The 121,896-nt window shown below is 48.6% G+C and overlaps 1 protein-coding gene across 1 annotated transcript; it reads right to left on the reverse strand.

Moving 5' to 3' along the window:
* Nucleotides 1-49,896: 49,896 nt before the first annotated feature.
* LOC142566689 (uncharacterized) lies at nucleotides 49,897-121,205 on the reverse strand. The gene is made up of 6 exons (XM_075677514.1): nucleotides 121,051-121,205; nucleotides 110,757-110,843; nucleotides 110,387-110,473; nucleotides 69,266-69,352; nucleotides 54,690-54,776; nucleotides 49,897-50,158 (listed from the first exon to the last, which is right to left on the reverse strand). The coding sequence occupies exons 1-6, from the start codon at nucleotides 121,103-121,105 to the stop codon at nucleotides 50,139-50,141; spliced, it is 423 nt and encodes a 140-aa protein (XP_075533629.1). The 5' UTR covers nucleotides 121,106-121,205; the 3' UTR covers nucleotides 49,897-50,138.
* Between the last annotated feature and the right edge of the window lie 691 nt (nucleotides 121,206-121,896).

A 121,896-nucleotide genomic window follows, 5' to 3' on the forward strand; every position in this document is an offset into this window, starting at 1 on the left:
CTTTGGCTTCTCTTGACCTATTATATGCACCAGCTTCTTCTCCCCCAATGAAGTTGGGGCCAGTGAGCTATGCATAATCCAAAACAACACAGCCAAGGAAACACAGCCAAGGAAAACACTTGCTACCCTGATGATAAGCACCCATGTAGAAATGTTGACAACAGCAACATCCCTTTTTCCACTAACGTTGGACTACTTATATGTTTTTCTAATACAGAAATTACTGCTTTGTTGCGTTCTGTGATTATACTTTTTTGCCGCTTTCTTTAGGATGGGTATTCACGAATACTATTTGTTTCTCCTAACAGCAGCAAGTTAATCCTTGCAAGCGTTTGGGGTCAAGAACAACTTTCACCAGGAAAAAGTTCAATACGAGTGATTGAAGAAAATAAAGTTGCTCCTGTCATCTAAGAACTTGAGGACTGAAATGTTGCACCTTTTTGTATATATGCTATGCAATGCATTCATATCACAAAGTGCAAAGTGTCTTATCTCTGCAGCCATGTCAGTGTGTTGGGAAGACCATTTTCTCAATGGTGACCTGCTGCTTCGGCTATGAGCTGCCTTCATGACATTTGCATTAAAGGAGATGTACTTCGTGGACAAAAGTACCCTGGAAGTGCGAGCATCGACCAAGTTGCATTTCTGTTCAAGACCGCTGAAAACAGTGGGTCACGTATGCACATTCCGAACGCAGATGTTAGCACGGCTCATCCCAGCAAATAGTGCACCAATAAAATTTGGTCGACTCTCGCACGTCCTGGGCAATTTTGTCCCCGATGGCACATTCTCCGAACAGTGGATATGCTCTGCAAGAGGAAATACGGGAAGCACCTGTACTTTAACGGATATAGTACAGATTCAGCATACGGAGTCTTTCGTTTTCTGAATACGGCAAGCACCTGTATTTTAACGGTTATAGTACAGATTCAGCATACAGTGCCTTCCGTTTTCTGAATACGAGAAGCACCGCACTTTAACGGTTACAGTACAGATTCAGAATACAGAGTCTTCCGTTTTCTAGATAGAGAAGCGCTCGTATCTTGTATTAAGGTCTCTCTTTTACAGTTGTCCGTTTTACGGAAATGACCGTTCTTAATTTACGGAAAAGTGTTCGGTCTGAAATTAACAGCATATTTTCTGTAAAGTAAGGCAAATTTTTTTACAGTGTAGCAAGTCGCGATTACGCTGTTTGATGCGTGTCGTTTATTGGTGCGTGCTTCTAAATGTTGACATCCTAGTTTTTGTTTTGGGTCGCCCGGTTATGCATATATATCATGCGCGTGCGAAAATACAAAAATCACAGTGCCCCTTCACTCTGTGAAGAAGGATGACAGCGAAGCTGTGTATGCGGGCCCCTTAATGGCGAACTGCACCTCTGTCGCGGGTCGTCCTGGCATTGCACAATCTTCGGGATCCGCCCACGTATGGGCAGTGCTTCAGACCTGCTGCACCTCCGCCACTGGTCTGTCCGACATTGCACTATCTCCGGGATCGGCCCACGTATGGGGAGTTTTTTTTTTTTTGCTTACCACAACGACACGCAAATTTCCTTGGATGGTAGTGCTATACAGCGTCTACAATTTTATAGCTAGAAAATTTATATTTGAAAGCTAGCACTATGTGTGTGCCAAATTCTTCTGCCTTCAGCCAATCACGCTGCACTGCGTTATCATAAATACCAACCAACGAGCCCATCCATATGCTTTAGCCAATGCAAAGGAGGCATGCGAAATAATTAAAAAAAAATGCGTGATTTGACTACTCGTACGGCTTTTTCAGTCGTCTCGTCTTCAAATTTCCCTGAAATATGCAGTGTTCCACGGGCTTGTTTCCGTGTTTCGTGTTTTCGAGCTGCTGTGGCACGGAACGACACGAAAATACTGTCTACCTAGCTTGAGGAATGACGACGCGTTTGGCATCGTGGAAACGTAACCACCAATAGCAGGCGCTCGAACGCAAAGAGGCACGCGGTCGCTTCGACGAGACAGTAGGCGACCCATGATGTTTGAACCTTCCATTAGGGAAGCGATCGGCGCTAGTGTCAGGAACGTAAACTTGAGGCTGCATTGTCAAAACTGTGTGTCGCTACACTGGTTCACCTTAACGTCAAAAGTAATACTGATACGGTTTCTGCCATTTTTTCTTTCTACATAGCCATTTTAAAATTTAGACTAACGAAACGGTACGTGTACGACGATTACCTTCAATTTTCCGATGTGGCAGAAATGGACGTTGACCAGAAGAGAGCTCTCGTTTAACGAGGTGAGCAGCCAGTCGCGCTTGTTCTCGATCTGTATGTGCGGTCAATAGTGATCAACTATCTTGTATGATGGCACACGGCGTCATTTTATATCTTAATAAGGCACGACACGCTGCCTACATATTGCCCTAAAACATATGTGCCATGCCGTTCATTGCCCAAGTCTGTGCTACAGGCATTCTTCAAGTTTATTTTATACATTACATAATTAGAAGTGGTGCGGAAAGTTCAGGACGTAGCGTGACCCTCCGTTCCCGTGTGTGGTCTTGTGTGGTACCTACGGCGATATATTATTTGATATGTCTGTTTGCGGAGACACGCGTTCTGAATTTCGCATTCATTGGCTCTCGGAATAAAAGAAATAGAACGTTGCCATTCTGCTCAAATATGCAACATTTCTGCTTTCAACCGAGATATAACGGCGTTTCTACGTTTAAATAACGATCTACAAATCCCGACCAGTGTGCTATTTTGGTCACAGGCTCCGTCTTTACGCTATTTCGACGCTTGCCCTTTCGTCGCATATCTGTCGTGTCAGGAGTGATCTGGCCGGAACAAAGGAAGACGCAAAGCCAAGCGGATTTCCTGGACGACGCGTCGCCGTCCTGTTAATTGGCCCCAGTCCCAGTAGCTTGCGCAGACGGGCCCAGAATAAACTGGACACTCGTTTTACTGCCGGTCTGCAGGTTCAGACGGTCCTGCCTTAGACAATAGAGCTCCAGTGTTGACGAGCCGTGGGGCGCAACCTCTCGTCCTTGCCGCTTTCCTCTCGCCTCCGGCAATTCCCTCCGCGAAGATTGCCTTTACATCAGACAGGTCGTCTTTATTACTACGTGCAACCATTTTAGGCATGAAATATGCTTTTAGCTCCCGTTGTCGGCGACCTTAAAGTGACCTCGAGGCAAAAGGCTGAGCCGTTATCTGGGCGTTGTTGCGAGAACAAAACGAGATCCATCGGGCAACCAGTCAAGACGTAACCCAATGTTGCTTCTCGCCCTTGACTCTTTGTACAGGACCGCGTTACATGCGCTAGTTACTGCCCAAACAAGTTACAAAAAATATTGCTTCCGAGTTCTTCGTAACGTTTGTTCACAACACCACTAAAGCTGTAATTTCTATTAGGTTGAAGTTTCATTTATCATTTTCAACACCGGAGTTCAGGAGGCAGGCACAGGACTACACAAACTTCGTTGCGACCTTTTGGCGCTGAGACAGGGTAACCCATGCTCTTTTGAACGCCCGTCGTCTGTGAGTTCCGCGGCGTCAGTTTTGCTCCGCGTCGACAGATGGCACCACGCTGCGTGACCAGGCCTTTTTTGTGGCGAATGGACGTGCGTTTTAAGGTCTCCGTGGCGGTGACGAAATCATAAGTTTTTGTGCCTGCTTTGAGCGTGCTTCTATTTTTGATTTGCTGATTTTTTAGCCTTTAAATAATAATTGGGTAGTTTTTTTTCTTATGTCTCTTTTTTTCATGTGCGTGGGTGTGTTTCGTGTACACTTGGTTTTGCAGGATAGTCAGAGCGTCATTTCGCGCCACGTGCTTGAACACGTGCAACCGGGTGGGACGTTAAGTCTTTATAGCCTTTAAATAGTAGCTTGGAAGTCGCAAGACTACAGCTATTAGTGGTTTTACTGTGTGTGTTTTGGTAGGAAATTTAGAGCGTGGCCGCGTGGTTGAACACGTGCAAAAACGCGTCGTATCCTAAGTCCCTGAGGCATTGATTGCTTTTAAAGGTTCGTGAGAATTACTTCGCAGCATTTTAAGGATTTAGATCCTGTGCAAATCGGGTTTTGCCAGAACGCACGTGCTCTGCGTTATTATAGTATTATAGTATTTGCGTTAGAAAAAGCCGTGCAATACATAGCAAGAAAGCCGGGAAAGAGGACAGTGTGCGGGGGGTCCCTCAAGGCAGATGAGGAGACGGATGAGAATGGAGAAGGAATCTAGTCAATCGGCACAAACCGTGATGTGGATGCTAGGCTGAAGAAAATGAAGGCTTTCCAGGAAGAGCTTGTCAAACAGGTTGAAGAGCTCAAAAGTGAGCTAAGTAGGGAGAGTGATGCACGGAAGGTAGTGGAACAACGACGAAGCAGCCGAGGAAAAGCTGAACAGGGCCGCCATTGTGAATGAGAATGGGCGTGACAATGGAACGCAGTCCCCCGACGTGACACGAGAGGGAGTGCCGGCAAAGTACGTGGAATGCGTGCAACGTGGTGAGGGGTTATCTAGAAAGAGCGGCACCTACCTTGAGGCCACTACGCTAAAAAGCAGGAGCGCAGGAGTCAATTATGTTTGGGAAGGGTGCAACAGAACTAAGTCGGAAAGAAAGGGAGGGGAAGTCGGAATGCTCATCCATCAGGGAGCCAAATAGAAAAGAGTAAATTCAAAACGTCAAGTGCATCGTTCGTTATGCGGTACAGTGAGTGGGGAAAAATTTGGCTGGGCGTCACGTATTTGTGGACCGGAATAATTGCACAGGGAAAAATAAAGAGTTAGTTCAGTGCATAAGTACTCATATTAAGGGTTTTGGGAATTATACTGAAGTTATCCTATTGGATGACATAAGTGCCCACATATAGGATTTAGATGGCTATACCGACAACAACGGGAAGTCAGTGGTAGACCTTTGTGAGCAACATAACCTCGTTATGTTGAATACAGGGCCTAAGTGTGAAGGGCCGATCACGTGCGCTGTGGGAAACCGGCAATCGACCATTGATTACTCTCTGTTCACAGAAGGAATTCGTGATAAGTTGAGAGAAATGGTCATTGATGAGGAAGGTTATAGCAGCATAGGGAGTGACCATAAACGCATCATTTTTAAATTGAGATATGTGGTTGGGAAAGAGAGAAATGAGTGCAAAATGACCAATCCAGATTCGAACGCTGAACAAATAACAAATGTAGTCCCTAGGGTCTAGGGAGAACTTGGCGAATGGCCAAGTAAAGAGTGGGGATATGGTGAGCTTCGAAGTATAATCGCGACAGAAGTACGGAAAGAGAAACAACATGTTCGTTCGAAAGGAAAAAAGAAACCGAAAAGCTGATGGAACAGGGAGATACAAGAAGCGATCGCCGAAGGACAGATAGCTTCTAGAGAGCACAGGCCGGCAAACAAGGCAAAGTTGCTGCAGGATGAAGTAGCCAGATAATGGGAAATATACCAGGAGGAAAGCCTATCGTTCAAATACTGGTGCAAGCGAAGATAAAAGGTGACAGTGAACGTTGGTTGTCAAGAATGCGTGAGAAAAAGAAGGCCGCACCCGGAATATTTTGGAACCACATGAAAATATTAGGCAGGAAGTCAACAACAATACAGCAACATATCTTAGACGAAGATGGAAACAAACTGGAAGGGGAAGCCGCAATAAATTACATCCGAAAAATAACAGCCGAATCTTTCCAAGGCAATGACGAGGTTGTATTTGAAGAAAAAAAGAGCATGACAGAGAACCAGATGGAAAGGAGCTGTGCCGATAAATTTCAACTGGAAGAACGCCGAAGAGAAAATTCTTAGGCGCACAGCCACAGGGCTGGACGAGGTTCCCGTTAGGCTGATTAATGAACTAGGACCAGAAAGTGAAGAAGCTGTGGTGAAACCAGTGGGAAAAAATGTAAAAGATAGAAAAAGTAGAATGAATTTAATTATAAAGGTAAGAAGGAGAAAGATAGAATTCACTCGTACAGACCGTTGACAACTACTTCGGTAATATACGGGCTAGCAATGCAGGCAATCAAATGAAAGCTGCAAGCATAGGCAGAGAATAATGACATTTTGGGAGAAGATCAGAATGGCTTCAGAATAGGTAGGCGTTTGGATGAAAACTTATTTGTTCTTACTCGGTGTATTGAAATATCAAGAGCAGAAAGCAGAGAGTGATATGTGGCCTTTTTAGACATTACAGGAGCCTATGACAACGCAGACCGCAACATTTTCTGGGATATTCTGGAAGGGTAATGCTTAGGTGACGATTGTATACAGCTTTTGAGATAGATTTACCTACAAAATACCGCTTGCGTTGAATGAAAAGGGATGAGGAGCGAGGAGAAAGTTGATATCAACAAGGGGCTGAGGCAGGGGTGCCCTTTATACCCCCTGCTGTTTATGATGTACATGCTGAGGATGGAAAGAGCGCTAGATGGAAGTAATATCGGGTTTAATCTCTCATAAGGACAGAGGGGTACAGTAGTAGAGCAGCAGCTTCCAGGTTTATTTTATGCGGACAACATTGTGTTGCTAGCTAACGAACAAAGTGATTGGACACGTCTGGCTAATATTTTTGGACAGGAAGGCGAGAACTTAGTTTTGAAATTTAGCGTCAGAAAATCAGGTGCTACGGTATTCAATGAAAACAGTGCGCTAGTCTCTTGCGCTAGTCACTTCTGCATGGAATACCAACTAGCGCGGTCTCACACCCGGCTCCAAAAAAGCCCACGATATATTTAAAAAATACCACGTGACGAGGCGATTGCGCACTGTTATTGTGATGCTCTCAAGCGTGCGATGGATGAACAACGTCGGCTGCAGTGGGACTCGCCCGCGTCAGGGCGTTATGTCTGGTGCAGGTATCTAGGCATGCGGCTTTTATCGCATGACGGCGCAAATGCATGCTGCTGGCCAAGCGGTGCCGAAGCGATAAAGTGTCTAAGGAGGCGAAAGAGAGCAAGAACATAGCTTTATTTTTGGATGCTTGAAATGGACAAGAGCTGACAGCCTGCCGACGGCGTGTAATAGGGTTGGGTATTCAGGCGGCATTAGGGGACGGAATAATTTTCCAGTGACCTTCAATCCAAAAAGCGCCCTTTGATTATAATGCGTGTTCCAAGAGGTCACTATCTACTGCAATGCACATTTCGCATCTCATAGGCACATTTTCCGAGGCGTTATTGATTATGTTATTTGGGATGGAGTTGCAGACTTTTCCTATTTTTTCTTTGAGGTTATCTGATGTTGGTCGTTCGTGGCCGGTATACTTGATCCTTGACGTAGCCCCAGAGAACGAAATCCAAGAGAGTTAAATCTGTTGACCGTGCCGGCCAAGCAATGGGCCCATGCCGTCCAATCCACTGCATAGGGAATACTTCATGCAGCCATCTTCAAGCTTTGCTGCTGCCGTGCGCGGGAGCACCATCATGCTGATACCGAAATATCCTTGATCCCAGCCAATGAAACTCCGCATGGAAAATCCTCAAGCGCCCCATCAAGGATGTCGTTAACGTATGTTTCGCCTTTAAGTGTTACAAAAAAAAAAAACACGAGACCAATGATAGTGCCACCGTAAATTTCACACCCCACATTATTCGACCACTGATATTAGAGATGTGTATTCAAAACCCAGTGGGGATTGTCGTCACTCCAATAGTGAGCGTTGTGGATGTTCACTTGGACATTACGTGAGAAGATAGCTTCATTGGTCCACAGTATTTTGTTTACAACGCCTGGGTCCTCTTTCGTCTTGATTATATTCCAGTTTGCAAAGTCCTTTCGATTTCGGAAATCGCGGGGCTTAAACATCTGCTGCAGCTCCACGTGGTACGGATCAAGTTGCCTCTACTTAAGTACTCTCCCCACTGAAGACTTTGATAGTCCAGCTTCAGCACCCACACTATGGCACTTGCATGTGGGTCTGAAGAAAACTTTGACAGAATATCTGTCTCGCCGTCCTCGCCTAGAATTGAAGATTTATGTCGTTTCTTCGTAAAAGTCCCAGTCTGTGTCAGCGTTTCTTATACACGCGCAATCGGCGCTGAGCTCTGACGCGTATCTAGATGCCAGCGTTCAAATAGCTCAACTGCGCACCTTCTATGTCCACTTCACGCACCTAGAGCCAAACCATATCCGCTCTTTCCTCATTGGAGTAAGCCACATCTACTGCTCAACGTCGGTCACAGCCAAATATCGTTGCTGTGGAGAACACCCATGGATACGGGCGCCTGAGGAGCACTGGATATGTTGCAGTTCGCTGGGATTGGTTCAAACGAAGTACATAAGGTATGATCTATATCCGGTAAACTGGATCAGCCTGCGGGCGCACTCTCTCAGGGACAGACGCACCGGTCACGATGCACAAGTTTGAAGCCAGACGCGGCCACCCGATACTGCGACCACGAAGCGATGCGCACGTGAAGGGTGCGAGATCAAAAAAGAACGTCTGGTGAGACAGTTAGTGTTAGAAGGAGAGCAGATGGGGCCAGTGAGAAAAGAGTAATCGTCTGAAGAAGACATGCGTAATCTTCCTTTAATATAGCCAAGGTTTTTTTACGATTACTTAATTTTGTCCTCGTGCGGTTTATCCGCTGTTATTGGAGGCCTAAGATGTAAAGTTGTAGCATAATCGTTCAATTGGAAAACTACTACAAGGTCATCTGCGTCGAAAGGCGAAATTGTAGCGGCCGTCATCGCCTTCCATCGTTCCCACGCGCTTCGCCCTTTCCTTCTTTCAAGCAGAATAAAAATGCTGCGTTCGTCTTTTCTTTTTCATGGCCTTAGACTCTTTATCGCTTCGGCAACGCTTGGCCAGTAGCATACATTTGCACCGTCATGCGATAAGAGCCGCATGCCCAGATACCTACACCAGGCATAACGCCCTGTCCCGGGCAAGTCTCGCAGCAGCCGACCTTGCTCATCCATCACACGCTTATGAGCAGCTCAATAACAGTGGTCAATTGTCCCGTCCCGTGGTATTTTTTTATTTCATGGGCTTTGTTTGGAACGGGGAAAAGAGTACCACATGAGACACATTGTGTTGGAAACAATTTACTGAGAGGTTTCTCAAGGTGCTCTACAACTTTGCGTATCACACTTGGGGTATGCAGCAAATACTTAAAAAGTTGATTAATTAAACTGATCTAATCAGCATGTCAAGGGGAAAATAAAAAATAGCATGAGTAACTCTAGGTCAGTGCCAACATTTTGCATTCGGTTCAGCTCGCATCCGGGGTGCCTTCAATTTTTAAAATTTTGGCTCAGTTTATGTGGGACACTCTGTGCAAGACCTCATAGTAGTAGTGCAAGACCTCATAGTTCAATTTCATAGCCTGAGTCCTCTCGCATCACCAAGAATGTGTCATCTTCCTTCGTGAAATTGTTTTATACTTCGGTATCCCTAATACTGCGTCGCCTTTCCGGAGAAACTGCAGCATCTCTCTCCTCTTATTTTTATTTTTCTGTCAGTCCGAGTATAAGCGCTGATGCGCATGACTGCTGTTGATTCTGATTTTGAGTGAATCCGCCTTGGCCTCACTTCGGATACTGAGTGAATTATACAGGGTGTCGCAACTATCATGCACCAATACTTAAAAAAAAGCAATTGTGTTACTCGAACAAAACCTTCTGCATACTGTTTCCAGTACAGGCTGCCAGTAATTCTTTGGTTATTGAGCTTTAATTAGGTAATTATGATTATCTAACACAAGAAGTACTGTCCTAATTATCCAAGTGTCAATGAGGCATTTGTAGGCACACCAAAATGACATCGTACTATGGTGTTTTCAGCGACGTACTGATTGCGGACAATTTCTCCCTACTGGTAAAGTACCCTCACGAAAAATAACAAATACCACGTGACTGCGCTCCCACCCGCATTATAAAGCGACGCCCTCAAATAAGCTGATTGAAAGCAACTACTTTTCCTGTCTCAAACTCGATGACACAACGCATCACCTTGATAATGGCACGGAAGGAGGACCAACAGAAGTTTTTGCGGCTTCGCATCTGTTCCTTCCTCTCATTTCCACGTCACACTTATTATCCATCTCTCAAGGCCACGCTGGTAATACTGGTAACACCCCACTGGTAACAAAAGCCCATAGACAATGCGGCCGAGGCGCCACTATAACCAGGCACGAAACGCGAAGAGCAATGTAATAGGCATAGAATGTTTCAAAATCCCGGCTCTGCTAACAGCGCAGCGAAAGAGTGCACGCGCTGCTATATTTCGCGCCACAAGCTTGCTTCGGACCAAGGCCAAATTAAGGGGACGGATTTATTTTTTATGAGAATGTATGCGCGCTGCAAGAACAGGTTCGTGGCACAAAATAAACGCGAAATAAACGCACCGGGAAACGACTCACGGGTTGAGAATAGGCGAAACTGATTCGTTACACACAGTAAATCTGCCATTCTTAAATAAGCCGAATTCGCAAAACTGTCTGCGCAAAAAAAAAAAAATATGCACGCAGAATCTTCTCTTGGATTTATCTGAATGATGCGTAAGCATTTCGTAGTACTGGCATCGTGTTTCGTGGTGGTATGCTGGTGCGTTTCGTATAATTGCGAGAAGGACCGCGGTAGAACCGCGAAACGAAGAAGTGCGGTTGCAACACCGAACTGTTAAGTGAGACCTGCACGAGACGACGTAGAAGAAGCGAGTAGAAGCAACGTTCAATAGTGGTATAGGTAGCCCGTAGTGGATGTTCGACTTCGGATGAAATGACCAGGGAGATGTAGCATCTCAAGGAAATATCTGCAACATTTATTAGGTGCACTGAACCATTACGAACCGTAATCAACCGTGCTCCGGCGGTGGCTACATCTGTCGCGGCGCGCGGCCCGTATCTTAAAGGCGATCTCCAGAAGCGGCAGACTGCGGCACGTGCTGAGAGCTGCGCGAGCACTGTACTCTCGCCAATTTCGTTGGCGTTGAAGCGAGAAGCAGCACGCAGGTGAATTCGCTCGCTGCTGCGGGCGCTAAGTTGAAAATGATCGTCGTACGGGACGGACGGAGGGACGGAGTTCAGTTTGTGATTGAAGAAGATGGGACCGATAATAGCAACGGCGTAAATTCCGAACCACACAGTGAACGACCATTGGTACTGGTGCCGAGTGCGCTTTACCCAGTGTGGATTGGAGTCAATCCAATAGTGTGCATTATGCAAATTGACCTGGCCGTTTCTGGAAAAATTGGCTGCATATGTCCATACGATGTTGCTCAAAAAGTCCGGTGACTCATCTGCTTTTGTGATGACCCAATCCAAGAAAGCTGGACCATTCTGCAGGTCCATATCGTCCAAGCATTGGTGCAGGTTAGGGCGGTACGGGTGAAAGGCTGCGTCATTTGGAAGGATCCAAACTGATTACTGGGAAACTGGTACTTGGGCGGCCACGTCCCGCATGCTAGCATGAAGGTTTGAGGCCATAAATGCTAGAACATCCATGCTTGGGATAGGACTCAAAGATGGAGTCCTTCGGTGCTGTTTCTTGAAGCTGCCGGTTCGTCTTGTGGTTTCATAATTGCTGTGATAGTCGATGCGTTTAATCTACCAGCGCCTTCCTTCCTTTTGTTGCCATTTGGAGCCCCTGGGACAAGGATAATTTTTTTTGTTTATAGATACTGCAATCACCAATGGCGATTTTAGCTGGGTGATAGAATACAATCATACATCAATGGCAAGCATGCTGAAAAAAGGGCTCATATGCTAACAGCAAGAAACTCACAATGGTTACATACCACGCTGCAACATTGTGGTACACACACGCTCAGCAAATTGTTCACACCACCGGGAGAGAAAAGGAACACACATTAATCACAGTAAGCAATATGGTAATAAAATCATATAGCTGCATAGCTATAGTATACGATAACTACAGTATACGCTACAGTCATTCAAGATTGAAGAATGAGTAACTCCTTGCAGAAAAACTAAACATACAATGACGGAATATGCAGTTTACAAACTGAGAACTTTAATACACACAAGTTGAAAGTACAAATATTCATAAGAAGGCAGTTTATTAAGAAAAATTTAACTACAGGATTCTAGATAGGATGAAAAAGCCAGGAATGACCGTGCTGTCCCTGCATTATTTCTAAGCTTATTCCACTCTGCTATTATACGTGGAAAAAAAATAGTACTTGAATGTATTGTTGCGTGTGTGAAATTAAGTGATCTTTAAGTTATGCCTCTGTCTCGTGGCATATCCTGTAGTAAATGAAAATATATTAAGCACATTCACCTTAAAATGTCCATTGATCAAATGAAATAAAAATTCAGTCTGTAACAGCGATTTTGTTGATCTAAAAGAAGAAGATTGGCTTTGTTAACAGACCCGTCACTGATGCCCTAGAAAAATTATTAAAGATAAAGCGCGTAGCTCTTCTCTATACTTTTTCTAGCTCAATAATTTTACTTTTGGTGAAATGGTCTCAAATTATTACGGCCCAGTCGAAAATTGGCTTACAACAGGTTTGTAAGGCAAAAGTCGGACAGAAGGAACCGATAACTTTAGAGCTCGCCTCAGAAAAAAAAATCTTGCGGTTTGCGTTTGCGAAAACGTAATCCTTATTGCAGCTAAGACCGCTTGAAATATCGAGACTGAAGTATTTAAAATCAGTTACTTCAGATAGTATAAAGGTCACTCCACTCCAACTGACCTAGACTCTGCGCTCGAACATCTTCGTTTTCTTTAAAGAAGAAATCACGGCTTATTGCGTTACTGTTACAAAAATTGACCCAGCTTGGCTTCGCTAAAAAAAAAATCGCGCTATGGCTGCCATCTTAAGTTTGCAAGCGGTCGCAAAACCTAGTCTAACAGAAAAAAATTCCACAAAATAAAACTTTTTACGAATGACTATGATACCTTTTTCATACATATAAATGAGACTGTTTTATATATATATATATATATATATATATATGAACTTGAATTTCTGTCAACCAAGGGAACAGGCTGGCTTCAGGAAGGGATACTGTACAATGGATCACATCCATGCAATCAATCAGGTGATCGAGAAACTGCGGAGTACAATCAACTTCTCTACATGATTTTCATAGATTACGAAAAGGCATTTGATTCAGTAGAGATACCAGCAGTCATAGAGGCGCTAAGTAATGAAGAAGTAGAGGAGGCTTACGTAAATATTTTGGAATATACCTACAAAAATTCCACAGCTACCCTAATTCTCCACAAGACAAGTAGGAAGATGCCTATAAATAAAGGGGTCAGACAAGGAAGCACAGTCTCTCCAATGTTATTCACTGCGTGCTTGGAAGAATTATTCAAGGTATTAAATTGGAATGGCTTAAGGGTGAATATCAACGATGAATGTCTGAACAACCTTCGGTTTGCAGATGATATTGTCCTATTCAGCAACACTGGGGACGAGTTACAAGAAATGATTGAGAACTTTAATAGAAAGAGTGCAAAAAGTGCGGTTGAAGATTAATATGCAGAAAATAAAGATAATGATCAATAGCCTGGCAAGGGAACAATAGTTGAGGATCGCCGGTCAGCCTCTAGAGTCTGTGAAAGAGTACGTTTACCTAGTGCAAGTACTCACAGAGGACCCTGATCATGAGAAGGAAATTTACAGTTTAAAATTGGGTTGGAGCGCATACGGCAGACATACTCAGATACTTACCAGAAGCTTACCATTATCAGTAAAAAGAAAGGTGTACAGTCAATGCATTTTACCAGTACTACCATATGGGGCACAAACTTGGGGACTGACAAAGAAGCTCGAAAAAAACTTAAGAATCGTACAGAAAGCGATGAAATGAAGAACGATAGGTGTAACGTTAAGAGACAGGAATAAAGTGGTGTGGGTAAGAGAGCAAACGGGCATAGCCGATTTTCTAATTGACATTAAGAGAAAGAAATGAAACTGGGTAGGTCATCTAATGCGTAGGTTAGATAACCGGTTGACCGTTATCGCTACAGAATGTGCGCCACGAGAAGAGAAACGCAGTCGAGGACAGCAAAAGACTAAGCAGGGTGATGAAATTAAGAAATTGGCAGGCGCAAGTTGGAATCGGTTGGCCCACCACAGGGGTAATTCGAGATCGGAGGGAGAGGCCTTCGTCCTGCAGTGGACTTAAAATAGGTTGATGATGATGATTATGATCAACATGAAGTGAATTTTTTTTTACTTTTGTTTGAATATAAAACAAGGAATAAGGTACAAAAAGGTGGAAATTAGAATTTTTAATGAAATTTTATGTTCTAACAGTAGTCATTCCAACTATTTCCCTAACTTGTCCAGAAGGCGATGAAGCCGAGAAAAATTTTTCAGAGATCAAAAAACATAACGCTTGCGAGCGAAAAAATTCCATACTTGAAAAAATTTGCTTTTTAAGGCATTGATTCAGCCGTCACTTGTATAGAGAGGTATAGTAAGTTGCACAGTGCCATTCAATGCCATTTATTTGTGAAAGCTTAATCGGAACAATTTTTTGTTTTAATCGAGAAAAATTATTGAAGTTGAGGTCCTTGCGTTCAACCCCACCGTTGCTCCATGCATGCTCTTCACTACAATGCATGCTACAGCCGACGTCAAGAAGACACGTAAGAAAGGCTGCACCATGCTTCAAGTGGAAGCCATATATTTAGTTTTTTGAAAACTTCGCTGGCGTGTTCCTTCACATTTTGTCGCGTTAAACTCTTGGGCCTGAGTATGACGTAAGTCCCGCATGCATTGTTGAGAGGGATAAAAAAATAGAGGGGACATCGTGCATTAGAGACATATAATCGCTTTGATGAACTCATCTATTGCCGCAGCTGCAGATGTAGATGGCTGGTCGAGGCCAAGATATGAATATACTCTTTTTTCTATGCTTTTCTGTAGTTTGCTGGCTTTCTTCGCCTACGACTCCCGAGCCTTCTGTCCTCGTTTTCTCTTCAGGGGGCTCTCTCTCATAACCGTAAGCGCCTCACTGATGTCGACCCATATAACTTCCGGTTCACTGCACTGGTCAGATTGGCCATCACGCTCTTGCACTGTCGATTGAGAAGTTCCAATTTCCTGCTTGCTATAGCACCGCCGGCTGCAATTTTGGTAGAGTCGCTCTCCCGGAATGGGTCCCAAGGAAGGTAGGCGGTCGGCCATAGCCATTGTAATCACCCCGTTACCCTGGAATTTCATATGTTTGGAGAAGGTATTGCAGCAAAATTTCGAATCCATTAATGGGGTGTACTTCTTAACGTACACATGATAGTGATGAGCACACACCGTTGTGATATCAAGAGTCTGCTTATGCCGCAGGATCAAGACGCGCCGATCCGTTTCAGAGAGTGTTTCCACATGTATGGTTTTCCGCCTCTTTGTCTGTGTTGTTTTGTGGCAGTCTTTTGGCCCAAGTGAGCAAGGAGGAAGTTCACGATCTACAAAAAATTATTGAAAATAAAATACAGTTTGAAACAACACCCCAATGCCTCAAAGTAACACTCACTGATTGACAAATATGGCAGCGCGTATAGCATCCGTGAGACGCAAGCAATATACTCTCGCCGTTTGTATTTCTTTCTAGGTCTGCGAAATAGAGCAGCAAGACGCGAAATCTGAAGTAAAGGTGCTAAAACGACGGTGGACGAAAAAGGAACACACAAACAGGGCGCCACTTCCAACAATGTTTAATCAGGAAAGAACGCCACTGATTTATACTAGGAGCGCAATCACAATTTCTCAGTGCGCCTTCGCGTTCAGGTAAAGCACTTCTTTGCGTGATAGTGATATGGATGCAACACTTAAGCTACATACCCTACATACACCGCATGTCACATAATTTGAAAGATATTGCAAAGCGAGCTAACGTAAATGTCGGGTTTTCTGCCCCGTGCAAGCTCTCTAAGCTCTGTAGAATGGCCAACCCTATTTCCCGCAAGGCACGGACCTGTGTCACAAAACACGATAACAAACACGTAGATTGTCAGGCAGGAGTCGTTTTTGAGATTCCATTATATTGCGGTAGAAAGTACGTGGGCCAAGCAGAGCAGTGCCTGAATGAGAGGCGGAGGCAACGCAATAACAAAGTCAACAATGGCAGGGAGGGCCACCTATCAATTCATTGTAGAAATTGCAAATGTAAGCCAGACTCCCACGCCTGCGCTGTGGTTGCCAGAAGCCATGACAAATGGGTTCTATTAATAATTGAGGCCAAAAGGATCATTTAAGCAGGTGATAACTGCGTAAGTGTTGTATCCATATCACTATCACGCAAAGAACTGCATTACCTGAACGCGAATGCGCACTGAGAAACTGTGATTGCGCTCTTAGTCTAAATCAGTGGCGTTTTTTCCTCATTAAAGACTGCTGGAAGTGGCTCCCTGTGTGTGTGTGTTCCTTCTTCGTCCACCGTCGTTTTAGCGCCTTCACTTCAGGTCAGGCTTAACCAACACGCCCAACTGTCCATCCTAACGCAGTGTTTTGGCACGAAAGTCAAAGCATGCGAAAGAATCTTGTACTTTATCAGCACAGAAGTTGTAAAAGGGCAACAAAGAAACATGGAGGCAAACTAAAAAGCGCAATCCATGGAAAATCTTGGTACTGACCTTCTTCTCTAGGAGACGTAGAAGGGCGAGCTCTTTTGCCTTGGCTTGTTTCTGAATTTCATGGGCACTGCCATAGCGGAAACTAACTCCGTTTCGCTGAGACGCAACACGGCACGTTTTTTCGGAGCGGTTTTCACTCTGACTGCTCAGACAGCAAAGTGCGAATCCCGGCCGAAGGGCAGCTTTGTGCTGTTGAGGAGCACTAGCCACTCAGCTCGAGCTCGGATCGAAAGCGGCGCCGGCATTTGATGGCGCTTCTCGCAGCTGCGGGATGAGGAGCGTGGCTGCAGCAGTCTTGGTCCGCATCTCTTGCAATTGCTAAGCGGTCAGGGGCATATCCAGGAGGGTGGGCTTATGGGGCTTAAGCCCTCCCCGAAATTTTTTCATCCTGTCATGCACCGCCGACAAAAACAACTCCCGGCGCCAGAAATCATTCTGGATTTTGTCTAGAATGTAATTTCTCCGTCGAAATGATATTTCAGCGCGAGCATTGCAAACTCGGACCGGATTTCGCGGCAACGCCCATGCACCGGGAGTCACATGACGCAACGAGTCCCATCCGAGAACAAAGTTTCAAAGGTGTTTTGATGGCGAGCGGGCTCGTCGCGGCATCTCGCGGAGGCCGTGGAATCTACGGAGCGCATGGATTTCAATTCGGACACTTTATGGGTATAAAGTTCTCATAAATTTTTTATGTGAAAGGTGCACTGACACTTCCAAAGTTGTGCTTTAGATTTTCAATTCGGGATCTTTGTGGGTTTAATGTTCTTATAAACATTTGACGCCAAAGGTGCATTGACTTTTCTAAAGTCGTACATCCGACCATACAACAAGACAAGCCAAATCAACACGTTATCACGTAACAAGGCACGCAACAAGGTCCGATGAGACGAAGCGTTGTTGTGGTTCATTTGTGCCGTCATGCCACAGAAAAGAACTTCAACATTTATTTAACCTGCGCCAAATCATCCATGTCTAGGCATTAAAGCCAGCAAAAATAACTACGTTCTTATTTATTTTTCTACTTTGACTTTTATTCGCGAAGACCACATTGAGCCGCTTCAATTTTCTTGTTCTTGCTACCCGCGGGCTGCCAGAGTCAGCCAAAGCGCATGCATTTTTCTCGGGTCACCCCGACCACCACGCGGCGCACTTCGGTGCGCATTCGTTTTTCTCTGGCCGAGTGGATTTTTGCCTGGCAGAGTTTTGGACGCTTTCTGGCTAGCGGACGAGAAAAAGAAACAATGGTCGCTGACCGGCATTGCTGTGGGGTCTCCACAGATTGCAACGCGTTCGCTTGAGCACAATCTCTCCGGAAAGTCTTGTCTCGCCGGTGTAGGATACCGAACAGTATGCGTATGCTTCTCTGTGGATCAAGCGTCGCACGTTTTTTTTTTCGATATTCCTTCGGTAGCCAAATTAGGTGCCTGAAGTAGGCGTTCGATTGTGGCCAACATGCTTTCCCTTGCGTTTCTTTTTTTAAATTTCGGTGCCCGCACTCCATCAATGAAATAGAGACAATGTTGCGGCGCAGCGAATTGTAGCATGGTGAAAGTTCGATTTTGTTACTTCTTTTGCGGAAAGTAATGGGCCACGGGACTCTTCAGTTGCCCGACACTCTTATATTATTGCGATAGCAATTATACTGACACTCCAGGAATGCTCCTGCTGTCGCCGTCGCCCTCATGTTCCGTATGAAGTCCTATGCGATAACATCGTGACCACACGTCGCATGCTGTGCGTGCGAGTGAAGACGTAGGAGGGTGGTGGTGGCATGGGTGAGCCGAAGATGGTGGCTCAGTCTTGTGTTCGCTTGGGAGAAAATCGGGGAGGAAGCGCGCCACCTTCAGTCGCGCTCGATACATGAGGGGGAGTGGAAGGAGGGAGCGCGGGCCTTAGGATTCGGTGATCTGTGAATTTGTCATTGCGCAACATGTTTATTTGCCTTGTTTGAGGCATTATATATAGTGACTTATTTGAATGCGAGGGTAAATGCCTCATGGCATACAGGGGTATGGAATAAGGGTGAATAAGGATGATTAAATGAATGAACAAAGATTTCCGGATATTATGAAGTCCAAAAGAGATCGATAATGTCGTCCGAGTCCACGCAGTGTAATCGCTCGGATTATGCGGTGAAAGTCCCACTGCTGCAAGGTGCCGGAGCCTCGTCGATTTCAATGCAGGGCAAACCCAAAACAGGTGGTGGATGTCGGCTTCAACAATTCGCGACTTGCAGACTGGACACCCAGGGCGAGGATATAACTGGCAAAAGTGTGGCCACTTGCGAATCACGGCAGGAGTGAGGGAAGCCCCTTTTTCTTAGATAGGCAGCTTTATTGGATACTTAGAGGTATATTTAACTATCTTGTTGCAAGGTTTTGTGCATACGTGCAGTGACCCTTGTTTCTAGTCACACTTTTTTGTCCTTTATCACGCTGTATCTTCGCATTTGTATATTCCATTGTATCCTCGCATTTATAATGCATGAGGGCGAGTCAAGGGAAAATGAGCCAACCCGCCCCGCAGAATGATGGTTCGGTTCATTATCTGCAAGGCATGCACGTAGCACACAAGCATCTCTCACTTACAAAAGTGACACGAAGGTGTGAGGATAAATTTTCTTTAATGCACTGGGTTCAACATGGTGTCGTGACATAATGGACGCTCCATGAGTTGAACAGCGTGGTGTCATGAGGTTTTCGACAGCTGAACATCTTTCCCAAAAAAGAAATTAGTCGCCGTATGGCTGCCGTGTACGTTAAACATTGCATTTCATTGGCCTTGGTGAAGCGTTGGAGCAAACTTTGGAGCAAAGTTGCAAAGACGATCCAAGACCGGGCCAAAGCCGCCATGCAATCACCCCCATCACAATGGCAAAGGTTGATGAGCTGATTAGACAAGAACGGAGGTAAGCATCGATGAACTTGCAGAGCATGTGAACATCAGTCATGGTTCGGCTCACACCATAATTCATGAACATATCGGTTATCGCCTCTCGTGTGCACAATGGATGCCCAATATTTTTAACCGCCACCAGAAGATGGAGAGGTTCGGCGCTGCCTTGACTCACCTGATCCGGTATCAGAATGAGGGTGACGACTTCTTGTCTACAGTTGTGACCGGGGACTAACCATGGTACCACTACTACGAGTCTGAAACACGACTGCAAAGCTTACAGTGGAAACATTCAAATTTTCCAGCCCCGAAGAAAGCAAAGGTCGTCAGTTCATCCGGAAAAGTGTTGGTGACTTTTTTTTCGGTCATCAGGGGCCATTACTGATCAACTTTGCTAAGCCTGGAGAGGCTATCAATCGCTTCCGATATTGTGAAACGCAGGATCGGCTGCGTGTCGCAATCAAGAACAAACGACGTGAAAAATTGACGAATGGGGTCCCCTTACGCCACGATAAATGCCCGTCCCCACGTTGCCGATGTGCTTACCACAAAACTGGCAAAGTTCAAGTGGGAAAAGCTGCGACATCCGCCATACAGCCCAAACCTGTCGCCTTGCGATTTTCCCATTTTGGGGGCAATCGAAAAAACAGCTCAAGGGGACCAGATTCCTGACGGACGATGACGGGGAAGAGTCAGTTACAGGCTTTATGAAGCAGCAACCCAAGGAGTTTTTTGAGACGGGAATCACGCGATTTGCTAGTCAGTGGGACAAAAGTCTAAATGCTCATGGAGACTACTTTTAAATAAAGTACCTCGTTTGTCATATATTTGTATTTACTCACTTTCATTTGACTCGCCCTCGTATATGTTACAGAGCTTCTGATTTTTATATGTGCTATCTGTTGCGACTATATTTTAGGTGCAATTACTCACAATACATGACCGGTGACAGCTGCTCCTGCGGAATACATTGGAACAAAGGGCAGCATCATTGAGATTTTCTCTGGTGGTTGCACATGTACAGAAATGTAAACAGGGTTCTTGAACGACAAAGTCTCATTAAAATATATTTCCTCAACTTGTTCATTTCATGGCTTTTACATTTTTCATATCAGCGGCATGCACTGCTTTGCTGGTTTCGAAATGATATAGTTATAAAGTTTGATATTTTGAGTTTGATATGTGATATTTTCTTTACGTATAAAATAGACAAAAAACATGGAAGCATTGATATAAGCTATTCGGGCACAATTATTGGGACATAGAAGTACATTCTTTTCTGAGAAAATACCCATTTTATTTGTCTTCACAGTGCGTAGCGTTTATGAATTCGTTTGCAGCAGCTTTGGCAATGATAATGCAGTTATTATTTATGTATTTGATTCCTTCACAAATTTTATAAGGAGGACGCCGAGCTGCAACGTGAGCCCCCTTCCCCGAACGTAATTTCTGGCTACGCCACTGCACGCGGGGCATCCTGATCTTCGTGCCACGCTGCCGCTTCATTTTTAGCTTTTGTATCCGCACCCTTTAGGATGTATCCGTATTGCCAAAGCTGATTGCATCCAAGCCTAGCGCACAATTGTATTCTAGCAGTGGAGTGCTGTTTCTATGTATATTTGCGGCCGGTGGTAAAGTGTGCTGCATTGAAGAGCAATCACCGAGCAACGCTGGGGTTGAATGCAAGGACTGAACTTCCAGAATTATTTTATCCGTTAAAACAAAAATTGTTCCAATTAAATTTTGAGAAATAAATGCCATTTAATGGTATTGTGTAACTTACTATCTTTCATATCTTTATTTCAACCACTTCATTATGCAATTGACGGCGGAATATACCTCAAAAAGCAAATTTTCTCAAGTTGGAAATTTATTTGCTCAAACGCGTTACATTTGTTGATCTCTAAAACACTTTTATCGGCTTCTTCGAATTCTGGACAACTTAGACAAATAGTTGGAATGACTGCTTTGAGAACATAAAATTTCATAGAAAATGTTGGAATTCTACCTTTTTGTACCTTCTTCCGTGTTTTATATTTAAACAAATGTAAGACAATGTCAGTTCATTTTAATACATATGTAAGTGTAATGCCTTTTATATTCATAAGAGATATTTCATAGTCATGCGTAAAATTGTTCATATTGTACAATTTTTGGTTAGATTAGGTTTTGCTACCGTTTGCAAATTTAAGATGGCGGCCACGGTGCGAAATCTTTCTCTTCACCAAGAACAAGCTAGGATAATGTTTGTTATTGTAACGCAATAAGCTATCATTTTTCAAAAGAAATCGACGATGGTCGAGCGCCAAGTCTGGATCAGTTGGCACGGAATGACCCATACCATCTTGGATGCCATATTGAAAGTGCAGTAGTTTTATCTGCCAAGATATATTCACAAATACTGTTTTGTCGTGATTAATCATCATTTGCCACTTTTCACACTCCAAAGCAAGTTTCTGCAAAATTTGATTTAACAGTGACTGGTCGTGATTGCTATCAATTTCCGAGTATAAAACGCGATCATCTGAATATAGTTTAAATTAACTTGAATGCTTTCCACTATATTATTTATATACATAATGAAGAAGAGTGTCCCAAGAACGGAACCTTGGGGAACACCCGAAATGACTTTGATTGGCCTGGAAAAATTATCACAGACATATACATACTGATGTCTTTGTGTCAGGTATGCCCAAATTCATTTTATTAACTGATAATTTTGAAAATCACGTCTAATTTAGAGACTAATTTATTTTGTGAGACTTTATCAAAGACATTTTTAAAATTAATAAAGGTTACATCAAGCTGTTTACAATTATTGATTGCGTTTGCCAAATCATGCACTGTTTCAATGAGCTGTGTGCTGGTTGACAGGGCTCTTCTAAACCGATTTTGGTATTTACCGAGAAAACGATTGCGGTCAAGAAACTCTACCATATGATTATGCATTATGTGCTCCAAATTTCTACAGGTAGTAGAAGTCAAAGAAACAGGCCGGTAATTCGTAACGCTATCTTTTTTCTTGTTTTATGAATTGGTTTATTTTGGCTGTTAACCAATCTTTCGGGAGTCTCTCATCATTAATTGACCGAGTAAACAAAATGTAGAAATACTTGTACACCCACTCAGCATATCTTTTCAAAAATGCATTGGGAATGCCGTCTAGGGGAGGGGATTTTTTTCACGTCTACGTTCAACAGGATGGTCAGGATATCATTCTTTGTGATAATGAAGTGGTAAAAAGGCACTAAAATTGGGTAAGGAGTTGTTATCGCTTGTGATGAGAGATCTGAAGTACCCATTGAAAGCGTCAGAAATTGCCGTGGGTCAACAATTTCTTTGCCTTGTACTTGAAAAGTGTCGCAATCCTTTGATTTAGCTGACCCCCGACACCAGAGTTTTTCAGGTGACGTTGCAATAAAATTCAGCAATGATTTCTTATAATAATTTTGCTTGTCCTGGCCTACTTTATTTTTAAGTTGAGAGGATACTTCTAATATTTTTTGTTCATAATGCGGAGTATTAAAGCAAAGTTTCATTTTTATTCATTTTAACTTCCTCTTCAATTTCAGTGCCTCTCTAGAAATCCATGGGCGCTTAATTGTTATTTTCCGCACGATTGTTGTCAGAAACCGTGTAGTGCAGTCATTTACAACGTCGTTGAACCACTCCCAGAGACGGTGCACATTATATAAGCGGCAAGCAAAATCGTCATAGTGAAAAGAAAGTTTGTCTAAGATTGATGTATGATCTGTCCTGCAAAAGTTGCGGAACATAGAAATTTTACGGTTGGGTTTCACAAAAAACATCAAAAGGGTGAGTAAAACAGCATGGTGATCGGTGATTCTAGGTACGACCTCTCAATACATGTTTTCGTTAACGTTGCCATTAACAAAAAAGAGGTCAATAACTGATTTAGAACTTCCTTGGACGATTGTACAAGTATCAGCTAATTGGGATAAATTGAACTCAAAGGCAAAATTTATTCCTTCAGAAGCTGGTACACTACCGTGATCCTGAGACATATTCATCTAGTCAATGTTGGTTAGATTGAAGTCGTCCGCTAAAATCCGCTGATCAGGTGCCTTTATATGCGAGTGCATATAGCTCTTTACATCCACCATGTGAACTACTGTAGATGAACGAGGCCGGTACATGGCCCCCAACACATAATTAATATTGCCACAGTAAACCCCACAAAAGATTCACTCAACATTTGGTACGTCCGGCATTCTAAGCACACCTAATGACTTTTTAAAAAGAAAACACACTGCACCTCCTTTTGTGCCGTGATCTTTTCTAAGCGCGCTCTTCTCAGGCGGAACAAATTCGACATCACAAACTGCATTTGTCAGCCCAGTTTCCGTGACAATTGCTATGTGAGGGTCATGTGTCATCAGAAGCACCTCAAGTTCTGTTGACTTATTGACAACACTGCGACAGCTAACGTTCAGAGTTGGGTCATTTTATTCTATATCATTGCTTTTTTTTCCTTGTCGAGGCGGTAACGGGATCCTTTATCTGCATCCCAACCGTACAAAGTACCACCAACGCTCAATTCATTGTACAACTGTCTTACCTTCGCACTCTTTTCTTTTTCTGTGCTAGCGCTTACCTATAGTTTCCTCCGAATTTCTCGTACCGTTTTCTAGGTATCTTCCGAAACGGAAACGTACGCCACTGCTTTTTTTAATTTATAACAGTTCTTTGGCATCGTTGATTTTTTTTTTCGGTAGTCAAAAAATCTTATGATGAGAGGACGGGTTTTATTTTCAACTTTGCGGCCTAGCCTGTGCACTCTTTCTACCCCGTCAACAGTTATACCCACATTCATTTCAAGTACTTCTTCTTACAGTTCTCTTTCTGCCGTTTCGGCAGCCGCAGTAGGAGTTTCTTTTATGCCATAGACAATCAACTTATTCGAGTGGTTTCTGTTTTCAAGTTCGTCTACCTTATCCACTAATACTGTGAGTTGCTTGGCAAAGATCGAGACGGTTGCTCCTATATCAGAAACTTTCATGGTCAAGGCCGTTAAGCTGCTCAGCTGTTATTCCATACCATCGATTCTCTCAATTAGGGACGACATTTCTTCTTCAATGCCTGTTTGAGATTATTTTATTTCCGCTATGGCAGATCGCATAATATTCAGGCCATCTAATATTTTCTCTAGAAGTTCTCGCTCAGAGGGTCCGGGATTCACTTCGACGTAACCACAAGCGAAGATATTTTTCGCCAAAGAAATCACACAGTTCAAAATTCAATATACATGAGTGGACAAGGCAGCAGCAAAAAACGGTTGTCACTTCGATAGCAGTTGTCAGGTACAAGAGTACTAACCTGCATCGCCAATCGAAGGGGACTTTTTAGCATGTTGCTGTTCGCGCTGCTGCGATTCCCACTGCCGATGTCCAGTTGCTGGTTTTATAGCGACAGCTCGAGCCACTTTTGATGACGTCACCGATATAGCCTTGATTTCCATTTCAGTGTCTAAGGGGATTAAGAGATGATCCCAGGAAACATGTTCTCCACGTGCCCGTGCACGTGGAGAACAGATCGGAATCAGCAACGAAGCTTCCGGCCGCTGATGCTTGAAGGCCGTCGCATTTTGCATGTCCACTGCTGAGGAAGAGAGCCACAACCTGCACCGCCAAGAAAAGTGGATCTTTTAGCATGTTGCCGTCCCCGCTGCTGCGTTGCCCACTGCCACGTTTTCATCATGGCAGTGGGCATCATAGTTTCCTTTTGCTCAGAGAAAGACATGGTGAGTCGCACGAAACAAATCGCACCCTTAAACCTTTGCACTTACACTGTCAATTCGCTTTTCTGGTGATAGGGTTTGTGTAAAAAAGAAAAAATACATCCGCGCACTTTATCTGCGCTAAGACAACAGCTATCACAGCTTGTTTCCAACACCAAACGCGACGTCTCACTTCAGCCGAGGCGCTGCAGATAAAGCACTAGCTCCATCCCGATGTATTTCTTTACTTGCTTTATTTAGTTCCGGCTAACTCAGAAGCAGCTTGTTCGAGGGCGCTGCCTTATGATGCAGGCGGCAGCGCATTCACGTGGTTTCCATGTTGTGTCTGTCGCCACGTAACGTCTTGGTGCTGGTGTTCTGACTCACGACGGAGCTCCACAGCGGTCGCCAAGTCGCCACTCTCCGCTTGCCTTCCGGCGGCGAAACTGCGTCAGCGGTGGCCGCCATGCCAGCCATCATCCTGGCTCCTGGTGTGGGTCGATGTTTCCGGAAGTATATTAAAGGGGCCCTGAAACAGCTTTTGAACACAGTAGGAAAGCGTTGCCGATATGTCGTACAGGCTTCTGTGAATCTGTGAGCCAAATATTAGGGAGTTTAAGACTAGCATTTGCAACCAAACTTAAACGCATTGCGAACATGAAGATATAGCGTTGTCCTCATTGCGCATGCTCCGCACGTCATTCGGTTTCTGTGGTTTATGTGCACGAAGATAGCGTACGTTATCTTGATATTTTAACGTTCTTGGTGTTTACGCATGCTAAGAACTAGCGTTCTCGAATTTGGCGCCACCCATGACTGCAGGTTCTGCGTTCATCCTCGGGGTGACTACTTTAATTAGTTCTCGTTGATGGCAATGAACGATTGAATTTCGCTTCCTCTAAACTGACCTGAAACGTGATTTGCACACGTTGAGATTCAGGCTCTTCTTCAAGAAAGTGACGCTGATCTATCAGATTCAGAGGACATCGAAAGTTTTGACACCATGGACGACCCGAATGAAGATAGCGACACAGAATCAGAAATTGAAGACAGCCCGGCCGGCACAAATGAACAGCGACGAAAAGGACAGACTGCATTCAAGTGGAGGAACGGAACGTAAGTATTTTCTTGTTTCTTGACGCGCAGAGAGCAACGCTAAAGCAATTTGAAGGCAATAATAACATTTTGCGCTAAATGCGCCTTCTTTTCTTTTGCACCAGGTTTCCTGCTTTGACGATAGAGGAAAAGGAAGTGCTGATGAATCAGGAATGCGAAGACGTAGGCACACCATTGAAGAATTTTTTTGATATACTTTCCCAAAGATTCCTGGGAAGAATGCGCATTCCAGACAAACCTGTACTCGGTTTAGGCTAGAGGCAGGTCGGTGCAAACAGATTCGAAAGAGCTGAAGATATTGGTGGACATCCACACTGCAATGGGGATCCTGAAGCTTCCAAGGGTTCGACTGTACTGGTCAAGAATGTTCAGAATCGAGCTTATTGCTCAGGCAATGACCCGAAACAGGTTTTTTGAACTCAGGAGCTACGTGCACTTCGTTGACAAGCTGTCAATACCAGGTGAAGAAGAGGAGAAAAACAAGCTGTATCTCGTAAAGCCTATCATCAACTCTTTCCGAACAGCCGCATTGAGCTACCGCGATCTCGTGAGGTGTCCATTGACGAACAAATGAAATCGTTTTCTGGTAGGTGCCCTGTGCGGCAATGCGTTCCCTCAAAGCCAAATCCTGTAGGCCTTAAAATTTCGTAATGGCATCCCCAGACGGCTTGGTGCTCGACTTCGCCATCTATGTTGGCAAGGGAAGAGTTCCTGATGATGACATGCGGGAATTTGGTCTTGGTGGAAGTGTTATCAAGAAACTTGTCCAAACGTTAAATCGAGATCGAGATACTTTCGTCTTCACGGACAGGTATTTCACAGGCCTCAAGATTGCTGAGCACCTGGTCGAAGGAAATGTGTTTCTAACTGGGAAACCGGACCGGCGGAGTTGCGGACTCAATGCCGCAGGACCGAGATATGCAGCACGGAGATTCAGTGTGTAAGGTGCGAAGTGACAAAAAAAATGTGCATTGCGAAGTGGAAGGACAATAAATCTGTCCTGATGTTATCCACTGCATTTGGCATCGCGCCAGAAGGAACCTCCCAAAGATGGTGTACGGATCAGAAAAAAAAAGACAAAGTGCAGCAGCCAGATGCGGTAGCGAAGTACAATAAGTACATGGGCGGAGTGGACATGATCGACCGTTTCGTCTCGTACTATCGTATCTCAATGCGAATGAAAAAATGGATGGTCCGTGTGTGCGCACAGTTGCTGGATATGGCCTGCTGCAACGGATGTATTGAGTACAAAAGAGGTTGTGAGCAAAGTCAGACCACAAAGCAGCAAACGCTCGACCTGCTGCAATTCAAAATGAACGTTGCTGTTGCCTTAATTCAAACGGAAACGCGGCGATCGAAAAGGTCAAGAGATCACGAAGCCGAAAGTGATGATGAAGAGGCGCAACCAAGTCCACCACAGAGGGGAAAGATCATTCCGCTACCTCCGGAAGACGTCAGATAGGACAGGACTGGACACTTTCCGGATCAACAAAAGCTGGGATCGCACAACAGATGCCGAAATTCCGGCTGCAGCGGTAAATCGAGAGTGAAATGCATGAAGTGTGGCATATTTCTCTGCTTGCAAAACCGCCACTGCTTTCTTAAGAGGAAGCTTTAGCTCGGGCCCAACACCGACGCGGCCTATACAAATACATGTAAAACGCAAAACGTTTTTCCAAAGTAACCCATCGATTGATTTTAATGAAATTTGTTGCATTTCAGAGAGAAAGTTAAACTCTAGTGACTGTTGCAAGCGGAATTTGAATTTAGGGCTTGAATTTTGTTACAAAGATTTTCAAATATTCGACCGCTTGAAGAAATAGAAGCACGAAGTTTACAAATTCATATCTCTGCATCAAGAACAGATATCGCGGTTCTGTAAACGGTATCCATTAGATCATTCCAAGCGGACAAATTCCATGTGTGAGGTTACAAAGGTTCTGCAAAAGCTGTATTTCAATATTACTAAATTTCTTTATATTCATGTGTAACATATAAATTTTGTCCGCTTTATATTTAGTGTTAGGTGCAATTCAAAGAATTGTATTATCATTTTTGGCTGTGGAGTTATAGAGTTGTAAACTTCATAGTTTCGTTTTCTGAAAATTTTCGATTTTTGCTAATTTTTAATAAAAAATTTACAATCTAAATCGAAAATTCGAAACCAACAGTCACTAGATTTCAAGTCTTCCTTTTATGTACAACAAACCTCGTCAAATTTAACGCCGTGGTCTCCAACAAAACCGGATTCTCCTTTTACATGTATTTCGATAGGAGCACCCTAGCTAAAGCTTCCTCTTCCACACCCGTTGAGACCCACAGTCCCCGATCGAGTACAACCAAATTTCACCACCCCTCCTCCTTTTTTTTGTGACTTGTTTTTTTCCTATGCTCATTTGTGTCCAGAAGTGCCAAATAAACAAGTTTGAAACGGATTGTACGAAAACTTTCTTGGGACTGAAGAGGTTATATAGACCCCTGTTATCCCCTCTTAGGTTATCAACGCACTGGCGATCAAAAATCCAAATACCGTTAACGATGTGATCGCGACTTGCCAACACCTGGACGCACTGCAGGCCATCCGTTTACAACCTGTCGTCGGTGACACGCCTCCTCCGTCGTATACCGACCTGCGTATGCTGATTCGGACTCTCATAGCGAAGGGCTACAAGCGTGTGGCCTGCTCAGTCCTCCCGTTCTCCAGCTTCAGCCTTCGGTTCCTGGCCTGCGCGACATCATCAAAGAGGAGCTGTCCTCCATGACCTGCGCTGCGAGCTGTGGCCCTCCTTCACCATCCACCTCGTATGCTCAGGTTGCGGCTATGCAGCCAGTGTTCGTTCGGACAGCGCCTCCTGCTCCTGCTACGGTTTCCAACCTTCTGGCGACTCTACCACCCCGTCCGCCTGCCACAGGATTTTACACTACCCGGCCTACGCCCCGCCCCATTTGTTATTATGGTGGTATTCGCGGTCACATATCACGTTTTTGCCGAAGGCGACAACAGGACGAACGCCGTGGCTACGATATTTATGAGAGAGAACCGTTGCTTCCTCCGAGTCCTTACCAGCGCCGGCTCTCCCCACGCTCACCTTCTCCACCTCCCGAAATGCCTCGCAACTACCGTCCAAGGCGCCGCCGCTCGCCCTCCCCTCTCCGACGCTCGACATCACCCCTCCAACCGGCCACTCGCACTCCTGACTACGGATCGGAAAACAAGATGGTGCAGTTTTTGGAGGGAAAGCTGCATGGCTCGCACAGACTACAATTCCTCCAGTGTGCCCGGCCAATACTTTATTCGCGTGTGTAGAAGGTGTACCAGTCCTAGCATTGCTTGATACGGGAGCAGCTATTTCTATTATTCACGCTGGCTTGTGCGCTCGTCTACGCAAAGTTACTACACCTTACAGTGGAGCTCTTCTTCGTGGCGCAAATAATGTTGTGATTCGGCTATCGGCGCAATGCACGGTTAGAGTTTCGATCGACGGGATACGCCACCATATCCAGTTCGCAGTGTTGACATCCTGTGCTCACATGCGTATACTAGGGTGGGACTTTCTCTCTTCAGCGTCGGATTTCATCTCGTGCCGTGAACGCCTCGTTAACTTGACAGAGACCGGCAATTCCGACGACATGCACAAACCACGCCTTCGCATACGAACTGCTGATGACTGTATGGTGCCCCGTGGTCGCGAACAACTCCTTGCAGTTAACTCTGACATCACCGATGGTGATGTTTTACTTGTACCGTCAGCCCGTTGCTTATCCAAAGGGATTGCTCTGACACCCAGGCTTGTTCGCTTCACCAACGGCATGGCAACTTTGGCTGTACTCAGCACGACCAATGAGCCAGTCCTGCTTTCTAAAGGCGCCGTTCTCATGTGCATCTTCGACACTCAGCCTGTCTCTGTGCTTACCTCAACTACTGCTGTTTCACAACCACCCACAGCTATGGATCCGGTCCTTGCTTCTGATCTCGCTAGTACCATCAGCTCCGATCTAACGCCACAGCAGACGGGGCTGTTACTGACGTTGCTATCCAAGCATAAAGACTCCTTCGACGTCCACTCTCCTCTTCTGGGACAGACTTCTGCTACGGCTCATCGCATACACACAGATGGAACTTCCATCGTGCGCCGGCGGCCATATCGCGTTTCTTCCGCTGAACGACAGATCATCGATACCCACGTTGCCGACATGCTGAAACGTAGCATAATCCACCCATCTTCAAGCCCTTGGTCGTCACCTGTCGTTTTGGTGCGTAAGAAAGACGGCCCAGTGCGATTTTGCTTAGACTACCGTGCCTTGAACAAAATAACCCGCAAAGATATCCACTGCCCCGAATAACCCATGCACGAAGCAGACAAGGAGAAAGCCGCCTTTGCCACACCCGATGGACTTTACGAATTTAATGTAATGCCGTTCGGTCTGTGTAATGCTCCCGCCATATTTGAGCTGATGATTGACACCGTACTACGGGGCCGCAAGTGGAAGACTTGCTTATGCTACCTTGACGACATCATCATTGCGGCGCCGCTCCATCAACTCCTTCCTTCTGGAGCTCCCTACGTGTGGTCTGACGAATGCCAAACTGCTTTTGACGCCCTAAAGCATGCCCTCACGTCCGAACCTGTGCTTTGTCATTTCAACGACACCGCACCCACTCTTGTACATACTGACGCCTGCGGACACGGTATCGGCGCTGGTCTTCTGCAACGTCACCAAAATTCTGAAGAACGTGTGGTTGCATACGCAAGTCGCACGCTAACAGCTGCAGAGAAAAATTATACGATTATCGAGCAAGAGTGTCTCGCCGTTGTTTGGTCAGTCCAAAAATTTCGGCCTTATCTGCACGGCCGCCACTTTACGGTCGTTACTTATCACCACGCCTTGTGCTGGTTGGCGACGCTAATGAATTTAACGGGACGTCTCGGCCGTTGGATACTCCGTTTACAAGAATACGACTTCGACGTCACCTACAAGTCCGGAAAGAAACACCAGGATGCCGATGCTCTCTCTCGTTGTCCCCTACCACCGTCTTCAAACGCTGCTTGCTTACCACCTTCCGTGAGGAAACCGCAGGCCGCGTTACCTGCATTCCCTTCGCTCGCTGCTCTCGACCGGCTCCCATCCAGGCATTCTTCTACGTTTGCCTCTAGTCAACGTAATGACTCCTACTGCTACTCTGTTATGGAACGTATTCGCGGATCATCTCGCCCATGTTACGCTCGGCTCCGTCGGCAGTGGAAGAACTTCAAGATCGAAAATTCGATATTATACCGGTACGTGTTTCATCCCGAAGGACACCGTTGGGTTCCTGTCGTTCGCCGATCACTTCGGGCCCAGATATTGGAGACCTTTCACGACGATCCCACTGCCGGTCACTTGGTTTCCATAAAACCTACGAGCGAATTCGCAGCCGCTTCTCTTGAGCTGGACTTGCAACCAGCGTAGCGAAATACGTGGCGTCCTGATCGCTCTGCCAACACCGCAAACGACTGACCTCACCTCCGGCTGGACTGCTCCAACCTGTCCCGTGTCCTGAAGCTCCTTTCACAGTCATTGGTATCGACCTCTATGGACCGCTACCCTTAACCACTGGCGGTAAACGATGAATCGTCACAGCTGTAGACCACTTGACACGGTACGCTGAAACAGCCGCACTATCGTCAGGATCCGCAGAGGAGGTTGCAGCATTTTTCTTGGAAGCCATCTTTTTACGGCACGGAGCCCCACGTGTCCTTTTGAGTGACCGCGGCAGGATCCTTCTCTCTAAACTTCTCGACGATGTTCTCTATGCGTGCAGTACCATCCATAAAACGACTTCCAGCTACCACCCTCAAACTAATGGTCTCACAGAGCACTTTCATCGCACGTTGTCTGACATGATATCTATGTACATCAACCCTGACCACAGCAATTGGGATGTCATTCTACCATTGGTCACTTTCGCATACAACACGGCTGTCCAACGCACTACGGTATACTCGCCCTTTTTTCTCGTGTATGGTCGCCAACCGCTCACTATCCTAGACGCTTCTTTCTTCGGTGTCCCCGTACCTTCGTCCACGTCAGTGTGTGAGCAGTTCGTTTCGCGCATTGCCCGGTGTCGCCAACGTGTCCGCCTCAACACCGACGCCAGTCAACAAGACCGCAAAATTTGCTACGATGCATCTCACCGTTCCATTTCCTGCCACCGTGAAGAGGAAGTGTTATCGCGCTCCTGGATTGTGCGAGAAATTTGAGCCCCGTTTTATCGGGCCCTACATTGTTCGGGAACAGACCGTGTCACTGCAGTTGTTCCGCCTTTGGACGGCCGCTGCCGTGCCACGGAGATTGTGCATGTTTCTCGTTTAAAGCCTTCCATACGGCGCTTCCCGCCATAACCAGCGGCCTGGTTGGCCTCTTCCACGTGCCGGGGAAATTGTGTGAGCATTATATTACCACTTCATCTTCTTCATCTGTATATATTCATCATCATGGCCAGCGTCATCGTCTTCAGCGCGCGACCGGCGCAAAAAACCGTTGAGGCTTAACAGCTGCCTGGGTATATATATATATATATATATATATATATATATATATATATATATACACACATATATATATACACACACACAAAATGAGTCATGGTAGTTAGGATTGGGGACCACCAACAACACGCAGCAGCCAACGTTCCTCCGATCTTCTGCCTCTCGTCTTCCATCCTTCCCTAACAGGACCCCCGGGTGGTAAAGCGCCGTCTCGGCGCATGGTAGGCGAAGAATGGCGAGCGAAGTATGGCTTCAGCTGCACGTGGACGACGTCAATAGGCGTCGGTCTTGAGCATGCATCAAGCTGTAGCGGCGCAATATCGTAATTTAAGTCGTTAACTTGACTTAGGACTTCATAAGGCCCTGTGTAGCGAGAGAGAAGCTTCTGGTAGAGGCCAACCCGACGACACGGTGACCAAAGGAGCACTCAGGCACGTGGCGCGAACTTAACGCGATGGCACCGGTCATAACGTTTTTTCTATAGGTGAAGCTAATAAAAGAGTTCGGGCGACTTGACTTGCCATGTCAGCGCGATCGATTACTTCACGAGCGTACTCGGTTGCAACCTCTGGCACTGAAGGGAGGATGGTGTCAAACGGCAATGTGGAGTCGCGACTGTACAAAAGATAAATGGGTGAATATCTTGTAGTGTCATGTCGGGACAAGTTATACGTGAACATCACGTAGGCCGGCGTGGCGTCCCAGTCTCGGTGATCGTTGGAGACGTACATCGACAGCATCTCTGTGATTGTTCGGTTGAGACGTTCTGTAAGACCGTTCGTTTGTGGGTGATCCTTTTTTGTCCAGTGGCACAAGAACGCAGGAGGTCGTCGACAACTTGAGACAAGAACGAGCGCCCGCGGTCTGTGAGTAACTGTCGAGGTGCACCGTGGTGGAGAATGACGTCGTGGAGGAGAAAATCGGTGACGTCTGTTGCGGAACTAGTCGGCAACGCCTTTGTTATCGTGTAGCGTGTCGCGTAATCAGTAGCGACGGCGATCCACTTATTCCCTCTAGTCGTCGTTGGAAAAGGGCCAAGCAGGTGAAGGCCTACGCGAAAGAACGGTTCGAAGGAAACTTCAATTGGATGGAGTCGTCCGACAGGTGGCGACGGAGGTTTCTTTCGGCGTTGACACAATTCGCAAGCTGCGACATAACGGCGCACGGAGCGGTAGAGCCCCTGCCAGAATAACCGGCGTCGTACGCGGTCGTATTCTCACGTGGTAATGACCGTTGAGGGCACGGCAAGAAAACTGGATGGCGAAACTAACTTTATTGGGCGAACCTGTCCCCAGAAAAACAGGCTACACTCAATGCTCAACGAAAACGGCGAACACAGTCGACGATCGTCGAAAATCTGATCTGCGGGACAAGCGCGTCGGCTTTTATACATCAGTCGTCGAATGTTCCAGAGTAATCGCTGGGACCCGCGTGCCTTCGACAAAGTTCTACATCATTCACGGCGCGCACACATGTAATCATATTACACAACGTTCGGTCACAGACAGCGGATGGAACCATCGATAACATTCCAGAAACTTCAGATACATGCAGGCGCGTCCTGCGTGTGCGATAAATTTGTTAGGCGGTGAAAGGTCGTCGCCTGATAAAGATAGGTAAGTACACGTGTCAGTATGTACGCAAAACGCAAAGGTGTTCCGCCGTCGGTGCATCAAGAAGTTGTTCGAGAACGACGGATCGCAGATGACAAGGAAGGACAAAGAGCAACTCAGGGCCGTCAGGGCTGATATTGCGGCGGTAGAGGATGCCGTCGTGCAGAACGAACATGCGGCACGTGGCGTTAGTGCTGCCAGATTGCACTCCGGCGATGATGCACTGTAAGGATTCGTCGCGTTGTTGTTCAGCGTGCATGTCGGTCATGTCAGTAAAAGCCATCACGCAGGTCACCGGATCATGCGCAGCAGGCTCAGGGTGATCCAAGGGGTGACGAGAGAGGCAGTCAGCGTCCTTGTGCAGATGTCCAAACTTATAGTTAACAACAAATGAAAATTCCTAGAACCGCAAAACCCAGCGACCAAGCCGTCCCGTCAGGTCCCGGAGGGAAGACAGCCAGCAGAGTGCGTGGTGGTCTGTAACGGCCGAAAACGTGCGGCCGTACAAATATGGCTGGAACTTGGCGACAGTCCAAACTAATGCCAAGCACTCCCGCTTGGTGACGGAGTAATTCCTCTCGGCAGGTGACAGCAGGCGGCTGGCGTAAGCTATCACGCACTCGGTACCATTCTGTTGTGGGGCGAGAACGGCGCCGATGCAATGGCCGCTTTTGTCAGTGTGGATTTCAGTCGGCGCAGATGGATCAAATGGGTAAATATTGGAGGAGTGGTCAGAAATCCGAACAGAGCGGCGAACGCGTGAGCCTGCTCCGGGCCCAATGAGAATGGCGTGTTTTTCTTTAGAAAATCTGTCAAGGGCCGAGCAACGTCGATGAAATTTTTGACGAAAACGGCGAAAGCAAGAACAAAGGCCGCCGAAGCAACGCACGTCAGAAGCAGAACGTGGCAGAGGGAAACTGCGTATGGTGCGAACTTTTTCCGGATCTGGTTGGACACCGGATGCGTCAACGAGGTGTCCCAACACGGTAATCTGACGGCGCTCGAATTGACACTTCGATGTTGGAGGCCGGCTTTTCGGAAGACCGCGAGTCGGGTAAAGTGGCTGCCGAACGGGGGAGAAAAAAACAATAACGTCGTCAAGGTAACAGAGACAGGTGGTCCATTTGCAGCCTCGCAAAAGAGAGTCCATCATACGTACAAATGTCGCAGTAGCGTTGCATAGGCTGATATAAAGCACCCGGCGTGCTGATGGCCGTCTTCTCGTGATCCACTTCATCAACTGAAATCTGCCAGTAGCCAGATCGAAGATCGATGGGCGAGAAGTATTTAGCTCCGTGTAAGCAGTCCAAGGCGTTATTGATGCGTGGTATTAGGTAGACGTCCTTTCGCGTGATCTTGTTTAAGCGTCGATAATCGGCGCAAAAACGCCAGGTACCACCTTTCTTCTTCCCAAGGACGACAGGGGGAGCCCAAGGACTGGCTGATGGCTCGATGATCCCTTTGCTGAGCATTTTGTCCACTTCTGATTGGATGACTCGACGTTCAGCATGCGATACACGATAGGGACGCCGACGAATAGGATTCGTTTCTCCAGTGGTTATACGGTGGTGAACGACAGATGTTTGACCTAAAGGCACGTCGCCGAAATCGAAGATGTGACTGCGATTCAATCAGGAGACATATGTCCGTGACCTGTGCGGAGGTGAGGTCAGGTGCAATCATTTTCGCGAAGTAATCCGTTAAGGAACCAGAGCTGTGAGTTGAAATTGGGGCTAATAAACCACTCTCGCCATTCAGCCTCTCTATATAAGATTCGGAACCACTATAAACACTGGTCAAGAACATACTGGCCGGAATCACTTCGGGGCACAGGCTGAAATTCAGAAGCAGTAGAACAACGTCTTTATTAGTAACTGTGACCAGCGTATGTGGAACAGCAATGTTCCGGTTCAAAAGGACGTCGATGATGGGGCGAAGCACATATTCACCGTCAGGAACCTGTGGCTGGGCGGCCGAAGGGACGTAAGTAACTGCCTCGGGTGACAGACACACATCGTGAAGCGAGCACAAGTGCGGTGGGGTGGCGCTCGGAGCACCGGCGAGTTGAGGCAGTTCTAAATGAAGAACAGTCGATGAGAACAGAATGAATGGATAAAAAGTCCAATCCTAGGATAACGTCGTGAGGGCAGTTGTCGATCACAGCAAGAAGAACAGAAGTAGGGCGGCCGGCTATACCTAAACGCGCAGTACACATTCCAAGGACAACCAGCATGCCGCCGTCCGCCACACGAAGCACTCGGGCAGCTCCTGGGGTGAGGACCTTTTTTAAACATCTACGTAGGCTAGCACTCATCACAGACACGTGGGTTCCAGTGTCAACGAGTACTTGGACAGGTACGCCGTCTATTTTAACGGCAATTACAGTTCTCCTTGGGGCACAGACAGAGGATTGGCTGCAGTAGTCGGCAATGCAGCACCAACTCGGAGGGCTAAATTTCCTAGTTTTCCGAAAGGATGCGGCCAAAAGCCACAGGGAACGAAAGGCGACGTGGCTGCGGCGAACGGGAAGATGGTTGACGTGTTTGCGGTAAACGAGACTGGTGTCCGGGCGGCGATGGTGAGCGGCTGTACCAGGCGTTGCGAGCAGAGTTGTCGGTTGCTGTTAGACTCGGCGGTGGGCGAAACATTGCGGGCATTTCCGTCAATACGGCTCACGTTTGTCGGCGTGCGAGGTGTTGAGGGCCACGAGTTGCGACAGTATCGGGCGACATGACCAATGCGGCGACAGGTGAAACATATCGGCTGGTCGTCCGCAGTTCTCCACTCAGTCGGGTTGCGATAACGCGGAGAGAAGCGTAGGGGTGGGACGAAAATAGTAGAAGGGCGTTCGTTAGCTTTGGGATTGGCGACAGCACACACAGGCTGTAAAGAAATGTTTTCAAGTTCCTGGCGAACGATGGCTTGTACGAGGTGAACTGAAGATGTGGTAGCATAAGGGCTACGCGAACAGAAAGCTTCGGGCGCCATCGCATCCAGTTCACGTCTAATGATTCGCACCGCGTCCTCTGATGGCGACGCATGCTGCTGTGCGGGTTGATCTTCACACGTCAACGTTGCGGCAGTGTTGGGAAGACTGGCGAATGGTTGCAATACGCGTCGGATTTTGGCCTGCTCGAATTGTCACCACTCTTTAATGATTGCATCAATTAGAGAGTAGCTCTTGCACATGAGCAAATTAAACACGTCGTCAGCAATGTCCTTAAGCACGGGCCCGACAGTCTTAGCTTCTGCCATGTAGTGATCGGCTTTACGAGAAAGAGCTAACACATCCTGGATGTACGAGACGTAGGGCTCCGTGTGCGATTGGGCACGGGAGGCGAGTTCCTACTTTGCGGCAATTTTACGGCCGGCTGGTTCGCCAAACAACTCTGTCAATTTCTGTTTGCATTGGCCCCAGCTGGTTAGCTCCTCTTCGTGGTGTTCATACCACACCTTGGCCGTGCCTCTTAGGTGGAAGAATAGGTTAGCTAGCATAAGCGTAGGGTCACTTCTGTTGATACCACTCACGCGTTCGTACATGCCCACCCACTCTTCAACGTCAGCGCCATCGGTCCCACAAAAAGTTCCAGGATCCTTGGGTTGCATAACGACAACCGAAGGTGGCAGCGACGTAGCATGCGACGTTGACGTAGGAGGCGGCAACGACGTTGATCCCAAGTGCTCACCGTCATTCATGGTGCGGACGTTGATTCGACGTCCACTGCGGAGCTCCGTTCCCGGCCGTAGTACCACGCACCTCTCTAGAATATGTTACGGGGATGTTGGGAGTATAGAAGATTGTATTTGCAACATATATATACAAAATGAGTCAGAGTAGTTAAGATGGCTGACCACCAAGAACACGTATCAGACAGCGTCCCGCCGATCTTCTTCCTCTTTTCTTTCATTCTTCCGTAACAATATGAATGTATTGCAAGTGGAAAAGTTAATTAGACATCCATTCAACAATATTTCTGCTTATTCATGTGATGACAGTACATTTTGAGGAGGATGTACATCATTGGCAATCATTTATACTAGTGAGTTTAGTGACATATACAAAATGGGAGCAATTTCAATAAGTTTGCGAGCGGCAACTCATTTGCAGAAGACTGTGGACATTTTGGTGCCTAACACAAATCCTAATCACTTGTTGCGGGCATAATGTCTTACATGTTTGCAGACAGCTGCTCACATTTTTTGAACATTTAAAAACCTTAAAAAGCCTAAAACACTCCATCGCTTAAATATGCAACCTGTGCACATTATACTAGATCGTTGGTATACAAAGCACATGTCTCAGTTACATATGCTGCCTGCAAAGAATTCTAAAGGGAAAAAAATATTTTTCATGCATTTAACAGTCTAACAATTTATTTAGCATCAGTACATAGCTGCACTTCGCTGGTCATAGTAGCCCCAGTCTACATATGCGGCTTAAAACAATTTCTTTATCTGGATTTCCCTGCAGCTAGAGATATGCTGTATATATGTGGAAAATGTTGTCAAACATGTAATGAATTAACCCCCAGGAATTACTGACCATTGCAACAGCTTTGCCGGCATGTGTCTTATGCTGCTGTTTCTCAAAAATACATCTCTTGTGCATATTTTGATCAGTCTGAATGGTACATGTAGTTGAAGGGGCACAACACCACTTTCGACAGGAAAAACCAGGCGGCCTAGCAGGGATTGAATACACTGAAAAATATCCTTTTTCAGTATTACCAGCATAATACACACATGTTTTGTAACGAAATCCTTATGCTTTAGATTGTAACCCCTACAGTAAGAGAAGTTTAGAATAAGTGACACTATTCAGGTCATCACTATAGGCGCATGCCAACAGGAGCAAAATATAGGCAAGGTCTTTTTTTAGGCTTGTAGCAGCTCAGAACGAGCAAAAAGGAAGGTGGAAGGGGTAATGAAAAGGAGCCGAGAACAGGGTTCTCCGTTTCCTGTTCTCCGTTCCTATTCATTACCCCTTCCACCTTCCTTTCTGCTTGTTCTGATATGCACTACGTGCCTAAAAAAGTCATGACATACCAACTCGCGCAAACTGTTACGCTTTTGATAGCAAGGTCTATAACTACAATTCCTAATATTTGCATTTTGTTTTCTTTTCTAGCCAGTTTCATACTTTTTGTCCTGCACATTCCTTTATTTTGCCCACACGCTACTGTCTCACAACCACTTTTATTTTAAGGAAACTTGAACTCTGCTAGAAAAGGGAAGGACCACTTCTCACGCTTAACTTTGTGCACGACTTATGTTAAAAGAGAAGTGTGCGCTCTCAATGCTTAAATCAGTGCAGATTATTAGGTTCCAGATAACTTTCTCGAGAAAACACGTGGCGACACTGGTATCTGCACAAGCTTAGCGTCTCCTGCGATCCCTCTGGACAGACGAAAGCCATCAGCACGGCATCCTATATAAAATTTATTCATCATGTGACTTTCACATGCCGTGAGGCCTCGAGAGGCAAGACTGAAGATCCTTACACCGCATAAGACTCAACGAGGCCTACATGAACTACTCCAAGAGCAAAATTAAACTCGCAGACTGGCCAATGTGCTTTGAACGTAATGCCCCTAGAGACCTGCAACATGTTCTGTGCGACTGCTGCTGCTACGCGTCCGAGTTTTCGAAGGTGGCACTACACCTGCAACGCGACTCAAGCTTGGAACTGCGGCAGGTTCTCTGCCAATGGCAAAGCACCACCTGTGCGTTAGGTGGCACAAAAGCGCTGCTGACATCCTGCTGGCCACGAGCCTTAAGGAAATGTTGTAAATATTTTATAGTGTATATAAATGTGTGTGTTTGCATGGCTGCATTTGCTGTTAAGTGTTGATCACTGCATATATCATAATCATCACCCAGCACCTGCAGTAGCACGTCAGGCGAACAGCCAGGCTAAAGGACACGACGTCATGGTTCAGTGGCCACCTGGCCATTGCGGTATCTCCGGCAACCGCCTCGCTGACGAAGCTGCTAGGAAACGAAGGAGCAACCCTTGATTCTGTACATTTATCGCGACCTGACGCAGCCCAACCCTTAAGCAAGCTAGCGGACCCTATGGCATTGGAGAAGTGGCACACAGCTAAATTCACCCAGCATCGATTGCATTCCCTCGATCCATCTATGCAACTGCGGCTGTTACCAGGGCTTCCGCGTAATGAGGAAACAATGCTGTGCCGCTTACGCCTGCGCGACGCATTCACCAATGCATATACGTTTTTGATTGGAATGGCTGATAGCGCCGAGTGCAATGCGTGTGCTGTTGACGAAACTATAGAACATTTACTATGCTACTGCCCATCTTATGAAAATGAAAGAGATTACCTCTGCACAGCTCTCGATCAGTTAGATAGAAAACCATTTACCTTGAACGATATCTTGGGACCATGACCTCGCAAATCGCAGCGACAAAAGGCCACAAAACCGCTGCTGCGATATTTGAAAGCTAACGGATTGATTCAGCGTCTGTGATCCGGACAGAGTGACCGCACGATATCCCCAGTGGACTTTCTCTTCTTTTATTCGTCCCGTCCTCTTTTCTCTTTCCCCATTGTAGGGTAGCCAACCAGGCTCAGTCCTGCATGGTACTCCCTACCTTTCATTTATCATTCGCTCTCTCTCTCTCTCAGCCAGGCTAACATAACATCTGCAGCATACCAGTAAAGCTCGCATTTGTCTCTTTCTCCGTCTTGTGCGTCACACGTCACATAGCAGGAGCGAGAGTACGTGCGTGAGCGCCAGTTTCCACTCAGCCAGAGACCGACCACTGTCTTTGCCGTGCTGCAGAACGGGAGCGGGCTAGCTTCTCCAATTCTCGCCCTGTGACAACTAGCAATTTCAGACGCTGTGTCAAATGACACCGCCTTTGTAACCGGTCAGTATTTCCCAGTCATTTCCTCTTAGGAGCTGCAGAAATGCTGTGCGACATTACCGTCGAACGGAAAACGTTGCAGCGTTTGTTCGCCGGAGTAAAAAGACAATTGTGGTCATTGGCTCGCAGTCATATACTATCGTCATCGTCGTCTTGCTCTTTTATGGCGACGATGTCAAGTGCAACCAGCAGACTCACTGATTAGAGAGAATTGTAAAGTCTGCTTCCTCGTTTAAAACAGGGTGCGCCGCCGAGCGTGCTCTGCCTTTCTCTGAATTACACGCCCTACTTGCGACCTGACAACTTGTGACCTGACTACTGCGACCTACTTGCGGCGTACCTCGGAGCGAATCGCGGGGCGTCGTGCGAAGAAGGCGGCCTTGGCCCGTGATCGTCAGAGGGACCTTAGCGCGGAGCAAAGCTGTTCGCCTAAATAGCGCCGACAGCGGACATTAGTATGATCTGTGCAGACTTTGCTGAGCATGATTAAAAGTTCGTTTCAATGATTCGCTTGAAGGTACTTTGACGCCCTGTGGGTTTGTTGGAAACTGACCAAATAATTCTATAATATATTTGTCGCGGTTTTTTATTTACTTTATAAAGTAGGCATGTAAAGCGAGCATTACATTTGTATCTTTCGCGGAACGGCGAAACAATAGAACTATACATTTAATTGAATATAGGTTCCACATTGACACATTAAGGCATTCATTCTTTCCACAGACAACCACAGATTGGAATTCATTGCCCAAGAATATTATGATTTATTCACTTCACAATTTTCTTCCTCTCCTTGAAAAGTAACTATCATTGTGCATCGGGATTTTAATCATCGCCTACAGACACCTCATTTTGTTTTCAATTGGTTTCGATGCACTTTGTACAGCGAAGCAGTGCATGGCTGAGGTTCCGTGCATTTTTGTTCTGTGTGAATCCATGGCTTATACCCCCTTAAGCATTCATGCCCCTGTAAGCAAGCACGAAATGCGATGGCTCATAGCCCCGTAAGGCAGAGGCTACAAGCGCTCAACAAAGCGAATAGAGCAGCGCTTAAATTCTTTCTAATCACGCATACAACATATAGAACAGCATGTCGCAAACTGCCATCATCAATGGCTAATACTCCCGTGAGCAATGACTCATGCCCCGGCACGAAAGAAAAAAATGCAATGACTCATAGTCCGGTAAATTTCATGGCTTTCTGATGGGGAAGTCAACATCAAGTATGCTCTCTGGAGGCAAACACATGGGAGCAAGAGTAATTGAAAAGTTAGAAATGCGTTTAAAAAGCTGATTAGTTTCGTGAGACGTGACTGCTTTTTGTCTTGCCTCTCAAGAGATGTATCCATGTGATAAAAAAAGTGGTACAATGAAATTGCATATTTGCTTAGTGAAATACTACATACTTGCAATGAGCACGGTGCCCGTGTTCACTATAAACAGCAACAGCTCATGCACGGTTAGGTGCTTACATAATTTAACAGCACGTGAATGCGAGGGTGCAAATGCAAACCACTCTCATTATATATTTTAAATGCTGACATGAAGCAGAGATATTTTCATGTCTTCCCTTTTATCTATTTATTACACCTAACTTTGTAAGTAAGCGTTCCTCTTTGGTTCCAGAAAGGGGAAGCATTGGGGGCAGATTATCCCATGTTTAAGAAGTCATTATCATTTACATGCATGCTCACGAAACGAGTTCATTAAAATCGCTCTTGCCTCCCAAAGTGAAAGCAAGGTGCAATTAAGGCCTTTAACTGCACACCGTGGCGCGCACCTTACGTCCTAGTTAGAAGCCACAGAGTCACTTGCAATTGAAAATTATTTTTAAAATCTAACATTGTGGTTTCTCCTTCTGTGAAATAGTCATATGATAGTTCCTGGCAGGTATTCAATATTTTGATGAGGGCTACTCAATCCACTGGCAAATCAAGTATGCTAGTGGAGGCAGAGATGTGTTCAATGCACAGAACTGAGAGCATCTGAGTGGAACAGTGAGTGTGAACATATAGTGTTAATCAAGCAACAGCGCCTTAGTTTGACGGCTTCTGCAGACATAATTTTTATAAGGCAAAATAAAATTAAAGCGTTATTGCACATAGTAATTTTATGGACTTAAGATAGAGTACACAGTGAGGCAATGTATTAATCTTCCTAGACACATGTGTAATTCTTTTCAGACGAAGATAAGATTCTGTGAAGCGCGACAATTTTTCTTATTTTAGCGCAGCTTAACCACTTCAGTAGGGAAAAAGCTTTGGGTTCAGGTAGTTGGTTCACTGTGCAAGTATATGCATTGCCGCATGCAAAATCCACGTGCATGGAAGGGATATGTGAAACAGAATGGCGCCTTTTCCAATTTATGATTTGCTTCTTTGTTTGTCTTTGTCGTGCAGTTCCCTACCTGTACTTACGCTTATGTCGGCTTTGATGCAACATATTCATCACATCTGATTTTGGTTCACATCTGAAGCCATGCTCTGCTTTAGTTAGATTGTATTTTCAGCTAGTCGCAATAATTGATCATGTAATTATGCAAGCTACTCCTCAGAGGTATCGCATTCTTACCGTAATAGGAATGAAAAGCTTCCATATATGACAAGAAATTTGATGCGTAAGATTTTAATGCCAATGCTCCTTGCAGTATTATACTCATACACCCTAGATAATATTGGAAATTTAATTTATTTGTGAGAAAGTGTAACGGAACAATCCCAACAACCAGGAAACTACTTTCGTGAGGAGGCCAACCGAATAGGAAATATGATGCGAATCTGTACCGCTTTGAGACCGGGCAGGATATTGCTTCAGAACCACGACAAGACACTCTTACAAACAACGGGGATTGTTTGTTGTGATGTGAATGGGGATTCACCTCCACCGTGGGTCGGCAAGGCGTTGGACTATCTTCGGTAGTTGCCCCCTTACCGCGAGTGCTTAACGCCTGCATCACATCTGATTTTGGTTCACATCTGAAGCCATGCTCTGCTTTAGTTAGATTGTATTTTCAGCTAGTCGCAATAATTGATCATGTAATTATGCAAGCTACTCCTCAGAGGTATCGCATTCTTACCGTAATAGGAATGAAAAGCTTCCATATATGACAAGAAATTTGATGCGTAAGATTTTAATGCCAATGCTCCTTGCAGTATTATACTCATACACCCTAGATAATATTGGAAATTTAATTTATTTGTGAGAAAGTGTAACGGAACAATCCCAACAACCAGGAAACTACTTTCGTGAGGAGGCCAACCGAATAGGAAATATGATGCGAATCTGTACCGCTTTGAGACCGGGCAGGATATTGCTTCAGAACCACGACAAGACACTCTTACAAACAACGGGGATTGTTTGTTGTGATGTGAATGGGGATTCACCTCCACCGTGGGTCGGCAAGGCGTTGGACTATCTTCGGTAGTTGCCCCCTTACCGCGAGTGCTTAACGCCTGCTTCACCTCCGCTCAACCGCTCAAACCGAAACCAGAAGTGTGGTTCAGGTAATAACGCCGGCGGCTTGGTGCGCTGCAGTCAATTCGGCCGCTGGGCTATTTGGGAGTGTCCGCTCTTGTTAAATCCTTTCTCTATGGCACTAGCACCTCCACCAGATGTCACGTGGTAGTGACTGTGACGAACACAGCAGCAAAACTGTAAATGGCGCATCTAAATCTTTATTGGACGAACTTGTGCCTTCAAAAGCAAGTTACCCTTTAAGCGCAACGATACCGGTGAACCCAGTCGACGATCGTCATAAATCTGATCAGCAGGTCAAGCGTTTCGGCTTTTATACATCAGTCGTCGAATGTTCCAGAGCAATCGCTGGACCCGCGTGTTTTCCACAAAGTTCTACACTATTCGCGTCGCGGATACATGCAAGCAGATTACACAAGGTTCGGTGACAGACAGCGGATGGAACCATCGATAACATTGCAGAAACTTCCGATACATGCAGGCGCGTCCTTCGTTGTGCCATAACATTTGTTAGGCGGTGAAACGTGTTCTCCCGATAAAGATAAACAAGAACACGTGTCAAAATGATGTGTGCTTTGCTCCACAGTAGTGCCATTATGAGGGATATTGTGTGGTTTTGAAGAGGTGAAAATAAAAGAGACAGGGGAATGAATTAGTGTGAAGCTGTCGCCACGCGACGGTGCCTTCTCGGTTGAGGGAATTATGGGTGTGTGTGTGGGGGGGGGGGGGGGTGGAAGAGTGTCTCCAGCTATCTCTGTAATGTTGCACAGTTTCGCTGTAGTTCAGTAGTTATGTCGGTGCGTCTTCTGCGTTGGACAGCTCTTCCACTGGCGCCCGGTTAGCGAGCTCTTGGGCTACCGCTTTAGCACTTTCATTACCATGGACACAGGCGTGCCCAGGTGTCCAGACGATACACACTCTGTGTGACGCTGTGTGGTGTAATGATGTAAGGATGCGGTGTGTGCAGGGTGTCACCATCGCTTCTGCCAAAGTCCTGTAGGCGGTCTGGCAATTAAGAACCAAATATTTCTGATCTCCCTGACAAAAATTCCGGAAGTTGGTCAGGCTGAGGAGCTGCTAACGGGAAGAAAAGAAAGGCATTCGGAAACGAGCACTACAAACAGTGCTTAGAGAAAGAGGCGTCGCAAATTAATAAATGCGTCAGAGAAGGCAACGAGGCCGAATAAATCGAAAGCCACTAAGCCCTGTTAGGAACCCAATGAAATATTCTGAAAGGTGCGTTTGTCGTTTGCAGTGTTTCAAGTAAGAGCGCGTCCGAGTTGCCAGAAAAGGTTGAAAAGAAAGCGACGTTCGGCTCGGAGGAGGACGAAAGCTAGGGGACAATGTGTACCCCCTCGTGAGTTCTTTTCGAGGTGTAATCTTAGGTAGGTTCTTCTAAAGCCGCACTTTCTCGACCAAATGTATTATTATATACTGTATTGCTATGTACCGCCATTCCTGCCTGAAGCCTGACATCCAGGCTGGCGGTATGTAATAAATAAATGAATAAATAAATAAATAAATAACCTGTATGACACGGGAGAACGCAGTGGTCAGGCGACGCGAAAGGGTCATACCAGGCATTCCGAGTGCAATGCCAAAAGAGTTAGGTTGACAGGACGTAAGGTATCGGGGGTCTGCAGCGAGCGCAATGGTCTGCACGCTCTTTGTATTCCCTGCTTGACAAGTTTGACGAGAGCTTTCAGACAGCGACGGCCTCGAGTACGGCTTAAAGAGATGACGCAGCCGTAGATTAATCAGAATGAATAACGGCAATGCAGGTTTTGTGGAAACAAGTTTTTTTTCTTTTTTTGCTTAGGGTTTGGTTAAACGTTTTGACATCTCCCAGACTAGAGATCGTTTTAATAAGCAAGTTTTAGCTTTTGTTTGGATTGTTTGTTTTTGAAGTTTACTGATATTCTCAACGGGTTGCCAAATAGGTCGCGAAGCCGCTCTTAGAAAATGTCCGAGCCGGAGAGCTCAATCTCATGGGTGAGAAACCAGACACGCGGTGTCCCGTCCAGGTAAAAGATCACATTGGCAAGCATGATGGTAGGGTCCCAGTGGTGGCTTTGGCTAATACGCTCATAAATGCTGAGCCAGTCGTCGACGTCAACGTCATTTTGGGCGGAGAATGTCCCAGGATCACGGAGACTAGGAACCGTCACGTACGTTGTGGTTGGCGCCGGTGGTGTAGGTGGCGACGGGGTGGTTCCATCGGAAGCCATGGCTGAGAAGACGATGGCGCGGCCGCTTCGGAGCTCCGTGGTGAGGACGGCGAACGCTCCATATCCAACACAATGCTACGCGAAGGATGAGTAAGGAAGACGAGCAACTATTTACAGGTTATATTTACAACAGCGGTTGCAGCGCTGACCGGTTAGATTCGCAGCGCCGAGACCAGTCCGACCTTCCTCCTTTTTTCTCGAGTGATGGTGCCCACGCGCCTCGTTCAAACAATCAAATACCACATGCGTGTAGCAATATCATGGTTTGCGCGCTCATAAATTTTTGAAACTTAGTTTTTTCCGATATGTCGTTCTTTTTTTGAAGCAGATAGGCTTCATTTTTTTTTAATATACGGCTGCACCGCCAAGTCTAGGTTATTTGTTAGAAACACGTAGTCGCGCGCTTGAGTATCAGTTCAGTATTCGGAAATGGTCGCAAGATTTTTTTATTTGGAAGAAGGCGCGTTAGTTAGCGGAGGCGTAGTTTAGCCGCACAATTTGGAAAGTGTTTGTACGGCTCCTTCAAGGGGTGTCTTGCTCGGACACAAAGACGCAACGCGTTGGTGCATGTCTCGCACGTGTATTCATAAGACACGTATTCGCACGTGTACTGATAGCCTTAAAGCGTGCGCGAACGTATTTAGAAATAAGCTAGAATCTTCGTGTAATGTGAAGCGCGTAATTTGCGCAGCGATTCTTGAGTTATTTCTTTAGTGCGGGTCCTTTGTAGACAAGAGAAAGAAAATGTTAGTGTGCGAGTGAAACGAAAGTGGAAAATTTGCGGGACCTTATTCGGACTAGGTGAATTGTGGTGAGAGGAAAGGCTTGACTTCACGGCCTGTGATTGTCTCGCCAGACTTTCGCAGAGAATCATTCTCTGGTGTGACTCCAGGAACCGTGGTCTAGGGGTCGTCATTGCCGAACTTAACCAAAGTGGTGAAGGGTATCCAGTGCTGTACTTTAGTCGAAAACTGACACCGCGAGAAGAAACTTTCAGAACCTCGGAGAAAGACTGTTTCTGCATAGTATGGGCTATTGAAAAGCTAGGATGCTATATTCAAAGCACGGAGTTCACGATAGAGAGTGACCATGCATTGCCCTCTTGCATGGCTGAAGCAAATGTTGACAAAAAAACGGAAGACCGCTGAGATGGAGTCTCATTTTGCAGGAATACAATTTCGGGTCAAGTATAGTAAAGCGATCCAGAATAAGGCTGTAGACTGTTTGAGTCGGGGATTTTAAGCAATGAACTCGGGACATCTTTTTTTAACCTGTTTGGTACGTATCGCTAGCGATCTTATTGAGATAGGCAACTCATTCCTGTCTTGCCAAGAGCTGACCACGACAAAAAGAGAGGGAGCGACAGAGAGAGGGGTAGACCTTTGAAAAGCGATGCGGGGATCATAGTGTCCGGTAGGCATGTCACTCGGGCACACCGACCAGTGTGTGTGCGCCTGTGTATTCCCAGGGAGAGGACACAACGAAGCGAGGGTTCGGCGCTCGTGCTGCAGTGGGGCATCATCCATCACTTCTAGAACCATTCGCGAGGTCACGAGCGAACATCGACGCTTCGGGAAACCTGGCAGCTGGTGACCCTCAGGTCGAATCTCTTGGCGGTGGAGGTGTCTGTTACGTCTCAACACGGCCAAGGACATTAATCTGATTTTTGCCAAGAGGCAAACCCACCCATCCATCAGCGCCTACTCAAAAGTCAACGCAGCGTTGATACCGACTGCTGACGGGTTCACAAAAGGCCCCGCTACCAGTACCTAACAGCGTGAACTAATGATGAAAAGGGCCGACGTCGAATGCTACCGCGGGAACGGCTTAGACCTCGGATACCCATGTTGCTATACGGACACCTATTCCAAACCATCGGAGGTGGGAGTGCTGTGGAGCGATTCGATATCATGGCCGAGTTATTGCGACCAATTCAGCGATTTTGATTGACCGCGATACATTCATCAGATTCCTTAGTCGAGTCGTCTATAGGCAATAATGCGGCATTAAAAGCGGAGACCTTTTGTGCGGCGAGGGTGACGTGTCCTGATGTGAACTCAGACGCTTTATGTGCTCCTGCGTGGAGTGGGCTTCCGGATCTGGAACCGTGTAACTAATGTGAAATAAACCCTCTTTCCCTCTTTCCTCTTACCGGACGTACTCGTCAATAGGAATGGTGGATTCCTGGCCCAAACGCCACCTTGAGCCTCAACAGGTGGTGGCGGCACGTAGCGTAGCGCGGGCAAGAACAGGTGTGCACGCACCAGTTGCCATTCGGTATCAGAAACGGGAATGAAAAGCTGCAGTTGCTGTCAGTATTACCACTGTCTTTCACGTGCATCACGTCGCCTACCAACGAACGACTTATAAAAGCGCAGGGCTAATAAACCTTAAAGTGCGCCACCTTCGGGATCGTCCCAAGTCCCAAAGAAAGAAATTGTAACGTTTCTACGCAACCTCCCACTACCGTCGTCACCGTCTTCTCGCTGCTCGTGATGCATACGCACAGTCAGATACCCTCAGACACACATACACAATTGCTCACGTGCAGAGAAAAGTTGGTTCATCTGATAACGCTTCGCAGATGCTCCAGTCTTTGCTGTTTGGCTACATGCATACATACATACATACATACATACATACATACATACATACATACATACATACATACATACATACATACATACATACATACATACATACATACATACATACATACATGCATACATACATACATACATACACACACACACATACATACATACATACATACATACATACATACATACATACATACATACATACATACATACATACATACATACATACATAAAGTCCAACACTTACATAGTACTTGCGCTTACAAAGTACTGCAACCAATTTGAGCAGGTTTATTGCTGCACATACAAGGGAAACGAAGATTGTTTTTTAACGGCGCAAATGACAAGCTTCAATAGGGGCTCACTTTGAGTACCTTCAAAAACCTCGCTATTTTTTTAGTTTATTGAGTAGAGTAGTGGTCAGCCACATAGATGTGACGGTGCTTCGTGAACACTGCTTAAGTACATCGACAATGGGCGCTAGGAGAGGGCTGCAACGCAGTTGTATGACTCCCCGCTTCGTTCATAAGCCAAGAGTGCAGTCTGCAAGAAAAGGGAGAAAATTTAAATATACATTTCCATGAACCAGTTCGCCGGCCCTTCCTAGCTTTTTCTCGAATCTGCTTGATTCTATTAAATTAAAGCCCGTTAGAGCTAGACTTGCAATCAAACAAAACAGTAAGAAAATATATGCTTTTTTTTTCATCATAGAAGGCTGTTAATTATGCGTTGTTTCTTATATTGCAGATATTGCGAAAGAACGACTAAAATATCACACACCACCGAAGGAAGGTGAGCGTGTACTTTACCTGCCCCTTTACGAGTCCTCCATGGTGCCCTGACTAGGCTATGACCTTGGCTGTCCCTGCCTTCTTTCTGTGGGACTTTCGGCGCAGGTATTTCTTCTCTGGCATTGAGTGTGTCTGCCCCTGTCACTGCCATAAGGTGGGATTCGTATATAGTATGAGCTCAGAAGGACAGAAACTTCAGCTAGTTGTAAGGATTCATGTTGGAATAAGTTGGGCGTGCAGAAATGACACAAAAAGTCGGCGTTAGTATTGTCCGTACTGTTCTTCTTGGGCTCGTGTCCCCATGTAAGTCTAACTTTTTCGAACATGAATAGTGCGAGCACTGTGAAGAGTTCCAAGAGTTAAATATACACGAGGCGTGTTGTTTTCTATTGCTGCGCGAGAGTTATCAAATTGTTTTCTGGTTAAAAGGTGTCGTCCTGTCATTCAGTGGACCTTTCGTATGTGGGCGCACGGGCGCTAGTATAGTCTTCCTAATCCTGCTCATCAAATTCGGTTTAAAATCGCAGACCCAATAGAACAACGGTATCTAAAGCAGTGTTTCATCCAAAAGGAAGCACAAACCGATCTGGTTGCGGCAACAGCTAAAGACGCTCGCCTTCAGACGCTGGCATACGGAAAATTCAACCCCGAAAAAGAGGACTTGCGTCAGCCATGGGAATTGGCGCTGAGGGCATGGCAGGTCACACTGGAAGCTGCCGCTCATGCAAGTGGGCTGATAAATTATTTACGAACATCTCTCAGCATCATTACTAGAAGTGGCAGTTAGCACATTTGTCCCCAAAATTAAATTAACGTACGTGCTTCATGATTATCGATGTCGGAAAAACCTACTGTGACTATATTGCGCTGCGACCATATACGTTGATGACAAATAAAAACGAAAAAAAAAACGCAGTGCCTCGTTCATGGCGTTCCTGCTTACCTGAAACTATGATTGGGCTGGCACACATTTGCAGCAATTCTCAAGAACTGGACTAAGCACTGTTCCTTCATTGTAGCCTCGACAGCGCACAGAGGCGCATGGATCTATAATATGCGAAACAAAATATGTCAAGGCGTCTCTATGGTGAAAGTCACAGATGATAGGCTGTCACTGTTGCAGAAAACCCGGCTCAGGTCTAAGAGACAAATCTAGATCTTCGGACTCCCAGGGAGCTGATGAAAGCACGTACGTCCTTCACGTGCTGCCATCGGCAGCTGGCTATCATCATCATCATCATCAGCCTGGTTACGCCCACTGCAGGGCAAAGGCCTCTCCCATACTTCTCCAACAACCCCGGTCATGTACTAATTGTGGCCATGCCGTCCCTGCAAACTTCTTAATCTCATCCGCCCACCTAACTTTCTGCCGCCCCCTGCTACGCTTCCCTTCCCTTGGGATCCAGTCCGTAACCCTTAATGACCATCGGTTATCTTCCCTCCTCATTACATGTCCTGCCCATGCCCATTTCTTTTTCTTGATTTCAACTAAGATGTCATTAACTCGCGTTTGTTCCCTCACCCAATCTGCTCTTTTCTTATCCCTTAACGTTACAACTATCATTCTTCTTTCCATAGCTCGTTGTGTCGTCCTCAATTTGAGTAGAACCCTTTTCGTAAGCCTCCAGGTTTCTGCCCCGTAGGTGAGTACTGGTAAGACACAGCTATTATATACTTTTTTCTTGAGGGATAACGGCAACCTGCTGTTCATGATTTGGGACTGCCTGCCAAACGCACTCCAGCCCATTCTTATTCTTCTGATTATTTCCGTCTCATGATCCGGATCCGCCGTCACTACCTGCCCTAAGTAGATGTATTCCCTTACGACTTCCAGTGCCTCGCTGTCTATTGTAAATTGCTGTTCTCTCCCGAGACTGTTAAGCATTACTTTAGTTTTTTGCATATTAATTTTTAGACCCACTCTTCTGCTTTGCCTCTCCAGGTCAGTGAGCATGCATTGCAATTGGTCCCCTGAGTTACTAAGCAAGGCAATATCATCAGCGAATCGCAAGTTACTAAGGTATTCTCCATTAACTTTTATCCCCAATTCTTCCCAATCCAGGTCTCTGAATACCTCCTGTAAACACGCTGTGAATAGCATTGGAGATATCGTATCTCCCTGCCTGACGCCTTTCTTTATTGGGATGTTGTTGCTTGCTTTATGTAGGACTACGGTGGCTGTGGAGCTGCTATAGATATCTTCCAGTATTTTTACATATGGCTCATCTACACCCTGATTACGTAATGCCTCCATGACTGCTGAGGTTTCGACTGAATCAAACGCTTTCTCGTAATCAATGAAAGCTATATATAAGGGTTGGTTATATTCTGCACATTTCTCTATCACTTGATTGATAGTGTGAATATGGTCTATTGTTGAGTAGCCTTTACGGAATCCTGCCTGGTCCTTTGGTTGACAGAAGTCTAAGGTGTTCCTGATTCTATTTGCAATTACCTTAGTAAATACTTTGTAGGCAACGGACAGCAAGCTGATCGGTCTATAATTTTTCAAGTCTTTGGCGTCCCCTTTCTTATGGATTAGGATTATGTTAGCGTTCTTCCAAGATTCCCGTACGCTCGAGGTCATGAGGCATTGCGTATACAGGGTGGCCAGTTTCTCTAGAACAATCTGACCACCATCCTTCAACAAATCTGCTGTTACCTGATCCTCCCCTGCTGCCTTCCCCCTTTGCATATCTCCTAAGGCTTTCTTCACTTCTTCCGGCGTTACCTTGGGGATTTCGAATTCCTGTAGACTATTTTCTGTTCCATTATCGTCGTGGGTGCCACTGGTACTGTATAGATCTCTATAGAACTCCTCAGCCACTTGAACTATCTCATCCATATTAGTAATGATATTGCCGGCTTTGTCTCTTAACGCATACATCTGATTCTTGCCAATTCCTAGTTTCTTCTTCACTGTTTTTAGGCTTCCTCCGCTCCTGAGAGGATGTTCAATTCTATCCATATTATACTTCCTTATGTCAGCTGTCTTACGCTTGTTGATTAACTTCGAAAGTTCTGCCAGTTCTATTCTAGCTGTAGGGTTAGATGCTTTCATACATTGGCGTTTCTTGATCAGATCTTTCGTCTCCTGCGATAGTTTGCTGGTATCCTGCCTAGCGGAGTTACCACCGACTTCCATTGCACACTCCTTAATGATGCCCACAAGATTGTCGTTCATTGCTTCAACACTAAGGTCCCCTTCCTGAGTTAAAGCTGAAAACCTGTTCTGTAGCTTGATCTGGAATTCCTCTATTTTCCCTCTTACCTCTAACTCATTGATCGGCTTCTTATGTACCAGTTTCTTCCGTTCCCTCCTCAGGTCTAGGCTAATTCGAGTTCTTACCATCCTGTGGTCACTGCAGCGCACCTTGCCGAGCACGTCCACATCTTGTATGATGCCAGGGTTAGCGCAGAGTATGAAGTCTATTTCATTTCTAGAGCTGGCTATGCTCCAACTTTAAACATCCGTTTTCATCTACAGCGTCTCACTCTTATCCGCCTCACTCTTGCCCGGATCGTGATGCACTTGCGCACATTTAATACCTTGTTGAGCGCTGCAATTACAGCTGGCGGCGTCATGAGTTCCAAGAGCACAAGCTCTAAGAGCTCCAAGAGCTTCGTACTGTAGGGCCCTCTCTGCAGCGCGCGCCACAACGGCACTCGTCGCATGGAGCATGCGCACCGATCGCGTATCGTGAGAACTCGCGCAGGGAATGCCGGGAAGGCGGCTGCCCGATAAGAAGGCAGCTGAGACGGCACTGGAGGCTTTTTTCGGGGTGCGGGCCTGGGGAGGCGCTGGTGGGGCGTGGCTCGTCTAGGTATCTTTCCGAGCGTGCTGCAGAGCAGGGGAAAAAGCGTTTTGTGTCCGCGGAAAGAGTGCTCTTGTACTTCGCTTTTGGAACTGTGTCTGCGCGCCTGGTTCGGTGCTTGCTTGCTTTCTGCGCTTTATGCATTCTGTTATCGACCGAAAGATTATGTTGGTTGATGGTTTGTAACGGCCGTTCTTTTGTCGCTCTCTTTGGTTTGTATATTTTGTTGCCTCGCTGTTTTGCTGCTTGCTTCTGTGGTTTTGCTGCTTTTTGCTGCTTTGCTTCTTTGCTGCTTGCTTCTTTGCCTTGTTCTTTTCTGCTATTGGCCGCGAGGCTGCGGTAATTGTTGGAGTGTTACATTCTATCGTAAATTAAAGCGTTTTTTGTTCCTTGCGCCTTTGGCCCTTTGTCGTGCTGGTCGCGGCTCGCGGACCCCCTGAGCGAAGGCGAGGGGCCTTCAGTACGTACCGTTCACGCATCGACAGCACTCGTCTGGAGTAGGGCTGAGCACTGTTCCATTTTTGCATCCACCACAGCGTACAGTGGCGCATGGGTCTGGAAAATGAAAAAAAGTGACATGGAAACTCCGGTGAATTATTGTTTGCATATTTCTTGACTAGACTCCGTATGAGTGACGATCTGAACGGAAACAAAATCAAGACATTATCAGACCGACAACATAGAATCAGTCGTAGCAAACTAGATCACTTACTTTTGCTACATGAGGTACCTTGTAAACTTGGTCTAGATGGTGAATATTCGAACTAGTAAAAACAGTGATTAATACAGGCTAGCACAAAGAAAGGCAAATACAACCATGAACACTATCTTCTAACTGCTAGTTTATTCATTAAACACACAAAAACATATGTAAGTATATATAGCGGCTGTGTTATTTTGCGTTAACCCATTTTTTTAATATCGCTTGTGGCATTGAGCACAAATATATTTATTGCGCTGGAATACTCGAAGGATATAAATTACTTAAGTTGGAAATTAATATGCATAATTGAATATTAAAAAGTATTAATTAACTTTTGAACGAATTGCTTAAAGCGCCCATATTGGAGTACACGTACACTTGCGAGTCATTTAACGAGGCATATGACGACGAATTTCGAAAGTAGCACCAGTTTTAGGAGAGGTGCGTTCAAACTTGGCGGAAACCTACACTGTTGTTCGGCTAATTACGTTTTATGCATTGCGGCTCGAAAGTTACTGGAACACGAATGCATTTCGTCAAAAATTTCGGGAACGCATATTTCGAAAGGTATACCACCTTCAGGATTCGTTGCAAGTGGACATAACTTTAAAAGTCATCGGCTACAGTTATTCACTTGCAATATGTGGCGCAAATTATTTAGTTTAAAGTTAATTAACAAATATGTGTTCATTCGTCACACATTCACTTTCATGTTTTCTGCAAATAATCGCTGCCTCTGAGAGTGATCTAGCTCAAGAAGCAGAATTGTGCTCCATGTGATGCCTGGCATTAGGAGACCATTCTGATAACAATAAAACGGAACCCCGTATGTATGTGTGTGTTTGTGTGTGTGTGTGTGTGTGTGTGTGTGTGTGTGTGTGTGTGTGTGTGTGTGTGTGTGTGTGTGTGTGTGTGTGTGTGTGTGTGTGTGTGTGTGTGTGCGTTGCGAAACACAACTGCTAGAGTTCTGGCAGGTGGTCCTGCCTTCGTCAGAGTAGCAGGGATGTGGTGGGTACATCTGTTGACCCTTGATTTGGTATCGCGATGCTTCGCTGCTACAGATCATGTCACCAGTATTCGTATAATCAGGGTTACCATTATGTGCATAAATGCGGCCATAGCGCAAATACCAAAGAAGGCAGTGCGACGTTATATACTGTGAACTGGCACATTCAATCCTTGGTACAAGGGTAAATAAGAATGAAAATCTCATAATCAAATATCAAAACGAAATATCTGTTATATTCCAATAACTGAAACTAACCAAATACTTCTGAACAACTGACTGTTAAATTATTATTAATGTTCTGCTAAACAAAGCATCGCAAATTATCAGAAGTAAAGCAACGACCAATGTTTTAAAAGCAACGCAGAAACACAATTGATAACGCAAACTTTATTTCTTGTTTCGCTGCGAGTTTTGTTGTATTTTAAAATTTAGTATTTTTGGCAGACCAGTCATGTAAAATTTCTCTCTTTTAAACTAGGACCAGTAATGTTTTCCTTGCAACGGGCCATTTTACATTTTTTTACGGCGCACAAGTCGTCCAGCAGCTTTTTTTTCTAAGTAACCACTTATTCAGCGCTTTCGAGAACCTCCATTCGATACTCTAGACAGTCATTCTTCTCAAGCTTGTTTGCAATAATTCTCTAAAGGCGTTGAGAGGCAATTTATGCTGGTTTTTAATAACAGTTATTGATATGGTGTTTAAAATTGACCCTTTGCCCATGACGTTTAGTTGCTTTCTTTGCATTAGTGAGTACAGGCAGGGTACCTAATTTTACCGAAATAGAGGGAGAAGAGCAGAAGAAAACGCAGGGAGGTTAACCAGACTGAGTCCAGTGTGCTAGCCTACACGTCGCGATGGGAATGGGGAGTGAAAGAGAGAGAGAAAAGAAACATGAGTCTATACCGCACTTTCACATGCACTAAGTTAGGTGTAGGATGTCTATAGAAGGACACTTAAGTCTGTTGCCTTCAGGCAGTGAAAAAGCGCTCGAACTGCTTCTGGGCTTATAAACTGTGAGGCCAGGCTCCCAAGGCCTTTGCTTCTGTAAATGACCAGTCATCGAGTCTATTCAAGGCACACTTGAGAGTGTGAAGTTGGCTGTGCAAGCGAGAACAGTGGCTCAGAAGATGATTGATGGTCTCTTCAATCTTGCACTTAGCGCACATTGGTGAGTGCGCCATTCCACTACGTTAGCTCTACGAGTTGGTGAATGCTACTCCTACCCACAGCCGACACAGCAGTGTTGCGTCACGTCGTGAAAGTTTTGCTGGTAAATTAAGCTTCAGTGATGGGTCGAGGCTGTATAAACGACACTTAGAATTCTGTGGTGTATGCCAGTAACCTAACGTGATGGTACGAGCGAGACTGCGAAGCTCTCTTCCAGCGTCCACTCGCGATAAAGGTATAAGGAGTGTCGGTGCGCCAGCCTGGGCACGTCGGGCAGCGTCATCGGCGAGGTGATTACCAACGATGCCACAATGTCCCAGCAACCACTAAAAGATGATATCATGTCCTCGTTCAGAAACGCAATGGCAAGTTTCATTGATTTTAGACACCAGCTGTTCATAATTGCCACGTCTTAAACCTCGGAAGCTCTGGAAGGCTGCTTTGGAATCACAAGATATTTCCCATTTGTTAGGCGGTTCTTTTTCAATGTATTCGACAGCAACGCGAAGAGCGCCAGTTCGGAACCCGTAGATGTCGTTACGTGTGAAACCTTAAACTTGATAACGACCGATTGAAATTGTATAACAATGGTGCCCGTCAAATTTTCCGAGACGGAACCATCCGTGTAAGCACGGGTTCGGTTAGCGTATGAAAAATGCAAAAGTTCCAATGTATTCTGCTTGAGAGCCGCGTTGGTCAGGCTAGCTTTCTTCACTATTCCTGGAACAGCAAGGTACACAGAAGACTTTTTCAAGCACCACAGAGGGGATGGCGTTCTTGTTGCGGGTGAGTGCTTCAATGACAAAGAGTGCCGGTTAGCCGCAACTGATCTGGAGAACGTTGCCTTGGGTCTTTTCTCGGGCAAGCGAGCGAGATGGTGGTCAGGGACTCTGGATATATGGCGAACATGCGCCCGGAGTGCGTTGATAGCTATACTGGGCATTATTGGGTGGTCTCTTGCGGTGACAATCGTTGCTACGGTTGAAGCACTTCGAGGTAGCCCCAGACATGTTCGAAGGGCTTGGCCTTGAATGCTCTGTAGAACATGAATGTTAGTGTCGTTAGCATTGGACCGCACTGGTGTGCTATATCGCAAGTATCCTAGAAAGAGCGTCGTGTAGTAAAGTTGAAGCATAGATGCCACGGATGTTCCCCACGTTTTACCGGCAAGAAACCTTATTATATGAGCGATAGAAGTAAGCCTCTTCTTCGAGTATGTGATGTGGGGGCTCCATGAAAGGTCTCTGTCGACAATAACGCCTAGAAATCGGTAAGATTTTGCGTATGAAATTGTTTGGCGGTCAATAGAAATGGGGTATCAGGTCATGGGCTTGAGGGTAAAAGCGACTAAGGCGCACTTCTCGACTTCTCGGTTGAAATGCTGAGGCCTTGAGCACGCAGGTACGATGATGTTAGGGTCACTGCTTTTTGCAGCCGTGCACGCATCTGGAAACGTGTAACTGTCGAGGCCCATATGCATATGTCGTCAGCATATATGGAAAGGTTTACGGTATGTGGCAGAACGTCGGCAAGCCCAACGATTGCAAGGTTGAATAAAGAGGGGCTGAGAACCCCACCCTGCGGGACGCCACGGCAAGTGTAATGGTCAGCAGTTCGGCCATCTGCACTGTGCACAAAGAAGGATCTTTTGAATAGGTAGCTCCGAATCCACCGAAACATGCGTCCACCAATTGTATTATTGTCCAGGACATCAAGGATGGCTTCATGCGTTACATCATGATAGGCGCTTTTCACATCGAGGAAAAGTGCAACCGATATACGCTTGCGGTGTTTTTCTTGTTGTACAGACGTCACGAGGTCAATGACGCTATCAATAGAGGAACGGCCTCTTCTAAACCCAGACATGGCCTCGGGGTGTACGTGGTGGCGCTCAAGGTACCACTCTAGGCGTGCGAGAATCATTCTTTCCATGACCTTCCCAACACAGCTGCACAGCGCAGTGGGTCGGTAGGACGCTAGGTCAAGTGGTGACTTTCCAGGTTTCAGGAGTGGTATCAAGCGGCTGGACTTCCGCCGCTCAAGAACGACGCCATCATTCCATGACTGGTTGTTACATTCCAGAAGTCTACCTCGGCCATCTTCACCTAGGTGGCATAAAGCAGCGTAGGTGCTGCCGTCTGGTCCTGGTAACGATGAGCGCCTGCATGCGGCCAGAGCAGCGTCCAATTCCTCAAGTGAGGACACATTCGATTCCGGGAAGCGTGTCGCGGGAACCTCACCCAGAATTTCGCTATTGATGGTGACCCCACTGCACGCAATCTTCAAACATAAATCTTCGGCTATATCAACCTGCGATCAGCCTTGATGCAGGGCTAGGGTGCAGAATGGGTGTCGTTGCTGTGGAGACGAGCCAAGGCTGTGCACCTTCCTCCGTATTGCTACGGAACAGCCGCCACAGTGTGGCTGAACTGAGGAGGACAAATACGACGTGTGTGCCGGGTTGATATAGCGTCGCCCTTTTGGCCTCCGTGAGCTTTCCTGTACATAAATTGTAAATAGTATTCGGCTTCAGCTTCACGTAACATTAATTTGGTGGAGGTGGACGTTCCCCGTACCAGTCATGGAGCTTCGCAGCGGTCGCAACGGCGATAATGCAACTTCGGCTCCTGCTGGCGCCACTTCATCTACGCAAGCGTCTCCGCCTGCAGCCCCGACCTACGTCGCCGTTTCCCCACCTCGGGATCCTGGTGTTTTCAACGGAGTCGGCAGTCCTGATGTTGACGACTGGCTCCGCTTATACGAACGTGTCAGCACCAGTCACAAGTGGGATCCGACTATTATGCTTGCCAACGTACTTTTCTACCACGACGGAGCTCCATCGGCGTGGTTCCAGACTCACGAAGAGGAGGTCTCGAGCTGGGATCTCTTCAAAGACAAGCTACGCGACATTTTTGGCCATCCGTATGGTCGACAAGTCAATGCCAAGAAAGCCCTTGCCACACGTGTACAGACGTCGACCGAGTCCTACGTGTCGTACATTCTCGACGTCTTGGCCCTTTGTGCCAAGGCTGACCCGAACATGACTGAGGATGATAAGGTTAATCACGTCCTCAAAGGCATTGCTGACGACGCCTTCAATTTACTGGTGTTTACGAACGTCACCAGCATCGATACCATCTTCAAGCAGTGCCGCCGTCTCGAGCATGATAAAAGCCGCCGGGTATCCCAGCACATCACGCGACTTCCCAACACAGCTGCTACGTCATCCTGTGACGACCTCTTCCACCAGCCGTCGCGATGTGACAACTCGAGCCGCATCATTCGTCGAGAAGTCGAAGCGCCACAACCAGCGGCCCCTTCATTCCCGTTACCTGATCATTCTCTGGTGACAATCTCCTTGATCCAGGCCGTCGTCTATCAAGAGTTGTCCAACGTCGGCCTGCAATCCATTCGTTCCGTACGCTCAGAACCTCTTTCTCCACGCCCATCCCCACCCCGCTCTTCTTACTCATTTATGACAGCGCAACCCCTCCGAATGCCGAACCGTGGACGACAAGCCGATCTGTTTTAACTGCCGACGCATTGGACATGTCGCTCGCCACTGACGCAGCCGCTGGACTTCGACGCGCTATTATCCTGATTACCCCGTCGCCCCTCTAGCGCATCCTTTTCCTTCGCCCCTTCTATGCCCGCTCCATCATCTCACCCTGCGACCCCATTGACACGACCCCGCTACTCCCGCTCGCCTTCTCCCTCCCGCCGTCAATCTCGCTCACCCCCGTCATGCCGTGCTCCTTCTCCAACCTACTCGCCGCACCCCAGACCGGAAAACTACACAGTGCAGCTTCTGGAAGTGAAGCTGCATTGACGACATCGGCATGAAATCCTCGCTTCACCTTACCCACGAACCAGAATCTTTTGGACGTTCTCGTCGACAATGTTCCTGTGTGCGCGTTGATTGACACCGGGGCGCATGTGCCCATTATAAGTGCTGCTCTTTGCCGTCGGCTCAAGAAAGTTCTGACGCCTGCGCCGAACCGAGTAGTACAAGTCGCCGACGGAGGGACAGTCGCTATTGTTGGCATGTGTTCTGCCCGACTCACCATTGCTGAGAGACACACCGTCGCTCTCTTCACCCTCATCGAGCATTGCCCTCACGAACTCATTCTCGGTCTGGATTTTCTTGCCAATCATTCTGCCCTCATTGACTATTCGGCCGGCTCACTTCGCCTTGACTTGCCTCTTCTTGCCGATCCTGTGGATCCGCCTCCAAGCCTTCTGAGCTGCATGGATTTTATTCGGCTGCCGCCTCACTCTGTGACACACGTCGACTTGTCCTCACCAGCTGTACCTGATGGCTTTTACGTGGCCGCACCAATTCCGGCCGTTATGCTTACACATGGTGTTGCCGTGCCGCACACTGTGCTGAAAATTACTGGCAATCGCACCTGCCTTCCACTTGTCAATTTCGCGCTAACCGCGCAAGTTCTGCCTCAGGGGATCTCCTTGGCTATAATCAGCGCTTTACAGGATGATGAGATCGAGCCATTCACAGTGGAAGATCGTTACAGCTCAGTCCATACCGTGACGTCATCGCACAGTACTGACTTCAACATTAAGAAGATGGTCTCCCATGACTTTACACCTGCTCAAGCTGAAGCTCTTTGCCGCGTTCTTGAAGGCTATCGCGACATTTTTGACTTTGACAATAGACCCTTAGGTCAAAGGTCCTTCGTGACCCATCGCATAAACACTGGCGATGCGAACGCTATTCACCGACGTCCATATCGTGTTTCTGCGTCCGAACGATCTGTTATCCACCAGGAAGTGAAAAAGATGCTTGCAAAGGACATTATCAAGCCTTCCTGTAGTAACTGGGCTTCTCCCGTCGTACTTGTCAAGAAGAAGGATGGAACGTGGCGTTTTTGTGTAGATTATCGCCACCTGAATAAAATCACAAAAAAGGACGTCTACCCTTTGCAACGTATTGATGACGCTCTAGACTGCTTGTACGGTGCCACCTATTTTTCTTCTATCGACTTACGGTTCGGCTATTGTCAGACATCCGTCGACAACATGGACCGAGAGAAGACTGCATTTATTACCCTTGGCGGCCTTTATCAGTTTAAGGCGATGCCTTTCGGTCTCTGTACGGCGCCCGCCACATTCTAACGAATGATGGACTCTTTGCTTCAGGGATTCAAGTGGTCCACCTGTTTGTGCTATCTGGACGACGTCATCCTTTATTTGCACACATTTTACACGCATCTAGACCGTCTTTCAGCGATTCTTGACGTGTTCCGCCGCGCCGGCCTCCAGTTGATTTCGTCAAAATGTCATTTCGCTCGCCGCCAAATCGCCGTCCTCGGACACCTCGTAGACGCCAGAGGCGTGTGACCCGATCCGAACAAAATTCGCGCCGTTACGAATTTTCCTGTTCCGAAGTCTACCAAGGACGTTTGTAGTTTCGTAGGGCTGTGCTCTTATTTCAGACGCTCTGTGAAGGATTTTGCGACCATCGCACGCCCCCATACTGACCTCTTGAAGAAAGACGCCCCTTTTTCTTTGGGTCCTGACCATGCCGCATCTTTTTCGCAGCTGACTACTCTCCTTACCACGCTTCCAATTATGGCCCACTTTGACCCGTCTGCCTCAACGGAAGTTCGAACTGATGCCAGTGGTCACAGCATAAGAGATGTGTAAGTACAGCGCCAGCGTGGACATGATCGCGTTATAGGCTATGCTAGCCGACTTCTATCACCCGCCGAATTCAATTATTCAATCACAGAGCGCGAGTGCCTCGCTCTTGTGTGGGCGGTTGCGAAATTTTGTCCATACTTCTACGGACGCCCCTTCTGTGTCATCACTGATAACCGCGCTCTCTGCTGGCTATCCTCGCTCAAGGACCCCACGGAACGACTCGCTCGCTGGGCGTTACGCCTGGAAGAATATACATTCTCCGTGGTATATAAGAGGGGAGGCTTGCACCAGGATGCCGATTGTTTGTCCCGCTACCCCGTAGACGGAACCAGCTGATGCGGACGCCATCGCTTGCGTTTTCTCTGTGTCCCAGTTGCTTCAAATCGGCAACGAGCAACGGCGCGATCCTTCATTACGAGCACTCATCGACCATCTGGAGTCTACGCCTCGCGCCGCCTTTCTCCGGATGTTTCTCCTTAAGGAGGGGGCATTATACCGCCGCAATATTGATCCACACGCCCTTGACCTTCTGCTCGTCATTCCATCGCATCTACGTTCGACTGTCCTCCAGCAACTTCACGATGCTCCCTTGGCTGGACACTTGGGCGTCTTGCGCACAAATGACCCTGTACGCCGTCGATTCTTTTGGCCGGGTCTCGCCCGCTCCGTGCGGCGCTACGTTGCCGCTTGTGAGCCCTGTCAGCGCCGGAAAAAGCCCTGCACACCTCCAGCTGGATGTTTGCAGCCGGTCGACATCCCACCCTTTTTCCCTGTTGGTCTAGACCTTCTTGGACCATTTCTTCTCTCGGGCTCCGGAAATAAATGGATCGCCGTCGCTACCGATTGTGCTACGCGGTACGCAATCACCAGAGCCCTCCTGACAAGTTGCGCTACTGACGTTGCTGACTTTCTGCTCTGTGGCATCATTTTAGTGCACGGTGCTCCACGCCAATTACTCACTGACCTTGGCCGCAGCTTTCTATCGGCAGTCGTGGAGGACATGCTCCGCTCCTACTCGACAAAGCACAAGTTCAGCACGTCCTACCACCCATAGACCAACGGCCACACGGAGCGCCTCAACCGGACCATCTCCGACATGCTTTCGAAGTACGTCGCGACCGACCACCACGACTGGGATCTATACTTACCATATGTGACGTTCGTGTATAATTCATCGCGTCACGACACCGCCGGCTATTCACCATTCTATCTCCTGTATGGCCGAGAACCCGTGTTGCCCTCGGCCACTTTGCTGCCGTCGGCCACACGTTCCGCCACTGAATACGCCCGCGACGCGATCGCACACACCTACCACGCGCGCCAGCTCGCCAGCACCCATCTCGAGGCCTCACAGGAGCATCAGAGATGCCTCTATGATTGCCACCATCGTGACGTGCACTTTTCTCCGGGTTCTCTGGTGCTTCTCTGGTGACCCGTTCGACGTGTGGCCTTTCTGAAAAGCTGCTGTCGCGCTACACTGGCCCTTACCGTGTGGTACGACAAGTGACCGATGTCACGTATGAAATCATCCCCGCCGATCTCTCAGCGTCATCATCAGCTGCAAGTGACATCGTTCACGTAGCAAGACTAAAACCATACCACACACCTTTCAACGCGGATGTGTAGATTAAGCACCGGGACGGTGCTTCTACAGCCGGGGGTGATGCTACGGAAGAGCCGCCACAGTGTGGCTGCACTGAGGAGGACAAAGACGACGTGTGTGCCGGCTTGATATAGCGTCGCCATTTTGGCCTGCGTGAGCTTCCCTGTACATAAATTGTAAATAGTATTCGGCTTCAGCTTCACGTAACAATATGATTGAAAGTGGCTTGCGGTGGTCAAGTGATTCGCAGAACGTCTTCCACCATTGTTCCTCCAGCCTGTCCATACGACGTTGGATTTTCTTGTGTATACGCCGAGCAACTCTAAGGTCATGAATTGACTTGGTGCGCCTGTATCGCCTCTCAGCTCTTCTGCGAATCGTTCAAAGTTGCTCAAGTTCCATGTCGAAATCCGTACGTTTTCTTGCGGATCTAACTGTGTACTTAGACGATTCCAGTACACTTGTAATAAGGTTCTCAATGGTGCAGGTAAATCCTTCTTTGCATGCCTCTTCCACCTTTGTCTTATACGTTGATTACCTTACTTTGCGGGAAGTAGAAAAGGAGAAGCCTCCAATTCCAGTGAATCTTAAGTAGGTGGGATTATGGTCACTGCCATGAGTCTCGATGTCATAGAACATCGAACATTTTGAGCTAGATACCGTGACACCAAAGCCAAATCTAAGTAACTGCTATAGGTTGAACCACGCAAGTACGTTGGACTGTCATCGTTCATAATGCTGAGTTGGTGGTCGGAAGCAAATTCCACAAGTTTCAGGCTCCTGGAACCTATGCAGAGTTTCCCCAAACCAAGTGACGAGCATTAAGTCACCCGTGATAATCCAGGGTCCAGAAGTCGCCCTCAGGATGTATTGCAGTCGGTCGCCGTCGAACCGACTAGATGGGGAGATGTAGGCGCCGATAAGGGTGAAGGCCACTTTATTCTTTGTAAAGCGGAGACACACGTATTGGTTTCCATCATGAGTGGGGAATGTAAGTTAGTTCTGTACGGATGTAAACAATTACTCTGCTGGATTGCCCGCACGTCGACGCCATAAAGGTTTCGTACCCAGAGAGTCTTAGCGCTTTTGACAAGCTCAGTTCACATATTACCACTACAGGAAATCGATTCGTAAGAACGTGTGGGTGGAAACATGAAATCCGTGATTAACGTCCTCTGGCATTCCACTGGAAAATCGTCGCACTACTCACTTCATCACGGAGGGAAGGCAGTGGAAGAGCCGTTGTGCTTACGCAAGATTTCGAAGCACTGAGCTCAGGGCATCCAACACTTGCACTGCGCTTCGAGCTGTTGGCGTATTCGAGTTGCCCACAAGCATGGGAATCGCATTTATCAAAGACTTGAGCATTGTTACAATTCGGCAGTCATGCTCTGTCAGCCCATCTGGGTGAGGGGTGGAGCATTGTGGTGCCACTCCTTGTTGGGGTTTTTCCATAGGGCCTATCCTTGGCAGTGGTGGCAATGCTTCATCCATGACATTCTTTTCAGCTGCTCCATTATCAATACGCGGTTTGGACACATACTGCACTGGGGTTGAAGCGGATTCAGCAGCAAGAGGCTTTGTCGCCCACGTATTCTGTGTGCGGAGAGCAGAATTCCTTGATGAGCGTCTGCGGCGACAACGAAGTTCCCTGACGTCAGCAGCTGCTTCACGATGGGTCGACCGGTCCCTCACCATTTTCTTTAAGACGGAGAGTGCCCTCTTAACTATTGACCATTCCTTTGATGAGGCGTCGTGGGGCCCTTGACAGTTTGGACACTTATAAGTTTTACCCTGGCAGCTGTCTGCAGAGTGTTGCGCAGCACAGCGGGAACATATCGTAGACTTTCCACAGACGGCGCTCACGTGGCAGAATTTCTGGCATTTACCGCACTGAAGCGGCTGGAGAACAAAGGGCCGGACAGCATGTCGGAAATGACCCACCTTCACATGCGACGGCACGCAGTCGCCTTTAAAGACAATTTTTACGCATCTGCATTTCTGAGACGGGCCACCTGTAGTATTTCGTCCCATGATTGGCAGGATTTATTAAAAGTGGTAAATTCTCGCCTGAGATGGCCGCATCAATGTCATATATTACGCATGTAGTAGCTGCTGTAAATATATGCCCCTACATTTCACTATTTCATTCGATACTTAATATTCATATTCGAAAAAGTTGATACTCGCCCACCTATAATACATGCAGTCGACTTCCGTTAATTCGACCGTAACGGGATGGATAAAATTGATAAAATTACCCGGCGGGTTGAATTAAACATGATTAAAATATGTCATAACACACTACCGATTTATTTGGCAGTATTTGCCATATACTGCACACGCCGCTGAGCAAAACGCGCACCCACTTTTTATGTGTCGAAGGTAAGGCGTATAAGTTACATTAAAGGTCCTGAACCCAGTAGAAATCTACTGCGCACCCAATTTTTTAGCAAGAAATATAGACGGTGCGCGATTGCGGACGGTTTCCTCAAATCAGCTTCGCCGGATTTATTTAAATTTAACTTTGCTGCTGTACAAATGTATTGTGCAGCAAAGTGAGCCCACGTCATGAAGGCTGTTTTGGTTTTGTAGCCGATTCAATCTAGCAGGGAATTTACGGCTCCATTTTCTCGAGAGAAAAAACAAGTGTGCGTTAGAATAGCGTAACCTTTAAGTCCATAGAGGTTTCACTCCGCGCGTTTCGAAGTGCAGTTGATTTTTATCTTTGGCCTGTTATAGCGATAGCAATCACATCGACAATCCAGGCTCCGTTTAAAGCACAATCCAGTGATACGTATAAAGTCCAAGTGCGATAACACCGTGGCCGCGCGTCGTATGCTGTAGGTACGAATGAAAGCGTGCGAACGTGAATGGTTGATTTCGCGCACGCAACGGAGGCAGGCGGGGAGGAAGCGTGTCATCTTCCAGCGAGTGCAAGACACCGGTGGAAGAGCAAGGAGGGTGTTCTACTCCAGTGGTGGCTGTGTATGACACGGCAGAACGCGGCCGCGCGGGTCCTATCTTGGAAGCGATCTGCAATGAGTACAGTCTATGTGCGCCGAGTGCTCATAGCTTCCTGTGAACAGTGTTTTCGCGGCTTAGTTAGCGTTGAAGCAAAAGGCAGCATGAATGTCAATTCGCTCGCTGCTGCTGCCACTGTTCCTCGCGCCAGCGTTTTGACAGCGAGTGTCCACCCTCACTGAGTGAGATGTGTTTGTTTAGCCGTGTGAGCGCTCCCACATGCTTGTTAATCTATTAAGTAAGCTATTGTTTAGACGGGCGATAAAACTACTATCCTTACTTCGTATAGCTGTCTACTAATTTGCAATCACAATCACTGGTTCGCCTTTCTAACGAAACTGTAACTTCTTTATAAAATAACTACTGGGACATAGTTTTACGTCCTATCACGCACTACTTACCCATATCTGTGGTTCTAGTAGGCGATTTGCTATATTTCGGTCGCGCCGGAAGTTATGTAGCTGCTGGTCGCAGAAACGTGTTACTCCGCTCGTACGGTGGAAAAGAGATTTAGATGTCCGACGTGTTTTATGCCATAAATACGCTATGTTTTGAGACTTAGAAGTTGGAGACCTCATGTCACTCGAAATTAGGTGACGCATAGCTAATATTTTTCTTTAATATTTGCCGCATTACTTTTTGGTCGCGGATGCGAACAGTGAAGAGGCAAGCCTCTGTGGCCTTCGTAGCGTTGCCTGCCATTTCTTGGCGTATTTCGAGCATCGAAATTATCATAGGTTACTTATGCATCATGTCACAGCCGACGAATGAGGAGTAAAACGTTTTATGCAACGAAATGCGAAATATTTATTAATATACGAAAGAAAACTTTCGTATCAAGCAAAAGTATGGTCAGTGCTTCAGTATACACTGATAAAGCAGGCGTCTTGTCTTAAAAAGAAACAATGGCCTACTAATGGTGCAAAAAATTGCGATCCGCTGCGTATTCAGCAATTATACTGTACGAGGTACTTTCGTGAGTCATCAATGAAGCAAAGATCTGGCTAGGATTGAAGCCTGTCTGAAGCGTAGATATCTTCTTAAGATCGCTTTTCTAGGAAGAGTAGGTCATGTTCCTACTTTCCATTAGCATGTTCATGTGTACAGACGTGTATCCGTTCATTAAATCAACGTCGTCTTTTATTTCGGCACCTTCTCCCCGTTTTGAAAGGCGCATCGCTGGAACTGACAGGAGCGATAAGTGCGGAAATATGTAAGTGATGACTTGATTTCGAACAAATCGACGTTTTTATCGGTATATTATCACCAGTGTTCTCTTTCTTTTTGGCGATTCGCGGAACCATTCAGACGAATTGCATCAACTCATCTGCCCTCCCCCACCCTCTAAACAGACGCACACGCGCACACGAGAGAGAGAGAAAGAGAGCATACTGAGCGAGCATGGAGGCGTGTACCGATGCAGGCCCGCATTGGCTTGTTTCTCCAGAATCCTCGCGCATACACTGACCTGTGTCGGGAGGTTAATCCAAAGTGACTCTGAGTTACCTTTTATACATCGGCAGCAGTCATCGGGAAGAGGGCTGAACACTGTTCCGCTCTTGCAGGTCGCACAGAGCACAGTGGTGCTCAGCTCTAAAACAACCAAATGCAGAAAGCCACGTTTTATTTACAGTAAGATGTGCTTTCGCGGTGAACAATTCTCGACGAGGTCTTTCATGCGCTGCTATCGGCAGTTGGCTATACTGAAACTCAAATTGTTCCTTTCATCTACAGCATCCTTCTCTTGTCCGCCTCACTCATGCCCGGATCGAGACAGACTCGCGCACAAGAATACCTAATTGAGCGCTGACATTAGCTGGCGGTGTCGTGGGTTCCAAGAGAACAGGTTCTAAGAGCTCCAAGGTTCCGTACGTACCGTTCACGCATCGACAACACTCATCTGGTGTAGGGCTGAGCACTGTTCCATTTTTGCATCCACCACAGCGTACAGTGGCGCATGGGTCTGGAAAAAAAAGTGAAATAGAAACTCCGCTGAATTCTTGTTTGTTATACTTCTTGACTAGACTCCGTCTGAGTGTCCATCTGAACGGAAACAAAATCAAGGCATTATCAGACCGACGACATATAGTCAATTGTAGCCAACATGATTGCTTAGTTCTGCTACATGCGGTACCTTGTAAACTTGGTCAAGATGGTGAACATTCCAACTAATAAAAACAGTGCTTGAAGGAAGGGAGCACAAAGAAAGGTAAGTGCAACCATGAACACTATCTACTAACTGCGAGTACACACACACACACACACACACACACACACACATATATATATATATATATATATATATATATATATATATATATATATATATATATATTGCACACCCGCCGTGGTTGCTCAGTGGCTATGGTGTTGGGCTGCTGAGCACGAGGTCGCGGGATCGAATCCCGGCCACGGCGGCCGCATTTCGATGGGGGCGAAATGCGAAAACACCCGTGTGCTTAGATTTAGGTGCACGTTAAAGAACCCCAGGTGGTCAAAATTTCCGGAGTCCTCCACTACGGCGTGCCTCATAATCAGAAAGTGGTTTTGGCACGTAAAACCCCAAATATTATTATATATATTGCTACGGAACAGCCGCCACAGTGAGGCTGCAGTGAGGGGGAGAAGACGACGTGGGTCCCGCTTGATATAGCGTCGCCATTTTGGCCTTCCGTTAGCTTCCCTGTAAATAAATTGTATAAAGTATTGGGCTCCAGCTACACGTAACATTAATTTGGTGGAGGTGGACGTTCCCCGTACCCGTCATGGAGCTTCGCAGCGTTCGCAACGGCGACAGTGGAACTTCGGCTCCGGCCGGCGGCACTTCATCTACGGAACCGTCTCCGCCTGCAGCTCCGACCTACGTCGCCGTCTCCCCCCCTCGTGACCCTGGTGTTTTAAACGGAGTCGCCAGTCCTGATATTGACGACTGGCTCCGCTTATACGAACGTGTCAGCACCAGTCACAGGTGGGATCCGACTATTATGCTTGCGAACGTTCTTTTCTACCTCGACGGAGCTCCACATGCATGGTTCCAGACTCACGAAGAGGAGATCTCGAGCTGGCATCTCTTCAAAGAGAAGCTCCGCGACCTCTTTGGCAATCCGTTCGGTCGCCAAGTCAATGCCAAGAAAGCGCTTGCCACACGTGTACAGACGTCGACCGAGTCCTACGTGTCGTACATTCTCGACGTCTTGGCCCTTTGTGCCAAGGCTGACCCGACCATGTCTGAGGACGATAAGGTTAATCACGTCCTCAAAGGCATTGCTGACGACGCCTTCAATTTACTGGTGTTTACGAACGTCACCAGCATCGATGTGATCCTCAAGGAGTGCCGCCGTCTCGACCATGATAAAAGCCGCCGGTTATCCCAGCACATCACGCGACTTCCCAACACAGCTGCTACGTCATCCTGTGACGACCTCTTCCACCAGCCGTCACGATGTGACAACTTGTCCCGCATCATTCGTCGTGAGGCCGAAGCGGCATAACTGGCGGCCCGTTCATTCACGTCACCTGATCATTCTCCGGTGACAACCTCCTTGATACAGGCCGTCGTCCGTCAAGAGTTGTACAACGCCGGCCTGCATTCCATTCGTTCCGTACGCTCGGAACCTCTTTCTCCACGCACGTTCCCACCGCGTTCTTCTTACTCCTCTTACGGATAGCGCAACCCCTCCGAATGGCGAACCGTGGACGACAAGCCGAACTGCCGACGCATTGGACATGTCGCTCGCCACTGCCGCAGCCGCTGGACTTCACCGATACACTATTCTCCTGATTACCACCCTCGCCCCTCTAGCGCGTCCTTTTCCTTCGCCCCTTCTATGCCCGCTCCATCATCTGACCCTGCGACACCTTTGACACGACCCCGCTACTCCCGCTCGCCTTCTCACTCCCGTCGTCAATATCGTTCGCCCCCGTCACGCCGTGCTCCTTCTCCGACCTACTCGCCGCACCCCCGACCGTAAAACTAGACAGTGCAGCTTCTGGAGGTGAAGCTGCAAAGACGACAATGGCTCAAAATCCTCGCTTCACCTTACCCACGAACAAGAATCTTTTGGACGTTCTCGTCGACAATGTTCCTATGTGCGCGTTGATTGACACCGGAGCCGATGTGTGCATTATGAGTGCTGCTCTTCGCCGTCGGCTCAAGAACGTTCTGACGCCCACCCCTAACCGATTTGTACAAGTCGCCGATGGAGGGACTGTCGCTATCGTTGGCATGTGCTCTGCCCGACTCACCATTGCTGAGAGACACACCGTCGTTGTCTTCACCGTCATCGAGCATTGCCCTCACGAACTTATTCTCGGTCTGGATTTTCTTGCCAATCATTCTGCCCTCATTGACTGTTCGGCCGGCTCACTTCGCCTTGACTTGCCTCTTCTTGCCGACCCTGTGGACCCGCCTCCGCGCCGTTTGAGCTGCATGGATTTTATTCGCCTACCGCCTCAATCTGTGACGCACGTCGACTTGTTGTCCTCTACAGCAGTACCTTACGCTAATTACGTGGTCGCACCAATTCCGGCAGTTATACTTACACATGGTGTTACCGTGTCGCACACTGTGCTGACTATTACTGGCAACCGCACCTGCCTTCCCCTTGTCAATTTCGCGCTAACCGCGTAAGTTCTGCCTCAGGGGATTTCATTGGCTATAATCAGAGCTTTGCGGGATGATGAGCTCGAGCCATTCACCGTGGAAGATCGTAACAGCTCAGCCCATACCGCGACGTCATCGCACGGTACTGACGTCGACATTGAGAAGGTGGTTTCCTCTGACCTTACAGCTGTTCAAGCTGAAGCCCTTTGCCGCGTTCTTGACGGCTATCGCGACATTTTTTTACTTTGACAATAGACCCTTAGGTCGAAGGTCCTTCGTGACCCATCGCATAAACACTGGCGATGCGAACCCTATTCACCGACGTGCATATCGTGTTTCTGCGTCCGAACGAGCTGTTATCCACCAGGAAGTGAAAAAATTACCGACGATTACGTTACTTCCTAATGCGAAATTTGAGCGCAGCAAATAAGCTGTTTCACCTTTTGGATAGATTGAGGCAAAGAAATCGAGCAACACATGTATGCGCTATCACATAATTTTTTTTTTATTTTTCACACGTATTCCTTTAACAAAGACTCCACTAACAGTTCTTGACAGTCATGAAGGAAGCTTTGTGGTCGGAGAAATAGACTGATATATGTTCGACTTGGTACACCAATGCTTGATTCTCAAAGACGAGATCTATACAAGTGCCTCGCGAGGTTGTCACAGCCGTGGGGGAAGCAGAGGCTAATCGCCGCCGCCGAGAAGACCCTGCCGTTCGCGCCGCCGAAGCGGAGGCTCATCGCCGCCGTCGAGAGCAACCAGCAGTAAGCGAGGCTGAAGCAGAAGCTCATCGCCGCCGCCGAGAAGACCCTGCAGTTCGCGCCGCCGAAGCGGAGGCTCATCGCCGCCGTCGAGAGCAACCAGCAGTAAGCGGAAGCGGAGGGGGGCGGCGTGTACACCCAGCGGCAAACGATGGGGGCAGAAGCGCGCGCAGCAAGCGGACAACACGATAAAGGGAGGAGGGAAGAGATAGCAGCGACTGACTGATGCCGCTGACGGCGATAGTGAGTCAACCCCAGCTATCCGCCACACAAGAACAGGGGGGGGACCCTTTCCTCCTCTTTCTGCATGGCGGCGACGGTGTTCTATGCAGTCACGTTATCTTGACTCTCTAGCGGCGTCAGCGGCATCCAGCGGTATCAGTCGGTCGCTGCTAGCGCTGGGGGGATGAAAGGGGGGCGGAGCTGGTTACGAGGCCGACGACGACGACGACGCCGACGCGAAACCCAGGAACGGACGCCAAAGAGCTGCGCTCTAAAAGATGCTTGCAAGGGACATTACCAAGCCTTCCTGTAGTAACTGGGCTTCTCCCGTCGTACTTGTCAAAAAGAAGGATGGGGCGTGGCGTTTTTGTGTAGATTATCGCCACCTGAATAAAATCGCAAAAAAGGACGTCTACCCTTTGCCACGTATTGATGACGCTCTAGACTGCTTGTACGGTGCCACCTATTTTTCTTCTATCGACTTACGGTCCCGCTATTGTCAGACATCCGTCGAAGACATGGACCATGAGAAGACTGCATTTATTACCCCTGATGGCCCTTATTAGTTTAAGGCGATGCCTTTCGGTCTCTGTACCGCGCCCGCCACCTTCTAACGAATGATGGACTCTTTGCTTCAGGGGTTCAAGTGGTCCACCTGTTTGTGCTATCTGGACGACGTCATCGTTTATTCGCACACATTTGACACGCATCTAGACGGTCTTTCAGCGATTCTTGACGTGTTCCGCCGCGCCGGTCACCAGTTGAATTCGTCAAAATGTCACTTCGCTCGCCGCCAAATCACCGTCCTTGGACACCTCGTGTACGCTAGAGGCGTGCGACCTGATCCGGACAAAATTCGCGCCGTTACGAACTTTCCTGTTCCTAAGTCTACCAAGGGCGTTCGTAGTTTCGTAGGGCTGTGCTCTTATTTCAGACGCTTTGTGAAGGATTTTGCGACCATCGCACGTCCTCTTACCGACCTCTTGAAGAAAGACGCCGCATTTTCTTGTGGACCTGACCATGCCGCGTCATTTTCGCAGCTCACTACTCTCCTTACCACGCCTCCAATTCTGGCCCACTTTGACCCGTCTGCCTCAACGGAAGTTCGAAGTGATGCCAGTGGTCCCGGCATAGGAGCAGTGTTAGCACAACGCCAGCGTGGACTTGATCGCGTATAGCCTATTCCAGCCGACTTCTCTTACCCGCTTAGCGCAATTATTCAATCACAGAGCGCGAGTGCCTCGCTCTTGTGTGGGCTGTTGCGAAGCTTCGTCCATACTTCTACGGACGCCCCTTCTGTGTCATCACTGATCACCACGTGCTCTGCTGGCTATCCTCGCTCAAGGACCCCACGGTACGACTCGCTCGCTGGGCGTTACGCCTGGAAGAATATACCTTCTCCGTGGTATATAAGACGGGACGCTTGCACCAGGATGCCGATTGTTTGTCCCGCTACCCCGTCGACGAACCGACTGATGCGGACGCCATCGCTTGCGTTTTCTCTGTGTCCCAGTTGCTTGAAATCGGCAAGGAGCAACGAAGCGATCCTTCATTACGAGCCCTCATCGACCATCTGGAGTCAACGTCTAACGACGCCTCTCTCCGCATGTTTCTCCTTAAGGAGGGGACATTATACCGCCGCAATCTCGATCCACACGGCCTTGACCTTCTGCTCGTCATTTCATCACACCTGTGTTTGACTGTCCTCCACCAACTTCACGACGCTCCCTTGGCTGCACACTTGGGCGTCTCGCGCACATACGACCGTGTACGCCATCGATTCTTTTCGCCGGGTCTCGCCTGCACCGTGCGGCGCTACATTGCCGCTTGTGAGCCCTGTCAGCGCCGGAGGAAGCCCTCCACACCTCCAGCTGGATGTCTCCAGCCGATCGACATCCCACCGGAACCCTTTTTCCGTGTTGGTCTAGACCTTCTTGGATCGTTTCCTCTCTCGGGCTCCGGAAATAAATGGGTCGCCGTCGCTACCGATTATGCTACGCGGTACGCAATCACCAGAGCCCTCCTGACAAGTTGCGCTACTGACGTTGCTGACTTTCTGCTCTATAACATCATTTCAGCGCACGGTGCTCCGCGCCAATTACTCACTGACCGTGGCCGCAGGTTTCTGTGGGCAGTCGTGGAGGACATCCTCCGCTCCTGCTCGACAAAGCACAAGTTCAGCACGTCCTACCACCCACAGACCAACGGCCTCACGGAGCGCCTCAACCGGACCATCACCGACATGCTTTCGAAGTACGTTGCGACCGACCACCACGACTGGGATCTTCACTTACCATATGTGACGTTCGTGTATAATTCATCGCGTCACGACACCGCTGGCTATTCAGCATTCTATCTCCTATATGACCGAGAACCCGCGTTGCCCTTGTACACTTTGTTGCACTCGGCCACACGTTCAACCACTGAATACGCCCGCGACGCGATCGCCGACCACGCGCGCCAGCTCGCCCGCACCCGTCTCGAGGCCTCACAGGAGCATCAGAGATGCCTCTATGATTGCCACCATCGTGACGTGCACTTTTCTCCGTGTTCTCTGGTGCTTCTCTGGTCAGCTGTTCGACGCGTGGGCCTTTCCGAAAAGCCGCTGTCGCGCTACGCTGGCCCATAGCGTGTGGTGCGACAAGTGATCGATGTCACATATGAAGTCATCCCCGCCGACCTGTCAGCGTCATCGTAGGCTGCAAGTGACATCGTTCACGTGGCACCCCTAAAGCCATAATATATATATATATATATATATATATATATATATATATATATATATATACCGGTCGTTGTATTTTACCACTAAAAGGATTTCGAAGGATCCCTTGTGGCATATTGCAAAAATATACTTATTGAGCTGGAATGCTCCAAGATTCGTTAGATTTGATTATAGCGCACAAGTTGTCCAGCAGCTTTTGCCAATGCCTTAGATGGCTCACGGGTCCAAAAACTGACCGTCTGGCGTTAATCACCAAAATTCAAGCGCATGCGCCACTATTTCTTGATCAATAAGAAGAAAAGAGCTCGATTATCTCGGTTCGCGTTGAACGGACACCCTTCTAAAAACATCAGTGTGGCCCCAAAAGTGTCTGTGTGTGTTTTAAGTGGTTTTGTTCTTTGCCAGGCAATCTTACACAGGTATTATAATGTTCTGACGAGTATAGATACGCCTGCGAGAAGTGGAAATAATGATGTTGTAGAAAGATAGCGCTGTGTGTTTGTCTAATTTACCTTTCCGTGTCTCTCTCGTTCTGCCTGCGTTACAAGAAAGTAGAAGGCACTATATATGCAATCCCATGTAGCCACCGTGATGAACTAAACTGTGAAAATGAAACTAGAATTGAGTGAACCTGTGCATGTGCCCTAATGGTCTTCATAGAAATTCCACGACCGTTCAAAAGTGTCATAAGCCACGCTCAACCAGTGGCGATATCCGCCGTTTGCTTAGTGGCTTTGGTGTTGGGCTGCTAAGCACGAGGTCGTGGAAACAAATTCCGGCCACGGCGGCCGCATTTTGATGGGGCCGCAGTCCGTCACTACCGGGTTCCCTATAATTAGATCGGGTTACTGACACGTAAAAGCCCACAATTTAATTGAAGCAGTGGCGTTGTACATGCGTCCAAAATAAAGAACAAGAGAAAACAAACAATAAGTATTAACAACGCAGTCGAATGACAATTTAAAAGTATTTAAAGTCTCGTGGGCAGGCAGGCTTTCGCCTTAATCGCCTTTAGTGTATGCTAATGTGTCGGTCAACTTTTTCCATCTCCAGACTGCCGCAGCTGTTTTGATTCGAGAGCATCAAGTGGACAATTGAGCGAAAAAGCCGGCGTCTGTAGCAGCGAAACGCTACCTAACCTTTCATGCGCTGTGACGCCACGCAAGGGACGCAACTCGACGGAGCAGAGTGGGCGAAAAGGGGACGTCTGCTGCCAGGGTGGCGCGCCAGTTCTTACGTGAGGAGATAGGCCATCGCAGCGACCCCATGTCACCCTCGCTCTCGCAAGAATGCTTTAAAGCGAAGCTTTCTTTGCCACTTCCTTTGAAATTCCCACTGATGCTGCTGCTGTGGGCTGCTGCCACCCAAAGCGCGTCGAGGGGTTGTTCAGAGCGAGTATATACATGACAGGCGGGAGTCCGAGAGGAAAGGCGAGGGAAAGGCGTCGTTTTCACCCAACCGCGTCGAATGTGCACAATGCCCTCTGGAGCTCTCTGGCCGTCACCACTTTAGCAGCTTGACAGCTGTAATTATCCGTGACTCTCCTCGGAAGCATTGCAGAAACTGCAGCGCTTCAGAAGAGTACGCATTTGGGCTAGTTGGTTGATGATTACGAGCAGTAAAACAGAGCTAACCATTTGAGGCTCGATTTTTTTCGACATATGCGACCACCCAGGGTTCATTTTTTTATTGCAGATTCCGATTCTTCTTAGGGACTTATTTCGAAAAAAAAATATTCCGTAATTTTTCCAGGGTGACCGTAAAGAGAGAGAGAGAGAGATAGTTCAGTCGGCTGGGCCTAGGCCTCCCACGATGGGACGTCGAGGTCTTGCTTCTTCGCCGCTTCGTAGGCCTGCTGGGTCGCCCGAGTTGTTCGTCGAGACGGGAGCTGCGCAGGGCAGCGGGCCGTCTCGACGAGAGGGTCACGCGATTAAGGTCTGGGTATTGATGTTTGCTCTCCCATAGCATGTGGGGTAGTGTTGCTGATTCAGTGTTACAGACCTTGCACGTCTGGCTCGGGTAGATGTCGGGGTATATGGTGTGATAGCGTGTAAGGGAGGGATATGTATTCGTCTATAACAGGCGAAGGGTTGTTACCTGTGCTCTGTTTAACTTGCGGTGAGGGGTGGGGAAGGTTCTTCTTGCGGGGTAAAGTGACTTCACAAGGTCGTTGTATCTTCTAAGGCGGTCGCGTTCTGCGGGTGCACCTGCACCGTCTCCGGCACGGTTGATTAGTCCTCGTGCTGCGGAGTGTGTAACCTCGTTGAGGTTGGTGAGGTGCGAGTGGACAACGCCGGCGTGTGCTGGGATCCAGACGAGGGTGATTTAATTTTCAGACGAATGCGGGGCTTGTTGTAAGATACGGAGTGATTGCTAAGAAATACGACCCTTGCTGTAGTTTATTGCTGCGCGAGAATTGCTTAGTATGGTGTGACAGGCTAGGTCAAGAGTGGCCAGGGCGATGGCACTTCCTCGGCCGTCTCGGCATTTTGGGTAACGATGCTGGCAGCATGTCGGAGCAAGCCGCCTGCTGTGGTAACCGTCGCAAAGCGCCGTCCATCTTGGTACTCAGCTGCGTCGACGAAGGTGACGCCCGCGGTGTTGGCATAAGCTTTGATGAGGGAGGTAGCTTGTGCCTTCCTGCGTTCTTGGTTGTGGTCTGGGTGCATGTTTTTCGGAATAGCGTTGGCGTGTATCCATTGCTGAATGTCGCGTGGTATTGGGTATTTGTATCCATGTTGAAGCTTGGTTAGAATGCTACGGCCCGTTTCCGTGAGGGTAAGCCGCTCTAGCTGAGACCGAAGTTGGGCTTCGATTAACTCGTCTAGCGTGTTGTGGATACCTAATTGTAGTAGAAGTTCCGTGCTGGTGTGGTTTGGTAGTCCTAAGGCCTGCTTATAGGCTCCTCTGATGATGATGTCCAGTTTAGTCGTTTCAGCTTTGTACCAGTTTGTACCAGTTGGAAAAAAATATTTTGCGTTGGTATATATGCACTCTTCGTTCATGAATAACAACAATAAAAAAGGAAATAAACTTATCAGACTTAAAAAATTGAGGCATTTTTATGCACATAGGGCTTTGAAAATCCGCACACGAGAATATTTCGCAAGCCTCAAATGTTACTGCTCTTACACTAATACGTACGTCCATAGCGTAATGGAACTGCGTAGGTGTGCCCACTCAAGAAAACTGTTTGGTTCTGTGCCAATAAAGAAAGCAACACGTGTGACAAACTTCCGCTAACCTTCATCTTATCGCCAACCAGCTAAGGCAATTAGTTTTCGCGAATCTTAAAAAAAAGAAAAGAAACGGAAACGCATGCACGATGGCATCCTTCCTATGCGCACCCCTGTGAGCACTAAACGAGCGAGAAACAAGCGGTCGCCCTTTGAGCGATTAGGAACGAGATAGCCATCAGTTTCGCAAGCGCAAAAAGCCGTAACCACCCGGGAAACAAAAACCAAACGGCCGCCCGCCCTCGCGCACGCCCATGCGCGAGCGGTAGTATATAGAAGCGCGGGAGCAAACTAGCGCTAAAAAAACCATGCAACGAAAACCGAGAGAGGGAAGCGCGAGAAAAAAATTCCCTGTATCCCCACATAGCGGCAGTACATGGCAGAATAGAAAAAGTTAGTAAATTGGCGCGCTTTTTAAACGTACAGACGGCGCCGTAACTATACGGCGTCGACCAATTTCGGACTTCTTCGCGGCGCCGTATACAAGGTATGCATGTGACGTCACATCCGCTGCCGTCGTCTGCTTCCGCTACCTTCCGCCATCTTGGCTAGCCTGATCAACAGGCGCGCGCATAGGCCTATAAGTTCCCTAAGATGGCGCCGCCTTAAACCGGAAGTCGCGGAGTATCCTTGAATGACGTACGTGCATACTAAGTATATTTACGTCATTGACCGTCAAAGGGCTAAACAACAGGACGAGCAGAGGGACACAGACAACAGCGGTGACAGCGGTGACAGCGGGAACAACGAAGTATCTTTATTTTTTCAGTCAACATGTATATACTCCGCCGCTATCTCAAAGCACAGACTCAACAAAATTCAGCATGCCCAGGGCAGAAAAATGCAATCAATGCGATAGGGAGGCAATCTCCTTCGGAAGGAGAAAAATAGAGGGAAGATTTACACATACTTCGCCGCTAACTTGAATGTGGAATGCTTCGGAAATTTCGGAATGTGAAATGCTGCGGTATTTTGACAGGTAGGTCACATTCATTGCAATGCAGTGATAACTGACTATCTCTAGGTCGTTTTTGAACTTTGTTTGACTGTTCGAGCATGTGGGCATTGATGCACTGCCCCGTTTGACCGATATAAAAACGGTTGCATGAAAGACGAATCTTACAAACCACACAGTCACCAACAAACCTCTGTCTGTGCTGCTTTTTACAACTTTTTTGTTGTTCTCGGCCACCCGATTGACTTGATGGCACAGGCTACCTAACTTATTTCTGGCTGTGAACAGCCACCTAACGCTTGCCCTGCTGAAAACCTTTTTGAGATTATGCGCAACCTGTGCACATATGGAATGTCCGCAACCATTTGCCGTGAGCGATTTTCAGGTTGAGTATCTGCCGATTGCTTTTTTTAAGGCTTGTTGCGAGGCTTTCAGCGATGCTGGTTAAAAGCGGTACCGGGAAACCGGCGAGCTTCAGCCTGACTACTTCCTTTTCGAAGCTTGCATCCACTTAGTGGTCACAAGACCTGATCACGGCCGCCTTCATGCAAGATCTTGCAATACCGCGCTTGGCTATCTTGGAGTGCGCGGAGAAGAAGGGAAGAAGGCTCTTATGAGACCGAGGAGCGTAACCCCAACATACATGATTGCTTGAGAACGATAGCTCCAAGTCTAAAAACTCAGCTTGTTGTCTGACGGATGCTCCGTGGTCAATTCAAAGAAATGTAAAACTATCTGGAACAGGTAAAGTATTATAGCAGCAGCAGGCTGTGCGTCAGTGGTGTTAGTATTGTGAAAAATTAAAAAGTCATCGACGTATCGCTTAACATTTGCAGTGCTCGTCAGGCTGAGCTTAGTTCCAAGATTGCGGTCATAGCTGGCTAATAAAATGTGGCTAATAACAGCGGCTATGCATGAACCGGTACACACACCTTTCTTTTGTATAAAAAGCTTACCCTCCAAGGAAACGAAAGTAGAAAGCATGTAAAACCTAAGAGCTCTAAGGACTTGTCGACATGGATACCAAATCCATTCCAAAACCTAAGAACACCATATTTGTGAATGCAATGACCTACTTCAATGCCTACAAAGTCCGACGAACGCCCTGACGTGCACTGTGAGCCGAAGCCGACGCATCCAACGCCCGAGGGTCGTTTCGCGGAAGATATGATAGGCTGCGTGTCGCTCTAAAAGTCTCGGGCCAAGATGGTTTTCGCTTCGCCCGGAGAGCGCCCACCACGCGTTCGCCACCGTCGCCATGCCAGTTTGAGCCTGGTGACACTCGGTCCTGCATCCCTCGACGAACTCCGGGCAAGGGAGGACCTGGAACTTCGTGCCACTCGCATGCTGGACCAGTGGCTCAGTCAACGGGCCGCCACCCTCGATCTCCCTGTGGATCCCCCCCTGCCTACTACCGCTTCGAAGCCTCTCCAGGACGGCCACCCAGTACAAGAGCCCCATGCTTCGGTCCCACTCCCCCCCTCCGACGACGAGGACATGGATATGTCCAGCTCCCGGAAACGCGCCCGCGAGACGGAGAGCGAGGACGAGGAGCCAACCGGGCGACGTAAGCAGCCGTCGAGCTCTCCCCCCAGCCCGGAGCAGCACACGGCAGCCAGCTGCCACGTGCAGCAACCGGACCACGGCAGCGCCATTTCCCCACACTCGGGCGAAACAGCCGCCAACTCCTCTCCGCCTGCCGCCCAAGACGGAGGCCCTCCAAGAAGGCCGAGCACCACCTCTCGACATCCCGCCGAGTCTACAGCCGCCGCCTCCGCGCCCCCTCAGAGCAAGGGCGCGCCCGGAACCATCCTCGACGCGCCGTCTGCTCCTGATGGCGGCGCGTCCCCTGCAGCGTCTGCTAGCGAACCATCTACAAACGAAAGCGCCGCCGACGAGATGGAGCTGACGGACGCAACACCCACTGTTTCGTCACATCAGGGCCCTGATCACCCCGCGGCGCGGTTCCTGAAGGACGCATCATGCCAGCCTGCTTCGCGGCCGAAGCCAAAGGGGCAGAAGAAGCAGAAGAAGAGGAAGGAGCCTGCCCATGTTTCCCGTTCGTCTCCCGGGGCAACGGACGACTCGCGGCGCCCGCCCGCTACACTGGTCACCCCCAGTGTGCCTACAGCCGCAGCACAGAGAGTGACACCATCCGCCCGCGAGTCCACCACGTCCGACTTCACGCTGGTGCAGTCAAAGAGGGACCGGCGCCGTGCACGAGCCCTGGCGACTGCTGCACTTCCGGTTGACCCCGCGGTCGTCGGTACGGTGCTCTTCCGTCCCTCGGCGCCCGGCGGAACCTTCCGAGGAGCACCGCGCCTCTCACTCGCTGCAACCCTCTCTTCGCGGCCCGGTGTTGCAGTGGTTCGCGTTAACCATAAGCGCAACATCGTGGCCGCCGATACTACCACCCGGGAATGCCTGGAGGAGCTGCTGGCAGTCACTGAGCTGCACGGAATTCCAGTGACTGCCCGACTGCCAGCCGAGCGCGGCAAGAGCACCGGCTTCCTGCACGGGGTGGTCGGGTTACCCGCGCACACAGACCTGCTGGGAGCCATCGAGTCGAGCGTTCCCGTGCTGTCGGCAACGAGGGAGGAGAGCACCATCACCATCCGATTCGCGGGACCGGTCCCCCCTGAACACGTGCGCCTTTTCAAGCTCGGGTTCAGGGTGCGACCTGCCCGGCCCCGTCCAGTGCAATGTCGGCAGTGCGGCCGCTTCGTGCACGTGCTGGAGTCCTGCAGATGGCCGACCGACTGCATCTCCTGCGGCAAAAGCCACGCGGAGGGCGCCTCCTGCGAGAAAGTCCGCTGCCGGAACTGCGGGGGCCCCCATAGGGCCGACACTCCCGCCTGCCCCAAATGGCAGGAAGAACGGGAGGTGGCCACCATCATGGCTTCCTCCACCTCGGCATTGTCGAGGCGTGCTGTCAGGGCAGCAGTCCGGGAGGAGAAGCAGCCACAGCAGTCCTCATCTTCGGCGCGGTCCTATGCGAGCGTGCTGAAGGGCCCCAGTCCTGCACCCAGGCATCCGGTACCAGCCCCTCGTGCCTCTCAACGCCAGCAGACACAGGATACTGCTGCTCCGCCCGCCCCAACTACTATGGATCAGCTGGTAGAAAACCTGCTGCTCACCATGCAAGCAGTCAGCACCTTGCTGCCAGCTGACCATCCGCTCCGGGCCATCTGCCTGCAGGCAGTGGCATGTCAACAGCAACACAATCACCATGGCTAGTCGCACAGCAAAACGGCGGCCGCGCATCCTGCAGTGGAACGTGCGCTCGCTGCGCCGACGACACGCCGAACTTTCCGAACACCTACTTCTGCACGAGTACGACGTGCTCGCGTTGCAAGAGACATACACGCGCGACGGGGAGTGCAACTTTCCGGGATTTGTGGGCTACCACAGTGCGACTTACGGACTTGCGCCAACGTGCAGTGCTGTGATCCGCTCCATCAACCCGGTCGCTCCCGCGCGTCTATTTACGTCCGTGCGCGTCTTGCCCAAGCCGTCGTTCGTGTGGCCGACATTGTGCCCACCTCCGTAGAGTGTGTGGCTGTGACTGTACGCGTTGGGGGGGTGGACACTTGTGTCGCCAGCGTGTACGTGCAACCCGTACGACGGTGGGATACGACCTTCATCGAGAGCCTCACCGCGCGCATCGGTGGTGACTGTGTCGTGTGCGGTGATTTCAACTCCCACCACACGGCGTGGGGAAGCGCCCACAGTGAGCCGAACGGCAGGGGCCTGCTGAGTTCCATCCATGCTTCGGGCCTGCTAATCATCAACACCGGAAGTCCCACATTTGTGCGTCGGAGGGTACACGGGAGTGCGATAGACTTGTCGCTCGCGAGTGAGCGATGCCACTACGAGTGGGTTCGCAGCCCTGACACGCAGGGGTCGGATCACTATCCGATCTCTCTCGACCCGCTCGGCCTGAACCGCACGAGGACATGTACGTACCGCGTCACGGACTGGTCCCATTTTCGGTCCCACTGCGCAATATCCCCTCCGGCAAATACAAACTTTCTTACGCATCTTACGAGGTGTTTGGATGCCGCTACAAAATCGTGCGCGGTGCCTGCTGGAACGCCGGTCCCCGATATCAAGCTTCTCAATCTGCGCGCTGTCCGTCGTCGCGCCGAACGCCGTGCCATCAAGAGCGACAAGGTGGAGCTTTGGACTTTATACAACCGCCTGGACGCTGCGTGTCGCCGTCAAGCCAGGCAGCGCCGCAATCAGAGCTGGCAAAGTCTCTGCGTGTCATTGGAGGACACTCGCGACAAGTCGCGCCCTTGGCGCATTCTCGCTTCCCTCCTCCGTCCCAAGATCCCTCGCCATCCTGCACTCTCCATCGCGGTGGCTACGGGCTTGAGCACAGAGCAACTGGCCGAACTCTTCGCCAAAGCCTTCGCCCCACCGCCACCGTCTGTGCGCCCCGTCAGTGCATCCTGCGAACTACCGCCGCACAACAAGGCTGAACTCCTCGCTCCCCTGCGCTACTTTCCTACGAGGGCTATCTTGGAGCACGTTGAGGTGCTTTGCTCGGCCGAGTTTACCCTTAGTGAGTTGCGCATTGTTTTGAACACGCGTAAACGACGCTCAGCGCCTGGTGCCGACGGACTAAGTCATCAGGTCCTCAGGAACGTCGACGCAGCGCAGCTCCCTTCCCTACTCGAGGCCTTGAATGCCGTCTGGCGCAGTGGCATTATTCCTGCTGACTGGAAAGAGGCGATCGTCGTCCCTATTCTCAAGCGCGGCAAAGCTGCCACGAGCGTCAGCTCCTATCGCCCAGTGTCGCTTACTTCGGTAGCCGGCAAAACTCTGGAGGCCATGGCTTTGCGCCGCCTTGAGTGGATTGCCTCCGCCCTCGACGCTTTCGCCCCTGAACAGAGTGGTTTCCGGCGACTGCGCTCAGCAGCTGACTCGCTCGCGGACGTCGTAGCTACGCTCGAGCACGCAGCAAGTCGCCAAGAAGCCGGATATCTCGTGCTGCTCGATGTGCAACGCGCATTTGATGGTCTCCCTCACACCACCATCATTCAAGCCCTCCGTGAGCTACGTGTCACCGGCCGCCTCTTTGACTACATCGCGGCCTTCCTCAGTGACCGCACGCTCAGAGTGCGAGTTGGTGACACGCTCAGTGCCCCTCGCAGCGTGACCTCCGGTGTTCCCCAGGGCAGCGTGATCAGCCCATTTCTTTTTAACTTGGCTCTGGCAAGACTACCTGACTACATCCCCAAGATGACAGCCCACGAAGTCCACGTGGCGATCTACGCCGATGACATTGCACTGTTCGCGTGCGGGCCCAGGTCCCTCGGCTTCCAAGTGCGAGAATCCCTGCAGTCGGCGATCAATGCCGTCGATGAATATCTCGCCAGCATAGGGCTCCAGCTCTCGGCGTCAAAAACTGAGGCGTTGTTTGTACACCCCCGTGCTCGTGCGCGCTTCGAAATGCCTTGTCTCACGCTGCGCGGAAGCCCCCTCCCGTGGCAGAGAAAAGTGCGCTATCTCGGACTTGACATCGACTGCCGGGTCAACTTTAACGCCGCCGTCTCCCAGCTCTGCAAGAATTCTAAGAAGGTGGCTGGCGCCGCACGCTCCCTGCTCGCCCGTGGTCGTGGCTGTACACCGCAACTTGCGCTTCGAGTTTACAACTCTGTCGCAACAACGCGAGCACTCTATGCGCTTCCCCTCACGAACGCCAGAGCCACCAACTGGAACGCCATCGACATGGAGCACCGCACCGTAATTCGCCAACTTTACGGGCTTCCTCGCAACTCGCAAGTAGGAGCAACTCTCGCCGAAGCGGGAGACTGGCCGCCCTCACTTCGCGCACAGAAGCAAGCGATGAAGCACATCGAGCGCCTTCAACGTTCGCCACAGGGACAACGCCTCGTTTGTCGCCTCCACACCCTCGAGGGCTCGGGCATGGGCCAGCGTGCCACCGAGTTCATCGCACTCGTCGCGTCGACGCCGCAACTCCTACCACTGCCGGTATCGCCGCACGCCTCCGCGCTACTCGATGTGAACACCACGGTGCCAGGCGTCAAGTCCAAGCGTCAAACAGATGTTTGTGCTATGCAGCAGGAAACGGCCGCACTGCTACACGAGCGCCTAGGGGGCCGGCTGCTCGTTTACACCGACGGCTCCGTGGCGAGTGATGGTTCTGGTGCTGCAGCGTGCACGGCGCCGGATATTTGCGCTACACGGCAGTGCCGCCTTCGTGCTGTGTGGTCGTCGACGGTGGCCGAGCTTGCTGCGATCGACCTAGCAGCTGATCTCCTGCTTCAACAGCGCAGTGTTGTTTCTGCCGCGATCCTTTCGTACTCGCGCGCGGCACTGTGTATGCTGGCGAAGGATTACCTTGGACCTCCATTGGTGCAGCGCGTCGGCTCAAAGCTCCGCCATCTCGTCAGCCAGGGCTGCGATTTGGCGTTGCAATGGGTTCCAGCGCACATCGGCCTGCAAGGAAATGAAGCCGCGGACGCTCTCGCAAAGCAGGCTCACTCACTGCGCTTCCCCCTCGCTACCTCGGTCAGCGGCTTCGACGTGGCCAAAGCAACCATTCTGCGAACGCTCCGTGCGCAGCACCCGGACCAGCGCGTCGCCGCGGGTGCGTCACTTCGGCTCCTCCCCCGCGTGGGCTTCTCCCGGGCGGACCGCTCTTTCCTGCTTCGCCTGCGCGTCGGCTGCTACAGGACGGCTGCTAGAACGCACAGGCTGCAGGGAATTGGCGACCCCGCGTGCAGCAACTGCGCCGATACGGAGACGCTCGACCACTTGCTACTTCGCTGCCCTGCCTTCGATGCGGCGCGCACGGACTTGTGTACAGTCTATCGGCGACTGGGACTGACTTACGATACGGCGACCGTGCTGCTATTCCCTGCAGCCCACTCGTCCATCGTGAAGCATGCTCTCTCGGCACTGCTAGACTACTGCAATGCGACGCACTTGAGAGCGCGGCTGTGAGCCCCGCACTCACATTCTTTTTTTCCCCCTTGCCACGTTCGTCCAGTCTTTCTCTCCTTCATCCTTTTCTTCCCATTCCCCCTTCCCCGTGCAGTGCTGTTGAGGTGTCCTCCTGTGAGAGACAGTTACGGCGCTGCACTCATCTCTTCCGTTTCCTTTCCAAAAATCACTTCACACACACACACACAATGCCTACAATCTTCTTGAGGCAAAGAGTAATATAAGTCCTTGATGTCCGCGGAAAAAGCTTGGACAGCCTTTGGACATTCCTCACGGAGAAAGGTGCAGACATTACCTGGCGTCTTTATGAGGAAGGGGTCATCGATGTCGAGGAGGCACAAAAAGCTTTGCAGGAACACTCCCACTTGTCGTTGCCAGGTTCCGCGCTCAGAAACAATGGCCCGAAAAGGGCACAGTTCCTTGTGTGTTTGGCTCTGAAAAACACAGAAAGACTGGTTCCTATGCAGGCCTTTATGGAGCAGGCCAGCTTGGAGAGCCCGGCTTTTCCGCAAAAGTGAACGGCCCTTGTTTTCACTTTCGCAGGAGCCACTCCATGCACTTCCTTGAAGTTGCCTAGAATGGCCGAATCTGCTTTGCTCTTGTACAAGCCACCAGGCATCACGACAAAACATCCTTCTTTGTCGGATAGGGGCAGCTTGAGCCCCGCATCCAGAAGGACGGTCACTGCTGTGCGGAGCCGAACTGTGTTGCCTTTTTTAACCTGCTGGGTCAGGCAGTCAAAACCTTCTCTGATGCATCTGTCTGTTTCCGAAGCTTTCCACATTCATGTTAGCGGCGAAGAAAGTGTAAGCCTTCCTTCTATTTCGCTCCTTCCGAAGGAGATTGCCTTCCTACCGCATTAATTGCATTTTTTTCTCCCCTGTGCATCCTGAATTCTGTTGATTCTGTGCTTTGAGATAGCGGCGGGGTATATATATGCTGACTGAAAGAAAAAAGACATTTGGTTGATACTTAGCGCTGGTGTCCTTGTCCGTCTCCTCGTCCTGTTGTTTAGCGCTGTTTTACTGCTCGTAATTGCAGCGCTTCCCTTTCTACTAATGTGCGAGGCCAGAGGGGACGCCGGCAGAACTGTAGAGAGGAGAAGAGGAAAAGAAGGAGAGGGAGGAGAAGAGGCAGTTCCCATATAGGAGAGGGTGGGGAAGTGACGTCAGAAAGCAAGAAAACCCCACTACTGTACGACAGCGGTTGCGGAGAAACAGGATAAGCTAGAGTTCAATGTACAGTACAGTACGCTGCTGCTATTTCTGAAAAATAGGCGCCTTACAAATATGTAAAATAAATAAATTACGCAGGGCGTGCAGAAGCAGAGCCGCCTTAATCAATGTGCACTGCAGGGTCCAGGAGACACTACGGAAATGGTCGACCCTCAAATGAACACTTCTGCGCCCGCCGCGTTAGCTTTGCCGCTATGCATTGCTAGCGGTCGTGGATTTGATCCCAATAGTGGCAGCCGCATTTCGATGAGGTCGAAATAGTAAACACACGTGCATTAAATTTTGGGACACGTTAAAGAACATCACGGTGTCAAAATTAATCCGGAGTCTGCCACTACAGCTTGGCTCCTAATCCGAGTGTGGTTTAGGCATGTAAAGCCCCATAATCCAATTCAAGTTTATTGCTTCTGCCACAATGGGATGTGTCATGTGAGGAAATGGATACGCTCAGCCCTCTCAGATGTTATAAAATATGGCGCACAACATTGCCTCAAGCCAACACCTCTCTCTGTGTGTTCTGTGTACTGCGCAGACATACACCAGTAGTGCACGCAAGGTAACGTTTAGCATAATCTCACCACCCTCGTGTTAGCCTAAACGTTGAGGAAATTAAGCTTTAGCCGTCGACATAACCGCTAATTCTCGTCAATCAAAGCATACAGCGCGGAAAGCTTCGCTTACGTCGATTCCCACATTGCGTGGGATCTGCATACTTGTATACCTATTTATACCTGTTTTATATAATCAAGTAAGGATCGTCTGAGAAAAGCGTTCTCGGATGTACAAAAGGTTACCTATCGCCGCAACAGTAACGTTAAAGACGTTTTAGTGCACGCAAAAGTCAGCCAACATCTTTCTCCCGTAATAGAAGCATCTTGTCGCCCCAGGTGCAAAACCTGCAGGTACGTTTAATGGGACAATAAAATTAAAAGCACCTCAAATAATTATACACACGAACTCAAACCTTGCTTCGCTTGTACAAGTTCGGATGTGATTTATATGCTTCAATGTTCTGTAAGAAACAATATATCGGTGAATCCGGACAATTAATGAAAGCCACATTAAAATGACATCGCGCGGACACAACTAAAAAGCTTCCTAAAGCCGTCGCCGAGAATTTCAACCAACGAGGTCATAACTTTGATGAACTTAAACTGTTACATATTAAAGTATAATTTCCGTTTTGAAAGAGAAAGAGAATACAGAGAATCATACCTTATCCATAAGTCAAGACATTGCAACCAATCGGCATAACCGTTTCAAAGGGAGCTTAAGAATCTATTCGCTATGCTAAATTTCAAGCTCTTGGCAACAACACTTAGTTCGGTTGCTTAGTGTTCTTTCTCCCCTTTTTTTCATTTTTCCCATTATTTATTTATTTATTTTCAGTATTTCTTTTATTATGTTTATTTATCTTTTATTTTTCCACGAGAACCGGTTTCTGCCGCTTCTTCTATTGTCTCTTTCAGAGACACGACAGCCCACGACCACCAGCGAGACATGTAATAGAGGGCTGCTGTGCACGCACTCGATACGGCGGCTGACACACGGCCGTTGACACGTGATTGACAGACGGTGGTGTCACTAGCCTTGTGTACAGCACTCCTTTATTCTCAATTCTACACCTTCGCTTGTAGCCGCACCCACCCACCTTACGCCCTCTCTCCTTTAGAAGAACCCCACCTATATATACTGTGGCGAAGAAAGCCTATGTAGCCTTGATGAAGACCAGTCCACTTGCCGGAACGTTGGCTCCTGCTTTCACCTCGTTTTAGTTCTGCTGATTGTCTTGAATTTCCACGTCCCGCCGTGTTCTCCCTCTTTTATACCCCTGTTACACAGGCACAATTCAGTGCACTTTGAGCGAGCGCCCTGTGCCGCGAACTTCATTCGGAGACTCCCACACGGGAACGCTCAGTGACACTGCAGAGCGCACTCGTCGGCGAGTGTGTTCGGCACACACACTTCGCAGCGGTGAAGTGCGTAGCCTGGTTAGCAATGTGTAAAATATAAGTACAGTAATATTGAAAGTAGAGTCAGGGGTAATATTTAATAACTGTTTGTTTTTTAAAACTTGCTAAGGCTACAAGGTAATAAAGTGTGCCAAACTAAAAAAAATTTAAACAGCAACAACTACTCTCGCTCTCAGGTTGTTTAGGGCCACGCCTGGTAATGGCCGCGCAGTTGTTCGGCGGAACGCGTCGCCTTTACTTGTCCTGGTCAAGTCGCCGTCGCTTGTTTGTCAATGATGTTTCTAATAATAACAAACTGTCTTTGTGCACGCATTTTCAAGTTAATATAGGCTGTGCCTTCTGACTCCAGATCGTCATAAATCTGAAAGAACAGTTTCCTTACTCGTGTGGCGCGCCGAAGTCTACTTGCTCAATGTGCACGTTAGTTTGCGCGTGTTAAAGGGGTATTACCCACGCGTTGCTTGTCAGCGCAGGCTCTCGCCTGCGTACTAACTTCGCCTGGGCTGTTGCTACAAAGAAATTAATGTATAAATAAACGGCATAAATTCCAGACCGAAAACGTAAACGGTAGCGAGCTAGGAGCCTAAGACACCACGCTGAGAAACCGAGTGTCTTACCCACTGGGCTTGACCAGCAGGGCTAAGCATTCCATTTTATGGCACCAAGTGCTTAGACGTCCTTAATTTTTTTCAGACTTCACGCGCTTTCTTCTTGTTCACATAGAATTGTGATAAAATAGTCGCTGAAATATCTTAGCTACTTGATAGAATGCTTAGGATACTCTACTTAGAATACTCTACTTAAAATAGCAGATTACCATGCTCACCATCTTTACCCGCCGCTAGGGCAGCGATCACCAAAACTAGAACGAAGCTATCCATGGATGGCTCCCTGACTTTTTCCTCGATTCCACCTGGCAAGAAAATTTGCGCACGGGCGCAATTTTCTTGCCAATTGCGCACTGGCGCAGAACTCTGCCACTTGTTCAATCACGCGCCCGACTGTAAAGGATGCATAAGCTGATGGGGTCGCATCGTGAAGTCTGCGTATTATATAGCCAGTGCAGTTTGTCGCTGGGCATGCGACGATGCGTCGGTACGAGCAACGCCGTTTGGTGGAACTCGTTGCAGAACCTTGAGTAACAGCTGGTGACAGAAGCTTGACTACACGTGGCTGTTGTAGTTTATCCTCCACACGAGGCGCAGTCACACTAATATAGTGGCAGTAACCAGTGTTTCACAATAGAGGCGTCTACTGTAACTATGGGCGCTATAACGTAAAACTATTCCAAACTTTTCTATTCCAATTCTGCTATCAGCCCTCCTCGATTGGTCAAAAACTTTTTTCGACCACGCCCACTTCACCTGTCTGTCACGCGACGTAACGAAAACCGCGATACCTCCCCATCTGATATGATGTGTACACACTGATAATGCATGATTTGACAGAAAAAAGAAAAACAGTTATTTCTGATTCGACCCCTTTTCGCCATTAGCCCTCGGCTATTGGTAAAAAGTTTTCGGGCTGCACCCACTTCACCTGCCTGTCACGCGACATCACAAAAGCGCACAAACTCACCGCGTCAAAGTGACGTGTACGCGATAGAGAAGCATTAATATGCCGAACAAAATTGAATTTTCTTCGGAATAGCCGCAGGCTGTCCCGTCCCGAAAGGAATAAAAGATGGCTGCCGCCGATCGCTGAGACGCTGGCTACTCGCACCTGCCGGAGGGCATGGATGTATCTGCGTATAATAAAACTTCTTGCGTGGCCGTGTAACGTTTTCGAGCCCTTTCAGCACGTTTACCACCTCATTCTGCCACCTCTTCTTTGCTGAGGGTCAGTTTAAGCGTCATTCTTAAGGTTCCGTTGCATGCCGCCGTGACTTTCGACCAGCCACCACAAGCTAAGTAAGGGAAAGTCGACCAATCGCAGACGCAGGCACCACCCTCTTCATCCGGTTATCGATTTTCAGTGCACTGGCTCTGCCCCAGTGAATCCCTCTTCACTTGAGCATTCTCCTCGCCTCTTGTCAGCCAATTAGATACGACAAGCCGCATGTGCAGGCAATGTTATTCGTTTTTCAAGCAAACAAAAGTGACCTCCTATGAACGAGGAGAGCGTTTGATTGGTCTGTTCAGACAACCCTGCGGGTGACCGCCCGGTGCTTGCGTCGGTGGTTACGCAAGTTTGACGTCAGGAGATTGGAATAGAAACATATTGGAATAGTTTTACGTTATAGGGCCTTATGATAGTGCGCTAACAGTGTGTGTGTGTGTGTGTTGGCGACTCAGGTCACTTGGCGCGAACAACTTCAGTTGAATGGCTTGAATGGCTCGCTTATTCCAGGGTCCCTAAGTAGCACAGTGGCTGTGAGAGATGCCGTTGTTCGGGTGGAATTTGGGCACGGGGGAGGGGGGGGGGGCTCTTTCACCTGTTTTCAGAGCGTGACTCTGTAGTGTTGTAACCTTCCGCGTCCGTCGGAATGTAGTTGCAGCTGTCATCAGACGTACCAGTCACCTCTGGTTAAGTACAACTACTCCCGAGCTACTAGATAGACGCACACATAGAAGCACACATGAACGTATGATCTTGCTGCATAAGATTGTTCACGGCATTTAGGCATCCTTCTTTTGTATCTTCGAGCGCACATTCAACCGGACAATGGCATCGGCTAAACTTTGTTCCCTTTAGGCCAGATATTGATTGCCTTAATTTTTCTTTCTTTCCGCTTACAAATGAAATCTGGAACAGTTTGGATGGTTGGCCCTTCGAAGTTTGTTGAGAGAGAGAGAGAGAGAAAAAACATTTATTCGGACCATCGAGGTGGTTGCTCTTGAGGTCGAGTGGGTGGCGTCCTCATTCCAGGACTCCACTGGCCATGACTGCTCGACGTACTTGCTGGACGAGAGCTTCTTGTCCCGCCAGGGTATCGCCGGTCAGCTGTACCTCCCACCGCTCACATGACGTGCTAGGAGTCTTTAAGTGTTGAGGTTTGCCCTCGCACCCCCACGAGATGTGAAAGAGTGTAGGGCGTGTGTCGCCGCACCAGGGGCAGATGCCGCGATATGTGTGTGGGAACATTTTACTGTATCTGTGTAGGTTTGGAAATGTGTTGGTCTGTATAAGACGGAGAGCTACGGCATCTTCAGTGCTGAGGTTTTTGTGAGGGGGAGGATAAATCCTGCGGTTGAGTCGCTGGATCTCGAGTCGGTCGCAGTAATTGGATGGCAGGGGCATGAAGGTAAAGGGTGGGGATTGATGAGACGATTGGTCTTGACCCGCTCAGTTGATTAGCGCTCGAGCTAGGGCGTTCGCCCTTTCGTTCCCCTCCAGACCCGCGTGACCCGGCGTCCACGTGATTTGATGGTATTCTTGCAGCCTCGGGCCTAGAATCTGAGCCGCCAGCAGCGGTGTTCGTCCGTTCGTAAAGTTACGGCAGGCCTGTTGCGAGTCGGTAACGACATGGACTTTCCTGCCTACCCTGTCTTCTTGCTTTATTACCAGCGCCGCGGCTATGGTCTCAGCCGCAGCTGGGGTCTCTGCCCTTAGGGAGGCCGCGAGGGTCAAGGAGTTGTCTCTCCCGTTCACGGCGGCTACCGCGAAGAGGCCCCCTACAGGGTACGCCGCCACGTCCACGTACGTTATGTACGGGTCACCCTTGAATTGTCGGCGCTGTCTGTCGACGCGAGCCTTGCGTCGTCCTTCATGGAGTTCATGACTCATGTGCTTCGGTATCGGGTTCGCCTTGATCTTGCCTCTGACCTCTGGTGGGAGTGATCGTTGCCCATCGAGGGCACGGAGCTCCGTTGCCGTTCCGGTCCGGTGGAGGATGGCTCTGCCCGCCGCCGTGTTCTGTAGTCTGGCCTTTTGCGAAGCCATAACCGCGTCCGACAGCTCAGCGAAGGTGTTGTGGATCCCGAGGGCCGCTAGCTTCTCGTTTGAGGTGGTGCCAGGGAGACCCAGGGCCGTTTTGTACGCGCCTCTGATGGTGGCATCGACTTGTTCTTGGTCGCGTTTGTTTAGCGAGTGATAGTGATACGGCATGCTATACGTTATTCTGCTGATCACCAGAGCCTGGACGAGGCGAATCGTGTCCTCTTCTCGCATGCCCTTGCGGCTTCTTGTAATTCGTTTTATAATCCGCGAGATCTGGTTGGTGGCAGACCTTAGGGTTTGGATGGTGTGGGAGGCTTTCAGGTTGCTCAGGATCCAAAAACCCAGAATCCTAGTCTTATTGCCTTCCGTTATCTTCTGGCCCTCAAGATAGAGGTCGATAGGGCCGAGGGACTTGTAGATTCCTCCTCCGTGCAACCGGATTACTTCGGACTTTTCGGGCGCACAACGCATCCCGCTCGCTGCCACAAATCTCTCCACGGCCGTCGCGGCCTCTTGAAGGGTCGCCTCTTTTCGCGCTAGGGAGCCCTGAGCCCTCGGTGGCCCAGAGCGTGATGTCGTCTGCGTACAGGGCGTAACCTAGGTCGGGGATCTTCCGCAGCTCTTTGGTCAGCGCTAGCATCGCGACATTGAATAGAATCGGGGAGATTATCGCCCCTTGCGGTGTTCCTTTGTTCGGCACGTCGATCGTATCCGATCGAGTCTTGCCGATTCCAATGGTTGCCGTCCGGCCCGTCAGGAACGATTTAACGTAATTAAAGATGCGCTCCCCGCAGCTGATGTCGTTCAGTCCCTTGAGAATGGCCTCGTGGGAGATGTTATCGAAGGCCCCTTTTAGGTCGAGTGCGAGCAGGAGGTGTTCTCCTCCCTTCGGGATGCCCTTGAGAACTTCTTCCCTTAGGATTAGGAACGCATCTTGAGCAGAAAGTCCCGGCCTGAAGCCAAGCATGGTGTGCGGGAAGAGGTCACCGTCCTCTATGTATTGTTGGAGGCGGGTTTCGATGACCCTCTCGTACAGCTTGCCGAGGCATGAAGTCAGCGAGATGGGACGCAGGGCGTCGATCGCGGGCTTCTTGCCGGGTTTGGGAATGGTCACGATTTCCGCGTGTTTCCACTCGTTCGGTACGTGGCCCTTGCTCCAGAGTTCCCCGTTTAGGTATTCGGTCAAGTCCTGCATGTGCACCGGGCTCAGGTTTCTAATCATGGCATTGGTGATTTTGTCAACTCCGGGAGCAGTGTTGCGCTGTGAGGCTCGTGCCGCGGCATACACCTCTTCCTCCGTGATGGGAGCGTCCAGTTCTGGTCTTGGTTCTCCTTCATATTTTAGGAGGCAGGGTTGCATGGGGTCGCTACCCAGGTATCTGGTTTTTAGGGTGTCAATCAGATCCTGGTTGTTTCCGGGGAACTTGTGGGCGATTTCTAGAAGCGTCCGACTGGTTGTCGATTTCGCCTTGTCGGGCTCGATCAGGCAACGTAGGATGGCCCACGTCTGCGCCGTACTCAGGTTACCCTTGAGCGAGGTGCAAAACTGTACCCAATTTTGCTGCGTCAACTCGTTTGCGTAATTTCTGGCTTCGTCTGTTATTTTCTAGATTCGTAGACGTAGTTTCCGGTTTAACCGCTGTCGCTTCCACCGTTTGAGGAGGCCCTTACGGGCTTCCCACAGGTGTAAGAGCCGGCGGTCGACTTCGGGCGTCTCGACCGTGCGCTGGATGGTTTTAGTGGTTTGAATGTGGGCGTCCCGTAGGTGCTGCATCCATTCCGCTATGTCCGTTATAACATTTTCGGGCGGGGGGTACTGCCTGAATGCCTCCCAGTCCTTAAGCCTAATTTCGCCAATTGTTCTCTTGAGTTTCGGCGTGGATACCGAGGTGCTGAGGATATAGTAGTGATCACTGCCCAATGTTTCGCCCAGGTGCGCCCATGAGTATTCCCTTACGTTTTTGACAAATGACAGGTCCGGAAACGTGTCTCGACTTACACTGTTGTCTACTCGGGTTGGTTGGAGGAGGTTGGTTATCAATTCGAGGCCCATTTGGTCAACCGCACCGAGGAGCGACCTTCCCTTTTGCGTGTCTTGTTGGTAGCCCCAAGTCGTGTGTCTAGCGTTCATGTCTCCCACAACTACCAGCTGGTTGCAGCCAGCGGCTCTCACGCTGTCGTAAATGATGTTGCGGAAGTCGTCTTTCTGAGCCCTCGGCAGACTGTACAAATTCAGGATGAAAGTGCTACGTCTACCCCGCTTTTGCGGGAGGACTTCCACTAGCACGTGATTAGTGTCATGATGTTGATAATGTTGTCCCACGGCCGTCACCGTTTTGTGAACTAAAACCGCGACCTTCGGTGATCCCGCGTGTTTAATTACGTGGTAACCCCGTAGCCTGATCGGCTGGTTCCTGACCTCCTGAAGGCAGATGACGTCGGGGGGGTATAGGTGATTTTGGATGAGGAGTTGGAGTGAACTTGCCTTCTTGTTGAAAGAGCGACAATTCCACTGCCAGATCTCGAGGTGTTCGGGCGCGCTGCGTGCGGTGTTAGCCATTGCTGACGTTCATGCCACCGCCGTCGCAGTTGTCGGCGTCCCTGACGTCACCCGTGTTGTTTATGCGCCTGTACGCCTTGACGCGTGGGTTGCTGATCTCGTCGTCGACCCGCTTGCGCGAGCCAAACTCAACCTTGCGTATTCTTCTTTCAAGGTCCTCATGGCTTAGTGTGTTCTCCTTGACTTTATTGTTTAATTCGCCCATCTGGTAAAGCATCTGTTGTATCGTAGCATAAATACCTTCGAGGATGACTACACTTGACTGGACTGCCGCTGCCGAGGCCGCACCGGGGAGCGATGAGGGCGCGGTGGTTCTTGAGGGGGGAGGAATGGAGATGGCGGGCTCGTGGCCTATCGTTCCGCTTTGCGACCCTGCCTGTGCGTTGTTGCTGGTTTTGCTTAGCAACGCTTCTAAGCGTTGCATGCGTTGGTTTAGGTCGTTAACCTGAGCCTTGAGTTTTTTATTTTCTTCCCTGATGCGCGTACATTCTGGGGAGCATTTACTATTTTCACTGGTATTTTGAGCGGAGGAGGTACTAGACTGATTCCGGCTCACCTTGTTGTTGTTGGCTTGGTTCTTCTTGCCCGATTGGTTCTTCTGTTTAGACGTGGATGTCGAGCAATCGCCTAATCATATCACCTGTTCATTTGTTTTTTTCTAGTCTCATTACTTTTGCGGATACTAATATCTGTACCCACTCCTGCTATATGACCCCTAATCCTGTCACTTGTTGATTTGTTCTTTTCTAGTGTCATTTCTTTTGTGTGTACTGAAATCTTTACCCACTCCTGCTATGTCTCGAAAATAGAGACAGTAAGAGTACAAAGACATCGCACCGGGCAAAAGAAGTAACGACCTCGTGCTGGCTATAGCAAATTTTGACATGGCACAAACCAAAAAAGCGCAACTTTCGTTTGGCCACTTCCGAAGTATGCAACCTTCGTTTCAGCAGTGCAAGTGATGGTTTAACCTTAGCACAACAAACAGATAAACGTCTTGCGTACCAACACAACCGAGACCTTGCCAGTGATGATGAGCTCTTGGCCAAAAAGTCGCAGTTTTGCCCGAAAGAAAAAGCACGGTTGCGATAGCAAATTAGTACATAGCCATGCGAAGTAAGGATAATAATTTTATCGGCCGTATAAACCTGTAAGCATTCGCTTACTAACTAAATTAACAAGCACGGTATCACGCTCGCACAGGTCAACATGGACACACTCTCCCCATGGCCGCGGAAACTCGCAATTAAAACGCTGGAGTGTGGAATCGTGGCAGCAGCAGCAAGCGAATTGACCTTCGTGCATCTCACTTCAAAGCGAACGAAACGTCGACAGCACAGCGCATACGAAGCTACCGGCACTACGCGCACTCCGAAAAAATCGCACATCGCTGTCTCAGACTGCTTTCAAAATACGGCGCCCAAGCGTCCGCGCCGTAAGCTTCAGCCGCCGGAGCAGAACGCCCCCAGCCTTGCTTGCTGGCGCACGTGATTCAGCTGCGTTGGCTGGCTCGCCTTCGTACACTTTCACTCGCACAAACAGCATATGGCGCGCGCCGACGATTTTATCGCCGTTGTACTTTATACGGAACCTCACGGCGACGGCGACGCTGGCGGCAGAAATGCGCCGGGAGTGTCCATATAGTTACTATCGCAATAAAAGTCAGCCTCGGATTCGCAAGGTTTAGATCTTCAATCTCGACTCGAATATTGGTGACGGACGGCAATAACGGATGGCAACACAGCTACCAGTGACACGTTTGGGACGACTGCGTGCGTGAGTTCATGAGAGTTTGGTTCTCTCGATGACGCTGTATGTAAGTAGATTTAATGCTTATTAGAAATATCGAGCGAGAATTTAATGAAACGCAATTTACTCAAAACAAATTTCGGGCGTTTTACATGCCAAAACCACTATATCATGAGAAGGCATGCGGTAGTGGGGGCCTCCGGATTAATTCTGAAAGTAGCTTGGTACATTGATATTAAAACTTTGATGGTATAATACTTGTTAAATAAAAATTCGTGGTTTCTTATTGCTGGTTTAAGATTGACAACCTATTTTGAAATTAGAACTTCAGAATGAATTGCATGTGAAGACATAATAATGTGTATAATCAAAATACGACACAGACATAAAGTCAGTTTATGTTTGCAGAGGGTCAAGCGCTTCGGTGTCGTTTATTTTTGGACCGCAGTAACTATGTACGGCTTCTGGCCTCGCCTATGTTTTATGAGGTGCACCGAGCGAAAAAATAATTTCAGTTTTATTTTTCTGGTTTTATTTTCGAGCCAGGCTGACTAGCAGCTGTTTTGAGCCGAGCATGGCCTCAATTGAAAACAGGAATAACAAGATACGGCACGTGCGAATGGGGCCATAGCCTGTGAGGAAAGTGGCTGTGTGAAGGGTTAACATGAAATTATTCTAGTATACACTGATGTTTGAAACGTCAGTACTGCATTGAAAACGAGAACATAATTATGCGAGCCAATAGAGGACAAGTAATGGTTCCTGCGATTTTTCTTGATTGCCACTATCCTTCTTGAAATTCAAGCGTCAAATAAGTTCCTCATGTGGTGAGTCAATGTAATATTTGGGGTTTTACGTGCCAAAACCACTTTCTGATTATGAGGCACGCCGTACTGGAGGACTCCGGAAATTTTGACCACCTGGGGTTCTTTAACGTGCACCTAAATCTAAGTACACGGGTGTTTTCGCATTTCGCCCCCATGATCAGGACGTGAAACGGAAACTCGCAATGTTTAAAACGGCATCATATCTCAAGATTGTGCCGTGTCTAGAGAAGCACGTTCGATGAACCCTGACAGTTCACTTATTAGCTCTTCAGTTTCTTATGTAATATTGACAAATGGTGGCGGATGTATCCTTCGTAGGATAAAATGGCGATATTGCATTGAACTTTAGCCAAAATCTCATGAAAATTTTACCAGGGCAACTTACTCCCTAATTACGTCAGTAAAAAGCCGCTAGGACTACAAAAAAGCGCAGTTGTCGTCAAGGTAACTACAAACTTTCTAAAGTAAGCGACTTCTCTGAGTTACCAGCACGGTTCAATTTGAATGGTACCAGTAGCGAATTTTAGAGAAACGCCACTGACTTTTCTGTGCTTCAGCCTTATTATTGCCGTTGTGTTTAGAGCTTTTTCTTGCGTCGACGTCACCACTTACTTCGCATTCGTGTGGCTGTTCTTTTGTGCTACAGCTATGATAGAACCGGCCAGTGGCGTTATGCACCGCGCTGGCACTTGCTTGCATTGTTTTCTTTCTTATTTTTTTTCGCTACGTGCGTTCAATGCAAACGATGGCGATCGGCAGCAGTACGGTTGCTGTAGAGCGCGTTGATTTTTTTATTCAAAACTCTACAAGCCAGGCCCCAGATCACAGCACTTAGTTTTATGCAATGAAATGCGAAATAATTATTAATAGACGAAACGAAACATACGTATCAAGTAAAAGCCTGGTCAGTGCTTCAGTGTACGCTGATACAGCAGGCATCTTGGCTAAAATGAAACATTGACCTACTAATGGTGCAAACAATTGCGATCCGCTGCGTATTGAGCAATTATACTGTATAAGGCGCTTTCGTGAGTCATTAATGAAGCAAAATTTTGGCTAGAACAGAAGCCTGTCTGAAGAGTAGACATCTGCTTAAGAACCCTTTTCAAGGAAAAGTACTCCCCCCCCCCCCCCGTTTCGGTGGACAATGCCTGCCTATGCGATCTCTTTTTCCGTCTTAAACCGAAGCTTTCTTTGCCTCTGCCCCGAGGTTTGGCGTTCTTCGTGGTTTCCTTGACAGATATATTCCTGTATGAAATTGATAGACAACTTTTGACATTGGGTAAGCGCTGGCTGTTTTGCCTAGTACACAACTTGGGCACCGGGTATGTTTTCGCCCATTCTTGGCCCTTCCCGCAGAATCGTCGTGCCACTGTGACACAAGTAGTATAGCACCTCTCATCAACAATTTTCCCTTGACAAGGATCGCCTTTGTCCTGGTGACGCAGCCAGCTACAGGAGATGAGGCTATGCTCGCGTCATACTTTAAAGCGCTGCTACCTCGCTGACTCAAAGAAGGCTCGTGTTATTATTGAGAAAGCATTATATCTCCCATGAGCTAGTAAATATGGCGTGATCAAGCGATCGTACCAAAAGCGGCCGACGGCGCAAAAAGTAAAAACATGTCAAGAATGTATCGGATAGGCGTCACTTTTCTCAGGGAGGTTCCTAAAAATAATGCAAATTAATGCCTTTGAAAATAAAATATGGTACGTTTCAGCCTGGGTGGGGAAGAAAACCCGGGCCTCTCTTGCACGAGGCGAGCACGCTTCGCCGACGCCACGGCGACACCACGGTGTTGGCTGACTAAAGGTGAGCCTAGTTCGCACGCCATTGCGTACGCCACGTCGAAGCCATCTGGCTGAGCACGCGACGGTCACGCGATGGCACAGCCAATGGGGAGGAGGTGACGTCATCAGTGTCTTGTGTTTCTTTAGCAGTGCAGAAAAGACATGATGGTACAGCAACGTTAATTAGCAGTAAAATCATTGGTAATAATGTCAATTCGAGTGACTGAACGTGAATTACAGTGAGGTAAAATGAATTAAAGTTAAAACAAGGTTCCATGAGGTTGCTTAAGATGGAGTAAAGTGAATGAAGCTGAATTAAAGTGAATTAGGCCAGAATAAAGTGGATAACGGTGGATTAAAGTAGGTGCAAATTATATCAATTTGGATTGCGGAGGATTTGAATGCTTTCGCATTGAAATGCCGCAAGGATACCTAAGTGACTGTCGTTTTTTGATTCTAACATTGCATTGGATTTGCATTTCCTTTTTGATCTCTGTGTGTGTGTGTGTGTTTGTTTGTTTGTTCTTGTTGTCACCCCGCATTCTTGCTAGAAGCAATGGAAGTAACCAACGCCCGCCGCCGTTGCTCAGTGGCTATGGTATTAGGCTGCTGAGCACAAGGTCGCGGGGTTGAATCCCGTCCACGGCGGCCGCATTTCGGCGGAGGCGAAATGCGCAAACACCCGTGTACTTAGATTAAGGTGCACGTTAAAGAACCCCAGGTGGTCGAAATATTAGGAGTCCTCGACTACGGCGTGCCTCATAATCAGAAAGTGGTTTTGGCACCTATAACCTCATAATTCAATTTTCTAAGTAGCCGTATTTGTTCCCTCTGTATCACAAATAAAGAGAAACCCTCTTTTAAGTTTCCCTTATTTGAACGCTGAACACTTTGACTTTGAACGGCGAACACTTTGAACGCTGAACACTTTGAAGGAAAGACCGGTGGCCTCACCGTACTCTGTGCTTGCTCAGTCCTTCTAGAAGTGCTGAGCACTGTGTAACCGTGTAACCGATACACCATGTAACCCACAACTTAAAGAAGATTGCAGACAGACATGGGGTGCCAGTCGTATTCCCTGCGCCACGCAAGCTCGCCCAGCTGTGTCCTCGCATTCATTCTGATGGAAGCAAGAAACGTGGCTACTTTAATATACATGCCAAGCCGTACACAAAATGCGCTACCGGAGTCGTATATGATTTTCCGCTGTTTTGCGGTAAGGCATATGTCGGCGAGACTAGGCGATGCGTAAATGAGCGTGCGCGAGAACGTGAGCTGTCACTGAAATGTAAAGATGGAGCACATTTGCCTAAGCACTGCAATTCACATAAGTGTGAGCCATGACTGGACAATATGCGGATTCTTGGAAGCAGCAGGGACACCGTGCCACGTGAATTTCAGAGGCGTTTCATATTAACCAGCGAGGTTGTTCTTGTATTAGTGACACATGGGTTTTACTTTTGCATGCAGAAAGGTTTTTTGATAGCCGGCTGTGATTAGGGTGTTGCGTCGTTCGAGCTGTTTTGTATGTTGCGTATTCGCCTGCGTGTATATATTGTCACGTGGTAGTGACGGTGAAGAAAGAAGCAGTACGGTGGAATACAAAACTAGCTTTTATTGGGCGAACCTGTGCCCACAAAACAAGCTACACTTATAGCACAACGATAGCGGCGAACACGGTCGGCGATCGTCGGAAATCTGATCAGCGAGTCAAGCGCGTCGGCTTTTATACAGCAGTCGTCGAATGTTCCAGACTAATCGTTCGGACCCGCGTACCTTCCACAAAGTTCTACACCATTCGCGTCACACGATGAAATCAGATAACACAACGTTCGGCGACAACAGATAGCCGGGTAGAAGTATCTATAACTTTCCAGAAACTTCGGATACATGCAGGCGCGTCCCGCGCTGTGCGATTACATTTGTTAGGTGGCGAAACGTGGTCACCCGATAAAGATAAGTACACGTGTCAATACCCCCCCTCTTAAAAAAAGCATCGACCCGATGCTGCATACAAACGAAATAAGAAAAACACCCGTAGCAAAGAAAACAACAAAATAAGGAAGTTCGTCAGCGTCCGTAAAAGGGTTTCAGACGCACCACGTGGACCACTTCAGATCGTGCGCGGCGCCGCTGTGAATGCGAAATTCCGTCTGGCACGACCTCGTAGTCCAGTGCGCCAATACGTCGAATGACCTTGTAGGGTCCGAAATAGCGGCGCAATAGTTTCTCACTCAGTCCTCGTCGGCGTATCGGTGTCCAAACCCAAACTCGGTCACCGGGCTGGTACTCGACGAAGCGTCGTCGGAGGTTGTAGTGTCGGCTGTCCGTCCTCTGTTGGTTCTTGATCCGCAGGCGGGCGAGCTGTGGGGCTTCTTCGGCGCGCTGGAGATAGCTAGCAACGTCAACATTTTCTTCGTCAGTGACGTGGGGCAACATGGCGTCGAGCGTCGTCGTCGGGTTCCTGCCGTAAACCAGCTTAAACGGCGTGATCTGTGTTGCTTCTTGCACCGCCGTGTTGTAAGCGAAGGTTACATACGGCAGGACCGCGTCCCACGTCTTGTGCTCGACGTCGATTATACATTGCTAGCATGTTGGCGAGGGTCTTGTTCAGGCGCTCCGTGAGACCATTCGTCTGCGGATGGTAGGCAGTTGTCCTCCTGTGGCTTGTCTGGCTGTACTGCAGAATGGCCTGGGTGAGCTCTGCTGTAAAAGCCGTTCCTCTGTCGGTGATGAGGACTTCTGGAGCACCATGTCGCAGCAGGATGTTCTCGACGAAAAATTTCGCCACTTCGGCTGCGCTGCCTTTTGGTAGAGCTTTAGTTTCAGCAAAGCGGGTGAGATAGTCCGTCGCCACGACGATCCACTTATTCCCGGATGTTGACATCGGAAACGGCCCCAACAAATCCATCCCAATCTGCTGGAATGGTCGGCGAGGAGGTTCGATCGGCTGTAGTAATCCTGCTGGCCTTGTCGGTGGTGTCTTGCGTCGTTGACAGTCTCGGCATGTCTTGACGTAACGGGCGACGTCGGCGGTCAGACGCGGCCAGTAATACCTTTCCTGTATTCGCGACAGCGTCCGGGAGAACCCGAGGTGCCCAGCGGTTGGATCGTCGTGTAGGGCGTGCAGTATTTCTGGACGCAGCGCTGACGGTACAACAAGAAGGTAGCTGGCGCGGACTGGTGAGAAGTTCTTCTTCACGAGCAGGTTGTTTTGTAGCGTGAACGAAGACAACCCGCGCTTAAATGCCCTAGGGACAACGTCGGTGTTCCCTTCCAAATACTCGACGAGGCCGTTTAGCTCCGGGTCTGCTCGTTGCTGTTTAGTGAAGTCTTCCGCGCCTATTATCCCAAGGAAGGCGTCGTCGTCCTCGTCGTCTTGCGGCGGGGTATCGATGGGGGCGCATGATAAGCAGTCGGCGTCGGAGTGTTTTCTTCCGGACTTGTATATTACCGTGACGTCATATTCTTGTAGTCTGAGGCTCCACCGCGCCAGCCGTCCTGAAGGGTCCTTTAAGTTAGCTAGCCAACACAACGCATGGTGGTCGCTGACGACTTTGAATGGCCTGCCATAGAGGTAAGGGCGGAATTTAGCTGTAGCCCAAATGATGGCGAGGCATTCCTTTTCAGTCGTAGAATAATTGCTTTCGGCTTTTGACAGCGACCGGCTAGCATACGATATCACCCGTTCAAGTCCTTCTTTCCTCTGGACTAGGACGGCACCGAGGCCTAGGCTTTTGGCGTCAGTGTGGATTTCGGTATCGGCGTCCTCGTCGAAGTGTGCAAGTACCGGCGGCGACTGCATCCGTCGTTTGAGTTCTTGAAATGCCTTGGCCTGCGGCGTTTCCCACTTGAACTCGACATCACATTTGGTTAGAAGTGTTAGCGGCTCCGCAATGCGTGAAAAGTCCTTGACAAAGCGCCTATAGTAGGCACACATGCCAAGGAATCTGCGCACTGCCTTCTTGTCGGTTGGCTGCGGGAATTTTGCGATGGCAGCTGTCTTCTGTGGGTCGGGGCGTACTCCTGATTTGCTGATGACGTGGCCTAGGAACAAAAGCTCATCGTAAGCGAATCGACACTTTTCCGGCTTCAGAGTGAGCCCTGATGACTTGATGGCCTCTAGTACTGTCGCAAGCCGCCTCAGGTGATCGTCGAAATTTCCGGCGAAGACGACGACGTCATCCAAGTAAACGAGACAGGTCTGCCACTTCAATCCTGCTAAAACTGTGTCCATCACGCGCTGGAACGTTGCAGGCGCCGAGCACAGTCCGAATGGCATAACCTTGAACTCGTAGAGGCCGTCTGGGGTGACGAAGGCCGTCTTTTTGCGATCTCTTTCGTCGACTTCTATTTGCCAATAGCCAGACTTGAGGTCCATTGACGAGAAGTATTTAGCGTTGCAGAGCCGATCCAGTGCGTCGTCTATCCGTGGGAGGGGGTAGACGTCCTTCTTCGTGATCTTGTTCAGACGACGATAATCGACGCAGAAACGCAGGGTTCCGTCCTTTTTTTTCACCAAGACTACAGGAGATGCCCACGGGCTTTTGGACGGCTGGATGATGTCGTCGCGCAGCATTTCGTCGACTTGGTGCCTTATAGCTTCACGTTCTCGCGTCGAAACTCGGTATGGGCTCTGGCGGAGAGGTCGAGCGCCCTCTTCGGTTATTATGTGATGCTTTGCGACTGGGGTTCGTGGAATCCTTGATGACGTCGAAAAGCACTCTTTGTATTGTCGAAGTAGACTTCTGAGCTGTTGTTGCTTAATCGTGGGGAGACTTGGATTTATGTCGAAGTCTGGCTCGGGAACTACGGTCGTCGGGGTAGATGCGGCAGAATCAGAGAGGACAAACGCATTGCTGTTTTCCAGAATTTCCTCGATGTATGCGATCGTCGTGCCCTTGTTGATGTGCTTGAACTCCTGGCTGAACTTTGTCAGCAACACTTTCGTGTGTCCTCCGTGCAGTCGAGCGATCCCTCTTGCGACGCAAATTTCACGGTCTAGCAGTAGACGTTGGTCGCCTTCGATGACGCCTTCTACGTCAGCGGGTGTTTCGGTGCCGACCGAAATAAAAATGCTGGAGCGAGGCGGGATGCTCGCGTGATGTTCGAGCACACTCAAGGCGTGGTGACTACGAGGGCTCTCCGGTGGTATCGCATGATCTTCCGACAGCGTTATTGACTTCGACTTCAGGTCGATGACTGCGCCGTGTTGGTTGAGGAAGTCCATGCCGAGAATGACGTCTCGTGAACACTGTTGGAGGATAACGAAGGTGACAGGGTAAGTCCGGTCGTGGATGGTAATTCTTGCCGTGCACATTCCTGTCGGCGTAATCAGGTGTCCTCCAGCGGTCCTAATTTGAGCGCCTTCCCATGCAGTCTTAACCTTCTTCAACTGGACGGCGATGTGTCCACTCATGACTGAGTAATCGGCGCCTGTGTCGACTAAGGCGGTGACTGCGTGGCCGTCTAGAAGCACGTCGAGGTCGGTGGTTCTTTGTCTTGCGTTGCAGTTGGGTCTTGGCGTCGGATCACGGCTGCGTCGTGTTGAACTGAAGCTGGTTCGTCGGTGTAGTCTTGGCTTCCTGATTTCGTCGGGACGGCGGCGTGTCGTTATGTCGTCGAGGTAGTTTAGTCGGTGTCTTCGTCGGCGGCGGAGGATCTTCGTCAGTTCGACGAACAGCAACCGCACCTCCATCGGTTGCTGCTTTTAGTTTTCCGGATATGGGCTCGCTGACCGACCCCGGACTGGGCCAGTGTATGGTGGGCCTGCGGCGACAGGTAGCGGCCTGGTGATGGCGAACAGGACGGCCGTCGAGGGCTCCACTGAGTAGCGGCGAGGTAGTCGGCGATGTCACGTGGGCGCTCTCCAAGCTGTGGACGCGGCGCATTGACGGCGAACCCTCTCAGTCCCAAGTCGCGGTATGGGCATCGGCGGTAGATGTGCCCCGCTTCTCCGCAGTGGTAGCAGAGCGGGCGGTGGTCAGGAGCGCGCCAAATGTCCGTCTTCCTCGCGTAGGTGCGCTGGGCGACGGGTGGTCGTGCTGGCGCTGGCGGCGGCGGACGACGGAACTGCGGCGTGACAGGGCCCTGGCGCGGTCGCGGAGGGGGACCTTGACGGCGTGCGACGACGGCGTAGGTCATCGCTTGCGGCTCAGGCTGGGGCGATACAGGGGCTACTCCAAGTTGTTGTTGGAGCTCCTCACGCACGGCGTCGGCAATCGAAGCCACTTGATGCTGTGATGGTGGGAACAGCTTTTGTAGCTCCTCCCGCACGACCGCTCGGATAGTCTCGCGCAGGTCGTCGGTGGCCAGTGATTGAACTCCGGCGTAGTTTGTCGAGTTTGTGCGGCGGTCGAATTGCCGATTTCGCATCTCGAGTGTCTTCTCGATGCTGGTGGCCTCGCGAAGAAACTCGTCGACGGTCTTCGGTGGGCTTCGTACCATTCCGGCAAAAAGTTCCTCCTTCACACCACGCATCAGCAGGCGGACTTTCTTCTCCTCGGGCATTTCAGGGTCGGCGTGGCGGAAGAGACGGCTCATTTATTCCGTGTAGATCGCGGTCGTCTCATTAGGTAGCTGCACCGGGGTTTCTAATAGCGCTTGGGCTCGTTCTCGGCGTACGACGCTTGCGAATGTCTGCAGGAAACCGCTTCGGAAAAGTTCCCAGGTCGTTAAGGTGGCTTCTCGGTTCTCAAACCACGTCCTGGCCGCGTCTTCCAAAGCGAAGAAGACATATCGCAGTTTGTCGTCGCTGTTCCAGTTGTTAAAGGTAGCGACTCTCTCGTACGTCTCAAGCCAGCTTTCCGGGTCCTCGAAAGTTGAACCGCGGAACGTCGGAGGCTCCCTGGGCTGCTGCAGCACGACGGGTGACGCTGGGGCTGCCATTGGGGTGGACTTGGTGGCCATCTTCCTAGTCGTATCAGGCAAAAGTCCGTGCTCCGGGGGCAGTCCTTGCAGCCTGCGGCTACCTCGCTGGTTCTTGGCGACGTTGGTGTCTTCCGAGTGCGGGCTTGGGTCACGGCTTTGTGGGGGCGTCCGGTACATGAACGCAAAGCACCTCCACCAGATGTCACGTGGTAGTGACGGTGAAGAAAGAAGCAGTACGGTGGAATACAAAACTAGCTTTTATTGGGCAAACCTGTGCCCACAAAACAGGCTACACTTATAGCACAACGATAGCGGCGAACACGGTCGGCGATCGTCGGAAATCTGATCAGCGAGTCAAGCGCGTCGGCTTTTATACAGCAGTCGTCGAATGTTCCAGACTAATCGTTCGGACCCGCGTACCTTCCACAAAGTTCTACACCATTCGCGTCACACGATGAAATCAGATAACACAACGTTCGGCGACAACAGATAGCCGGGTAGAAGTATCTATAACTTTCCAGAAACTTCGGATACATGCAGGCGCGTCCCGCGCTGTGCGATTACATTTGTTAGGTGGCGAAACGTGGTCGCCCGATAAAGATAAGTACACGTGTCAATATTGCATGTGGCACAACAGAGAATAAACAGTCGAAAGTTGGCGCACGCTTTGTTACCTTCCGTCCATCCTTGTTTGCACCAAGGCGATCATATTAATGATGTACTGAGCAATATTAACCAACTTGCCCAGCAACATGTACTTCAGGAAAAGGTCAGCCGTAAGGGTGTCAAAATCGCCCACCTGCACAGAACATACTTTCTTTGGAGGCAGACGAAAGCTTTGGGTGTAGAGTGCTGGTCCCATCGTCTGGGGCCAAGCCCGTCGGCCAGCCCAGTTGCACGAAAACAGCTAAATGAAAAAATTATCTCGCGGTCGTACGACCGCCAGAATTACGTAACTCACGACATTTGACTGAACAGGTTAATAAACGATGTTACTACCCGTGCCATCTTGTTCAGTCAAACGTCCATCCACAAGCAAAATACACAAAAAGCGACCGCGCCGTCAACGCCCTGCTTACGTTGGACGCTGAAAGGAAGTATTTATTGATAATGATAAAATAAAATATTCTTGTATTTTTTCACTCGTCAGGCATATATAAAATTGATTATAAATTTTATTTCCGTTGAATGAATCTGCGTCTCGCTTTAATTTAAAAAATGCTTTTTTCTTTCCCACTGCTTGATCACTCCAAACATAGTTGCGCTTCAATCGCTGCTCCCATAACCGCCCTTCCTGATGTCGGTGACAATATGTACCGAACCGCCTTTCGCCCGAATCTCCACCACCTATTTGGATCGACGTTGATGCGACCGCGCGAAGCAACACCCAGCAGTCCCGAAAGTGGTCCGAAGGAACTCCACTTATCGCCCGACTCGGCAGCTGTCTGGAATCGGCATGTTGCCGGTGTTGGGGCTTCCGCTGATCGCGAGCTTGCACGCATTGACTAGGCTGTGGCCGAGTCAGGCTAAGCGATTTGCTAAAAATTACTTTTGGCACGGCTGGTGTCGCCGCGCGCGGTTGCAAATTGACGTGGAAGGTCTGGCATTTCGCGCGGTGCCAGCAAAGCACGGAAAAAAAATATTACGCAGGAAGGCTTTGCTGTTAATGGCTGAATGGGCTGTTTTAGGCTGCGATAACGAATATTCCATCGCAAGTTAAACCCTCACTTTAAAGAAGTGAGAAACGTATTTATTTGCACTTCTTTGATTAGACATGTAATACGCATATAAAAACTATCCTAGTGACGCAAGAGGACTCAGGGCCAAATGCCGCTGATTGTACGACCGAGAGTGCACGAGCTTTGTTTTCACGGCCCGGTAAACATTGCACCATGCGGTAGATTCCTGGCTATGGCGTTGTGATGCCGAGCTGGAGGTCGAGGGTACGATCACGGCCCCAGCGGCCGTACTTGGATGGGGGCGAAATGAGAAAAACATTCGTGTATTTAGATTTAGGTGCAGGTTGAAAAACTACAGGTGGTCAAAATCGATCAAGATCTCCGCTACTACAGCGTGTCTAATAATGAGATCTCTCTTTCGGCTCGTGAAACCAAAGTATTCTTTTTTTTATTCGGCTCATATTGACGCCACCATTACTATTGATGCATTTCCATGTGTAGAGTTGGTTATGTTCCCACTTTCCATTAGCATGTTCATGTGTACAGACGTCTACTGGTTCATTATATCAACGTCGTCTTTTATTTCGGCCCCTTCTCCCAGTTTTGAAAGGCGTATCGCTGGAACTGACAGGAGTGATAAGTAGGGAAATAGATAAGTGATGACTTGATTTCGAACAAATCGACGTTGTTATCGGTAATACTATCACCAGTGTTTTCTTTTTTTCACGATTCGCGGTACCATTAAGACGAATCCCATCAACTCAGCTGCCCTCCCCCACCTTCTAAACAGGCACACACGCGCACAGGAGAGAGAGAGACAGAGGGAGAGAGAGCATACTGAGCGAGCATGCAAGCGTGTACTGATGCAGGCCCACATTGGCTTGTTTCTCCAGAATCCTCGCGCATACACTGACCTGTGTCAGGAGGTTAATCCAAAGTAACTCTGAGTTACCTTTTATACATCGGCAGCAGTCATCGGGAAGAGGGCTGAACACTGTTCCGCTCTTGCAGGTCGCACAGAGCACAGTAGCGAACAGCTCTGAAAGAACCAAATGCAGAAAGCCACTTTTTATTTACAGTAAGTGGTGCTTTCGAGGGGAACAATTATCGACGAGGTCTTGCATGCGCTGCTATCGGCAGCTGGCCATGCTGAAACTCAAATTGTTCCTTTCATCTACAGCGTCCCTCTCATGTCCGCCTCACTCTTGTCCGGATCGCGACATACTCGGGCACAAGAATACCTAATTGAGCGCTGACATTAGCTGGCGGTGTCGTTGGTTCCAAGAGAACAGGTTCTACGAGGTCCAAGGTTCCGTACGTACCGTTCACGCATCGACAACACTCATCTGGTGTAGGGCTGAGCACTGTTCCATTTTTGCATGCACCACAGCGTACAGTGGCGCATGGGTCTGGAAAAAAAAGTGAAATAGAAACTCCGCTGAATTCTTGGTTGTTATACTTCTTGACTAGACTCCGTCTGAGTGTTCATCTGAACGGAAACAAAATCAAGGCATTATCAGACCGACGACGTATAGTCAGTTGTAGCCAACTCGATTGCTGAGTTTTGCTACATACGGTACCTTGTAAACTTTGTCTAGATGGTGAACATTCCAACTAGTAAAAACAGTGCTTAAAACACAATGCAAAGATCAATGCAACCATGAACACTACTCTCTCTCTCTCTCTCTCTCTCTCTCTCTCTATATATATATATATATATATATATATATATATATATATGTGTGTGTGTGTGTGTGTGTGTGTACCTGTCGTATTTTAACACTAAAAGGATTCCTAAGGATCCCTTGTGGCATATTCTAAAGATATACTTATTGAGCTGCAATAATCCAAGAGTACAAGTTACTTACGTTGGAAATCAATACGCATAATTTAATAATTGCAAAAATTCATTATTAGCATTTCAACTAATTGCTTTAGCGCTCGTATTGGTAGACACGAAAACGCACCAGTGACTAAACAAGGCACGTGCAGTTGGAACAAATTTTGAAACTTCCATAAGTTTTGAAATGAGCGCCCTTAAACTTACTGTAAGAATGCACTGCACTTCCACCGACTTTTTAAACAAAATTCTATGTCATGGATTCAAGCTCGAAAGTTACTGGAACACGAATGTGTTTCGGCACAAATGGGAACCCATATCTCATAACTTGTATCATCCTCAGCATGGATTGCAAGTGGGTATACCTTTAAAGTCATCGGCTGCAATTCGTAAGTTGCAATATGTGGCGTAAATTAATTAGCTTAAAGGTTAAGTAGCAAATAGTTCTTAATTCACCAAACATTAATTTTCATTTTTCCTGCAAATCATGTCCGCTAGTGAGACTAATCTAGCTCAATATGTAGAATTCTGCTACATTTCACGGGTGATATTAACACGTTCTGAGAACAGTGCACTGGACCAACCGCACACATACACAGCACGCCTCTTTACCTCTCTCTCTCTCTCTCTCTCTCTCTATATATATATATATATATATATATATATATATATATATATATATATATATATATATAGAGAGAGAGAGAGAGAGAGAGAGAGGTAATTTATATATATATATATATATATATATATATATATATATATATATATATATATATATATATATATATATATAATGTTGGAGAAACATGCAAAACACAACTTTCGTCTGAGTACCAACAACATGCATAGGGTATATACGCTGGCACTTGATTCGGTATCGCAATGCCTCACTCCCACAGCTCATGTCACCAGTATTCGTAGGATCAGGATTACAAATATGTGCATAAATGTGGCCATATCACCAATAGAAAGTCAGGTTGTGCGATGTTACACAATTGTGAATTTGCACATTCAATCTTTGGTAGAACCGCAAATAGGAGTGAATGTTTGTCAACCAAATACGAAAACCAGCATCTTTACGTTCCAATAACAGAAACTAACCAAATACTTCGCAACAACTCACTGTTTAATTAGTATTACTGTTCTGCTAAACATCGCAAGTTATCAGAAGTGGAGCAACAACAAATGTTTTCAAAAAAATGCTAAAACACAGTCAATAACTCAAGTTTTTTTTTCTTGTTTCGCGGCGAATGGTCACATAATAAGCTGTGAGTTTTCGTTGTATTTTATCATTTAGAGTTTTCGACAGTTTAGTCAGGTAGCGTGTATTCTTTTACACTACGATCAGTAATGTTTTCCTTGGAACGGGCCATTTCAGATTTGTTTATAGTGCACAAATCATCGTGTAGCTTTTTCTTAAGGCGAAAGTCGTAGATAGCTCATGGGTCGAAAAATTGACCATCCTGCGTTTAGTCACCAAAGTTCAAGCGCATGCGCCAGTATTTCTTGATCAGTAAAAAGAGCTCGATTGTCTCTGTTCGAGTTGAACGGACACCCTTCTAAATAGTCAGTGTGGCCGCAAAAGTGTCTGCGTTTGGTTTTGGTGGTTTTGTTCTTTGCCAAGCAATCTTACACATGTCTTATAATGTTCTGAGGAGTATAGATACACCTGCGAGAAGTGGAAATAAACATGTTGTTCATGATGATGATGACGAAAAAACTTTATTTATCCCTCACTAAAGGGAAAGGGGCAACGGAGTAGAGGGTAGGGGAGGAACTACTTCAAGTAGGCCTGCCCACTCCTCTCAGCCCACTCCAGTATGGCCTCCTGAAGGTCGGGCCTGGAGCTGCGCAAGGCAGCCTCTCACTGCTCCTCACTAGTTATTAATTGCTTGAGAAAAGGGGGAAGGGGGTGCTTAGGGCACCTCCACATGATACGGTTTAAGTCTGCTTTGGGAAAGACGCAGAATTCGCAAGTCGGAGAAAGGTAAATGGAGTGATGAATGCGATGGAGGAGGTAAGGGGAGGGAAAGGTGCGAGTTTGCAGCTGTCACCTCAGAACTTCACACCTGCGCGGGGATTTGCCCATGAGTGGCGGAAAGGTTAAACGGACTAATCGGAAATGTGTTCAGATGTCGTGGTAGGTAATAAGCCGATCCCGCGGTGTAAAGGTCGCCGCCTCCGTGACGAGGTCCGATACACGTGATGCCTGAGCCCGGACTGTAAATCCTCGGGCACTTGCATGAGCCGCCTCGTTTCCGGCAAGGCCCGCATGCGCGGAAGTCCAGATGAATGCTACAGTTTGTTGGAAAGGATGGACCAAGAGGAGGGAAAGGGTCGGCTTAGAGACCCTGCCCGCTCCGAAGTTATCTATATTGCTGTTTAGGACATGTTATTATTAACATGTTGTTGAAAGTTAGCGCTGTGTGTTTGTCTAATTTACCTTTCCTTGTCTCTCTCGTTCTGCCTACGTTACAAGGAAGTAGAAGGCACTATATATGCAATGCCATGTAGCCACCGTCATGAATTAAATTTTGAAAATAAAACTAGAATTGAGTGAACCTGTGCATGTGCCCTAATGGTCTTCATAGAATTTCCCCGACCGTTCAAAAGTGTCATAAGCCACGCGCAACTAGTGGCGCTATCCGCCGTGGGTGCTTAGAGGCTTTGGCGTTGGACTGCGAAGCACGAGGGCGTGGGAACAAATCCCGGCCACGGCGGCCGCGTTTGATGGGGGCGAAATGCAAAAACGCTGGTCCACGTTAAAGTGCTCCAGCTGATGAAAATTAGTTTGGAGTACCTCACTACCGGGTGCCTTATGGGCTTTTACGTGTTATTGACACGTAAAACCCCATAATTCAATTTAAGCAGTGGCGATGCACATGCGATCAAAATAAACAAGTAAAGAGAAAAACAAACAATAAGTACTGTGAGCTATATATTACCCCTTCCTCTTCTTCATCTGTATATATTCATCATCATGGCCAGTGTCATCGTCTTCAGCGCGTGAAGAGGATGACGATCTTCTCCAGCCTTGATCTACGCTCCCTATACTGGCAGATACCCATGCACGAAGCAGACAAGGAGAAAACCGCCTTTGTCACACCCGATGGACTTTACGAATTTTACGTAATGCGTTTCGTCTGTGTAATGCTCCCACCACATTTGAGCGGATGATTGAGACCGTACTACGGTGCCTAAACTGGAAGACTTGCTTATGCTACCTTGGCAACATCATCATATTTTCGTCGACCTTCCATCAGCACTTGCAGCGCCTCGACGAAGTCCTGAGATGCCTCTCAGTTGCTGTCCTTCAGCTCAATACAAAAAGTGCCACTTCGCCAGCAAATTTGCTGGCGAAGCGGCACTTTATTAGTTTAAACCATTAAAGTGCTCGGACACCTTGTCAGCAAGGAGGGCCTTCGACCCGACCCCGATAAGATTACCGCTGTCCTCCGCTTCCCCAGGCCTCAACGCGCCAAAGACTTGCGTAGCTTCCTTGGCCTAGCTTCGTATTTCCGGCGCTTCATACGTAACTTTGCCACCATTGCGGCACCGCTCTATCAACTCCTTCCTTCTGGAGCTCCCTACATATGGTCGGACGAATGCCAAACTGCTTTTGACGCCCTCAAGCGTGCCCTCACGTCCGAACCTGTGCTTTGTCATTTCGACAACACCGCACCCACTCTTCTACATACTGACGCCAGCGGACACCGTATCGGCGCTGTTCTTCTGCAACGTCAGCAAAATTCTGAAGAACGTGTGGTTGCATACGCAAGTCGCACGCTAACAGCTGCAGAGAAAAATTATACGATTACCGAGCAAGAGCGTCTCGCCGTTGTCACTGTTGGTCCGTCCGAAAATTTCGGCCTTATCTGCACGGCCGCCACATTACGGTCGTTACTGATCACCACGCCTTGTGCTGGTTGGCGACGCTAAAGAATTTAACGGCACGTCTCGGCCGTTGGATACTCCGTTTACAAGAATACGACTTCGACGTCACCTACAAGTCTGGAAAGAAACACCAGGATGCCGATGATCCCTCTCGTTGTCCCTTACCACCGTCTTCAAACGCTGCTTGCTTACCACCTTCTGTGAGGGAACCGCAGGGCGCGTCACCTGCATTCCCTTCGCTCGCAGCTCTCGACCAGCTCCCATCCAGCTATGCTCATACGTTTGCCTCTAGCCAACGTAATGACTCCTACTGCCACTCCGTTATGGAACGTATTCGCGGATCATCTCGCACACCTTATACACGGCTCCGTCGGCAGTTGAACTTCAATACCGAAAATTCGATATTATTCCGGTTCGTGTTTCATCCCGAAGGTCACCGTTGGGTTCCTGTTGTTCACCGATCACTTCGGGCCCAGATATTGGAGACCTTTCACGACGATACCACTGCCGGTCACTTTGGTTTCCATAACACCTACGAGCGAATTCGCAGCCGCTTCTCTTGGCCTGGACTTGCAACCAGCGTAGCGAAATACGTGGCTTCCTGTTCGCTCTCCCAACACCGCAAACGACTGACCTCACCTCCTGCTGGACTGCTCCAACCTGTCCCGTGTCCTGAAGCTCCTTTCGCAGTCGCTGGTATCGACCTCTATATACCGCTACCCTTAACCACTGGCGGTAAACGATGGATCGTCATAGCTGTAGACCACTTGACCCGGTACGCTGAAACAGCCGCACTATCTTCGGGATCCCCCGAGGAGGTTGCAGCCTTTTTCTTGGAAGCCATCTTTCTACGGCACGGAGCCCCACGTGTCCTTTTGTGTGACCGCGGCAGGATCTTTCTCTCTAAACTTCTCGGCGATGTTCTCCGTACGTGCAATACCATCCATAAAACGACTTCCAGCTGCCACCCTCAAACTAATGGTCTCACACAGCGCTTTCATCGCACGCTTTCCGCCATGATATCTATGTACATCAACCCTGACCACACCAATTGGGATGTAATTCTACCATTCGTCACTTTCGCATACAACACGGCCGTCCAACGCACTACGGGGCACTCGCCCTTTTTGCTCGTGTGTGGTCGCCAACCGCTCACTATCCTCGACGCTTCTTTCTTCGGTGTCCCCGTGCCTTCGTCCACATCAGTGTGTGAGCAGTTCGTTTCGCGTGTTGTCCGGTGTCGCGAACGTGCCCGCCTCAACACCGACGCCAGGCAACAAGACCGCAAAATTCGCTATGATGCATCTCACCGTGTCGTTTCCTTCCACCCTGGGGACGAAGTGTTACTGTGGACCCCAGTTCGGGCTCCTGGATTGTACGAGAAATTTCAGTCCCGTTTTGTCGGGCCCTACATTGTTCGGGAACAGACTACGCCAGTTAACTATCGTGTCACTCCAGTTGTACTGCCTTTATACGGCCGCTGCCATTCCACAGAGATTGTGAACGTTTCGCGTTTAAAACTTTTCATACGGCGTTTCCCACCATAACCAGCGGCCAGGTTGGCCGCTTTCAAGAGCGGGGGAGATTGTGTGAGCATTATATTACCCCTTCATCTTGTTCATCTGTATATATTCATCATCATGGCCAACGTCATCGTCTTCAGTGCGCGACCTGCGCAATAAACCGTTGAGGCTTAACAGCTGTCTCGCAGTATTAACAACGCATTCGAATGACAATGTCCAAGTAATTAATTAAAGTCTCGTGGGCGCGCAGGCTTTCGCCTTCATCCTCTTTAGCATATGCTCAAGTGTCTGTCAAGTTTTTTCTATCTCCCCAGTACTGTAGCTTTTTTGATTCTAAAGCATCAAGTGGACAATTGAGCGAAAAAGCCTGTAGCGAAAAAGTGTCTGTAGCAGCGAAACGCCACCTAACCTTTCATGCGCTGTGACGCCACGCAAGGGGCGCAACTCGACGGAGCAGAGTGGGTGAAAAGGGTACGCCCGCTGCCAGGCTGGCGCGCCAGGTGTTGCGTGAGGAGAAAGGCCATCGCAGCGACCCCTGGTCACCCTCGCTCTCGCAAAGATGCTTTAAAGCGAAGCTTTCTTCCCCCTGCCGCCGCTGCTGCTGCTGTGGGCCGCTGTCGCCCACAGCGCGTCGAGGGGTTGTTCAGATGACAGGCGCGAGTAGGAGAGGAAAGCCGAAGGGAGAAACTCGTTTTCACCAAACCGCGTAAAAGGTGCGCAATCCCCTCTGTAGCTCCCTGGCCGTCGCCACTTTAGCTGCGTGACAGGTTTTTTTATCCGTGACTCTTCTCAGAAGCATTGCAGAAACTGCAGTGCTTCCCTTTCTACTAACGTGTGAGGCCAGGGCGGACGCCGTTAGAATTGTAGAGAGGAGAAGAGGTGACGGAGGTGAGGGAGGAGAAGAGGCAGTTCCCATATAAGAGAGGGTGGGGTGTGACATCAGAAAGCTAGGAAACCACACTACTACACGACAGTGGTTGCGGGGAAACACGATAAGCTAAAGCAAAATGTACGGTATAGTACGTTGCTGCTACTTCTGAAAAATAAGCGCCATAAAAATGTGTCAAATAGACAAATTACGCAGGGCGCATTAATTAAAGTGCACCGCAGGGTCTAAGAGACCCTACGGAAGCGGTCGACCGTCAAATGAACACTTCTGCGCCCGCCGCGTTGGCTCTGCCACTGTGGCATTTGTAGCGGTCGTGCATTTGATCCCAATGGAAGGTTTGCAAGAATACTGTTGCACATGCGCGAACACGGCTGCCACGAGCGCTCTCTAGATGGTTATGTAGGAGAAGCAGACGAACAACCAACGCTGCCTAGCGCGCATTGACACGCCGGTTTGTGGTGCTTTTGATCGCGGTATATTCGTGAAAAGGCAGGTTAGTTGTTTTGCTTACTGCGCACAAATTGCTTGACTAGCAAACGGAGAACTAGTTTATTTCGGTTTCTGTCTGAGAAGAGCTATTGTGCGAGGAAAGAAGCATGGATAAGCTACAGCCGGAGATTCCATCACCGCACACAACTTGTTCGCTGCTCGCAAAGCCGTTTTCATCGCGCTACTTCCGGCTACTGAATTGTCGTATGCCAGGGCCGCGAGGTTATTTCGATGTGCAAGCTTCAAGACGCCCTTACACGCAGCCGCATTTTGCCGGAATGTGGAAAGCTCATGATGGACGAGGAGAGACAGCGCTTGTGGAAGCTCAGCGGTGTCACTCAATTGTAGCTCACTTGTAATTATAATAAATATTATAAAGTGTTGTCGAAAGCGCGCCTCACTTGACAATCAGCGCCCAGTTCTACGCCACTGAAGTGATCGAAACGCACCATGCGAGGCAGTTGGTGTCGCCGACAGGAAGCGCGGAGCACCGTGCGGCGGAGTTCGCCTGGTTTGCTCTTTTCTGCTTACGGCGTACAGATATCCAAATATATTTTTCATTTAGCCTCGTAATATTCATGCATGCGTGAAAGAGTTCGCAAGAACCTGTGCGTTCAATTGCTAGCAGAAGCTTCTTCGTAACCGGCGGCACCCACGGCCAGCGAGCAAGGCCTACCGTCTTCATGGGTGGCAGTTAGCGCATAGAACGGCGCGCCGATTGAGACTTTCCTGTATTTACCGTAGGCGAAAAAGGACCGTCATAATAAGACGAACAGTTGCGTGACTTTGCTTTGTTGCAGATGGGTCATGTCAGTCCGGTAAACTCTCCTAAGTGGAGCACTGCGCCCGGCGCGCTGGCTTTGTCGGCAGCCGCCGATCGCTCGAGCCGGTAGGCCTAGCTCCGGGTTGTCAAAGCAGTAGACGACGGCGCTTGCAATAAAAACGCCGCGAGTCATAAAGCGTTTATTTTCGTGAGCATTTTAGCGTCTGGACAATTATGTCACGGTTAAATGAACGTTGAGTTGTTTCTCTCTATACACTGTCGGCAGGAAAGAGCAAATAAGGCGAGCCGCCTTGCACGGTGCACCGTCGCTGCACGCGGCCAGACTGCGAAACCAAGTGTTGACATTCGGCGGCACATCGGCAGTGTGTTTCGACGACATGCACCTGACTCTCTGTTGAAGGAGGGCACGTCGCTGGTATCAGTCCCATGCAAGCATCAGTAGCCTCCGGATATACGATATTTTTAGCGTAATCTTTTTCCTTCAGTGCCGAGCCTCGATGAGCCTGGCGAATATATAGTGGCAGGTATAGGAAGCAGATATTGCCACACACGATCAGTTTTAATGCTACGCTTCGAGAAGTCAGAGGTCCATGACATGTACGGAAACTTCAACGGAGAGCTGGCGTCTTCAATTATTCTTGCCGCTGTGAACACACCCGGTTGCCACGGCAGAGGCCAGGCAGAAGCCGAGAAACGAAGCTTGCTTTATAACCACATACTCTCGCATGCAGAGCGCTGCAGCTTTGCCTGTTGAGCGCCAGATGGCGCTCATTATTTTGAAAACCGTCCATTGCGGCAGCCGCATTTCGACGGGGGCAACATAGTAAGCGCACGTGCACTTCGATTTTGGGACACGTTAAAGAAAATCACAGTGTCAAAATTAATCCGGAGTACGCCACTACAAAAGCCGTGCAGCGGTGGCTCAGAGGTAAAGCATCCGCCTCACATGCAAGAGGACCGTGGTTCGAATCCCGGTGCCGCGCAATTTTCCACCTTTTAAAAAAATCACCGTGTTGATAAAATTGCATCAACAGTCCTAGAGTTCGGCCTGATCCCGGTGACCAGAACCGGCAATGCACTCCTTCAAACCTCCTGTATGAATGCCACAATCAAACCCCTGCCCTCAGTCCCCAGCTGCTGCGAAGCAACTGACCACGGCGGCGGTCAGACCTGTGATGCAGCAGATGGTGCTAAGAATATCTGGGTCCCGACAGGCCGCCATTAGAATCTGAACCTGGCAACGTATAACGCTAGAACGTGATCTAGTGAGGCGAGTCTAGTAGTGCTATTGGAGGAATTAGCGGGCAGCAAATGGGATATAATTCGGCTCAGTGAGGGTGGGAGGACGAAAGAAGCATATACTGTGCGAAAAAGCGGGCACGTCCTGTGCGACCGGGGCTTAGCGGAGAGACGAGAACTAGGAGTCGGATTCCGGATTAATAAGCTGGTAACATACAGGAATTCTATAGCATAAACGAGAGGGTGGCAGGTCTTGTTGTGAAACTTAATAAGAGGTACAAAATGAAGGTCGTACAGGCCTACGCCCCTGCATTTAGTCATGATGACCAGGAAGTCGAAAGCTTCCATGAAGTCGTGGAATCGGCGATGGGTAGAGTGAAAATAAAATTCACTATACTGATGGGCGACTTCAATGCCAGCGTAGGCAAGAAGCAGGCTGGAGACAAGTCAGTGGGGAAATATGGCATAGGCTCGAGGAATAGCAGGGGAGAGTTATTAGTAGAGTTTGCAGAACAGAATAATGTGCGGATAATGAATACCTTTTTCTGCAAGCGGGCTTCATTCGCAGACTCCCACACAGGAACGCGTACTCACACTGCAGAGCGGTGAGTGTGTTCGGCGAACACACTTCGCAGCGGTGAAGTGCGTAGCCTGGTTAGCAATGTGTAAATATAAGTACAGTAATATTGAAAGTAGAGTCAGGACTAACAGTGCGTACTAACTTCGCCTGGGTTATCGTTATAAGGACATTAATATATAACTAAACGGAATAAATTGGAAACGGGAAACGTAAACGGTAGTGAGCTACGAGCCTAAGACCCCACGCTCAGAAGCCGAGTGTCTTCACGGGTTTCCTTGTTACATAGAATTGTGATATTATAATCGCTGAAATATCTTGGCTACTTGATAGATTTCTTAGAATACTCTACTTAATATAGGAGATTACCATGCTCACCATCTTCACGCGCCGCTAGGCCAGCGATCACGAACACCAGAAGGAAGCTATCCATGGATAGTTCCCTGACTTTTCCCTCGATTCCAACTTGCTGAATCACGCGCCCGACTGTAATGGGTTCATAAGCTGACTGTGTCGCATCGTGAAGCCGGTGTTTTATATAGCCAGTGCAGTTTGTCCGTGGGCATGCGACGCCGTCGGTACGAGCAACGCCGCTGGATGCAACGCCACAGCTAGCAACGCCACAGCTGGCGCCAGAAGCTTGACTACACGTGGCTTCCGCCATGTTTATCCACACACGAGGCGCAGGCACACGTATATAGTAGCGTTACCCATTGTTTCACAATATAGGTGTCTACTGTAACTATGTCAGTGCGCTAACAGTGTGCGTGCGTGCGCGCGTGTGTGTGTGTGTGTGTGTGTGTGTGTGTGTGTGTTGGGCAGTCAGGTCACCTGGCATGAACAACCAAAACTTCAGTCAGTGATCGAATGGCTCGCTTATTCCAGGATCCCTAAGTAGCACAGCGACTGTGAGAGATGCCGTTGTTCGGGTGGAATGTGGGCACGGGGTAGGGGGGGGGGGGGCTCTTTCACCTGTTCTCAGTGCATGACTCAGTAGTGTTGTAGCCTTCCGCGTCCATCGGAATGCAGCCGCAGCTGTCGTCAGACGTACCAGTCTGCTCTTGTTCAGCACAAAAACTCTGGAGCTGCTAAGATAGACGCACACTTAGACGCACGCATGAACGTATGATCTTGATGCATAAGATTATCCACGGCCATTCAGGCATCCTTCTTTTTTGTACACTCGAGCGCATGTTCAACCTGACAATGTCCTCCGCTAAATAT

This window comes from Dermacentor variabilis, unplaced genomic scaffold (genome assembly GCF_050947875.1).
Source record: "Dermacentor variabilis isolate Ectoservices unplaced genomic scaffold, ASM5094787v1 scaffold_13, whole genome shotgun sequence".
Classification (NCBI taxonomy): domain Eukaryota; kingdom Metazoa; phylum Arthropoda; class Arachnida; order Ixodida; family Ixodidae; genus Dermacentor; species Dermacentor variabilis.

Excerpts from the sequence above, each read along its gene's own strand:
- LOC142566689 (XM_075677514.1), bottom strand. The coding sequence starts at position 121,105 with ATGGATAGCTTCCTTCTGGTGTTCGTGATCGCTGGCCTAGCGGCGCGT. Across the intron at positions 110,474-110,756 it reads GTGTTGTCGATGCGTGAACG|AGCTGTTCGCTACTGTGCTC; the intron begins GTACGTACGGAA and ends TGGTTCTTTCAG. Across the intron at positions 54,777-69,265 it reads GTGTTGTCGATGCGTGAACG|ACCCATGCGCCACTGTACGC; the intron begins GTACGTACGGAA and ends TTCATTTTCCAG.